This window comes from Trichomycterus rosablanca, chromosome 23, assembly GCF_030014385.1.
Source record: "Trichomycterus rosablanca isolate fTriRos1 chromosome 23, fTriRos1.hap1, whole genome shotgun sequence".
NCBI lineage: Eukaryota > Metazoa > Chordata > Actinopteri > Siluriformes > Trichomycteridae > Trichomycterus > Trichomycterus rosablanca.
Window position 1 is genome coordinate 12,084,617 of NC_086010.1, and position 101,319 is coordinate 12,185,935.

The following is a 101,319-nucleotide window of genomic DNA, read 5'->3' on the forward strand; positions in this document are numbered from 1 at the left end:
AAAAAAATAGAAAATAAAGCAAATTTAACAACTGTATGCAATAACAGGACTGAATTCATTTTTTATTTAAAAGTATTATTAGTTTTTACAACACAATACTTTGGTAGAATAAATGTTATTTGTATAGTTGTCATTTGTCATAAAAATACACTATATTGCCAAAAGTATTCAGACACCCATCCAAATAATTGGATTCAGGTGTTCCAATCACTCCATGGCCACAGGTGTAAAAAACCAAGCACCTCATCGTGCAGACTGCTTCTACAAACATTTGTGAAAGAATGGGTTGCTCTCAGGAGCTGAGTCAATTCCAGCGTGGTACCGTGATAGGATGCCACCTGTGCAACAAGTCCAGTCATGAAATTTTCTTGCTACTAAATATTCCACTGTCAACTGTCAGTGGTATTATAACAAAGTGGAAGCGATTGGGAATGACAGCAACTCAGCCACGAAGTGGTAGCCACGTAAAATGACAGATGTCAGCATGTCATCATCAGCATAGTGTGCAGAGGTCGCCAACTTTCTGCAGAGTCAATCGCTACAGACCTCCAAACTTCATGTGGCCTTCAGATTAGCTCAAGAACAGAGTGTAGAGCTTCATGGAATGGGTTTCCTTGGCCGAGCAGCTGCATTCAAGCCTTACATCACTAAGCACAATGCAAAGCGTCGGCTGCAGTGGTGTAAAGCACACCGCCACTGGACTCTAAAGCAGTGGAGATGTGTTCTCTGGAGTGACGAATCACGCTTCTCCATCTGGTAATCCGATGGATGAATCTGGGTTTGGCGGTTGCCAGGAGAACGGTACTTGTCTGACTGCATTGTGCCGAGTGTAAAGTTTGGTGGAGGGGGGATTATGGTGTGGGGCTGTTTTTCAGGAGTTGGGCTCGGCCCCTTAGTTCCAGTAAAAGGAACTCTTAATGCTTCAGCATACCAAGAGATTTTGGACAATTTCATGCTCTCAACTTTGTGGGAACAGTTTGGGGATGGCCCCTTCCTGTTCCAACATGACTACGCACCAGTGCACAAAGCAAGGTCCATAAAGACATGGATGAGCGAGTTTGGTGTGGAAGAACTTAACTGGCCTGCACAGAGTCCTGACCTCAACCTGATAAAACATCTTTGGGATGAATTAGAGTGGAGACTACGAGCCAGGCCTTCTCGTCCAACATCATTGTCTGACCTCACAAGTGCACTTCTGGAAGAATGGTCAAAAATTCCCATAAACACACTCCTAAACATTGTGAAAAGCCTTCCCAGAAGAGTTGAAGCTGTTATAGCTGCAAAGGGTGGGCCGACATCATATTAAACCCTATGGATTAAGAATGGAATGTCAATCAAGTTTATATGCGTGTGAAGGCAGACGAGCGAATACTTTTGGCAATATTGTGTAAGTTGTTCTTTCAAACAGTAAACCACATTGAATATACACTGATCAGCCATAACATTAAAACCACCTCCTTGTTTCTACACTCACTGTACATTTCATCAGCTCCACTTACCATATAGAAGCACTTTGTAGTTCTACAATTACTGACTTTAGTCCATCAGTTTCTCTTCAATGGTCAGTACTCTCCCAGGACCACTACAGAGCAGGTATTATTTAGGTGGTGGATCATTCTCAGCACTGCAGTGACACTGACATGGTGGTGGTGTGTTAGTGTGTGTTGTGCTGGTATGAGTGGATAAGACACAGCAGCGCTGATGGACACCTCACTGTCACTGCTGGACTGAGAATAGTCCACCAACCAAAAATATCCAGCCAACAGCGCCCCGTGGGCAGTGTCCTGTGACCACTGATGAAGGTCTAGAAGATGACCAACTCAAACAGCAGCAATAGATGAGCGATCGTCTCTGACTTTACATCTACAAGGTGGAACAACTAGGTAGGAGTGTCTAATAGAGTGGACAGTGAGTGGACACAGTATTTAAAAACTCCAGCAGCGCTGCTGTGTCTGATCCACTCATACCAGCACAACACACACTAACACACCACCACCATGCCAGTGTCACTGCAGTGCTGAGAATGATCCACCACCTAAATAATATCTGCTCTGTAGTGGCCCTTTGGGGGTCCTGACCATTGAAGAACAGCATGAAAGGGGGCTAACAAAGCATGCAGAGAAACAGATGGACTACAGTCAGTAATTGTAGAACTACAAAGTGCTTCTATATGGTAAGTGGAGCTGATAAAATGGACAGTGTGTGTAGAAACAAGGAGGTGTTATGGCTGATCGGTGTAGAAAAATGCATTCTAAATGTGTCATTAAGTAATACTTTTACAATAATACACTTATTTAATCTACAGTGGATATAAAAAGTATACTCACCTCTGTTACACTAACAGATTTTGTGATGTAAATCATTTCTTCCACTTTTCCACCTTTAATGTGACCTATAATATGTACAATTTGAGTAAAAAAGTAAACTGAAATCCTTTAAAGGGAAAAAATGGACAAATTACAATAATGTGGTTGCATAAATATGGACACCCTGGAACAAATACCTTCTTGAGCACCTCTTCCCTGGTTCCACAACTTATCACCTTCTGGTGAAGCCATTTTTTGATAGTGGGGGTATGCTTTAGGTCATCGTCCTGCTAAAAAGTTGAATTCCTCTTTCAGTTTTTTAGCAGAGGCCTGACTGATATGTGGAACTGTTCACAGACCCCTTTCACTTTGACAAATGCCCAGATTCCAGCTTAAGAGAAAAAAGCCCCAACTCTAGCCTAAAGACTCGTGACTTGACTCAGACTTGTATTTTGTGACTTTTGAACATATCTGGTTTGTATAAACTTTGGAACCACTCTGGTTCTGAGAAATAAATTAAGAAAAACATATTGAGAAGAACTACTCTCAGGTTTTTGATTAATTAATCTAATTACAACTTTATTCTGGTCAAAGATGCAGGTTGCAGTGGGTCTGAAATCACAGAAACAACAAGCACAAAACAGTCAGTGATACACACTGGACAAGATAACAGTCCATTGTAGTAACAATTACAAATATTCACACTGATTTAGAATTTAGGATTAGAGCAGCCAATTCACATAATGCCAAAAAAATCCAAGCTAAAACTCTGGAGTAACAGGAGATGAATTGAGTCCCTGTATAATTGGGTCCCTGGATAAAACTGAGAACCGAGAGGAAACTAACACTCACGAAGAGTATTTGAAGGCAAGGATTTAAGCTAGGTCCCTGGGGCCAAAATAACATCACACCACCATACCACTATTATAGGAAGACGATTTTGCTTTAAATTAATTACATCTAGGGTTAGATCTTAAGTAATCAGTTCACTATTAGAAATTTAAATACTAATAAAAACTGCAAAAAAGACAAGGTAGTGTTGGTGCCAAACAGCACCAGAGCCCTGACTACCTGGGTTCAAACCTCACCCCTAATCCCTGTTGAGTTTGACATTTCTTTTATGTGTGTTAGTTTTCTCAGGCTTTACATTTCCCTTTACCCTTCCCAGAACGAGCAAAAATTGAATTAGATTCTTCCAACCTCAAAGCCGACAGCATTGTGATGCAGTGGGTAGCACTGTCTCCTCACAGCAAGAGGGTCCTGGGTTCAATTTTCCGACTGCGTGACCGGGTCTTTTCCATGTGGAGTAGCACGTTCTCCCTGTGTGTGTTTCCCCTGGGTGCTCCAGTTTCCTCCAACATGCAGTCAGGCTAATTGCAGCTACTAAAACTGCCCTGTAAGTGTGTGTGTGTGTGAGAGAGAGTGAATGAGTGATGGACCTTTTGCCAAATTAATGGATCAGACACAGCAGCGCTGCTGGAGTTTTTAAATACTGTGTCCACTCACTGTCCACTGTATTAGACACTCCTACCTAGCTGGTTCACCTTGTAGATGTAAAGTCAGAGCCGATCGCTCATCTATTGCTGCTGTTTGAGTTGGTCATCTTCATCAGTGGTCACAGGATGTTGCCAACAGGGCTGTTTTTGGTTGGTGGACTATTTTCAGTCCAGCAGTGACAGTGAGGTGTTTAAAAACTCCATCGGCATTGTTGTGTCTGATCCACTCATACCAGCACAACACACACTAACACACCACCACCATGTCAGTGTCACTGCAGTGCTGAGAATGATCCACCACCCAAATAATACCTACTCTGTAGTGGTCCTTGGAGGGTCCTGACCATTGAATAGCAGCATGAAAGGGGGCTAACAAAGCATACAGAGAACTACAGATGGACTACAGTCAGTAATTGTAGAACTACAAAGTGCTCCTATATGGTAAGTGGAGCTGATAAAATGGACAGTGAGTGTAGGAACAAGGAGGTGGTTTTAATGTTATGGCTGATCAGTGTATATGCTTATATATTTTACATTCAAAACACAACCTAAAAAGTTGACAGTAGAGCTTTAGACTATCATTAAAAAGTTGTGGATTTGAATACCGGCACTGCCATGCACCTACTGTTGAACCCTTGAACAATGGCTGACACTGTACTTTGACACCAGATTCCAAACAAGCTGATATACGTGGAAAAATACTTACATTGTCTTGGACACATTCACAAATAATGACATGAGGGTCCTTCAAAAAGTCTCTGCACTTTCTAAATTCTATTTATTAAGAATTTCTACATAGTCACTTTCAGATGCATTTTTCCATTGTCGTACCAACTTTTAAATGCCATCAGCAAAAAATGTTTTGATGCATCACTGCTTTCACATGATTATGACATGAAAATCTTCTTCCCTTTAAAGCTTCTTTGAGCATTCAAAAAGGTGCAAATCAGATGGCGCTACATCCGGACTATAAGCTCTCTCTCAGACACGACCAATTACTACTCCTAAGCAAAATATAAAAGTGCTGAAACTTTTTGAAGATCGCTCATTTATTCTATGAAACCTGGATGAAAAGTCTTATCACAAAAAGACATGTTTATTTGGTAATTTTTATATTTATTACATCGCAAAATACTGTGATTATAAATGTATTTACTGTATACTGTAGGTGCAAAGGTTTTTCACAAAATTAGAAAACTTGCATGGCTATGAAAGGTTGCTTTTTACACAGTTTGTCCTGTATTCATGTACAGTGCACTATTATTTTACATTTAACACAAACATAAGTCCATAAATTCTCTCTCGAATTTAAATTTGGATGGCAAGAAATCAGCATGAAGACTAAATCCGTTTTAAAAAGCATATAATGCACTATGCAATTACTTAAAAAAACTAATAAACACTGATTTAAGTAACACAACAATTATTTACGACCCCAAATCAGAAAAAGTTGGGACAGCATGGAAAATGCTAATAATAAAAAACAGAGTTTCTTACTTTTTTTTTTTGACTTTTATTTGATTGCAGACAGGATTAACCTGAGATATTTCATGTTTTATCTGCTCAACTTCATTTTATTTATTAATAAACATCCATTCCTGCATTTCAGGCTTGCAACACATTCCAAAAAAAGTTGGGACAGTAAAGCATTTGCCACGTTGTAATGTTGCCATTCCTTTTCACCACATTTAAAAGAAGTTTTGGCACTGAGAAGACCAAGTGATTTAGTGTTTCAGCTTTTATTTGTCTCATTCTTCCTCCAAACACGTCGTAAGATGTGCAACAGTACGGGGTCGCCGTTGTGGCATTTTTCATTTCAAAATTCTCCACAAATTCTCTATTGAGCACAGGTCAGGACTGCAGGCAGGCCAGTCCAGTACCCGTACCCTCTTCTTCCGCAGCCATGCCTTTGTAATGTGTGCAGCATGTGGTTTTACACTGTCTTGTTGAAAAATACATGAACGTCCCTGGAAAAGATGACGTCCTGAAGGCAGCACATGTTGCTCTAAGATCTCAATGTACTTTTCTGTATTAATGCTGCATCACAGAAGTGTTAATGACCTTTGCCAAGGGCACTGACACAGCCCCATACCATGACAGACCCTGGCTTTTGGACTTGTTGCTGATAACAGTCTGGATGGTCCTTTTTGTCTTTGGTCCAGAGCACACGGCATCCATTTTTTCCAAAAAAGACCTGGAATGCTGATTCATCTGACCACAATACACGTTTCCACTGTGTGATGGTCCATCCTAGATGCCTCCCAGCCCAGAGAAGTCTGCGCCACTTCTGGACATGGTTAACAAAGGCTTCTTTTTGGCACAGTAAAGTTTTAAGTAGCATTTGTGCCTGTAACTCTGTATTGTAGTGCTTGACATAGGTTTGCCAAAGTAATCCCTCACCCATGTGGTTATATCAGCTATTGTTGAGTGGTGGTTCTTGATGCAGTGCCGTCTAAGGGGTCAAAGATCACGTGTGTTCAGCTTAAAGCTTGCGCTCTTGGCCTTTAGGCACTGAAATTCCTCTGATTCCTTGAATCTTTTAATGATATTATGCACTGTAGAGGGAGAAAGATGCAAATCCCTTCCAATCTTTGTTTGAGGTTCATTGTTTTTAAACATTTCAATCATTTTCTCACACATTTGTTGACAAATTGGATCCTCTGATCATCTTTGCTCATCAAAGACTCAGCCTTTCCTGGATTACAATAACCTGTTTGGAATCACATAATCATTTAGTTTTTTCACCTCATTACTAGCCCTAAATTGCCCCCACCCCAACTTTTTTGGAATGTGTTGCAGGCCTGAAATGCAGGAATAGATGTTTATTAATAAATGAAATGAAGTTGAGCAGATAAAACATGAAATATCTCAGGTTCATCCTGTCAGCAATCAAATAAAAGTCAAAGTAAATGTAAGGAACACTGCATTTTTATTTTATTTACGTTTTCCATACTGTCCCAACTTTTTCTGATTTGGGGTTGTACATTCTTTGTGATTATTTTATACTTAACATGTGGACTGAAATGTAACAATAATCAGCTTTACAATTAACAGCTTTACAAAAGCTCCACTGCATATGTGAGTCCAAACACAATTACACATCATTTTACAAAAATAGTTCATTGTGTTAAATAAGGAAAAGTGTTTTTATGTACATGATCAACATGAGAATTGTCTCAGAGTTCTGTCATTAATAACGCCCGCAGCAGTTTTTTTCTATCCAGTCTTACATCATTACTAAACAAAGACAGAAGAGAGAAATAAAACAGATGGAGAACCAGCCAATATCTTACAGACAACAAAATACAGTTAAATTGAGACAATGTTTAAGTAGATCAATCCACAAGATACAATCTAGAAAAAAGTATCAATAAAATCCTTCACATTACTTGTAGTGTAATTAATTACTGATAAATATGACCTGATCTTTATTGAAGTCATAAGAACAGACAAACACATTCTGCTTAATTAATCTACTGGTGCATCATGTAGAAGTAAAACCCTTATAAAACTACACCTGAAATTCTAAGTGTGATCTTCTCAATAAAGATCAGTTTACCTTGTTCAAAACACATTTTAGACGATCTTAGTATCATTGCAGAGATGCAAGAATCTGTAAAAGGGTTACAAAATCATATTAAAAGAAAGACTAAAAATTAGTACTGTGCTACTATCCTTAATAGTGCCGGTCCTACAATGAATAAAGAGCACAACCTGCTATGCTAAATAAATAAAACTTAAAAAAATAATAATAAAAATAATGACAAATGAAATCACAGACAGGTTTTGACTAAATAAAATTTTTTGGTGCTGCAGGTTTGCAAAGTTGACCACCTTGTGTTTAACTTAGGCAGAAATATTTAATATACACACTCAAAAAGTGAGTGTACTGCAACACAAAAAATAGTATCATAAATGTAAAGCATGGTGGAGGAAGCATAATGGTTTAAAGCTAAGAAATTATCAGAATATCAAGCTTCACTTCATTACCTAAAGCTTGATACAAGTTAGACATGTTAACAAGACACTGAATGTGAAAAATTTAATTGTAAGCTACATTTATACAATTGTTTAAATGCTATTGGTTTGGCTGAATGTGTTTGTTTAAGCCATAACCAAAACCATCTCCTTGTTTCTACACTCACTGTCCATTTTATCAGCTCCACTTACCATATAAAAGCACTTTGTAGTTGTACTATTACTTCCATCCATGTGGTTCTCTACATACTTTTTTACCCTGCTTTCACCCTGTTCTTCAATGGTCAGGACCCCCACAGGACCACTACAGAGCAGGTAGTATTTAGGTAGTGGATAATTCTCAGCACTGCAGTGACATGGTACTAGTGTGTTAGTGTGTGTTGTGCTGGTATGAGTGGATCAGACACAGCAGGACAACAGTCAGTACTTGTAGAACAACAATGTGCTCCTATATGGTAGGTGGAGCTGATAAAATGTACAGTGAGTGTAGAAACAAGGGGGTGGTTTTAATGTTATGGCTAATCAGTGTGTGTGTGTGTGTGTGTGTGTGTGTGTGTGTATATATATATATATATACACCTGACCATTAACTTCAAACTAACTAAGCACTTCAAAAACAAATGGTATGAAAATGACCTGTATGTGATATTTTATCTTTTCAGCTATAACAACAGCCACTCTTCTTACAAGACGTTAAAGTATGTCTCTGAGTATCTGTGCCCATTCAGTCAAAAAAAACATTTTTATAACTGGGCACTGATGTTGGTAAGGAAAGCTTCAACTGATGTTTCACTTCATTTCAAAGCAGAGGTCAGGACTCTGTGCAGGCCAATGGAATTTTTTTACATCAAGATTTTCTTCATATCTATATAGAACTTGCTTTGTGCACAGGTAAACATGCTGGAACAGGAAAGGACCTTTCCTAAACTGTTGTTGCTAGGTTGGGTTGCAACTTCTTTTATATAACTGATTTTGCAATTGTTGTAAAAAAAATTAGAAGGGGTGTCCCAATACTTTTGTCCATACTGTGTGCCTGTATGTACACATATAGAGCTAGCTCTGTAAAAAATTAAGGGACCACGCCACTCCAATACACACGTACAACATTTAGAAGATTTAGAAGATCAAAGTGACTTGGAATTGTGACTAAACACATCTCAGTCAGTTGAGGGTTACACCCACGGTAAAAATTAATTTACGCTTGGGTGGTACATTACGCTAGCCCACCAGTGCTGAGATCTCAAGCTCAGTTGACCGGGGTCTTACACAGACACACAATTGGCTGTGTGCCTGTAAGGGGCGGGACAATGGTTAAACAGGGTTTTCTCATAACTGCTGCAATTACAGCCTCTGCTGGCTGATCGATGGTGCCTGCACAATGAAACAGGGGATAATAGAGATTAGTGCGTGACTCTATGTCTGTGAACCCGCCTTTTGCAGGTGAAGAGATGCGGTACTGCTCACGTGTCGGAAGGGGCTTTGTGATGGTTGCAACCCTCCTTGGACAGGAGTAAGGTCTGCAGAAGTAGAAGTAATTGGATACAACTAGATTGGTAGAAAAATTGGGGGAAGATGCATAAACAGGAACAGAAAATCCAAAATAAAAACTGGCGCAGTATTGGTGATCTGGGGGTGCTTCAGATGGCTAGAATCAATTGGATTTGTCTCTTTAAAGGATTCATGAATCAAGCCACATACAAGGTTAACCTGGAAGAGAACTTGCAACCCTTTGCTTTAAAAATGTTCCTCTGGCAGCTACAAAGATTGTTTTTTTACAGGACAATTCTCCATGCCTCACAGCCTGATCAATCTAGCTGTTGATGGTGCACCACAAGATCAAGACCCTATCATGAGCAGCCCAATCTCCAGACCTGAATTCTATTAAAAACTTCTGAAATGTAATCAAGAAGAAGGTGGATGGTCACAAGCAATCAAACAAAGCCACGCTGTTTGATTTTCTGTGGGGTGGCAGGGGTGGCATAAAGTCACACAACAGCAGTGTGAAAGACTAGTGGAGAGTGGGCCAAGATGCAGGAAGGCTGGGACTGAGTTATTTCACCAAATATTGATTCCTGAACTCTTCTTAAGTTAAAACATTAATACTGTTTTTATGTTTATTTTTTTTAAACGTTTATTTTAATCAAACTCATAGTTATAAATCATTAAACCAGAGAAACTGATAACATAGTGAAAACTGATAAAATTTTGTCCATATATATATATATATATACAGACACACATACACAGTATGTACACTGATCAGCCATAACATTAAAACCACCTCCTTGTTTCTACACTCACTGTCCATTTAATCAGCTCCACTTACCATATAGAAGCACTTTATAGTTCTACAATTACTGACTGTAGTCCATCTGTTTCTCTACATGCTTTTTAGCCTGCTTTCACCATGTTCTTCAATGGTCAGGACCCCCACAGGACCACCACAGAGCAGATATTATTTAGGTGGTGGATGACTCTCAGCACTGCAGTGACACTGACATTGTGGTGGTGTGTTAGTGTGTGTTGTGCTGGTATGAGTGGATCAGAACACAGCAGCGCTGCTGGAATTTTTAAATACCGTGTCCACTCACTGTCCACTCTATTAGACACTCCTACCAAGTTGGTCCACCTTGTAGATGTAAAGTCAGAGACAATCGCTCATCTATTGCTGCTGTTTGAGTTGGTCATCTTCTAGACCTTCATCAGTGGTCACAGGACGATGCCTATGGGGCGCTGTTGGCTGGATGCTTTTGTTTGGTGGACTATTCTCAGTCCAGCAGGGACAGTGAGGTATTTAAAAACTCCATCAGCACTGCTGTGTCTGATCCACTCATACCAGCACAACACACACTAACACACCACCACCATGTCAGTGCCACTGCAGTGCTGAGAATGATCCACCACCTAAATCCACACCGCTCTGTGGTGGTCCTGTGAAAGCAGGCAGTAATTGTAGAACTACATTAAGTGCTTCTATATGGTAAGTGGATAAAATGGACAGTGAGTGTAGAAACAAGGAGGTGGTTTTAATGTTATGACTGATCTGTGTATAGTACATAAATATGTTTAAAACATTACAAAAAGCTAGGACAATGAGGTGGGGCAAATTCTTCTAAAAGCACTACATGTATGTATGTATATACACCCTTCTAATTTCCTCAGGATGTTTTGTATATTTGTCACACTAAATGGTTTTAAATCATCATAGAAAAGGCAAACAAGACAAGAAGAATAAGGTTATGAGGGACCTATATGCTATATGACCAAATTAAGTAAACACTCCTTGTAATTAGGTTGAAGTGTTTCAGCTACTGGATGTATGAAATCAATATTAAACACTGAGGTGAGTGGCCGGCTTGCTGCCATAGAAAGCAGACGGCCATCTTGGGTTCCCCTGGGCCGTCGTATGTGTTTATTTTTACATGTTTGATATGTGGGAGAGATCTGCTGTATATTAGAGCTGCCCCCGTTTCCATGCCATTGTTATTCACACAAGACCGACTAGCAGAAGACCAACTTTTTTACATTTCTGTAAAGATTCTATCTAAGTGGTGTCTAAACACAATAAGGGCGGCATGGTGGCTCGGTGGGTAGCACTCACAACAAGAAGGTCCTGGGTTCAATCTCCAGGTGGGGTGGTCCGGGTCCTTTCCGAGTGGAGTTTGCATGTTCTCCCTGTGTCTGAGTGGGTTTTCACCGGGTGCCCCGGTTTCCTCCCACTGAATTGGAGATACAAAATTGTCCATGACTGTGTTCGATATAACCTTGTGAACTAATTAATTTTGTGTAATGTAACCAAGTGTGTAAAACATGATGTTAAAAGCCTAATAAAACAAACAAACATACTAATTACAATAGGCCAGGCAGTAATCACGCCTGGTTGTGTCTAATCTAATTGATTTCATTTCAGTTGTCAGTAAAATGTGGTTAATTGGTTGTTAAGTAACTAAGGCCACACTTATTCACTTCCACAGGGCCAATGTGCTATTTAAAAATGAAAACATTTAGCCGAGGTGGCGCAGCCGGATATTCCGCTAGCACACCAGCACCGAGTTTCTGTACTCCTCGGTTCGAAACACGGCATTAACACCGGTCGGCTGGGTGCCATCTGGTAGGCATAATTGGCAGTGCACATACTAATTGGCCACCGTATCTACAGGGTAGGGGCCGGACTATGTGTGGTGGGTGGGTTTTCATACGCTGTGTAAGGACCCTGATTGGCAGAAGAGACGCCTGTGCAGAATGCAGGGGCGAGAAGAAGAGGGCTGTGCACATGTTGGAAGAGGTATGTACAGCAGAGATGGGGACGTGCGTCCGAGTCGCAGGTAAGTCGCACACACAGCGACTTCAGACTCGACTCGTGACTCGCAAAAAATGACTTGTGGACAACAAAAGTCAGCAACATTAGTTACGTGTGACAATTATATATACAGTATATATATACTGTACATATATATGATCCGACATCATTCTGATCATGTCATTTTCTGCTCTCTAATAACGCTCCGGCCGTCTTAACCCGCAACGCACGCAATGGGTAAATGTTCCAGCCAGCTTCCGGCGTAGTAATGAAGCGTCGCTCCCTACTTAAAATGGTGGGATACCCTACATAGTGCACTTCACAGTAACAGATAATGTGAATGGAACACTCCTACAGAATGGGTCCTAATGATTGTTTGAACCGCTTTCTGAACCAGTCAGACCTTCTGATTGTAATTTTTAGTAAGAAATGCTGTTATTTGTATTTATTTAGTTTGCAGCGTCACACAGATGATTGTCAATGAAACGCTTGATTGACTTTCTAACGAGTTCGTGTTTTACTTCACAACCGGGAAAAGTTTGGAGGTTTTTAATTATAAGCACATTTACAAACTAACAGATTATATTCCTAATTCCTAACACACGGTTATAAATTTAATAGCATCTGGAACAACATAAGCTCTCTCGCTCTCGTGGAAGACGGACGCACTTTTCCCTCCTCCTCCCTTATCTTCCCTGCTTGGCTTCTCCTGTATCGTATTGTCTCGTCTACTCTACTCTACAGAGATTTTCTTAGCACAGCTCCTCAAAGAACAAATTATGGAATTGGTTAAATGGTCTCTGAATGCTATTGACACCATCTTCTCATCGAGAAGTTCGGGTTCGGGGGAACCCACATGCCCCGACGGAATGCAGATGGCAGGATACGCGATGGACTCGTGGGAGAAGTGGAGGGTCGTGTGCCTGGCACCTCTTTTGTTGGAGAACGTAGAGGATGTTTATCTATTCGGAACTTTGATTGTGGGGTTTTTGCTGATTGGATTAGGCTTTGCCCTGCTGTATCGGGAAATTAAAAGAGTTGGGTCAGTTGTCAAAGGTCCCCAGAAACTGCCCAATTTGATTTGATTGATATGGTGGGCAGAGCCGTTGGAACTCAGACTGTGAATATATATTGAAATATGGATTCCATTTTGGAGAAACTAACGGCTTTGCGAAATGAGATGAACCAGAGACGCATTCATTCATTCTAAGAGTTAAATTTTTAGTGCTCAGACAAAACAACAAGTAATTTCTGCTCTTGGCTCCCCTGTTATCAGCAACGGCCTCGCTGATAAGTAAATTCCTCCAGAGAATCTGCTGCGACGTACCTACACCCCCTTCACTGACTGTTTTTTTTTCATTCTGGGCAGTAAGAGCTGTAAACAGCCATGTTATCGCGAACTTTGTACAGACTTTTTCTTGCTGCAGGAATCTTTCCCAATCCCAACCAACGTCTCCACTCTTAGCTTAATCCCACCAATACGGCAGGACGAGCGGCAGCGCGCGCCGACATATGGCTGCGAATCGCTGGTTGGCTGCTTGTCGTAGTTGGTTACTTTTTCCTATCCCCACATCCCTAACCCGTGGCTCGTTGTGTGACTATGTTATGTTCTTATGTTTACATGTGCTTGTGTGCTGTTAGGGGCTTTTTTTCGTCTTACCATATTGTGCTCCTCAGGGAGCACAATCTGGTTGCTGGTTTTTTTATCTCCTACTCTCTCCCAATGTGTTATCATTTCTTGTCTAACTATGTAAATTTCCCCATTGTGGGACTAATAAAGGATTATCTTATCTTATCTTATCTTAAGGTAAGCAGTACTATGGATTTTTTGCTGTGTTTGGGATTTTGGCCGCTGTGCCGTAATTTGCAGTAAAAAACAAAACGTTGCTAATCTGTTGTTGTTTTTACCTGAACTTACATATTTGTTTATTTCTATGCTACATTTCCAATATATTTTTGTGTATAGTTTGTGTATATTATATTGACTCGTGACTTGACTCGGACTCTAGCCTAAAGACTCGTGACTTGACTCGGACTCTATTTTAAATAATCAAATTATTTTCAGGAAAAAAGCAAGTAATAAATCAAATGTAATTAATAATTTGCTACAGCAGGGTCTGGGCAACTTGCCATATTTGATGGAACCATAAATTCAGCTTTATACCAGACAATTCTAAAAAAAAAAACATGATCATTAATCATCAGTCTGTGATCTGAAGCTCAAGGTCAATTGGTTTATTCAACCTGACATAAATCTGAAGCACAAAGAAAATTCACACACTAAAGTCCTGACCTGAAGTCCTTTGAAATGCTGTGGTAAAACTTTAAACTTCCAGTGTATCTGAACAGACTGGTGGAATTTCTTCCACAGAGATGTGAAAGATTGCTCTTCATTTACTAGTTGCAGTTGTTGGTGACACAACCAGTCAATCCAAAACTTAAAGGGAAATCATTTTTTATTTAAAGGCCTTTTAATTAAGGAAATAATCATTTAAAACGTCCTGATTTTACCATGTTACTTCTTGTTTTAGCAGTTTGTATGAGGATCTAAAGCCGTTTAGTGTGACAAATATGCAAAAATTAGGAAGGTAGCAAATACTTTTCACTGCACTGTGAAATAAAGTGTATATACACCGATCAGCCATGACAATAAACCACCCCCTTGTTTCTACACTCACTGTTCATTTTATCAACTCCACTTACCATATAGAAGCACTTTGTAGTTCTACAATTACTGACTGTAGTCCATCTGTTTCTCTGCATGTTTTGTTAGTTCCCTTTCATGCTTCTTCAATGGTCAGGACTACAGAGCAGGTATTATTTAGGTGGTGAATCATTCTTAGCACTGCAGTGACACTGACATGGTGGTGGTGTGTTAGTGTGTGTTGTGCTGGTATGAGTGGATAAGACACAGTAGCGCTGATGGAGTTTTAAAACACATCACTGTCACTGCTGGACTGAGAATAGTCCACCAACCAAATATATCCAGCCAAAAGCGCCACGTGAGCAGCATCCTTTGATCACTGATAGAAAAAGATGACCAACTCAAACAGCAGCAATAGATGAGCGATCGTCTCTGACTTTACATCTACAAGGTGGACCAACTAGGTAGGAGTGTCTAATAGTGTGGACAGTGAGTGGACACAGTATTTAAAAACTCCAGCAGCATTGCTGTGTCTGATCCACTCATACCAGCACAACACACACTAACACACCACCACCATGGCAGTGTCACTGCAGTGCTGAGAATGATCCACCACCTAAATAATACCTCAAGTTAAGTCAAATTTATTTATATAGCACTTTTTACAATGGACATTGTCTCAAAGCAACTCCTGCTCTGTAGTGGTCCTGTGGGGTCCTGACCATTGAAGAACAGGGTAAAAGCAGGCTAAAAAGGTATGTAGTGAAACATGTGTGCTTCTATATGGTAAGTGGAGCTGATAAAATGGACAGTGAGTGTAGAAATAAGGAGGTGGTTTTAATGTTATGGTTGATCGGTGTATATACAAGGGTTCTTCAAAAAGTTTCCGCACTTTTTTAAAACTGTATTTATTAAGAATTTTAAAAAGAAATGAAATCACTTTTCTAATGCATTTTTCCAGCGTTGTATAAATTTTTTTTTTGCTATTTTTCCCCAATTTTCCTCCCAATCTAGTCGTATCCAATTACCCAATTGCATTATGCTTTCTCTCTACTGATGCTGATCTCCATTTCTGATTGAGAATGAGACTGACACACGCCCCCTCCGACACTTGTGCAGTAGCCGACTGCATCTTTCACCTGCATTAGGCGAGTTCATATGCGGATCAGCTTTGTGTAAGTAGAGCCAAACCCTGATCAGCATTATTCCTTGATACTGTGCAGGCACCATCAATCAGCCAGCAGGGGTCATAATTGCATCAGTTATGAGGTCCCTATCCAGCTCCTCACCCTGTGTAAACAACAGCCAATCGTTGTTCATGAGCTTCGAACCGACAAACTCAAAATGTCAGCTCTGGTGTGCTAGAGTGCTTTACTGCAGCGCCACCTGAGCAGCTGTACCAACCTTTTTTGCATTTCTCCCCATTTTCCTCCCGATTTAGCACACTCAATTTGTCTTCCGCTGCTGAGGGATACCTGATTGCATCCGAGATGAGCACATCGTTGTAAACGCCTCTTCCGACATGTGTACAGCCCTCCTCTTCTCGCCCCTGCATTCTGCACAGGTGTCTCTTCCGCCAATCAGGGTCCTTACACAGCATATGAAGATCCCACCCACAAATAGTCCGGTCGTCCCGCCCTAGCAGATAAGGTGGCCAATTAGTATCTGCTGCAGGCACTGCCAATTATGCCTGCCAGATGGTGCCCAGCCGACAGGTGGCAACGCTGAGTTTCAAACAGAGGAGTTCAGAATCTCAGCGTCACTTGGGCGCTGTACCAACTTTTTAATGCCATCAGCAAAAAATGTTTTTGGTTGAGTGTGTAGCCACTGATGCACCCCTGCTGTCACATCATCATCACATGAAAATCTTCTACCCCTTAAAGCTTTTTTGAGTCAAAAAAGCTTTAAGGGTCCAAAAAGGTGGAAAACAGATTGCGGTAAATCTGAACTATAAGCTCGCTCAGACATGACCTCACCTCACCGTTTCCATTGTAAATATAAAAGTGCAGAAACTTTTTGAAGATAACTTGAATATATATACTGAGGTTTGAGTTACCTGTCAGAATTGCAAGGGAGCAGGTGAGGGACAGAGCTTGGGTATAACCGAGATTTGTCACAAAGCTCTGATGGCGAAACACTCTTCTGCTGTTGAATAGAAAAACACAACGTATTTATTTTTACTGAATGTCATTTAATGTCTTAACACAGTAACAGTAGAACAGCAGTGGTGTTACAGAAGAGTAAAACAATTTAGCAAACAGCACAGCACAAACAGCTCTGTAACAGCAGAGAAACAGCAGTAAAACAACAGAGTAAGAGCAAGGTAACTTTACCGGTGGGTAGATTGGAGGCTGGACCTGTTTGTCCAGTGAGCTGCTAGATGTTGATTTTCGCATGTTGCTCTGAGAGGTTATAGCTGCAAGTGCCTCCGGTAGATCATCTTCATCACTGTGGTTACTGCAGGACAAAACTGCTGCTTTACTATCATATACACCATATTTATTATATTATACACTGATAAGGCATAATATTATGACCACCTTCCTAATATTGTGTTGGTCCCCCTTTTGCTGCCAAAACAGCCCTGACCTGTCAAGTCATGGACTCCACTAGACTCCTCAAGGTGTCCTGTGGTATCTGGCACCAAGATGTTAGCAGCAGATCCTCTAACTCCTGTAAGTTTATGGCCTCCATGGATCGGACTTTTTTGTCCAGCACATCCCACAGATGCTCAATTGGATTGAGATCTGGGGAATTTGGAGGCCAAGTCAACACCTCAAACTCGTTGTTGTCATCAGGGAATATCGTTTCCATGAAAGGGTGAATGTGGTACATGGTTGTGGAGAAGCTCTGACCCAGTCGTCTAGCCATCACAATTTGGTCAAACCCGCTCAAATCCTTACGCTTGTCCATTTTTCCTGCTTCTAACACATCAACTCTGAGGATAAAATGTTCACTTGCTGCCTAATATATCCCACCCACTAACAGGTGCCATGATGAAGAGATGAACAGTGTTATTCACTTCACCTGTCAGTGATCATAATGTTATGCCTGGTTGGTGTGTATAACATTACAGATCATAGAATCTTGAATCTCGCACCCATAGTGAATAACACTGGTTTCTATTATGCATAAGATGAACATCTGGTTAACCAGTTTGCTTTTAACGTTGTGTAAACAATATAATAAAGGCTTTTTCATTCCATAATGCCAATGCTACTATACATAAAGCTAGGTCCATAAAAACTGTTTGGTGAATTTTTTGTGAAAGAAAATATATTGGCCTAAACAGAGCTTTTACCACAACCCTATTCAACACTGTTATCATCAGACATCAGTGCCCAACCAGTGCTAATCTCTTGGTCAAAAAAACATATTCCAAAATCTAATGCAAAGCCTTCTTAAACTAATGGAGGAAAAGGCAGAAACTAACCCATAGCTTTAGATTTCTACATAGTTTTGAATGCAAAGAGTCACAATGTTGTACAACCCCAAATCAGAAAAAGGTGGGACATCATGGAAAATGCAAATAATAAAAAAAAAGTTTATTTCTTACATTTACTTTGACTTTTATTTGATTGCAGACAAGATGAACCTGAGATAGTTCATGTTTTATCTGCTCAACTTCATTTCATTTATTAATAAATAGAATAGAATAGAATGCCTTTATTTTCATTGCACAGTGCACAACGAAATTTTTTGAGCATCTCCTTCACGGTACATGTATGTACACACAGACATATACTGTATATACACATGTATTTACAAAATAAACATATACACATCTAGATACAAAAATAAACGTGTGGTTTTAAGAAAAAAAGAAGAAGAAGGTTATTGCACAGTCCCTATAAATTGCACATTATTTCTTAGGATGTAAAGTTTGATAGTTTAGTGTTTTTATAGCGGAGGGGTAAAAGCTTTTCAGGAGTCTGGAAGTATGGGCCTTGATACTCCTATAGCGCCTACCAGAGGGCAACAAGGAGAACAGGTTGCAACAAGGGTGAAATGAGTCCTTAATGATGTTTGTGGCCCGACGCAGGCATCGGGTTCTGTAAATGTTCTCTAGTGAAGGCAGCTCAGTGTTGATGGTTCTCTGAGCTGATTTGATGACCCACTGAAGAGCCTTCTTGTCAGCCTCAGAGCAGCTGGCATACCACACCAGAATGCCATGGGTGAGTATGCTTTCCACAGTGCTGCGATAGAAGGACACCAATAGCTGCTTGGACAGGTTGGCTTTTCTTAGTGTCCTTAAAAAGTAGAGTCGCTTCTGTGCTTTTTTTTCACTAGAGAGGTGGTGTTGGTGGTCCATGTGAGGTCCTGGGAGATGTGTGTGCCTAGGAATTTGAAGTTAGACACTCTCTCTACTGTGTTTCCTCCGATGTATAAGGGAGTAGGTTCCTCTCTCTGTCTCCTGAAGCAGATGACCATCTCTTTTGTTTTAGAGGTGTTGAGTGCCAGGTTGTTAATGGAGCACCATTCAGACAGTTTGAGGACTTCTTCCCTGTAGGCAGACTCATCTCCATTCTGTATTAGTCCAATTACAGTGGTGTCATCTGCAAACTTGACGATTGAATTTGTGCTGTGGGTTGGTGTACAGTCGTGGGTGTAGAGGGAGTAAAGAAGAGGGCTCAGCACACAGCCCTGTGGAACTCCAGTACTCAGTGTCAGAACAGGGGAGAGATGGACCCCCATCCTAACAGACTGTGGGCGGTTTGTTAAAAAGTCCTTAATCCACCTACATGTGTGCTGACTGACACCCAGGTTTAGCAGCTTGGATACCAGTCTGCTGGGAATAACTGTATTAAACGCCGAGCTGAAATCCACGAACAGCATCCTCACATATGTTCCCTGATGTTCCAGGTGAGTCAGTGCCACATGGAGAGCAGTGTTGATGGCGTCTTCTGTTGAAAACATCCATTCCTGCATTTCAGGCCTGCAACACATTCCAAAAACAGTTGGGACAGTAAAGCATTTACCACTTTGTAATGTTGCTATTCCTTTTCACCACACTTAAAAGACGTTTTGGCACTGAGGAGACCAAGTGATTCAGTGTTTCAGGTTTTATTTTGCCCCATTGTTCCTGCAAACATGTCGTAAGATGTGCAGTCTGGGAACGTTGTCACATTTTTCGTTTCAAAATTCTCCACACATTCTCTATTGGGGACAGGTCAGTACTGCAGGCAGGCTGGTCCAGTACCCGTACCCTCTTTTTCCGCAGCCATGCCTTTGTAATGTGTGCAGCATGTGGTTTTGCATTGTTTTGTTGAAAAATGCATGGACATCCCTGGAAAAGATGACATCTTGAAGGCAGCACATGTTGCTCTAAGATCTCAATGTACTTTTCTGCATTAATGCTGCATCACAGAAGTGTAAATGACCTTTGCCAAGGGCACTGACACAGCCCCATACCATGACAGAACCTGGCTTTAGGACTTGATGCTGATAACAGTCTGGATCCTTTTCGTCTTTAGTTTTCCACCTCATTACTAGCCCTAAATTGACCTTGTTCCAACTTTTTTTGGAATGTGTTGCAGGCCTAAAATGCAGGAATGGAGGTATATTAATAAATGAAATGAAGTTGAGCAGATAAAACATGAAATATCTCAGGTTGATCCTGTCTGCAATCAAATAAAAGTTAAAGTAAATGTAAGGAACACTGTATTTTTATTTTATTAGCATTTTCCACACTGTCCCAACTTTTTCTGATATGGGGTTGTATAACGCATTAATTTTATTTCAACTGTGTATCAATTACAGAATATGTAAGCATACCCAACAAGCTATGTTGAACTGAATTAAGTGAGACAGACTCACAAGCTGAATTGCCTGACTAGGCGTTTTCGACGCTCCACCCTTGGCCTCTCCATAGTAGTGCTGCTGGATGCTGAATCCTGAGAGGAGCTGAGAATTCTGAAAAAAATAGTGCAGATTATGCCAAAAAAAGTAATAACCATTGTTTCTGCTTAACCATTTGGTAGCACACATGTACAGTTAGAATGTCCTGCTGAAAACTGATCAAGTTATCCAAACCACTCGGTTAATTTATATTATAAACAAAAAATCAGTAAGTGACTGTGGTTTAAGAAACATGGATGTGTTTTTTAAGAAGGATAAACACTAAAAGCTGCAGTGTTGATAATCTCTAGGTAGGGCCCTACGTAATTCACAAGAAAATGTGCTTAATTTTACAGATTTTTAAAGAAAAGTCCCACATTTTATGGCAGTCGTTAAATAACATTCATAAATTGAATAATCTAATAAATGGAAGCTACAATACACAGCAAAGCCTACCTTAACAGATACATAAATACTTGTCTGTGTTTTGACACCGCCCCTCCCTGTGTCCACAGAATTGGTTGGTTGATTGGGAGTTTTCCAAACTCAGTTACCCGAGTCGTGTTTCTAGCTGCTTTAGACTTCAACAACTTGGACATTTTGTCTAACCGGTTGCTAGTGTAACAGAACGTCTTAAGAGACTGCTTAGTTTACAATAAAAGTGTAAAATAAACTGTATATAGACATTTTTTTGGGGAGCATAATACTTTACTGGCTTGTTCTTTTGAGGCGCAGCACAGAGATGATCACATATGTAGTGGAGCACACTTTTCCTTCAACTATGTAATCCCCAAAGGAACAAAATGCACTCAATACATAAACACAGACATCAAACATTGTCAGCACACTACACCACAGAAAAGTCTGTTACACTAACTTATTTGCCATATGATTGCTAGGACTGCCTCATATTGCATATTGTGCTTCATAGTTCATACACTACGTGAATAAAAAATGAAAATAAAGACTAACCTTAAATTTGAATATCACAGCAAATTGCATATTTCACGTGAAACAGCTCATTTTACAGTCTGTGATGCAATTTTTACGACCGTGAATTAGGTAGGGCCTTTGGGACACACCTATATAGGACACACCTGCTGTTTTGATCTCCACTGGAACAATTCCCCGAAGACTTTCCTCTCTCACAGCGCATTGCATGCTATGGAAAGAGAAACAAATGCAGATTTAATGATACCTGGCACACATATACAATACAGACATCAACTATTTTACAGAGTATTTAAATCTACAGTACTTTTTATAATTAGTATTTTACAATTATTTAAATGTACTGTACTTTTGCTTGTTGCTGGGATGCCACCTTTATTGTGTTTGTATCTGTACATTGGAGTGCACAAGTTGTAAACCTTAAACTCATTTACAGTGCTGTAAAAAAAGTTTTTGCAAATTATAGTACAGTATTGGTTTTAAATATATATATATATATATATATATATATATATATACAGTGTATCACAAAAGTGAGTACACCCCTCACATTTTTGCAAATATTTGATTATATCTTTTCATGGGACAACACTATAGACATGAAACTTGGATATAACTTAGAGTAGTCAGTGTACAGCTTGTATAGCAGTGTAGATTTACTGCCTTCTGAAAATAACTCAACACACAGCCATTAATGTCTAAATAGCTGGCAACATAAGTGAGTACACCCCACAGTGAACATGTCCAAATTGTGCCCAAATGTGTCGTTGTCCCTCCCTGGTGTCATGTGTCAAGGTCCCAGGTGTAAATGGGGAGCAGGGCTGTTAAATTTGGTGTTTTGGGTACAATTCTCTCATACTGGCCACTGGATATTCAACATGGCACCTCATGGCAAAGAACTCTCTGAGGATGTGAGAAATAGAATTGTTGCTCTCCACAAAGATGGCCTGGGCTATAAGAAGATTGCTAACACCCTGAAACTGAGCTACAGCATGGTGGCCAAGGTCATACAGCGGTTTTCCAGGACAGGTTCCACTCGGAACAGGCTTCGCCAGGGTCGACCAAAGAAGTTGAGTCCACGTGTTCGGCGTCATATCCAGAGGTTGGCTTTAAAAAATAGACACATGAGTGCGGCCAGCATTGCTGCAGAGGTTGAAGACGTGGGAGGTCAGCCTGTCAGTGCTCAGACCATACGCCGCACACTGCATCAACTCGGTCTGCATGGTCGTCACCCCAGAAGGAAGCTGACGCACAAGAAAGCCAGCAAACAGTTTGCTGAAGACAAGCAGTCCAAGAACATGGATTACTGGAATGCCCTGTGGTCTGACGAAACCAAGATAAACTTGTTTGGCTCAGATGGTGTCCAGCATGTGTGGCGGCGCCCTGGTGAGAAGTACCAAGACAACTGTATCTTGCCTACAGTCAAGCATGGTGGTGGTAGCATCATGGTCTTGGGCTGCATGAGTGTTGCTGGCACTGGGGAGCTGCAGTTCATTGAGGGAAACATGAATTCCAACATGTACTGTGACATTCTGAAACAGAGCATGATCCCCTACCTTCGAAAACTGGGCCTCATGGCAGTTTTCCAACAGGATAACGACCCCAAACACAACCTCCAAGATGACAACTGCCTTGCTGAGGAAGCTGAAGGTAAAGGTGATGGACTAAACCCAATTGAGCACCTGTGGCGCATCCTCAAGTGGAAGGTGGAGGAGTTCAAGGTGTCTAACATCCACCAGCTCCGTGATGTCATCATGGAGGAGTGGAAGAGGATTCCAGTAGCAACCTGTGCAGCTCTAGTGAATTCCATGCCCAGGAGGGTTAAGGCAGTGCTGGATAATAATGGTGGTCACACAAAATATTGACACTTTGGGCACAATTTGGACATGTTCACTGTGGGGTGTACTCACTTATGTTGCCAGCCATTTAGACATTAATGGCTGTGTGTTGAGTTATTTTCAGAAGACAGTAAATCTACACTGCTATACAAGTTGTACACTGACTACTCTAAGTTATATCCAAGTTTCATGTCTATAGTGTTGTCCCATGAAAAGATATAATGAAATATTTGCAGAAATGTGAGGGGTGTACTCACTTTTGTGATACACTGTATATATATATATACTGTATATATATATATATATATATATATATATATATATATATATATACGGTATATACTGTATATATATAGTGGTATATACTGTATGTATATACAGTGGGGTCAAAAAGTATTTAGTCAGCCACTGATTGTGCAAGTTCTCCTACTTGGAAAGATGAGAGAGGTCTGTAATTTTCATCATAGGTACACTTCAACTATGAGAGACAAAATGTGAAAAAAAATCCAGGAAATCACATTGTAGGATTTTTTAAAAATTTATTTGTAAATTATGGTGAAAAATAAGTATTTGGTCAATAACAAAAGTTCAACTCAATACTTTGTAACATAACCTTTGTTGGCAATGACAGAGGTCAAATGTTTCCTGTAAGTCTTCACCAGGTTTGCACACACTGTAGCTGGTATTTTGGCCCATTCCTCCATGCAGATCTCCTCTAGAGCAGTGATGTTTTGGGGCTGTCGCTGGGCAACACGGACTCCCCAAATTTTCTATGGGGTTGAGGTCTGGAGACTGGCTAGGCCACTCCAGGACCTTGAAATGCTTTTTACGGAGCCACTCCTTCGTTGCCCGAGCGGTGTGTTTGGGATCATTGTCATGCTGGAAGACCCAGCCACGTTCCATCTTCAATGCTCTCACTGATGGAAGGAGGTTTTGGCTTAAAATCTCACGATACATGGCCCCATTCATTCTTTCCTTAACACGGATCAGTCGTCCTGTCCCCTTTGCAGAAAAACAGCCCCAAAGCATGATGTTTCCACCCCCATGCTTCACAGTAGGTATGGTGTTCTTGGGTTCTTCTTCTTCCTCCAAACACGATGAGTTGAGTTTTTACCAAAAAGTTCCATTTTGGTTTCATCTGACCACATGATATTCTCCCAATCCTCTTCTGGATCATCCATAAGCTCTCTGGCAAACTTCAGATGGGCCTGAACATGTACTGGCTTAAGCAGGGGGCACGCCTGGCACTGCAGGATTTGAGTCCCTCTCGGCGTAGTGTGTTACTGATGGTAGCCTTTGTTACTTTGGTCCCAGCTCTCTGCAGGTCATTCATCAGGTCCCTCTGTGTAGTTCTGGGATTTTTGCTCAACGTTCTCATGATCATTTTGACCCCACGGGATGAGATCTTGACCCCAAGGAAGATTATCAATGGTCTTGTATGTCTTCCATTTTCTTACAATTGCTCCCACAGTTGATTTATTCACACCAACCTGCTTGCCTATTGTAGATTCACTCTTCCCAGCCTGGTGCAGGTCTACAATTTTGTTCCTGGTGTCCTTCGACAGCTCTTTGGTCTTGGCCATGGTTGACTGTTTGAGGCTGTGGACAGGTGTCTTTTATACAGCTAACGAGGTCAAACAGGTGCCATTAATACAGGTAACGAGTGGAGGACAGAAGAGCTTCTTAAAGAAGAAGTTACAGGTCTGTGAGAGCCAGAAATCTTGCTTGTTTGTTTTTGACCAAATACTTATTTTCCACCACAATTTACAAATAAATTCTTTAAAAATCCTACAATGTGATTTCCTGGATTTTTTTTTCTCATTTTGTCTCTCATAGTTGAAGTTTACCTATGATGAAAATTACAGACCTCTCTCATCTTTCTAAGTAGGAGAACTTGCACAATCAGTGGCTGACTAAATACTTTTTGGCCCCACTGTATATATACAGGGGTTGGACAAAATAACTGAAACACCTGGTTTTAGACCACAATAATTTATTAGTATAGTGTAGGGCCTCCTTTTGCGGCCAATACAGCGTCAATTCGTCTTGGAAATGACATATACAAGTCCTGCACAGTGGTCAGAGGGATTTTAAGCCATTCTTCTTGCAGGATAGTGGCCAGGTCACTACGTGATGCTGGTGGAGGAAAACGTTTCCTGACTCGCTTCTCCAAAACAACCCAACGTGGCTCAATAATATTTAGATCTGGTGACTGTGCAGGCCATGGGAGATGTTCAACTTCACTTTCATGTTCATCAAACCAATCTTTCACCAGTCTTGCTGTGTGTATTGGTGCATTGTCATCCTGATACACGGCACCGCCATTGGATGCACATGGTCCTCCAGAATGGTTCGGTAGTCCTTGGCAGTGACGCGCCCATCTAGCACAAGTATTGGGCCAAGGGAATGCCATGATATGGCAGCCCAAACCATCACTGATCCACCCCCATGCTTCACTCTGGGCATGCAACAGTCTGGGTGGTACGCTTCTTTGGGGCTTCTCCACACCGTAACTCTCCCGGATGTGGGGAAAACAGTAAAGGTGGACTCATCAGAGAACAATACATGTTTCACATTGTCCACAGCCCAAGATTTGCGCTCCTTGCACCATTGAAACCGACGTTTGGCATTGGCACGAGTGACCAAAGGTTTGGCTATAGCAGCCCGGCCGTGTATATTGACCCTGTGGAGCTCCCGACGGACAGTTCTGGTGGAAACAGGAGAGTTGAGGTGCACATTTAATTCTGCCGTGATTTGGGCAGCCGTGGTTTTATGTTTTTTGGATACAATCCGGGTTAGCACCCGAACATCCCTTTCAGACAGCTTCCTCTTGCGTCCACAGTTAATCCTGTTGGATGTGGTTTGTCCTTCTTGGTGGTATGCTGACATTACCCTGGATACCGTGGCTCTTGATACATCACAAAGACTTGCTGTCTTGGTCACAGATGCGCCAGCAAGACGTGCACCAACAATTTGTCCTCTTTTGAACTCTGGTATGTCACCCATAATGTTGTGTGCATTGCAATATTTTGAGCAAAACTGTGCTCTTACCCTGCTAATTGAACCTTCACACTCTGCTCTTACTGGTGCAATGTGCAATTAATGAAGATTGGCCACCAGACTGGTCCAATTTAGCCATGAAACCTCCTACACTAAAATGACAGGTGTTTCAGTTATTTTGTCCAACCCCTGTATATATATATATATATATACAGTACAGGCCAAAAGTTTGGACACACCAGCCAATAGTTTGGACACACCTTCTCTTCAATGTTTTTTCTTGATAATTTTTATTTTCTACATTGTAGATTAATACTGAAGACATCCAAACTATGAAGAATTATGTAGTGAACCAAAAAGTGTTAAACAAACCAGAATATGTTTTATATTTTACCAACTCTACCTCTGCACAACCCAACTGATGGTCTCAAACACATTAAAAAAGCAACAAATTCCAAAAATTCACTCTAGACAAGGCACAAACATTCATTGAAAACCATTCCAGGTGGAAACCTAATAAAGCTGGTTGAGAAAATTTCAAAGAGTGTGCAAATCTGTCATTAAAGCAAAAGATGGCTACTTTGAAGAATCTAAAATATAAAACATATTCTGGTTTGTTTAACACTTTTTTGTTTACTACATAATTCCATATGTGTTCCTTCATAGTTTGGATGTCTTTAGTATTAATCTACAATGTAGAAAATTTAAAAAAAATTAAGAAAAAGCACAGGAATGAGAAGGTGTGTCCAAACTTTTGGCCTGTACTGTATATATATATATACTGTATATATATATACTGTGTATATATATACAGTGGTGTTCAAAAAAATAGCAGTGATTTTAAAAAAAGTGAATAAAGCACAAAATCATTATAATAACTTTTATTTCCATAAATGCAAATGCACTGAAAATACTACACTTTCAATTCTAAATCAAAACATTAACCAAATTTAGCCAGTTTGTGTTAATCCTTTACAAAAAGTTAAGAAAAATTAATATTAGGCTGTTCAAAAAAATAGCAGTGCCAGCATTTTTCTTTAAAAACTCAAAAAATGTATCTATAAACTGAAATTTTTTTTTAAGGTTTCACTTTACTTTAAATTACTGAACTAATATTTAGTGGCATAACAATTGTTTCTGAGATCTGTGTTGCATAGAGTCGACCAATTTCTGGCACCTCTGAACAGGTATTTCAGTCCAGGATGATTACACTACATTCCACAGTTCTTCTGCAATTTTGGGTTTTGCCTCAAAAAAACGTGTTTCAGACGTCAGCCCACAAGTTCTCTCTGGGATTGAAGTCAGGGGATTGTGCTGGCCACTCTATTACCTCAATCTTGTTTGTCTGTAACCAAGATGGTTTGGGTCATTGTCATGTTGAAACACCCATTTTAAGGACATTTCTTCTTCGACATAGGGCAACATGATCTTCTCAAGTATTTTTATATATTCAAACTGATCCATGATCCCTCGTATGCGATAAATAGGCATAACACCATGGTATGAAAAACATCCCCATATTATCATTTTGTACCACCGTGCTTTACTACCTTCACAGTGCACTGTGGCTTGAATTCAGTGATCGGGGGTCGTCTGACATACTGTCTACGGCCACTAGACCCAAAAAGAACAATTTTGCTTTTACCAGTCCACAAAATGTTGAGCCATTTCTCTTTGGACCAGTCAATGTGTTCCTTGGCAGATTTGAACCCATTCAGGAAACATATTTTTCTTAACAACGGGACTTTGCAGGAGTTCTTGCTGGTAAATTGGCTTCACTTAATCATCTTCTGTACTCACTGGTAACTTCAGATGTTCCTTGATCTTTCTGGAGGTGATCATTGGCTGAGTATTTGCCATTTTGGCTATTCTTCAATCCTTTTAAACAACATGCTTCCTTCTGCGTCTTTCAGGTTTTGGTTGTCACTTCAAGGCATTTGAGATCATTTTAGCTGAGCAGCCTAGAATTTGCTGCACTTCTCTGTATGTTTTTCCCTCTACAATCAACTTTTTAATCAAAGTACGCTGTTCATCAGAACAATGTCTGGAACGACCCATTTAACCCAGTATTTCAAAAGGAAATGCACTTTGACCAACATGTGCAACATTTGCCACCCTCCTACCTTAAATAAGGGCAAATATTGACACCCGTTCTTCTGCAGAATGAACGACTTCACCAATTGAACTCCTCACTGCTATTATTTTGAACAACCCGCTTTCAATCAATGCTTTGATTACTCAGAATGAGCAGCATGCATGTCCTAATTGTTGGGTTTGTTTTGTTTTCATTACTCTACCACACTTTCAAGTCACACTTTCAACACCCTCAATTGCCCCCTTGAACATGCAACCTTTAGTTACAGCTGTAACTAAATGCTTCCAGGAACACACTGATCTGGAGACTCTTTTCCTGGCAGTACTGCTTTAATTCAGCCACATTCAAAATATTTCAAACATAAACTGTGTAGGGTCAGAACTTTACTTAGGCACTTCCAAAACCTTAATTTAGTTGCTTTAGACTGCTGTCTTGTGGCATAAGTGAAATGTTATTAAGCCTCAAAATGTTCTGCTCGACATCAAAATCTATTGTTTCAGCAATTATGCTTAGTCACCTAAAAACTCTAAAGCAGGACAACATTCCAATATCTCACTCTCACCATAGCATTTGACTGTTTATATGATGTTGGAATGCCGTGTTAATAAAAGAAGAATATTCTAAAATGCCTTGGAGTCAACAAGATGTTTTTGATAAATGTATGGTTAGCATTTGCTTTGTACTTCTCAAACTCTTTTGCAAGTACTGATGGTACAATCATAAGCCAATAAAAAAATAGATAGATAGATAGATAGATAGATAGATAGATAGATAGATAGATAGATAGATAGATAGATAGATAGATAGATACAGACATTTCTGAAAGCATATACTACAGTACTACAGATGCAGTAGATTAAAAAAAAAATTAAAATCCTGAAATATTCCTTCAAACTCCATATTATATTTGGCCTATGAGTCACTACAATGCCTGTCCATAAACTATAACTATAATAAAACATTAGTGCTTTTGTGCACTTTGTGATATTTTACCTGTTTTCCATTTTTACTTGTCTAGTGCCTGGTATTATATTGTATGCAGTTGCATATTATTTGGATTTATTGTAATATGCTGATTTAATAGATATTAAATAAAAAAAAACCTTAACACAAGCAAAAAAGTGGCAAGAACAAAAAACTAAACTTTTTTAAATGGCATGTAGCTTCATTATATATTCATTGTATTTTTTTTTTCACTAAAAGTAAACCAACATTTAGAAATTAGGTGGGAGGAATAAGTACACTCTTTTTACTACCGCCTTCATAAAAAGTAATTAGCAGACAGGTGTTACTAAACAAATACACAAAATAAGTAGATCAAGAAGTGTAACTACCTCTATAAAAGTATAAATCTTGGCAGTTTGCTGTGTTGGAGCACCTACTATTCAGTAAATCATCAGCCATGATCTTAATACAGCAAATTCAGTCCACACTCAAAACCATTTTATCCTTAAAGATATAAAGAACAACCCAAGTGCTACAACACATGACCTACAGCCCCCTGTAAGCGCATTAATGTTAATAATGGCAAAGTTAGAAAAAAGTGGTAATAACTGTGGGAGATATTTATTATATCTATTTAATATCTGATATCTATTTAAAAAGATACCAGGCTTGGCATTACAATAAAAAGAAGCTTTGAAGTGTCCAATTTTACTTGCTTTAAAACTTAAAATAAAATAATAATTATTAAAATATAAATATAATAGAATTCCGGTGTATTCTAAAATTTTAAAATATTATCTTATTACCGTTTAAAAACTTAAATATGTTTATATTAGTTTACTATGGAAAGGTACATGAAACATTTACTTTTGTTTTAAAAATAGGTCCTGCCATTTCCACATATCTTAGCATCAGTCCCGCTGTCCTCATACATATCTTGCACAACCCTCACATAGCTCTCCGCCACTCCCAGTATTGATACAATACCACAGCTCCTCTCTCAACACCATATCATAAGCTTTCTCTAAATCTTCTTTGGCCTTTAATATACTTTCCATCAACACTTCCAAAGCAAACATCAGAGCTATGGTGCACTTTGCTGGCAAGAAATTGTAATGCTACCCATAAATCCTCACCTCTTTTCTCAGCCTAGCTTCCACTACTCTTTCCCACTCTGTATGCCTCTGCAGTTACCTCAGCTCTGCACATCACCCTTATTACTAAAAATCAGAACCAGTCCACTTCTTCTACACTCCTCAGTCATTCTTTTATATTTCAAGATTTTGGTAAACAATCTAGTTTAAAACTCCACTGCAATCTCTCTTAAACATTTCCACTGGCATGCTATCAGGGCCAACTGCCTTTCCACTCTTTATTCCCTTTATGGCAGCCCTCACTTCCTCCTAGCTAATCCCTTCCTTTACAAGCTATAGAGACCACGTTCAAAGTTCCAACTTGTACCTCCACCTTCTTACCCTCTCTACCCTTTGACCTCTCTCTCTGCTATAGAACGTTCTTTTCCCCTCTCCTTCCACCCAACAGCAGCATAGTTTCCACTAGTAACCTAGTGGCAGTTGTTGTTAACTAGGGCATTGGTCCCCAACCTCCGGGCAGAGGACTGGAACATTTATTACCAAACAGAAAGAATAAATAATTAGAGATCACTACAAGAGCAGTTAAATTTCCAATACTCTTTGGGTGTTATTGTCCCCAATCACCACTAGGTGGGAGCAGAGTCTCGTTGCAGCAAAAGAAAAAGCTCAGGATTCACACGGATTTTCCATTCTATAGCTGTTCTATTTTAAATTCCCCCGCCGGGCCAGGAAATTATATCTTCTATGAAACAGGACCGTGGTGCAAAAAAGGTTGGGGACCGCTGAACTAGGGCCTTGACTGATCTGGTGTGTATTAAATAAAATTTTTGATGCTTATATTTCATACACCAAATGTCCCTCCTGATGCAACCCTCCTTTTTACCCAGGCTTGGGACAGGCACTAAGAGTGCCCGGATACATGCACTTCTATAGCACGTGAACTGATGTACCTTATACTAGTACCTTTCAGCATATGGACAGATTTTAATAAGATACAGCTACATTTTAGCATAAATAACATTATATGTAACACTCTTTTCTATAAAACTTGAAGATCATATGTAAAACACGTTGGAATCGTCCAATCAAAATCCAAATTTGAAAACTGATCAAACCAAAACCAATCATCACAAGGTTATATCCTGTTCTAAGTCAAAAAGGGATTGTTTGTTAAGATCTTGTTGACTGGCTTTTGACATTGTGAGCAATTCCAAGACCTCATTACTGGCATTCCAATTTCTTTCCTAAATGCTGAATCAACTCCCCATTGCTGTGTACAAAAGGCTGTGTAACATTACCCAAAACTGAAGAATCAGGACAATGCTTTTGCTGTTTAGGGTTTAAGTAGGGGTTCTTGTTTCTGTAAAGGACTGAAACAACTGTGCAGAAATGGCCTTTAGATAGTATGGACTATTATAGTATGGATATCATTATTATATCCTATCAATATATATTTATGAAAGATTTATCTGCCACTTACCCTAACAATATTGCTTTTGAGTTGATCTTGAAAACCACTGGGCGAGGAGGGTAGACTTTTCTCTGATAAAGGCTTTTTCTCTGCCTGCATGCAGCAAAACAGAAAGACAGGCTATACTTTATTTTCTATATTTATTACCGTATTAAAGTAGATGGCATGTTTTTTTTATAGAATTAATACCTACTGTGTCACAAAACTGTATACGCAGTTTTAGATTGCACATTTCAGATACTACAGCAAGTCTACACGGCTCAAAAAATTAAGGGAACACTTAATCATCACAGTATAACACAAAGTCAGTTAAACTTCAGGGATTTCAATCTTCCCAGTTAGGAAGCATAAGCGATTGTGAATCAAGTTCACCTGCTTTGGTGCAAAGGAAAGTGACAACAGGTGCACCGGAGAGGCAACAGCAAGACAACCCCCAAAAGGGAATGGTTTTACAGGTGGTGGCCACAGACAGTTACTGTCTCCTTATCCTTCCTGACTGATTCTCCTCTAGTTTTGCATTTTTGCTAGTGTCCTTGTCACTACTGGTAGCATGAGGCGGTACCTGCAGCCCTTTCAGGTTGCACAGGTAGTCCAGCTCCTCCACATATAGAGCACATTCATACATACTGTCGCAAGAAGGTTTGCTTTGTCTCCCAGCACAGTCTCAGGAGCATGAAGGAGATACCAGGACACAGGCTGTTACACAAGGAGAGCACGTAGAAGGGCATCAACCCAGCAGCAGGACCTGTATCTGCTCCTTTGTGAGTGGAGGAACAGGAGGAGCCCTGCCAGAGCCCTACAAAGTGACCTGCAGCGGGCTACTGGTGTGCATGTTTCTAAACAAACTGTCAGAAACAGACTTCATGAGTGTGGCATGAGAGCCCGTTGTCCTCTAGTGGGACCTGTACTCACAGCCCAGCACCGTGCAGCTCGATTGGCATTTGCCAGAGAACACCAGAATTAGAAGGTCCACCACTGGCACCCCGTTCTCTTCACAGATTAATGTGACAGACGTGAAAGAGTCTGGAGACACTGTGGTGAATGTTATGCTGCCTGCAACATCATCCAGCATGACCGGTCGGTAATGGAGGGTCGCACAAACCTCCACGTGATAGCCAATGATACCCCGAATGCTGTTAGGTACCGAGATGAAATCCTCAGAGCTGTTGTCAGACCTTAGGCTGGTGCAGTGGGCCCTGGGTTCCTCCTGGTGCAGGACAATTCCCAGCCTCATGTGGCCAGAGTTTGTAGACAATGAAGGCATTGATGCCTCTGGCTGGCCCCAGACCTGAATCCAATTGAGAACCTCTGGGACTTTATGTATCAGTGCATCCAATGCCACCAAGTCGCGCCACAGACTGTCTAGGAGCTCAGTGATGCCCTGATCCAGGTCTGGGAGGACATCCCCCATGACATCACCCGCTGTCTCATCAGGAGCACGTCCAGACGTTGCTGGGAGTGCATACAGGCACGTGGGGGGCATACACACTACTGAGTAACATTAATTTGATTAATTTATTAATTTGAGTCCAGCCCTCCATGGGTTGATGTTTATTGTTTCCATTGACTCCATGTGTCATTTTGTTCTTAACTAATTACACAATTTATATAAGTAAAGATTTCCAACTTGAATCTTTCGTTCATCGAGATCCAATGTGTGATTTAAGTGTGTCCCTAATTTTTTGAGCAGTGTACATTATGTAATTATTTTTCTAGTTTGGCATTTTTTCCCCCTCACAATCTAGTTGTATCCCCAGTTGTAACTTCTTTGACCACTGCAGAAAAACATACATATTTTAGATCTACATATAATGCTTTCTAGATCATGTATTCTTAGGGATTTTTAGTTCAGACCTGTCTCCTATAAAGAACATATGTACAGTAGACCCTTGACTTACAAATTTAATTGGTTCCGAAGGGCTGTTCTGAAGTCAAAATGTTCGTTAGTTAAACCTATTTTTCCCATAAGAAATAATGTAAATAAAATTAATCCGTGCCAGACCTCCTAAACCACCCCCTTACCTAACCTTTCTAATGTCTTAAATGCTCTTTTTTGTTATAAATACAAGTATATTATAGAATAGATAATACTGTAATAAACAATAATAAAAAAAAACATAAAAAACACATCACATTTCAGTACAGTACGTGTGCTGTACCATACACCTTAATAAATGTCCTTCTTTGTTTTATAAAATGTATTTACCAGAAACTCTCATATTTCTCTATTATCTCCTTCTTTGTTTCAGTATAGTGTTGTATTTTGTGGGTGTAGGTGCGATTTCCTTTACGTCATTCTATGCGCGCTCCCGAGAAGGAGGCTGTTCGAAATCCTAGATGCCTTAATATCCTCACTACTGAGGCATCTTAATATTTCAACGTTATTTTGACTCAAGAACGAGTGAGCATCCGACGCGTCCTTAGTGATCAAGGCAATCCCAGAATTCATTGCGGGTCAGGTGCTCTTCTCTCACAGAAAAATAAACATGGCTGACGGTGCGGACAAACGAGTGGAGTTATTTTCAAACGTAAATAAAATATTACTGATTTTTAACTTGCATAAACTTGTACCGAGTGTTTTTATTTGCAAGTTCGGGCTTGTCAGGAAATGTAACCGTTATCGGTACACGAAGGAGATGCTATATTGACATGTTAGCGTGCTGTGCTACCTCAATCCATTGGTTTTAATGGCAAGATGCTAAATGCTAAACCCGATGGAATCGCTGTCTAAGTAGCGTGTTCTAATAATCTGCCTTATAAGTCACTGACTTATTAGAATCCTCTCTACTGAGGCAGCTGCCTATGTAGACAGTAAGACAGCAAGGCAGCTCCCTAGGATTTCGAACACACCCAGTGACAGCTACTGGCAGGAGTAATTATACAACAACAAATAGTAATAGATTTGTTCATTTTCTCAGCACTACGCTTTGTCTGCACCTTCTTTGGGGCCATTTTAATATAGAATTTTACAAAATATAAAGAAAACACCGAAAACACTGTCTGCCGTCCAAACGTTCGCTCACTGTACATATATATAGAGAGAGACGGTCGAAGTCAACTTGTTTGTGACGTCACGTGTTTCGAGAATTTCAGTTCATAATCCGAAATTTGTTCGAACGTTAAGTTGAAAAAGATCGCTCGTGACTCAAAATGTTCGTATGGTAAACGGTTCGTAACTCAAGGGTCCACTGTATAAGATATAATACTGTTTAATAACAAGTTTATTATGGCCTGTTTATTCAACATAGTGACAGCAATAACAAAAGCTGACTCAAGCAAGTGCTTATGCAAAGGGGGTACAATAATTATAAATGGTTAAACTTTTAGTTTTTGGATTTAGTACCACTTTAGTTTTCCTCCATTATAGATTTACAAATTCTGGTCAAACTAATACAAATCTCAGATTGTGAAAACTATCCCTGAGTGATCTATACCTTTATGAAGACACCTGGATGTGTTTGGATTGTTTCTGTTTCTCTTTAAAATCAAAGCAAAACTAACTGTGTCAATATTGATGTGAAACGTCGGCCAGGGTGTAGGATCCGTGTTCAAATGATTTGGGCTCCGCAGAACTTGGTTCAGATCTTCTCCTTTAGGAACAGCCAGTTGCTCTGGAGAAACAAACCCCACACATAACATACAAACCTGTAAATAACACAAAGATCTGTGCACAATCATAATGTGTTTAGATTACCAAATGCTTTACTTACTGGACTTATTGGAACTTACTTACTGGATTTGGGTAATGTAAGGCATGGCACATCCTGTTTCTCGTATCCATGCCATCGATAGCAGTGATAGTGCTTTGCAGAAAACACTGTCTCATTTTCTTCCACGCTGAACCTTTGGATATCTGGACTTCTTAGTGGAAAACTAGGAAATGATCACAGTGTGTTACAGAAATACACAAAACATACACTAATCAGCCATAACATTAAAACCACCTCCTTGTTTCTACACTCACTGTCCATTTTATCAGCACTTTGTAGTTCTACAATTACTGACTGTGTCCATCTGTTTCTCTGTATGCTTTTTTTTTTGGCCTGCTTTCACCCTGTTCTTCAATGGTCAGGACCCTCCCAGGACCACCACAGAGCAGATATTATTTAGGTGGTGGATCATTATCAGCACTGCAGTGACACTGACATGGTGGTGGTGTGTTAGTGTGTGTCGTGCTGGTATGAGTGGATCAGACACAGCAGTGCTGCTGGAGTTTTTGAATACTGTGTCCACTCACTGTCCACTCTATTAGACACTCCTACCTAGTTGGTCCACCTTGTAGATGTAAAGTCAGAGACGATCTCTATTGCTGCTGTTTGAGTTGGTCATCTTTGAGACCTTCATCAGTGGTCACAGGACGCTGCCCATGGGGCGCTGTTGGCTGGATATATTTTGGTTGGTGGACTATTGTCAGTCCAGCAGAGACAGTGAGGTGTTTAAAAACTCCTGCAGCGCTGCTGTCTGATCCACTCATACCAGCACAACACACACTAACACACCACCACCATGTCAGTGTCACTGCAGTGCTGAGAATGATCCGCCACCCAAATAATACCTGCTCTGTAGTGGTTCTGTGGGGGTCCTGACCATTGAAGAACATCATGAAAGAGAAAGCATGCAGAGAGCTGATAAAACGGACAGTGAGTGTAGAAACAAGGAGGTGGTTTTAATGTTATGGCTGATTGGTGTATATGGTAAATGGCCAGTGGTATGTAAAACAATTTAAGTAGTGGGTTTAGCTATAGCAGCATAAAATCATGCAATCTTTTAAGACAAATATTTGCAGTAGAGTTATTTATACTGAAGTGTTCAATGACTGTGTGGCACCGTAATAGAATGACAATGTCGGAGCTGTCTTAGTCAGGTGTAAATATTTAGAAAGAACAATGGCTTAGCTTCAGGAGGTCCCAAGATTAAAATCTCTGAAAACAAGGTGAGTACACAAGTAATCATCTAAAGTCTATTAAATTAGATACAATGCATAGTGAAAAGAATGGATGATGGTTTGGGGTTGTTTATTTGTGCTGGAGGCCTCAGTTTCATTGAAGGGGAAACTGAATGATACAACATATAATGATTTTGTTTTTTTTTAAGGTTTGCATCTTATAAGGCACAGCCTAATAGCCCACAAGTTGTAAAGAAATGAACATAAATGCCACATGACAAAAAATGCAGTTATGTTATCTAAACATTCAATTTAGTCAATGTATAATACAACCCCAAATCAGAAAAAGTTGGGACAGCATGGAAAATGCGAATAATAAATAAAAACACAGCGTTTCTTAAATTTACTTTGACTTTTATTTGATTGCAGACAGGATGAGCCTGAGATATTTCGTGTTTTATCTGCTTAACTTCATTTCATTTATGAATAAACATCCATTCCTGCATTTCAGGCCTGCAACACATTCCAAAAAAGTTGAGACAGTAAAGCATTTACCACTTTGTAATGTTGCCATTCTTTTTTTACCACATTAAATAGACGTTTTGGCACCGAGGAGACCAAGTGATTTAGTGTTTCAGCTTTTATTTTGTCTCATTCTTCCTGCAAACACGTCTTAAGATGTGCAACAGTACGGGGTCGTCGTTGTCGCATTTTTCGTTTCAAAATTCACCACACATTCTCTACTGCAGGCAGGCCAGTCCAGTACCCGTACCCTCTTCTTCTGCAGCCATGCCTTTGTAATGTGTGCAGCATGTGGTTTTGCATCGTCTTGTTGACAAATGCTGGACGTCCCTGGAAAATGACGTCTTGAAGGCAGCACATGTTGCTCTAAGATCTCAATGTACTTTTCTGCATTAATGCTGCATCACAGAGGTGTAAATGACCTCTGCCAAGGGCACTGACACAGCCCCATACCATGACAGACCCTGGAGCACACGGCATCCATGTTTTCCAAGAAAAGACCTGAAATGCTGATTCATCTGCCCACAATACACGTTTCCACTGTGTGATGGTCCATCCTAGATGCCTCCGAGCTCAGAGAAGTTGGCACCGCTTCTGGACATGGTTAACATAAGGCTTCTTTTTTGCACAGTAAAGTTTTAAGTGACATTTGTGCATGTAACTCTGTATTGTAGTGCTTGATAAAGGTTTACCAAAGTAATCCCTCACCCATGTGGTTATATCAGCTATTGTTGAGTGGCGGTTCTTGATGCAGTGCTTTCTGAGGGATGGAAGATTAAGAAGGTTAAGCTTGCACCCTTGGCCTTTACGCACTAAAATTCCTCCCGATTCCTTGAATCGTTTAATAATATTATGCACTGTAGAGGGAGAAATATGCAAATTCCTTCCAATCTTTCTTTGAGGTTCATTGTTTTTAAACATTTCAGTCATTTTCTCACACATTTGTTGACAAACTGGAGATCCTCTAATCATTTTTGCTTATCAAAGACTCAGCCTTTCCTGGATGCTGCTTTTGTACCAAACCATGATTACATTCACCTGTTGACATTACTTGTTTGGAATCACATCATTATTTAGTTTTTTCACCTCATTACTAGCGCTAAATTGCCCATGTCCTAACCTTTTTGGAATGTGTTGCAGGCCTGAAATGCAGGAATGGAGGTATAATAACAAATGAAATGAAGTTGAGCAGATAAAACATGAAATATATCAGGTTCAAACTGTCTGCAATCAAATAAAAGTCAAAGTAAATGTAAGGAACACTGCATTTTTATTTTATTTCCCAACTTTTTCTGATTTGGGGTTGTACATTTTAGAGAAATAATATTTCGGAATACCAAAAACAATTCTAGCATGCCAAGATTTGTAAACTGTGCATTTATTTATGAAAGCAGCACGTACTGCAACAATTCCTTATCGCTGGCAGCTATAAGCATCTTACATTTTACAATCTTTATCAGCTGCGTACAACAGATGTCAAAAAAAGTGTTAACTGCAGCATACATGCATTAGTTACTGCTTAGTTTACAGTAATAACTCAGCCTATATTTCAAATGTATAAACGCGGGTCACACTTCCATGTTGTATGGGTCACAGATTGAAAACACCACTTTCTCACAAGAAGTCTGCAGCAGCAAAACGTTACTATTGCAACTGCTTGTTATGTTGCAACTACCAAGGCTACATTGATGTACAGAACTTATAATGTACCTGCTTTTGCATGATGAGCATGAGACATGTAAATTAAGAGAACTATAATTGCCTTGGCCTATATAATCATAAAAAAGTGTAAACAACAGTGTGCCTCTCCTACATGTCAGAATTATGTTACTGGAGAGTAAACTTTAGTCTACACATTGTTCATAGACTTCGAATAACTCCCTAAGCTTCCCAACCATACAGCACAAATGCAACAGAAAAATTAAAACTAGCCGTGCCGTGTACAGATCCCCTGAAGCGACCGGTGTACACTGCATGTTCTGCTCTGAATGATTACTGAAAAGTAACAATAGTATCATTTAAGTCCAACACAAGTGTGGCTACCAGGTCTATAACTAAATCCATGCTGTCCAATAAGAGCACAAATATATGGGGCTAAATCCAGTCTCATGGTGAATGATGGATGGATAGATGAAGACACACGGTGTGATCTGTTGGAATCCAGTGCATTAACTGTGATAGTGTGAACAGATGGAGATGTTTTAACAGCAATGAACGCATGAATAGTGGATCTCATGGGCTGTTCAGGTCCGTCCTCTATTACGTCCTCTGTTACACTCAGAGTGCAGTCATAACTTTGTCCATGTATTTGACAGACACGTTCCTGTCCATGTGGTCATGCAAATGTCCGGCATCCAGCACTACATCGCTGAAATCCCCTCTGTCTGCGTGGGGTGGTCTAGACCAGACATACATGCAAGACACATAAATGAAGAGCACAAATGTGTGTAAATGGCACAGATGATGACATACAAACAGAAAATATACAAACAATGATGCATGCACTCACACGCCTATGCTAAGCTTTAACTGAACACTACTGTTTTCTTAACTATTCACTTTTGCATATGTGTAAATGTATTAAAATTCTGATATGCTGGTTATGACTTAATTTATTTCTTAAACAAACATATTTGGAAATAATAACTTTTAATTAAACTAGGTGTTCTGTGTTTGGTGCGTATCCATAAAGCTGTCCTGGTAACTGCAATCATGAGACATTAATCAGACATTAATCAGAATATTTTCATACACTATATGGACAAATTTATTGGGACACCTTTCAATTTCTGAGTCCATGTGTTTCAGCCACAGCAATTACTAACAGGTCTAATGAATTAATTAAATAAGGGACAATTATAGGATTTCAACTTTGAGGCAACAATTTAGGGAAGGTCCTTTCCTGTTCCAGCATGACTTTGCCCCCTTGAGCACAAAGCAAGCTCTATAAACTTGGTTTAAACAAACTCAGCTCACTGAACAGCTTTGGAATGAACTGAAACACCTTTTTTAAATGTGTTTTCTCCCCATTTTCCTCCCGATTTAGTGCACTCAATTTTGTCTTCCACTGCTGAGAGATACCAGAGTGCATCCAAGGAGAGCACGTCGCTGTACACGCCTCTTTCAACAAGTGCACAGGTGTCTCTTCCACCAATCAGGGTCCTTACACAGCGTATGAAGACCCACCCACCCACCCACCCACCCATAGTCCGGCCCCCACCCTGCAGATACGGTGGCCAATTAGTATCTGCTGCAGGCACTGCCAATTATGCCCGCCAGATGGTGCACAGCCGACCGGTGTCAACACCGAGTTTCGAACCAAGGAGTTCAGAAACTCGGTGCTGGTGTGCTAGCGGAATATCCCGCTGCGCCACCTGGGTGCCCCTTGAACTGGAACATCAATTAAAACGTTCCTGACCAACATCAGTGCCCAGCCATATAAATGCTCTTTGGACCGAATGGGCAGAAATTCCCACAGACATGCTACAAAGTCTTGTGAGAAGCCTTCTTAGAAAAGTAGCTGTTGTTATAGCTGAAGAGATCACAGAGGTCAATATTTTTTAATACCATTTGTCCAACAACTCATGGTCAGGTGTCCCAATACTTTTGGACTTATAGTATATCTGTCTATGTCTCAGAGAGTTTGTTTGTTTATTAGGATTTTAACGTCATGTTTTACACCTTTGGTTACATTAATGACAGGAACGGTAGCCACTCATTACACAAGGTTCATCACTTCTCAAGCTTATATCAAACACAGTCATGGACAATTTAGTGTCTCCAAATCACCTCACTTGCATGTCTTTGGACTGTGGGAGGAAACCGGAGCACCCGGAAGAAACCCACTCAGACACGGAGAGAACATGCAAACTTCACACAGAAAGGACCTGGACCGCCCCACCTGGTGATCAAACCCAGGACCTTCTTGCTGTGAGGCGACAGTGCTACCCACTTAGCCACCGTGCAGCCCCTTGTTTTAGAGAGCATATAAAAAAACACATTGCTTTGTTCATAATTAATCTATGATAAACCACAGTGAAAGTTCGTTCGTTTAATTTTTAACGCCATGTCAGCTGCTATGGCTATTATCATGGCTAGATAATAGATTGTCCTTAAACGTCAAAGTGGTGGGTCGATTTGCTTTCTTTACTTGTGCTTAAAGTGGTTAGAGTGTTTGTGTAACTATGAGGGTGTAGAGTTTTAATTGTTTTTTAATAACTTATATAATGTTTTTAAGTGCAAGTGCTGCTGGCTCTCTTGGATGTGGTCTAAGGCTAGTTGTATGGCTCGAGCCTCCACAGTGAAAGTGAAACTGATGCATGGACTGATTAACAAAACAGGAATATGAATAACCAATAGAAAACGATTTGTCAACATGGATTTAAGACTTAATGAAAGAGAAAATGAGAATGAGAATGTAAACAATGGAGCAGTAATGTTAAATGGCTACATGGACACCATGGTCAGGGCTGTTATGTCATTCAAAATGCATTTTTAAACCAAAAGAAAAATATATTATATTCAGCTATTTGACAGTAACAGATATTATATGACATAAATGATCAACATTATTATATGTGAAAAGCAAAAACATGACATATTTATGACATTTGTTGAGGGGGCCGAAAATGTATCATCTACAAGTCCAAATTCCTGGCTCTGGTATTTTCAATGCACAGTTTTAGTTACTTTAATATTTTACTTATAATATTGTAATATAACAATAATGACCTGGCGAGTGCAGCCAATGGGGGAGGCAGTGCAGTGGGGGGTGGAGTTCATGTCGTGAGTTCATGCCCCCCAGTAGTTACGCCCCTGACTACCAAATAAAATACACAAATATTTGATAAAGTACACAGATGAGCATTTGACACTGTTTACCTGTTCGGTGGTGGTGGCAGGGGTGGCATGTGTCTCAGTTCAGGCAGACATGGTGTAAAACTGGGTGGGTGCGTTCTGGAACAAGGTTCCTGAGCAATTGGAATGTTGTGCTGATACTAAAAATATAAATACGTCAAAAATAAGTCAAAATTTACAACAACCAGCTTCTCCATCCAACTATACATCATAATTTCTGTCATGCATTTACTATAACCAATAACATGCACAACAATGAAGTTTATGGTTTTTAAATGGAAGTGTACCGGTTGGAGACTGGGATCAGGACTAGTCTGGGTACTGAAATAGAGAGAAAAAAGAAAAAATGAGGAAAAGAGAGGACAACATAGCTATAATAAAAGTTATATTTGGGAATTATTTGTAAGCAAGTTTTATACACAAACCTTGGGTGTTGGTGTTTTGCTGGAGTAATGGCTGTAAGAAATAAAAACACATTAAGTTATAAACTAAATTAAATGACGTCCAATGTTTTGGAACGTGTTTGTATGAATTGTGCAAATTCAGTCAAAAGAGCATTTTTATTGTCAGTTACTACATCTCCATGGTGAACATGTTAAACCATGTCTACATGCACTGAAAATGTCCAGAACTCACTACTGACTGAAGTAAATAATAAAGAATTTCAATTGCTTGTCGATTCTTTTCGCTAGTTTTAACTCACTCACTTTCTTAACCGCTTATCCAATTAGGTGTGTGTGTGCTGCTGGAGCCAGCTTTTCAATACGCACAAGGCACACAGTAACACCCTGGTCGGGGCGCCAGTCCATCGCAGGGCAGACACACACACACACACACACACACATATAGGGCAATTCAGTGTCTCCAATTAACCTGACTGCATGTTTTTGGACTGTGGGAGGAAACTGGAGCTCCCGGAGGAAACCCACAAAGACGCTGGGAAAACATGCAAACTCCGCACAGAATGGACCCGGACCACCCCGCCTGGGGATCAAACCCAGGACCTTCTTGCTGTGAGGCGACAGTGCTACCCACCGAGCCGCCCGCTAGTTATAACTTTTAGTTTTAATGAATTGTGTGTATGTTTGGTTTGTGTAAATCCGACTCATTCAAATTATTCTCCATGCCACCCAAGGAGGATGAATCCTTGCTGAGTCTGGTTCCTCTCAAGGTTTCTTCCTGTAATTATAACAGAGTTTGTCCTTGTCACTGTTACCCTTGACTTGCTCTACAGGGTCTACTCTTTTTTGGTCTGTTGGTCCTGGATTCTGTGAAGTTTCTTTAAGAAAATGTCTATTATAAAAGACACTACACAAATAAATTTGACTTGACTTGTCTACATGAGCCTTTTTTGAGTAGGGAACAGATGTTTTATATTACTGTATTTAAAAATAATCAAATAAATCAACAAACAATTAACTAAACAATTACTTTGATTATGCTTCGATGAGCAACATATGCTTTACTTGACTATGAGTGTGCAGTTCTATTACAATAAAAGATTTGGATTGGGTTACTAATTATTTTAATTATTTTCTTCTACAATAGTTGATTGGGAAGTAGATTTCAATTTCATTGTACTTGAACAATACAAAAGGCTTTTCTATTGTATCTTATAAAGAACAGTCTTGACTTCTTTAATGTTTTGATTTTGACAAAAAAAAAAACTGTGATAACAGCAGTGGTTCCATGGTACTTGCCCCTGTTCCTAAAGGTTCCATGAGGCTTGCAGCCCAACAGATGTGGGTCTATGACGGCGATGCACTGAATGCTCAAGGACAATAGAGTGAGTTTAGTGATTTAAATACTGAAATAATGAGACTTTTTTAATGCATTTTCTTCCCATTTTCCTTCTGATTTAGAGCACTCAATTTTGTCTTCTGCTGCTGAGAGATACCTGATTGCATCCAAGTAGAGCACGTCGCTGTACATGCCTAGTTCCGACACGTGTACAGCCCTCCTCTTCTCACCAGTGCTTTCTGCACAGGCGTCTCTTCAGCCAATCAGGGTCCTTACACAGCGTATGAAGACCCACCCACCCACACATAGTCCGGCCCCCACCCTGCAGATACGGTGGCCAATTAGTATCTGCTGCAGGCACTGCCAATTATGCCCGCCAGATGGCGCCCAGCCGACCGGTGGCAACACCGAGTTTTGAACCAAATAGTTCAGAATCTCGGGGCTAGTGTGCTAGCGGAAAATCCCGCTGCGCCACCTGGCCGCTATTGGTTAACTTTTAACAGTTGAATAATAACAGGTCAGAGATACATTTTTATGTCTTAAAGTCATATATCAGTGTTTATTTACCTATAACAATCACAAGGCATCAACTTTATTGAAGAACATTTGAAAAGTGTATTTAAAAATAATTGACTAAAGCAGAAGAAGATGGGAGTTGTTATAAAAGAACCAATGAGTGTCGGGTGTCCTTGATCTAGACACACACGCACATACACATGCACGCAGACGTGCACACACACACTCCACTGTACACAATGCTCATATCTAAGCTGAAATAAGGGAATGTGTACAAAAAATGTGAACAAAGAATTACATGTGGAATGATGAAATAGACCAACCATATAGCTGAAAACAACACTCCAGACTAAAGAATGCAATATGGCTGTTATGCTATTTATTCTAAAATATACTGGTCAGGTTTTTCAGCCATATTTGTTCTTATAGCTGTATACATTTGAATAGATGAAAGAACAAACATGGAAATATGCTTTTGACTTTGGGGAAAGCTCTTTTTCTGTTCCAGCATGGGTAGGGCCTTGTGCTTGTCCAGCCTTAGTGGCTGACCTCCCAAATGCTGTTTTTATACTAAATGGGCACAAATTTCCACAGGCATTTCAACTCATTTTGTGGAAAGCCTTTCTAGAAAAGTAGGGCTGTTGTAGTTGCAAAATAATGCTATTGGCGTCTTTGTATTCTACTTTTTCTAAATTGGCCTGTACTATACTGAATAGCATGGGTCAGCTAGGTTCATCAGATCCCTGGTGCGCTGGTAACCCTCAGGGGAGAGCCTACTCTTTTTTCTCACAGATACATCATTCATTCTCAAGAATTGACTTTTTTCTAATATAACAGACTTATCCAACAGGTAGGATCCTTGCAATATCATACTATTGTTGTCTCAGACCATGCCCCCACCTCAGTAGACGTTAATATTACCCCCAGTAACCCACCCTATAGATCTTGAAGATTAAACCCTCAATTTTTTTTTTCTGATAGGCTAAAGATTTCCTTAGAACACAAATTAGTTTATCCTTTGACCTTATTGATAATTTGGAAGTAGTAAGCGATACCTTGTGGGAAGCATTCAAAGTTTTTAGTCAAGGACAGATTATATCTTACACATCACACGTTAAAAAAAGCAAATGAATGTCTAGTTAATGCCTGGTTATATCCAGGTGTCACATACTTTTGACAATGTAGTGTATTTCATTGGCTTCTCCACTAGTTTTCAAGAGAAAATGGCATGCTATGAGTTACATAAGTCTGATAAAAAGCAGCCCAATAGAGAAGCAATGTTATAACCACATAATTTCTCTAAATAGTTCTCAAAGTGTCTCATGTCATTACTTTACATTACCACCCTCGTTATTTGCCTTGGTACATTAAACACAATTGTAGTGCTTCTTTAGTGCTTTACCAGCCTGATTCCTGTTGATATGTGAGCTGTGAATGTGAAACCCTTACGTTATCAAGCAATTACAATATTGATAAGGTAATGATCTATACATATAAACCCCATTTTCGGAGAGGTTGGGGCATCCTATCCAATCCAGATCACTGGTGTAATATGTAAGGCTGACTCACCTTTGCCTAGTGAATGGGTTCTGGATGGATATCTTCTGCTCGGCCGCCTCTCGAATGTGCTCGCTCTCCTGAGTCTGCCTGAGTGAGTCGCCTGGTACTCAGTTTTTCCACTAAAAATACACAAAATCAATCAAGTTCTGACAAAGAAAAGGAAGCACATTTCACCAATCCTGACGTCTCTTCATTGGCTCCCAGTAAAATACCGTGTAGAATTTAAGGTTTTTTATTTGTATTTAAGGCTCTCCACGGTGAAGCTCCATCTTATATATCTAATCTTATCTGCCCCCATTCTACCTCTCTTCTGACCAGTTGCTTTTAACTGTCCTGCGCTCTAGGACGAGGTCCAAAAGGTGACCGGGCTTTTTCTGTGGCTGCCCCGAAGCAATGGAACAGCTTTGCCAACCTAAAACCCTAACACTAACACCATTGCTAAAAAGTATATGAAATCAATAAACACCGATCAGGCATAACATTATGACCACCGTCCTAATATTGTGTTGGTCCCCCTTTTGCTGCCAAAACAGCCCTGACCCATGAACTCCACTAGACCCCTGAAGGTGTGCTGTGGTATCTGGCACCAAGATGTTAGCAGCAGATCCTTTAACTCCTGTAAGTTGCGAGGTAGGGCCTCCATGGATCGGACTTGTTTGTCCAGCACATGACTCGATTGGATTGAGATCTGGGGAATATGGAGGCCAAGTCAACACCTCAAACTCGCTGTTGTGATCCTCAAACCATTCCTGAACCCTTTTTGCTCTGTGGCAGGGTGCATTATCCTGCTGAAAGAGACCACATTCATGAGGGAATACCGTTTCCATAAAAGGGTGTACATGGTCTGCAACAATGCTTAGGTAGGTCGTATGTGTCAATGTAACATCCACATGGATGGCAGGACCCAAGATTTCCCAGCAGAACATTGCCCAAAGCATCACACTGCCTCAGTCGGCTTGCCTTCTTCCCATAGTGCATCCTGGTGCCATGTGTTCCCCAGGTAAGCGACACACACTCGGCCATCCACCTTCTTCCACTGCTCCATGGTCCAGTTCCGATGCTCATGTGCCCATTGTTGGTGCTTTCGGCAGTGGACAGGGGTCAGCATGGGCACCCTGACTGGTCTGCGGATGGTCTGACATCTTTTTATCAGAACCAGCATTAACTTCTTCAGCAATTTGAGCTACAATAGCTCGTCTGTTGGATCGGACCAAATGGCCCAGCCTTCGCTCCCCACGTGCATCAATGAGCCTTGGCCATCGATGACCCTGTTGCCAGTTTACCACTGTTCCTTCCTTGGACCGGTTTTGATAGATACTGACCACTGCAGACCGGGAACACCCCACAAGAGCTGCAGTTTTGGAGATGCTTAGACCCAGTCATCTAGCCATCACAGTTTGGCCCCTGGTCAAACTCGCTCAAATCCTTATTCTTGCCCATTTTTTCTGCTTCTAACACATCAACTTTGAGGATAAAATGTTCACTTGCTGCCTAATATATCCCACCCACTAATAGGTGCCGTGATTATTAGATAATCAGTATTATTCACTTCACCTGTCAGTGGTCATAATGTTATCCCTACATTATACTGTATAAACTTTGTGGCAACAGTTTTGAGGATGTACTTTTAAATTACAGCTTGACTGAGCCCCTGTGCTCAAAGCAAGCTTGAGCAAAGTCTTGGCTGAATGAGTTTGGTGTAGAGGAATTCTAATGGTCCTGACCTCAACTCCAATAAAGACCTTTGGGATAAATCCTGCCCTTAAAGACGGGTTTTGTTCCACAGCTTTGATTCTGAATTACTAATAAATTTCATGTGTCCAAATACAAGACAATGAATGCACCTGAAGCGGAAGCGTGAGCCGAGGCGGGTGAAGTCGCTGCGACTGGCTTTACTTTGGGCCGGCTGTCGAAGGCGAAAGAAAGCATGGCTCTCTACAGCACACTTCCACAGCTGCTTACAAACCTGGGAATTAGAGAGCTGAAACACAAACGTGTGTTCCTGCTCGCGGCCCTGCAATCACATGCACAGACGCGTTCAGCTCCTTATAACAATGTTTATATGACAAATTCCTTCTGTGTGAGTATTTAGGTGTGAATGCAGGATTTACCTGATCATCATCTTCCACCACTGCCAGTGTCAGCCTGTTCTTTTTGAAGTCAAGTCGTGTAATTTTGGGCCTTAATAAAACAATTACTCAAATTACCTTATTATGGACAACTTTCTCATAGAGGAGGCAATATGTTTACAACCTAATTAGTACAAGAGTGTGTCTTACCAAAAGAAGAGGCCAATTTTGCTTGTTCTTTCAAAAACTAAAATTCCAGTTGGGGTCAGACCAAGAGCATAGTCTCCACCATCCCGACCCTGAAAACACATACAGTATCTTCATAAATGACTGATATTTTAAAAATGCAAATCTTTATGAGCTTATATCAATGGGAATGGATTAAATATGGAATACATTTGTTTATATGCACAATGAACTCTGCAATCTGATAAAAGAACCAGTTGTACCACATTTGGTGCCCAGGGCAAAATCAAACTGATCACTTTTAGAATCAACTTCCAGCCTATTTCACAGACTATTTTAAGTTAGATTAGATTTCTAAAGCTATACCAAACAGGGGACATATTAATTAGGATATTAATCATTTCTCCAGCTGTTAGTTTTCTGTCACCAAATGACCATATTATTTTGCTAATTTATTGTGTGTGTGTTTTCTATTTTATTTATGCATTTTCTCCCATTTTCTCCCAATTTAGTGTAGTCAATTTGTCTTCCGCTGCTGGGGGATCCCTGATTGCAGTCAAGGTGGGTAAATTGCTGCTCACGCCTCCTCCAACCCGTGCGGAATCCTTTTTCACCTATGCACTCTGCACAGGCGCCTCTCTATCTGCTAATCAGGGTCCTTTTACAGCGTTTGAAGACCCCACCCACATAGTCCGGTCATCCCGCCCTAGCAGAACCGTGTCTGCTGAAGGCACTGCCAATTATGCCCGCTAGATGGTGCCCAGCAGACCGAGTTTCGAATGAGGAGTTCAGAATCTCAGCGCTGAAGTGAAAGCGGTTAAGTTAATAAAAACATGAAATAACAGTAAGAGGTGTATAGAATATTGAATTTACACTGTGTTGAACCATTCCACAATAAGCAGGCGAATTAGTAACAGGTGAAGTTCTCATGAGTGTGTATAAAAGGCTCCACCAAAAATTCTTTGCAAGCAAAGATGGTTCAGTTAAAAAAGAACAATGCATAGAACAATTAATTTAAGTCATTCACCATCTACCAATCATAATTTTATAAACTGATTCAAGAAATCTCAGATTTCAAGCCCTTGGATGGCATGGCATGAGAAACAGTCTACTGTAATAAACTGATTATATATGAACTCAGGAGTACTTAGGAAAACTGTTGTCGACACTACATTAGGAAATGCAACCTAAAACTCTATTATGCAAAGAGAAATCCATACATTAATTCTACACAGGAAACATCACAGTTCTCTGGGCTCAAGCTCATCTTAGATGGACCAAAAGATAGTGGAATTTTGTGCTACATTCAGAGTTCACAATTCAGCATTTCCTACTCCAAAGACAACAAGGCCCACCAAGACTGCTATTAACAAGATGTGCAAAAGCCAACATCTGTCATGGTATGGGGGTGAATCAGTGCCATTGACAAGGCTTGCCTGTGTGAAGGTATTTCAGATAGACAGATGCTGTCATCCAGGCAGTCTTTTCCCAGAAAGTACATGGTTATTTTGAAAGAAAAAATAATGCAACCAAGTAATAATAATGCCCATAATCAAACTTTTTTGCACCATGGACCGGTTTCATATAAGATATAGTTTCACAGACTGGCGGGGAATGGAGAATTTAATAATATTGCTCACAAACGATGTAAAATGAGCTGTTTTCGCTGCAACGAGACGCTGCTCCCACCTAGGGGTGACAATAACACCCGAAATAGAAGCAGTGAAAACTGCTTTTTTAGCAATCTCTAATTGTTCATTCTTCCTGATATAACTGACCCATGTACCAATGTACATCAATGTACAGCTTCTGATAAGTAATTACAAAATAATCTGGTTAGAAATAAAGAAAAAAAAAAAACAAATAGACAGAATAAAGTTAATGCTTTATGCTGCTAATAAGCAATGTTGTGCTCTTACCTTCACATAGTGCATGTCCACTCCATACATCTCCAGCCATTTACACTTGTTTAGAAAGTTCATTTCAGCCTGTGATGGACTAATTCCCCTAAAAAACACGAGCACAAATACACACAAATACATAAAATACACAAATATGCATACTGGGCAAATATACATACATCTAATACATACTAATTTATTCCCAGAAATACACAATCAACCTGTTACAACTACAATTGACTAGGGACAGTGGTAGTCTAGTGGGTAGAGCTTTGGACTATCAATTAAAAGGTTTAGAGTTCAAATCCCAGCTCTGCCGTGCTGCCACTGTTGGCCCTTGAGCAAGGCCCTTAAACCTCTCTGCTCCAGGGGCACATTACAATGGCTGACCCTGATCCCAACTTCCAAACAAGCTGGGATATGTGAAGAAAGAATTTTGTTGTACTGTACACCTGTGTATGTACATATAACAAATAAAACATTCCATTCTGCTGTTCAGGTGGTTCAGCGGTAAAACACACGCTGTTCACCAGCGCTGAGATCTCGAATACATCGTATACTGAGGCCGAGTGGCTACATGAACAACGATTGGCCAGTTGTTCAGATAAGGGGTGGGACTAAAGCCGGATGGGGACTCTCTCTCAGACTAGTGCGATTACGACCTTTGCTGGCTGGTTGGTGGCGCCTGCACGGAGCTGGGGAAGGAGTGCGGTAGGGGGTGTGGCCCTCCGTGCACATTGCTGAATTATAAATGTAGAGGCTGTAGCTCTGCTCTCCATTAAAGTGAAGCATCAGCTGATGGAAATAAATTTAAAAGACAGAGCGCTGATTTGAAACACTCCCTGTCGCAGAGTGTGCACGTGCCTTGAGTAAGTATGGCGTCTGACTGCATGTTGAACTCTGAACAAGCAGGTCAGTGTGGAAACAAAATTAATGTAAATATTTTGTATAATCTTTTATTAAGAAGGTAAAAGCCTACACATTAGCTCAAGGATCTTTGTCCCCCACCCCTTTCCCTGCACTTGAATCTACATTTCATACTACATAAGTATATATATAGTGTCCTCTTATAAAGTTGTAACGGTCATACTGCTGTATAATAGTAATTGCATTACAGAGTCAATATTGTTATAAGTTTTTAAATTTTATTTTAATTTTATTGGACTTTTTGTCTTTAGAAACTGCTTTGTCCATATCAGAGTTGTAGTGGGTAGAACATTACCAGGCAAATGCAGAAAGCAAGGCAGGAACACCCTGGATGATGCATCAAAATAATCAAGTCAAGTTAATTTTTTCTGTATAGCCCTTTTTACAATAGACATTGTCTCAAAGCAACTTCCATCCGGGACCAACGGACCAAAAAAACCCTGTTGAGCAAGCCAAGGGTGACAGTGGCAAGAAAAAAAACTCCCTTAAAATTACAGGAAGAAATCTTGAATTGAATCAGACTCAGCAAGGACCCATCATCCTTGGGTGACCAAGGATTTTTTGAATTTTGAATGAACTGGATTTAAACAAACCATAAATACACCAAAATAATTGTTAAATGAACATAGTAGTTGTCCCCCACCCTTTTCCCTGCACTTGAATCTACATTTCATACTACATAAGTATATATAGTGTCCTCTTATATAGTTGTAACTGTCATACTGCTGTATAATAGTAATTGCATTACAGAGTAAATATTTTTATTAGTCTAACTTTTTTAATTTTATTTTAATTTTATTCTACTCTATTTTATTTACTCTATTTACTGTATTTACTGTTCTTACACTGTACTGGAGCTGTTGTAACAACCGAATTTCCCTCATGGGGATCAATAAAGGAATCTTAACTCATAAAAAACTGTGTATTATGATAAAATAACTACACTAATGCTGTCAGGAAAAATGAAAAGATAAGAAAAGAAAAGCTTATCAAGCTTGCCCACCACCGCTGAGATTTAAATTCAGATCTCAGCAGTGGTGGAATAGCATACTATGCTGCTGCGGCAATGTTAGCCAGCTGGGCGTCTACACAGACATGATTGGCCATGTCTGAGGGGGTGTGATGGATTGATGCCCTGTCCAGGGTATCCCTGACTTCTGCCCAGTGTTTTCAGAGGAACTGGACCTGCTACATAAAGCAGTTATTTATTTATTTATTTGATTTTTACACCACTTTATACACTTGATTGTATTATTTATGGCATGATCAGTGTTACTACATAAAGCAGTTAATAAATTGAAAATCATAAAAATAATAAAAAAATAAATGATCTGAATATATTTATCCTGGAATTGTGTTTATTGAAAGTGCCTAACACATGCACGCACACACACACACACACACACACACAAACAGACTTTTTTCAAAATGTAGTAAATGTATTCTGACTTTAAAATCCATTACTTAGATTATAAGAGCTGTGAGCCATTATAGTGCACCGATATATTCTATTTTTATTTTAAGCTCCACATTCTCTGGCAAACTAAGTACAACCCTCATTTTCTCTAATGGCCTCTCTAATAAAGCAATCACCGAGTCTTTAGTGATGCTTTAAAGCTCAGTGTTTTGTGTGGTTGTGTTCTTGATTGAAATATATACTGCATGTCTTATTTATTTTTTATATTTATGTTTAACATGCCACATTAGATGCTTTTTCAAATTGTCATTAAGATTCTGCTTAATGGTAATAACCCCACACCGTTATAGTCTTTTTAACATCTGTACATGCTGGAGTATTCTGTGGTTTTGTTTTAAATTATGACTATATAATTACACTGATCAGCCATAACATTAAAACCACTTCCTTGTTTCTACACACACTGTCCATTTTATCAGCTCCACTTACCATATAGAAGCACTTTGCAGTTCATATGTTTCTCTACATAATGTTTTAGTCTGCTTTCACCCTGTTCTTCAAGGGTCAGGACCACCACAGAGCAGGCATTATTTAGGTGGTGGATCATTCTCAGCACTGAAGTGACAATGGTGAACATGGTGGTGGTGTGTTAGGTTTGTTGTGCTGCTGGAGTTTTTAAAAACTGTGTCCACTCACTGTCCACTCTTTAAGACACTCTTACCTAGTTGGTTCACCTTGTAGATGTACAGAGCAGTCAGAGACGATCACTCATCTTTGAGTTGGTCATCATCTAGACCTTCATCAGTGGTCACAGGACGCTGCCCACCGGGCACTGTTGGCTGGATATATTATTGGTTGGTGGACTATTCTCATTCCAGCAGTGACAGTGATGTGTTTAAAAACTTTATCAGCATTGCTGTGTCTTATCCACTCATACCAGCACAACACACACTAACACACCACCACCATGTCAGTGTCACTGCAGTGCTGAGAATGACCCACCACCCAAATAATACCTGCTCTGTGGTGGTCCTGTGGGGGTCCTGACCATTAAAGAACAGGGTGAAAGCAGGCTAAAAAAGTATGCAGAGAAACAGATGGACTACAGTAAGTAATTGTATAACTACAAAGTGCTTCTATATGGTAAGTGGAGCTGATAAAATGGAGAGTGAGTGTAGAAACAAGGAGGTGGTTTTAATGTTATGGCTGATCAGTGTATATTGTCCAATATATATGTGTGTGTGTGTGTATGTATATATTTGTTGACCAATATATTGCTACATGCATCTATACGTACACACTTATAAATACAATTTTTAATGGACCTTCTGTTTTTGCCTTAACATGATTAGATTTTAGCAAAAATGTGTGTGCTGGTGAATGATTAAGATATTTACTCAATAACTATTACAAAACATGATCCTCACAAACACTCATGCTTATATTGTACACACAATCCCCATTCCACTTAGCTTAGCTTGTTGCAGATGGCAGATCTAAATTACACATGTAATTAATTCACCAGTATGAACCAAATCTGGACAAGAAAATCATTTAGTTCGCCTGTGGGTGTCAGTAAGATTATCATGGGTCAATCAGGAAGTTCTAATCCGAAAGCTCTAATCTGAGCCAGAAATGCCTCTGAACACATCCAGCTACAGACAAACGAGATGTCCTGACAATTCGTTCTTCAGTTCTAATTATTATCTAATAATGATAATCTAGGGCAAATTGGAGGGCTTTATCATATACACATACTGTATACACAGGTACAGGGCAATACATCTTTGGAAGCTGAGGTTTTGAAGCTGTTGGGCCTTGCACAAGGCTATACCAATCTTCAATTTGGTAACCCACAGCACTACCCAGTAGGCTACCACTGTCCCTTTTTTGTAATGACTGGCAGACTGTTCTGAAATGTAATAAATGTAGCTTACCTGCACTCTACCCACTTGCGGAAAATATCTGCCTCCATGATCTCTGTCTGTTTGGGTGAAAAACGAAACTCTGATACCAACAATGGAGTGTGTTCAAGTGGGTCGCAGTCTCCCATCTCACCTAATAATGCACACACACAGATTGCAAAGATTGTTACAAATAATGTAAGTCATGTGCTCATACAAAATGCTAAGAGAAAAAGTAGTAACAAAATATGAACAATAGTATGTGGACACACTGTCTATTTGCTTGCAGTTGTATACTGGGTAGTACAGAAGAGTTTACTGATTTTTATCAAAGCACTGTAATTTGATTCAGTTAGAATGTGTCCGAGTTAGACAGCCAAATTTCTGTTCTGCTGCCCTTTAGTAAGAATTGTTGCAGAAACATCAAAAAGCAACAAAGCAATAGGTCATACAGTTTAAAGAACTGTACCAATGAGTGCAAATAGCAGATAAAAAGTCTGACCTTGCCTGCCACTCTGCTTTTAGAGTTTTTACTGCCCTGACAGCAATGTCAGCAGAATGCCAGTCTCAGGAATGCGCTCGGAAGCAGAACTCCAGCAGTTTCGAAATCTAATGGAAAGCCTTGTACTTAAGTACAAGGTTTAGTGCGTCCCACATGATGCACCCATGTATGTGAACACAATGACTCAGATCCATGTGGTTCCAAAATCTGCTGGAAATCCTTACCGGAACAGCTGAGCTTGTTACAATAGAAAAAGGTCAGAGAGGGGCTGACCCATATTTAAAACCAAAGGCGAGTTTGTGTGTTTCATTCTTAGCGTCATGTCAGCTGCTATGGCTATTATCATGGCTCAATAATTGGTTTCATATTTAAAAAGTCAAAGTGGGTTGATTTGTTTAATAATAGGAATTTATTAGAAGACTTTATATGGGTTGGGATGTTGTTTGCAAGGCTATGAGGGTGTAGGGTTTAACTGATTTTTTAAAAGTTAGAGGGCATAAGTACTACTGCTTCTAGGAATTTAAGCAGTTTTTTTGGAGGGGGGCTGAGGTGAGGATTTCCTTGAAGTTGTTTGTATTGTGGAATTTTGTTCTGGTAGTGTCACGCATAGAGGATGTGTTTAAGGTTTTTAATCCACAATGGTGGCAAATAGATGCCTGGTCTTCATTTAGCAGGTAGGTATGAGTAAGTTTGTGGTGTCCAAAGGCAAAATGGATTACATTCATTTTTCCCTCAAAATTCTACACACAATACCCCATGATGTCAAAGTGAAAAAAGTAAAAAATATAACATGTACATAAGTATTCACAGCCTTTGTCATGACACTCAAAATTGAGCTCAGGTGCATCCTGTTTCCACTGATCATCCTTCAGATGTTTCTACAGCTTGATTGGAGTTCACCTGTGGTAATTTCAGTTGATTGGACATGATTTGGAAAGGCACACACCTGTTAATATAAGGTCCCATAGTAGACAGTGCATGTCAGAGCACAAACCAAGCCATGAAGTCCAAGGAATTGCCTGTAGACCTCCGAGACAGGATTGTATCGAGGCACAGATCTGGATTAGGGTACAGAAAAATTTCTGCAGCATTGAAGGTCCCAATGAGCACAGTGCCCTCCATCATCCATAAATGGAAGAAGTTAGGAACCACCAGGACTCTTCCTTGACCTGGCCGCCCGGCCAATCTGAGGTAGAAGGGCCTTAGTCAGGGAGGTGACCAAGAACCCGATGGTCACTCTGACAGAGCTCCAGCATTGCTTTGTGAAGAGAGGAGAACCTTCCAGAAGGACAACCATTTCTGCAACACTGCACCAATCAGGCTTGTATGGTAAGAGTGGCCAGACGCAAGCCACTCCTCAGTAAAAGGCACATGGCAGCCCGTCTGAAGTTTGCCAAAAGGCACCTGAAGGCCTCTCAGACCATGAGAAACAAGATTCACTGGTCTGATGAAACAAAGATTGAACTCTTTGGCCTGAATGCCAAGCGTCATGTCTGAAGGAAACCAGGCACCGCTCATCACCTAGCCAATACCATTCCTACAGTGAAACATGGTGGTGGCAGCATCATGCTGTGGTGATGTTTTTGGCAGCAGGAACTGGGAGACTATTCAGGGTTGAGGGAAAGATGACTGCTGCAATGTACAGAGACATACTTGATAATAACCTGCTCTAGAGCACTCTGAATCTCAGACTGGGGCGAAGGTTCATCTTCCAACAGGACAACGACTCTAAGAACTATGCAAAATAACAAAACTCTGTGAATGTCCTTGAGTGGCCCAGCCAGAGCCCAGACTTGAACCTGATTGAACATCTCTGGAGAGATCTAAAGATTGACGCTCCCCATCCAACCTGATGGAGCTTAAGAGGTTCTGCAAAGAAGAATGGGAGAAACTGCCCAAAAATAGGTGTGCCAAGCTTGTAGCATCACAGTAGCTTCAAAGACTTGAGGCTGTAATTGCTGCCAAATGTGCTTTAACAAAGTATTGAGCAAGGGCTGTGAGTACTTATGTACATTTTATATTTTTGTGTTTTGTTTTTAATAAATTTTGCAGAAATGTCAAACAAACTTTTCTTGTCATAATGGGGTATTGCGTGTGTAGAATTTTGAGGGAAAAATGAATTTAATCCATTCCCTGGAATAAGGAAAAAAGTGAAGCGCTGTGAATACTTTCCGGATGCACTGTATTTTGAAGAGGAATGTTTTGCCCTCTGTGGTGGAACTAAGCATTGGTGATAACTGGACTTTCCAGCAATGGGACTTTTCTAGATCCAAAGGCGATATCAATGTCAATCAAAGCTTGGTTAAGAAATTAGTCAGGGAATTTCCTGCAGTGGCCTCCTTAAATCTCCAGATTTAAATCACATGGTGGGATTTAAAGAAATCAGCAGCAGCACAAAAGCAATCAAACCTTGATGAGCTGGAAGCTTTGCACAATAAGAATGGGCAAAGATTCCACAAGAGAGGCATCAAACGCTTATTAGCACTTACTGAAAGTACCTATTAGGGGTTATAAAAGGTAAAAGAATGTTCCACCAAAGTACTGAAGCTCAGGGTTGAATTATAGTTTCCAAAGACATTTGTCAAGAAAACTCGTTGGTTTTCATTTAAACTCAAAATGATGTTAATCTATGTAATCAAAAAAGCATTTATATATCAATAAATATTTATTCTCTGTTCCTGTTAAATTTTTACTGAATAGTATACACATCAGTAGAAATGCTAAACATGGTGCTTTACTGTGAATATGTGGCGAAGCCAATAATTATTTAAACTTAAATGTGTCCATAGTTTTAAATGTGATATACACATATCATCCATAACATTAAAACCACCACCTTGTTTCTACACTCATTGTCCATTTTATCGGCTTTACTTACTATATAGAAGCACTTTGTAGTTCTACAATTACTGACTGTAGTCCATCTGTTTCTCTGCATGCTTTGTTAGCCCCCTTTCATGCTGTTCTTCAATGGTCAGGACCCCCACAGGACCACTACAGAGTAGGTATTATTTGGGTGGTGGATCATTCTCAGCACTGCAGTGACAATGACATGGTGGTGGTGTGTTAGTGTGTGTTGTGCTGGTATGAGTGGATCAGACACAGCAATGCTGATGGAGTTTTTAAACACCTCACTGTCACTGCTGGAATGAGAATAGTCCACCAAACAAAAATATATCCAGCCAACAGCGCCCCATGGGCAGTGTCCTGTGACCACTGATGAAGATCTAGAAGATGACCAACTCAAACAGCAGCAGTAGATAAGTGATCGTCTCTGATCTTATATCTACAAATTGGACCAACTAGGTAGGAGTGTCTAATAGAGTGGACACGGTATTTAAAAACTCCAGCAGCACTGCTGTGTCTGATCCACTCATACCAGCACAACACACACTAACACACCACCATCATGTCAGTGTCACTGCAGTGCTGAGAATGATCCACCACCTAAATAACACCTGCTCTGTGGTGGTCCTGACCATTGAAGAACAGGGTGAAAGCAGGCTAAAAAAGTATGTAGAGAAACAGATGGACTACAGTCAGTAATTGTAGAACTACAAAGTGCTTCTATATGGTAAGTGGAGCTGATAAAATGGACAGTGAGTGTAGAAACAAGGAGGTGGTTTTAATGTTATGGCTGATCAGTGTATAAGCACACATGGTTATGACAGTCGGGTGTCCACTTACTTTTGTACATGCAGTATAAAACCCAAGACTACACCCAAAAACAAGAACTTACTCTGTAAGCAATAAGCTCCAAGATCCACAGCCATATCATATGGACACTTTAACCTGATCAGGGAAAAGAGAAGGTTTACTGATGCATTAAAAGAGGTAATAAACGTTTCCAGCCAAGAAATACACAATGATACAACATTATTACAGTAGACAATACACAACATTGGACAACACAAACCTCCCCCACAACACAGTTCATATAAACAATAACAGAAATGTTTGTTCAGCGCTCGGCTTGAGTGGTGCGGTAAAATGTCATCAAATGACTATGACACGAATCTGCATTTGTGTGGAATAACTGTCAAATTCACTCTGAAAGCTCCACATGTATCTGTTTTCAGCTGGATTTTCCTTACTGTTCACTTTTAAACTTGTTATAGCTTGAGGTTCTGAAAAATTGAGAGAATCAGCTTTTCCAAGAGAGTCTAAAATGCTTATTGTTAAAAAAAAAGCTTAACGTGACTTAATGTATAAAAAAAAAAACATAGAAACACTAAACCTCTCTTAATTATAACTGCTTATAAGTTCTCTCCACTAATTAAGAAGCATAAGGAAACAATAAAGAAGTAAAGGTAAGAGCAGGTTTTATTGTATTTTTAATTATATTTCAGTGTTTTTTATATTATATTTGTGTTCAGTGTGTAAGTGTCAAAGCAACCTCATTATTTTACATTAGCTTAAAATATATGCAGTTCCACGAGACCATGGAACACATAATGCTGACCACTTCTATTCCATTACTGCCCAACCATGAAAGTAACATATTACGTAATTACCTAATTTACCAAAGAGTTGGACAATTTGGTAAAATATAATAAAAACAGGGCACTCTCGTGGTCTATTACAGTGATCCCCAACCACCGGGGGTCCGTGGGTCATTTATTACCAGGCGACGCAGAATAAATATTTAGAGATCACTACAAGAGCAATTACATTTTCAATACTCTTCAGGTGTTATTGTCTCCAATCAATCACTGATTTTCCATTCTATAGTTATTCTATTTTAAATCCTCTGGCCTCAGCTGGTCCGTGAAATTATATCTTATATGAAACCCGTCCATGCTGCAAAAAAGGTTGGGGACCGCTGGTCTATTACACAAACCAACCACTGCAAAGGCTATATTTGAAGGGATTATGGCTGCAGTCCTGCGATGGATTGGCACCCTGTCCAGTGTACTTCTGCCTTGCGCTCAGTATTTCCTGTTAGAACAGGAACTGCCATGACCCTGACCAGGATAAAGCGGTTAATAAAAATGAAATTAAAAACAATAAAACAAGAATGTGATTTGTTAATTCTCCTGAACTTTTTTTTTACTGAGAAAAGTACACAAAAAAATGCAGTTTATTACCAATGGTGGATAACAATGATTGTATTTTGTAAATATAATTTCTGAGACTGCCAAATTCTCTGGGCACAAGCTTATCTCAGCTGGACAGAAAGAAAATGAAAATGCATACTGTGCTGAGATGAGTTTGCTGCAAAAGAGACATCGAGTTCTTCAGGCCAAAAATGAAAACAAAAAAAGAGCCATCCAGACTGTTATCAGCGAAAATTGCAATAGCAAACAACTGTCATTGTATGGGGTTGCATCAGGTCCTACAGCATGGCTGACTTGCACATGTGTACCATTGACACAGAAGGGTATACTGGGATTATAGACAAGACACGCTGCCTTTGTGGTGTGGCCTTTTCTTGACCGTACATGGTTATCTCAGCAAGACAGTGCCAGGCCTTATTCTACACGAGCTACATTTGTGTGCCTTAGTTGGCATAGAGTGCCTGTGCCTGACTTGTCTACTTGCAGTCCAGATCAAACAAAAATGGCCAAAATGTAAAAAAAAAAACTGCAACTATTCGTTTCCTCAGTTCCGAAATCATAAAAAAGTGTAATTAATAGAAAAGGTGAAGTAACACAGTGGTAAACATGCCTATGTCCCAACTTTTTTGGCTATTTTATTTATGCATTTTCTCCCGCCAATTTGTCTTCCGCTGCTGGAGACCCCGATCACGTCCCAGGAGGGTATATTTGTGTGACACACGCTCCCTCTGACGTCACGCGCTGATCTTCGCATTACTCCACTTCTGTTCAGGCGCCTCAGACAAGGGTCCTTACATATTGTCGAAGACCCTGCCCCCTTTCCCATCCAGTCTTTTCCCATACAGCAGACTATAGTGGCCAATTTTGTCTGCTGCAGGCACTGCCAACTGTGCCTGCTAGGGGCGCCGGGCTGACCGGTAGTAAAGCTGAGATTCAAACTCAAGGAGATCAAAGTCCCAGCGCTGATGTGCTAGCGAAATATCACACTGTGCCACCAGAGCGCCCTGTCTCAATCTTTTTAAAATGTGTTATAGGCATCAAATCCCTCTTCTTTGTTTATATTCATAACATACAACAAGGTCAAATTAAGTTGATTGGTGAAAACATTTAAAATCTGTTTTTTGTACTTTCGTCAATTAAGTCTGTATTAACTTTTCCAAAAACTTTTATAGTTTTTTAGCTTTGTTGTCTGGTGTCCAGTTGGTATTGTTGATAAATTACAAAAAATAAATTAATTCATTTATTCATTGTCTGTTGTACCACTGCTTTTTCTGACTCAGGGTCACGTGGGTAAAATTTACTGGGGAAATTTAGGAACCACCCTGGACAGGTCACCAGTCCATTACAAGGCAAAGACACACACGAACAGCTCCATCTGGGAATCGAACCCAGTGGTGCTACCCACAGAGCCACTGTACCGTCCTTTCAAATAAATTAAATAAATCAAATATGCTACACTGCCAACTGGATCATTTGAGCATTAGTTTGTTTAATTAGTAAAACATTTTTTTATTCAACATTCATACATTTAAAATTAGTTAAACATACAAATTGGGGGCCAGCGGTAAAACGCACTAGCACTCCAGAGCTAAAAATTTTTGATTTTAAAAACTTAGCTCTGCTACTGGCAGGCCGGGCGCCTAACAAACAATGACTGGCTCAGGGGGGATTCCTCATAACTGCTGTTATTACACCTCTGCTGGCTGATCGATGGCACCTGCACACAGACGCGGGATAATGGAGATGAGTATGTGACTCTCCGTGCGAGATACGGCTCTCCATATGAACCCGCCTTGTGCAGGTGATAAGAAGCGGTTAGCTACTGCACACGTGTTGGGGGGCGTGTATAAGTCATGGCTCTCCTCGGTCAATAATAGAAGTCAGCAACAGTAGAGGAAGCAAAATGAGATCAGGTAATTGGATACGACTAGACTGGGAAGAAAATATTTTATGTGTTGCAATAATTTGGTAACATGAGTCTCGGCCACCAAAATATTGTTACAATTTACTTTTTGATTTTCAAATTAATATTAAAAGCTACTCTTGAATCCAGTCTATGTTTCTGTGTGTATATGAGAAAAAGACTGAAGCAGAAAGCAAAGAAAAGTGCACCTCCTGTGTGGAAGTGTGTCAGAGGTCTTAAATTAGAAGCCAGTGCTGGTTCTCATCAGTTTCTTTTATTATAAGAGCGGAGCAGCTCCCCGGTGAGCAGACCCACATTAGACACTAAAACTGAGAAACCACTGGACTCAAGCTTGACCTTGAGCGCATGTTTGTGTGTCACATATAAATAGTTGGTTTTATTGAGGGTTGTGTAAAAGGAGGAGAGGGGGTGGAAAACAAGATTCTGCTCCACCACAAAACACTCCAACAATAAATAAAAAAAAATGAACTAAAATATGTCCCAAAGTCCTATAATATGTATTTATGAAGAATAATTTACGCTTTGTCCAAACATTACCTACATAAAATTACACCTATTATCAGAGCTGTCAGTTCCTATTGTTTGTGATCAGAGTAATGGTATTAATTAAATCCCTAAGAAAGTATTTCATGGGCGCCCAGGTAGCACAGCGGGATATTTCGCTAGCGCACCAGCACAGAGATTCGGAACTTCCCGAGTTTGGCAGTGCCTGCAGCGGACAAAATTGGCCCATAGTTTACTGGGTGGGGAAAAAAACAGACTTAAAAGAGGGATGGGGTCGTCAACGCTGTGTAAGGACCCTGGTTAGTAGCCCGAAGCGCCTATATACAAGTGGAGGAACGGTGGAAGAACGACTTTCCATGTGCAAGACTGGCCTCACATGTAAATTCACCAAAGTTTGAGTGAATAAGAAGGGGTCGGTGGGCTGTTTGTTTGTTTGTTTATTGAGATTTTAACGTCATGTTTTTACACACTTTGGTTACATTCATGACAGGAACGGTAGTTACTCATTACACAAGATTCATCAGTTCACAAGCTACATCAAACACAGTCATGGACAATTCACCTCACTTGCATGTATTTGGACTGTGGGAGGAAACCGGAGCACCCGGAGGAGACCCACACGAACCGTGGAGAACATACAAACTCCACACAGAAAGGACCCGGACCGCCCCACCTGGGGATCGAACCCAGGACCTTCTTGCTGTGAGGCGACAGTGCTACCCACTTAGCCACCGTGGGTCGGTGGATTGCGAATGCTTCAAAGGGAGCATGTGTCAGGTGAGCAGATCCTCCTCGGACGTGATCGGGGTCTATGCTAAATTGGGAGAAAAAGAGAGAAACTGTGCCAACCCTGTGCATTTGTTTTAATTGTTTTCCAATAAATTCCTGTATGTATTCACAAGCTTATTAAGCATATTATTGCTAACTTAGCAAACTTAACCGTATGGTTAGATCAACAGCGTTTTATTGCCTTGTTGGCCAAACTGCTAATTGCTCATCGCCCTGTGTTTGCGCCGGCAGCATCATTATCCCCTGTGGGCATTTGGTTGCCATGGTTTAACTGATGCCAAGCCAAAAAAAAAGCAAATGCCTTGGCAGTACAGCGTTTGTTTGTTTGTTTGAGTTTAACGCCATATCAGTACATTGAGGCTATTTATACAGCGGTACATAGATTGTATCCTAAGTCGATGTCATTTTAAAACCAATTATAACAGATGTTTTAGATTTAAATGTGTCAAAGAGTTTTTCATTTTCCCTGGTGATGTAGTCTTAAGCAGGTTTTGTATATTGTTTTCGGTAAAGAATTTCAGTCTTTCTGTGTTTAGTGCTGGGCATTAATATGTGTTTGACTGTTAGTGTAGCTTTGCATAGATGGCAAGTTGGTACATAACTTATAGAGAAAAACTATTTGACCAAACATTTTTTCCCACCAAGTATTCCATCCTGAATGGAAATCGGTCATCTATCATTTTCAGGAAACAAGAAAAAAAACTGTGTATGTTCTCTGAGATTGCTGCCATGTATTTGCAAAAGTTTCTCTTCCATCTTTAGTATAAACTATTATCTAGAAACCAAAAGCAGTGTGCACCGTTTCATGTGGCAGAAATAAAGCGGCTCAATGTTTAATTTGTATGAAGTTTAACTTCAGTCAACTTTGTGTTGCTGACGCCGCCTAGTCCGCGTTGCTTATGTTAGCTCTGCCTACTGTCACCGAAAATTGCCAGCTCTAATCGAAAATTAAAGACAGCTGAGAGATTTGAGAGATTAAAAAAGCTGACTGTATTTTATTAGGTTTGTTGTTGTTGTAATTGTTAATAGCCGTGTGGTATTTTTGACACTGACCTGTGAGCAGTTTAATCTAGTTAACAGGAAGTTAGTTAGTTAGTTAGTTAGTTCTAATGTGGCTGCGTGCCAAACTGCCTATGTATCACACATAATGTTGTAATAGTAAAGCTCATAGTACTGAGTCCTTGACGCTCGCTCTGGCTGCACGCTTTCTGTCTGCTCTCCGCTTGCTTTTAGTTTGTAGTTATTTTAGTTATTTTTGTATCTTTTATTTCTAAAATATAGAGCACAATCAGCAAACACTGACAACAGATCGGCTGGAAAGGCACAGAATTACAGAACTACATTAAATTAGACACTTAGTTAACGGAGTTTTCCACTAGCCGTCAGACTGAACTCGGGCACAGTTATCAGGACTACCATGGCTCCTATCACTACAGCGGGTTCTTCGTGCTGCTCCAACTGCTACAGACTCCTACGGAAAATCGCTGTGCTGGAGACAAAAATGCTCACAATCCTACCTGGAACGGACAGGAGAAATGGTTCCAGATCACTCGAGGGTGAGTCAAAATCTAACACAGAACAACCAGCTAAGTTAAGGCTAGAGAGCTTAACAGACTTCCCGAAGCTTGACAGAATTCAATCAAAACAGGGGAACAGAAACGAACCATGTGAGAGAATAAGTCGGTGGCACAAACTTGGAGCAAAACCAAAAGCACAAAAGCAGCAGGTGGCTGTCTTAATGTCTTCCACGCCAGACTGTTCATCATGGGCTCGGAAAGCTAAAACTATTCCAAAAGCTAGCACAATTGCACCCCGTGGGAAAATAGCAGGGTCGCAACAAAAACCGACCCCTTTGCTGAATCGTTTTGAACCGCTCAGAAATCTGATCGAGGTTATCCCCAGTGGTAATGGTAACGAAACAAAACCAGCGAAGCTGACTATAAAAGGGGACTCAAAGCGGGCTAGCAAAAACACGAGGCTGTTTAAGCAGAGGCCCTCGCCTGACGCAGAGAACGCTCCGAAAACTCTGATCGTCGGTGACTCTGCCATCAAGAATATAGGCAGCAGATCAATACTAACATGCTGTCTCCCGAATGTGACTGTCTCGGAATTAAATGAGGAACTTCCCAACATCCTCACCCAGCATGGAGTGATCAACCAAATTATTCTGCACGTGGGCAGAAATGACATTCGCAGAGAGGAGTCAGAAATCTTAAAGAACAACTTCACTGAACTGTTTAATACACTTGAGAAGCTGACTGCTCAGAAGTTCATCAGTGGGCCTCTCCCAGCCCGAGGATCTAATATGTTTTCACGGCTACTCAACCTCAACACGTTGACAATTTTAATTTATTCTGGGGGCACAGAGAATTTTTTTACCCAGATGGCACCCACCTAAGCAAGACTGGAGTGAAGGAACTAAAGGACAACCTCCATTTTGCTCTTCGCCACCCATCTGCTTCTTGGACTGACTCGACACAATATGTGCATCCTCAACCTCCCTCACCTGCCTTCAACCATGAAGGACCATCAAACATACAATCCCCATCACTGGAGAACACAGCTCAGGCTGAGTTTCTGACTCTTGACAAAAGCTATTACGACCTTCATCATCAGGCAGTGACACAGCAGTCAGCAGCAGAGACATCACAGTCATCCTCCAACTTCTCTCTCTCTCACCTCCACATATGGATTTCACAGAGAAAATGGAGAAACTGGTGTGTGTTGGGACTAAATTCTCACACTCCATCTCAGCCAGTCCACAGGTTTCACCCAAAAAGCCCAGGGCACCCCTTCCCCCCCGTGCTCTGAGGCCACTTCAGCACCGTCAGCAGCAGCCTTGTACTTCATCTACTCTGGCTGTGAAGAGTTCAGAATGTTCAGTGAGTGCTACTGATAGCGGCTTCAGAATACAAAATAATGATAACACTTTGTGATGTGTTCAGGGTCCTTGCTATAGCAGATATTATACTGACAACAGTTTGGAGAGTAAGCTTGGACCCAGTATGTCTGAAATGTTTTCTATTCCTGTGTTGATTAGAAATAGAAAGAATAGAACGCATTCAGCATACCAAGTCAACCAGTCTAACCTCTTACCTGTACCACGACAACCTCGGGCTGCCCCAGGGGCTCCTGTGGTTCCTTTAAAGCTATCTCTGCTTAATGTTAGATCTCTAGCCAACAAATCATTTTTAGTGAATGACATAATTCTATCCTACAGTTTAGATTTTCTGTTTCTAACTGAAACATGGTTAGCAGAAGGCAGCAGTGCCACTGTTCTTAACGAAACAGCACCAGCAAACTTCAGTTTTATGAATGTGTGTCGAAGTGGTAGGAAAGGTGGAGGAGTAGCTGCCTTATTTAAAGATGTATTCCAGTGCAAAGAGACTGTACTTGGCAATTTTATGTCTTTTGAATACCTCTGTTTTATTTTGCAGGGTACTCCCAAAATTTTATTTTTATCCATTTATAAACCTCCAAGATACTCTGCACATTTTATAGATGAATTTGCTGAACTACTGTCAGTTATCTCCACTGAGTACAGCTTTTTCATCATAACTGGGGATTTTAACAAGAACTTTTTGGACTTTTTGACACGTTTGGTCTATTGCAACATGTGAAAGGGCCTACACATACTCGAGGGCACACTCTGGATCTAGTTATTACTAAAGGTCTTAACATTTCTTCTGTTATGGTCAAGGACTTGGCCCTCTCTGATCATGTTTGTGTCTTCTTTGAAATACTGATCACTTCAGATGCTCAAACTAGCTCTGTTTCTGTTAAGAAAAGTTACATAAATGAAAGCACTAGTTCTCAGTTTATGGAGGCCATAGCTATATCACCAACTTTAATTGCAGAGTCAGTTGATGAACTTCTGGATAACTTTAATGTGAAAATATTGACTGTCATGGATGTGGTTGCCCCGCTAAAAGTCTTGAAAACGTTGAGCAAACAGAAAGCACCATGGCGTAACACAATGATGGTAATAGCTCTGCAGGAGAGCTGAACGTAAGTGGAGGAAAACTAAACTTCAAATCCACTATGATCTCTATAAGCAAAGCCTTTGTAGTTTTAACTCGGAGTTATGCAGGACTAGACAGCTGCACTTCTCTAAGATCATTAACAGGAACATCAACAACACCCGCACTCTATTCAAAGTGGTCGACAAGCTTACAAATCCTCCAAAACAGATCACCCCAGAACTTCTGTCCATAGAGAAATGTCATGAATTTGCTCATTTCTTCTGTGAAAAAATCAAAACTATTAGACTGACCATCAACGCCACTCAGTCAAACGATGAAACCATGCTGCCCCTACAGACACCTAGAAATAACATGACTATTATGTCACAATTTAATACAATAGACCAAAGCACTCTGGAGAAAACAGTTCAGCATCTTAAATCATCAACATGTTGTCTCGACATGCTGCCATCTGAATTTTTTAAAACTATTTTTAACTCTGTAAAAACTGATTTGCAACAAATAGTTAATGGCTCACTAGCATCAGGCGTTTTCCCAAAGTCACTGAAAACAGCTGCCATTAAGCCACTCCTAAAAAAGAGAACTCTGGATGCGTCTGTGTTAAACAACTACAGGCCGGCCTCAAATCTTCCTTTCATAGCTAAGATCATTGAGAAAGTTGTTTACAATCAAATCAACAGTTTTTTGAATTCCAGTGGTTATTTTGACAAATTTCAGTCAGGCTTTCGAGCTCACCACAGCACTGAAACGGCTCTCATAAAAGTGTTAAATGATCTACGGCTGAATACTGACTCGGGTAAAATATCAGTTCTGGTTTTACTGGATCTTAGTGCAGCCTTTGACACTGTAGATCATAGAATACTGCTGGATAGGTTGGAAAACTGGGTTGGACTTTCCGGAACAGTCCTTAATTGGTTCAAGTCCTATTTAGAAGACCGGAGTTACTTCGTCACTATTGGCAGCTATGAATCTGACAGGGTGGCTATGACATGTGGAATCCCACAGGGATCAGTTCTCTGACCTCTTCTGTTCAATCTTTATATGCTGCCATTAGGCCAAATGCTACAGGCTAACAACATTGATTACCATAGTTATGCCAGATGACACACAGATATATCTGGCTCTCTCACCAGATGATTACAGCCCAATAGATTCACTGTGTCAGTGTCTGGAGGACATCAATAACTGGATGAGCCAGAATTTTCTACAGTTAAATAAGGACAAAACAGAGATTGTTGTGTTTGGCAGCAAAGAGAAGAGGATTAGTGTCAGTGAACACCTCAGTTCCCGGGCTCTAAAAACCAAAGACCAAGTCCGAAATCTTGGCGTTCTAATAGACTCAGATCTTACATTCACCAGCCATATTAAAACCATCACCAAAACAGCCTTCTACCATCTTAGAAATATAGCCAAAATCAAGGGTCTAATGTGCCAACAAGACCTAGAGAAGCTCATCCATGCTTTTATCTCCAGTAGGGTGGACTATTGTAATGGTCTCTTAACTGGACTCTTAAGACGGAGAGAACTGAGCACATCACTCCAGTTCTAAAATCTCTACACTGGCTTCCGATTAGTTACAGAATAGAATTTAAAGTGCTGCTACTGGTCTATAAATCAATGAATGGGTTCGGCCCAGAATACATCTCAGAAATGTTTAGAGAATATAAACCTAGTAGATCTCTTAGATCCATGGACTCAGGTCAGCTAGTTGAGCCCAGAGTCCAAACTAAACATGGTGAAGCAGCATTTAGCTGTTGGGCTGCATATACAGTGTATCACAAAAGTGAGTACACCCCTCACATTTCTGCAGATATTTAAGTATATCTTTTCATGGGACAACACTGACAAAATGACACTTTAACACAATGAAAAGTAGTCTGTGTGCAGCTTATATAACAGTGTAAATTTATTCTTCCCTCAAAATAACTCAATATACAGCCATTAATGTCTAAACCACCGGCAACAAAAGTGAGTACACCCCTTAGTGAAAGTTCCTGAAGTGTCCATATTTTGTGTGGCCACCATTATTTCCCAAAACTGCCTTAACTGTCCTGGGCATGGAGTTTACCAGAGCTTCACAGGTTGCCACTGGAATGCTTTTCCACTCCTCCATGACGACATCACGGAGCTGGCGGATATTCGAGACTTTGCGCTCCTCCACCTTCCGCTTGAGGATGCCCCAAAGATGTTCTATTGGGTTTAGGTCTGGAGACATGCTTGGCCAGTCAATCACCTTTACCCTCAGCCACTTCAATAAAGCAGTGGTCGTCTTAGAGGTGTGTTTGGGGTCATTATCATGCTGGAACACTGCCCTGCGACCCAGTTTCCGGAGGGAGGGGATCATGCTCTGCTTCAGTATTTCACAGTACATATTGGAGTTCATGTGTCCCTCAATGAAATGTAACTCCCCAACACCTGCTGCACTCATGCAGCCCCAGACCATGGCATTCCCACCACCATGCTTGACTGTAGGCATGACACACTTATCTTTGTACTCCTCACCTGATTGCCGCCACACATGCTTGAGACCATCTGAACCAAACAAATTAATCTTGGTCTCATCAGACCATAGGACATGGTTCCAGTAATCCATGTCCTTTGTTGACATGTCTTCAGCAAACTGTTTGTGGGCTTTCTTGTGTAGAGACTTCAGAAAAGGCTTCCTTCTGGGGTGACAGCCATGCAGACCAATTTGATGTAGTGTGCGGCGTATGGTCCGAGCACTGACAGGCTGACCCCCCACCTTTTCAATCTCTGCAGCAATGCTGACAGCACTCCTGCGCCTATCTTTCAAAGACAGCAGTTGGATGTGACGCTGAGCACGTGCACTCAGCTTCTTTGGACGACCAACGCGAGGTCTGTTCTGAGTGGACCCTGCTCTTTTAAAACGCTGGATGATCTTGGCCACTGTGCTGCAGCTCAGTTTCAGGGTGTTGGCAATCTTCTTGTAGCCTTGGCCATCTTCATGTAGCGCAACAATTCGTCTTTTAAGATCTTCAGAGAGTTCTTTGCCATGAGGTGCCATGTTGGAACTTTCAGTGACCAGTATGAGAGAGTGTGAGAGCTGTACTACTAAATTGAACACACCTGCTCCCTATGCACACCTGAGACCTAGTAACACTAACGAGTCACATGACATTTTGGAGGGAAAATGACAAGCAGTGCTCAATTTGGACATTTAGGGGTGTAGTCTCTTAGGGGTGTACTCACTTTTGTTGCCGGTGGTTTAGACATTAATGGCTGTATATTGAGTTATTTTGAGGGAAGAATAAATTTACACTGTTATATAAGCTGCACACAGACTACTTTTCATTGTGTCAAAGTGTCATTTTGTCAGTGTTGTCCCATGAAAAGATATACTTAAATATCTGCAGAAATGTGAGGGGTGTACTCACTTTTGTGATACACTGTAACTGGAACAGACTGCCAGGAGATATTAGATGTTCCTTAAATGTAGAAATGTTTAAATCCAGGTTAAAAACTTTTCTTTTTTCTTGTGCCTATGATTGAGTTCAAAATGTTTTGCTATTACCCTCATTTTACCATATTTCTTTTAGTTTTTCATGCTCTTAATAATTATTTTTATAGAGTAGTGTACATTCTAAATTGTAGGGTATATTTTACTATATTTTCTTTAAGTTTTCATGTTTTAATTTTTTATCTCTCTTGTTTTAATTTCGTATTTCCCAAATTGTAGGGTATATTTTACAATATTTTCTTTTAATTTGTCATGTTCTTAATTTTTTATCTCTCTTGTTTGAATTTCATGTTGTCTTAATTGTAACTAAATGTTTGCAAGAAGTCTTTCTGAGGTTCTAGATCTCAGGAATGTTTTAATGCTTTTAATTAATTTTTTTCTTTATGTAAAGCACTTTGAATTGCCACTGTGTATGAAAGGTGCTATACAAATAAACTTGCCTTGCCTTACTGATTTGACTTATTTGGGTCACAGCTACAATTACAGTTTGTGTTTAATGTTTTAATTTGCTTTAAATAAACCCAATTTCTTTTTCTTTCTTTTTTATGAATGTTCTCCCCAATTTCCTCCCGATTTAGAGCACTCAATTTTGTCTTCTGCTGCTGAGAGATACCAGATTGCATCCAAGGAGAGCACGTCGCTGTACACGCCTCTTCCCACACGTGCACAGCCCTCCTCTTCTCGCCCCTGCATTCTGCACAGGCGTCTCTTCCACCAATAAGGGTCCTTACACAGCGTATGAAGACCCACCCACCCACCCACACATAATCCGGCCCCCACCCTGCAGATACGGTGGCCAATTAGTATCTGCTTCAGGCACTGCCAATCATGCCCGCTAGATGGCGCCCAGCCGACCAGACGCAACACAGAGTTTCGAACTGAGGAGTTCAGAAACTCGGTGCTGGTGTGCAAGCGGAATATCCCGCTGCGCCACCTGGGCACCTATAAACCCAATTTCTACTCAAATAGATTTATTAATTTTCACATGAACTGTGGATGATGAACATATCGTCTAAAATGTTGTCTGAATCTAACACCAATTGTATTAACACATTATAAGCATAAAAATGAGATAGGTCGGAAAAGGAAGAAAAGAAGGTACCAAAACAGTTTAGTAACGTCTAGTTTGTCTACATGTGTATAAAAGTAATTTCTTACTTGCCAGACAGAACATCTTGTCTGAGCTGCAACACAAAGAGGTACCTAAGAAGAATATAAATGATTAAATGAATAAATGAAAATTTAAAATAATAATAATGATATAAGGCAGATGAAAAGCCTCTATTTATTATATATATACATATACACATGTACAGTACTATGAAATGGTTTTTTGTGTGTCAGAGCACAAGGTCAGCCATTGCTCAGTCACTGTTGGAAAAGGCTTGCTCAAGGGTCCAACAGTGGCTGCATGGCAGAACCAGAATTAGAACCCACAACTGTCCGTTCGATAACAATGCTCTATCTACTAGGCTACCACTGTCTCTTATATGCAGGTGTATTGAATTAGTTATACATTAATGTGGCCATTTTTGAATTACTTTACGATAAGTAACAGTCCTACTCTTATGAAAAAACTATTATGAACTAAATGTTTAAATTAGTTTTAGATCATCTTTTATGGCATGTTTAACTGTAAAACATTAAAGGTAGATTCAAGAAAGACATCATGACAGAAAAAATCCGGTCTGTTGTATAATACAGGTATTTGTACCCTAGCTACAAGAGCAGTTGCCACTGTTAACCCTTATAAACCTGTCTGCCAAATGCCAAAAATGTAAATGTAATGTAGATACTGTGTAGCTGTGTAACTATAGACATGATGCTTAAGTCTTTGGCAATCTGTCCTTCTCTAGGCTGGCTCCCAGACTTTAGAACTCTCTTCCCCTACATGTCCAACAGACTTAATCTATCTCCACATTAAAATCTAAGTCTTAAAACCTCATAAAATCACTTCTTTCTCACTTAAAACTGTCCTTAACCTTGAATCATAAACTTCACTAAAAAGTCTGGCTATGTTTCATGTTTCTCGCCTGCAGGTCTGTGTCATTTGTAAGTGTCTTTCAGTTTTTGAAAAGTGCTATATAAGTATTATTATTACATTATAAATGATAGTCTGAGCTCTCATTACTGGTAAAAACAATTTCTGAATCACCTCTGGACAACAGCAAACAATTAACATTTATAATAACCCCAACATATTCGTGATATACACCAATCAGCCATAACATTAAAACCACCTCATTGTTTCTACACTTACTGTCCATTTTATCAGCTCCACTTACCATATAGAAGCACTTTGTAGTTCTACAATTACTGACTGTAGTCCATCTGTTTCTCTACATGCTTTTTTAGCCTGCTTTCACACTGTTCTTTAATGGTCAGGACCCCCACAGGACCACCACAGAGCAGATATTATTTGGGTGGTGGATCATTCTCAGCACTGCAGTGACACTGACATGGTGGTGGTGTGTTAGTGTGCGTTGTGCTAGTATGAGTGGAGCAGATACAGCAGCGTTGCTGGAGTTTTTAAATACTGTGTCCACTCACTGTCCACTCTATTAGACTCTCCTACCTAGTTGGTCCACCTTGTAGATGTAGCGTCAGAGACGATCGCTCATCTATTGCTGCTGTTTGAGTTGGTCATCTTCTAGACCTTCATCAATGGTCACAGGACGCTGCCCACAAGGCGCTGTTGGCTGGATATTTTTCTGGTTGGTGGACTATTCTCAGTCCAGCAGTGACAGTGAGGTGTTTAAAAACTCCAGCAGCGCTGCTGTGTCTGATCCACTCATACCAGCACAACACACACAAACACACCACCATCATGTCAGTGTCACTGCAGTGCTGAGAATGATCCGCCACCCAAATAATACCTACTCTGTAGTGGTCCCAGGAGAGTCCTGACCATTAAAGAACAGCATGAAAGGGGGCTAACAAAGCATGCAGAGAAACAGATAGACTACAGTCAGTTATTGTAGAACTACAAAGTGCTTCCATATGGTAAGTGGAGCTGATAAAATGGACAGTGAGTGTAGAAACAAGGAGGTGGTTTTAATGTTACGGCTGATCAGTGTACTTGCTAGAACAACTGCACCATAAAATATAATATTCAGTCCTGCTCCGTTCTTTACCTGGTGAACTCTTCATGGAGATTGTTGGGTTCTGATGAGTAAAACTTCACCCTGAAAAATAATCTGTATGGAGGCCCATCTAAACAATAGGAGAAAAAACAGAAACGATGAGTCTAAACAGAACAGGGGTTAATAAAAGCATGCACAGTATGTCAAGTATACAAAACATAAGCGATGTGAGATTTTTATTCAATAAACCTCCACTTCTCCACAGAGAAACTTATTGAAAGCAAAGAAAGAAACAAAAAAACTAAAGAAAAAGGCAGAAAATCCAAGGCCGTACTAAGTTGTCATAGTGACACATCAGTTCAGTGCTGTCTGAGAAGCAAATAGATTTAAATTGAGTTACACAAATTAATTACTTGCACAAGTGGACCTTGGCTGGGACTGTATTTCAGTTATCAGAATGAATGTAATTCGAGATATTATAATACACTTTATTACAATCATTGAAATGATGAGACTAAATACAATGATTAAGGCCCTACCTAATTCACAGGAGTGAACATTGTGTCACGGACAATTACATAAGCCTTTTAATGTGTAATATGCAATTTGCTGTAAAAATTCAAAATGTAAAGTTTGTGTTAAGCGTTTTTCATTCGCGCAGCGTTCAAACGCCTCACGTTTACTGGTTAATCTGCACTATGAGGCGGTCCTAGCAATCCTACGCCAATTCAGTTAGCAATCGCAAACGTCCAAGATGTTGACGTGTAAAGCAGCTAAAAACACGACTCAGGTAAATGAGTTTGAAAAACTCCCAACCAAATCTGTGGACGCAGAGGGGGGCGTGTCAAAACACAGACGATAATTTGCTAAGATGAAGCCTCGCACCGTCGCTGGATGTTCTAGGTTTACATTCAACCGTTAAGGTAGGCTGTGCTGTGTACTGTATCTTCCATTTATTTTATCATTTGATTTACACTGATCAGCCATAACATTAAAACCACCTCCTTGTTTCTACACTCACTGTCCGTTTTATCAGCTCCACTTACCATATAGAAGCACTGACCGTAGTCCATCTGTTTCACTACATACTTTTTTAACCTCCTTTTACTCTGTTCTTCAATGGTCAGGACCCCCACAGGATCAGACACAGCAGCGCTGCTGGAGTTTGTAAATACTGTGTCCACACACTGTCTACTCTATTAGACTCTCCTACCTAGTTGGTCCACCTTGTAGATGTAAAGTCAGAGACGATCGCTCATCTATTGCTGCTGTTTGAGTTGGTCATCTTCTAGACCTTCATTGGTGGTCACAGGACGTTGCCCACCGGGCACTGTTGGCTGGATATTTTTGGTTGGTGGACTATTCTCAGTCCAGCAGTGACAGTGAGGTGTTTAAAAACTTCATCAGCGCTGCTGTCTGATCCACTCATACCAGCACAACACACACTAAAACACCACCACCATGTCAGTGTCACTGCAGTGCTGAGAATGATCCACCACCCAAATAATACCTACTCTAATAGTGGTCCTGTGGGGGTCCTGACCATTAAAGAACAGCATGAAATGGGGCTAACAAAGCATGCAGAGAAACAGATGGACTACAGTCAGTAATTGTAGAACTATAAAGTGCTTCTATATGGTAAGTAGAGCTGATAAAATGGACAGTGAGTGTAGAAACAAGGAGGTGGTCGGTGTATGAGTGTTATTTAATGAAATGTCATGAAATGTGGCACTTTTCTTTAAAAATCTGTGAAATCAGTGATTTTTCTGTGAAATTAAGCAAATTTTCAGGGCCCTATTAATGATCGTTTAAATCTAAGCGCACTATCACGCGTTCATAAACAGCCTGTTAAAAGTTAACAATTACGTCACCATCAGAGCCTAAAGAGCTAGAACAGGCAACTTAACATTTAGAGTCCGTATTCGGCACAACCTTAGATAGTGTAGCACAAGTTTAACCCAAAAGTTTACATACACCAAGGCTAAAGACTTTCAAAATCATTGTTTCACAACTCCACACGTCATCACACGTTTCTTGTTTTAGGTCAAGGGTTCTTAACCAGGGGACCTCAGTAAGTCTAGAGGGGGATCCCATTGGATTTAATTGAGTAAAAACAATAAAAATTTAAGGCTATTGGCATTTGGGAGATCTTGTAATGTCATACAGATCTAGTTTAAACTGCGTAAAGCTCACTACTGGGTCTTTAAGAAAGGACATTGAAATTGGAGAAAGGATACTGAAATTTTTGTTCATGACTCCTGACAGAACTGGTGTAATTCAGTCAAGTTTGTCAGCTTCCCCGCTCAAAGATGGTGGGGGATCTGTGATGATCTGGGGGTGCGTCAGCAATGCAGATTTGTGAAAGACAAATGAATCAAGGATAACTTGGGATAGCCTGGGAGAAAACTTGATTGGTATTTCCAGTAGGACAATGGTTCATGCTACACAGCCAGGTCAAACAAGATGTTGATAGTGGATCACCAGAGACTATAGTGTCTGGTACAGACCAACATATTTTAATATATAGTCTTAAATTAACATTCAGAAATCAGGTATAAAAAAAGAGTACACCAGTGGTTCTTAGCCTTGTTTCTCTAAGACCCCTCTGTGTTAAAAAACAAAAAAAATTCAAGGACCCCCTTGACACAGGTTGTGATATTATGCTTAAGCTTTCAGCAAGGATGATAAATAAAAGTTTATTGGCCCCTCTTGTTCATGGAAAAATCAATAAATTCATAATAAAAAAATTATATAGCTTGATATTTTTTGGTGAATATTTTGGTTGATGTAGTGAGTTTACTACTAGTTTAATACTCAACATTAGTGGGATCTGCATCAACAACTAAATCTGAATCATTTGCAGTGAGTCCTGGTTGAGAACCACTGGAGTACACCCAATAATTCACCAACATGTAGAACCACCTTTAGAAACAATATTGCTTCAGTTCATTGATATTTAAGGACATTCATTTGTACATAAGATCCTACCACAGCATTCTATTTGGGTTAAGGTCTAGACTTTGATCTGGCCATTCAAACACCTTTGTATTTTTGTTTTTACCCATTAGATGTCAATTTGTTATTGTGCTTGGGATCAGGGTCATGTTGTATGACCCAATTTTGGCCCAACATTTGTATCTACAATATTTTAGAATGAGATTTTTTTAGTTCTCAATGACAAAGTTTCCCAGGTCCAGATGCTGCAAGACAATCCCTTTAACAGCATGCTTCATGGATTATATTAGGTGTGAGTGGTCATCTGCTGTTTGGTGTTCGCCAAATATGGCACAGTGAATGATGACCAAACACCTCCACGTTGGCCTCTTCAGTTAAAAGAATATTGTTAGAGAATTTTGTGATTTGTTTAGATGCAAGGTTGCAAACCTAAGACATGCCGTACAATTGTTGGAGAAAAGAGGTTTCCTCACCACTCTTCTATGAAAGCCCTACTTTTCTTCTTTTAATTGTGCCATCATGAAAATTTAATGTGCTTACAGAGGTGTGTGGGTCACATTGGGTTTTTTAATATATCCGAGCAATAAATTGTATTACTTTAGGCTATATTTGCTTGGATTTTTACACTTGGGAAGATCATTTACAAATAAGAACCTTTAGGACAGTTTCCAATTCTTTCAAATTATTTGGAGATGGCAGAAAGACCCTTCCCAGATTGATGAGCAGCAACAGTTGCTTCTCTGAGCTCAGAGCTGATGTAATTTCTATTGAAATCTGTTGTGTTTATTGTCATTCGTTTTTTAGTTGTTTTTTTAGCCTTTAAGTTGGTGAGGACTACATCATTATTATTTTAAATTATTAGAATTTACGTTATGAACTAAATACATTTTTACAAAAAACAGTATTATTTACAGGCTAAATAGGAAATACAAGTGAACATTTTTTCTAATTTTATACATTTTGCATGTACATACTAATGTCATGATGCAGCAGCTAAATCTCAAAGCTGTGTGGGGTCTAACCTGTATTTTAAGACCTGATTTAATTATCATTTTGTAAGTCAGTTTAATTATAAAGACACAATATTAACAGGCAGTCTCACTGACAAACCCTGGCAGGGATCCATATCAAGCTATTTAGTCATTCAAATTTTGTAATCATGTTTAAAAATGATTTAATGTGCAGCGTATTAGTGTGATACAGACAGGCTTTGTAATCTAGGGTCTACACAAACTACTCTGTTCCAACATGGTTTACGTATAGGGATGCTGTAGCCTTGTGGTTAAGGTACTGGACTAAGTCGTTGGTTTAAACCCCACCACTGCCAGGTTGCCACTGTTGGGCCCTTGAGCAAGGCCCTTAACCCTTAATTGCTTAGCCAATATACTGTCACAGTTCTGTAAATCGCTTTGGATAAAAGCGTCTGCTAAATGCCAAAATGTAAATATTCAGATGAATAAACAAAAGGAAAACCAAACAAAACATGTTCAAGGAAACTAATGGGCCACCACAGGGGGCAGTGATAGCCTAGTGGGTAGAGCTTTGGGCTATCAACTGAAAGGTTGAGAGTTTGAATCCCAGGTCTGCTATGCAGCCACTGTTGGGCCCTTGAGCTAGGCCCTTAACCCTCTCTGCTCCAAGGGCGCCATACGATGGCTGACCCTGCACTCTGACCCACAGCTTCAAAACAAGCTGGGATACGCGATGAAAGAATTTTGTTGAACTGTACACCTGTATATGTATATATGACAAATAAAGGCATTCTGTTCTATTCTAACTAAGGATGCAACGATACACTCTACCCACGATGCAATGCAATTCATGATACTGGGTTCACGATGCGATTTATTCCGGATTTTTTAAACAAAATTTAATTGAAAACAAATTATGACAAAGTTTCCTTTTATTTATTTATTTTAATTTTTATTAATACTGTATTTGTGCTTATCTTTTATTTATCTAAATAATGAATGCCCTTTTATTTTTGAGGTAGGTGCACAAAAGAGTGCTGTGCACACTCTTTTTTGTGTAAAAAAAAATGAAATGAAACAAATCCCACATTAAATAAATAAATGAATAATACAAATAATAAAAGTATCCTCACATAAATAAATTTGGCTGGGAAATTCCAAACCTGGCAACCCTGTAGTGACGTCAACCAGGTGAGGTAAATAGTGCCAGTGCCCTCTGCTGTTTAAAGTGAATATTAATTCATTATACATGTAAACCGATTTGGATCGTTACACATCGTGAATCGATTTTTAACTGTCTTGTGGTGCATCGTTACATCCCTAATTCTAACTGTAGCTGCTCCTTTGTGTCTTGGCCTAGATTATACAGTACATGTCTGTAGAACTGTATTTAAGAGATGAAACCCCACTCTTCCAAAACATATTCCCTACTGTATTTTTTGTGATTGGGTATTTAGTTGAGTTAAGATCTGGTAACTGAGAAGGCAGTGTGATTTTTGTACCAATCCAAATTTTAAGTGCTGTCATTTTTAAAGTGACCACTCATATAACAATAGAAATATTTCTTTAAGTCGCTGAAGTGGGCAGTGGTAAAAAACACACCAGCACACCAGAGCTGACATTTCGTCAGTTTGAAATTCAGCTCTGCCAACCAGCAGGCTGGGTGCCTACACAAACAACGATTGGCTGTGTTCTGTGGGTGCTGGACAGGACCTCATAACTGACGCAATTACGACCTCTGCTGGCTGATGGATGCCGCCTGCACAGAGTCGGGGAATAATGCGTCGATCAGGGTGTGGCTCTCCGTACACAAAGCTGATTCACATATGAACTTGCATGGTGCAGATGAAAAGATGCAGTCGGCTATTGCACGTGTCGGAGGGGGCGTGTGTCAGTCTCGATTCTCCTCAACCAGGGTGGAGATCAACATCAGTAGAGAGGAAGCATTATGCAATCGAGTAATTGGATACGACTAGATTGGGAGGAAAATTTTGAAAAATGCAGTGATTCAAACTATGTAATTAAAATGTACGTGCAGTCTTTGCACTTAATAATATTTTTCCACTGACTGATTACTGTATATCATTTAATAAGTCTCCTGTCTCCATAAAATGCACCAATAATTCAGGTCAAAACAGCAACTCAGCAATGATAGCAATGGTAGCAATGATATATGTATATATGTATTATAATACCTAATTAAACCTAGATAAAGTGGTAAGCAATATTTACCAATTATATTATCTTGTTTTACAGACACATATTCTTGGCTCAAATAAATTAAATCCAATGTCCCATGTGGCAAACATCATGTGACTCAACTCAACACAAATGCTTAATTGCTGAAGACACCATTTGGCTAAGAAAATATAATGAATGTATTTATCTTCAATAACTGCTCAACAGGGTCCACCTCTCTAAAACACTGGACAAAAGGCAGAAGAACATCCTGGGCATCTCTTTGCATATGATCAAAAGCATGTAGATACCTAACCAAGAGGTTAGGACATTCTATTCCAAAAACTTGGGCATTAATATGAAGTCGACGCCGTTGTAGACATAACGGCCTCTATTCTTCTGTAAAGGATTTCACAAGATTTTGAAATCTGTCTGCGGGAGTGTGTGCCAATTCAGTCAAAAGAGCATTTGTAAAGCAAGACTGATGTTGAACGAAAGGGCCTGACTCATAAGCTACATTTCAAGTTCAGTGTTACGTTTCGACTTCAGTGCTCTGTGCAGACCCTAGAGTTCCTCCACATCAAACTCATCAAACCATGTCTTTATGAAACATGCTTTGTGCACGGGGCCACAGTCAAGCTGGAAAAAGAGAGGCCCTTCGCCAATAATTTTGAATTTGGATTAAAATTAAAAGCATATCATTTATTTTATGTGATTTGTTACACCTGTTAGCTAGGCGTGTGGCTAAAACACCTGCTCCTAATAATTAGAAGGTGTGCCCACATACTTTTAGATTAGACATTGTACCTCCTGCATAATTTTAGAAAGTGGGAGGATACCAGAGTTCCTGAAAAAAAGCCATAATCCTTACAGGCGGCGACCAGAGTAGGGCTGCTGCGATTGGTTGACCTAGTCGTTGTTAACATTTTAAGTCGATGTATCGTTTTTAAAACTATGTTAATAAATTATCCTTTTTAATTTCTACAATGTTTCCGTTCATATGATTTCCCTCAACACTACTTGTTGAGTGCATGACCCAAGTTGTATTTGGTCATCTCTGGTCGGCGGCATTAAGCACAGTCTTAGAAAATGCCGTTTGCAGCAGTCTGAGGCCGATTGTAGAGCTTTCAAAGAAAAGCTAAAAGTTTTCCAAGACCCAAATCATGAAAAGTTTGGAAATACTTAAAACTGGCACAAAATTAAAAGGTGGTTTGTTCACTGTGCAAAGCTTTAATGGTACCACAGCAGCACTAGTGCGATGTTGCATGTCTATATTGTTTCACGCTTCCTAGTCGCAGAGATCTTTGAATACCGTAATCCTTAGCGCGTTCAGTTAGGGCGCATGAGACGCGGAAAAACTTTTACTTCTATATTGTTTCATTAAGCTTCTTAAATCGCAGAGATCTTGGAATACCGTATTTCTTAGCAAGTTCAGTTATGCCAAGTTCACACTACATGACTTTTCAAGTCGTCAGGTCGCTGTACAGTTCACACTACACGACTGGTTCTCTTGTAATCGGGAGTCTTTTAAGTCGGTGTGGCTTTCACACTACACGATCTATCACCAACTGGAATCGCAGGCGAGCTTCTCTGGTCTCACAAACTACGTTTTGTCACAAAAACAAACGCAAGAAGTGAAGAGGAGTGTAATGATACCATGTCTAAAAATGCACGTCAACAAGTAGCACGCTATCAAAGTTTGTGAGCTGATGTGCAGCGTAAAATCAAGGAGTAAAAAAAAATTAATCTAAGTGGGTTTGGCTACGCGAACAGCAGGGATCATTTGTTCTATAGTGAGTTGGAGGCTAATAAATATTTTTGCAATGCAACGTTGATGTTATGTTTTGTAGAGAACGATCAGGTCAGAAATACCGTAAAACGTGTGTGTGCCGATGTATTCTGATATAAACTTTATTATACCCCTGTCCCACCTTTTTACACTCCTACCCCATGTTTCCTCTCACCCCGTATCTTGCGTTCTCACTGGCTGTTCGACACCGTACTCACTGCCAGTCAGCTGACTCATATCCAGATATTTGACATGCTAGATATACAACTTCAGTCGCCGAGCCTCTCGGATCGAGTTGTTAAACAGTTCACACTTAGCAATTGATAGACAAGTTTCGTAATCTAGCGCCGACCAGTCAGCGAGTAGTGTGAACTAGGCATTACACTGTCGCGCACTTTGCTGCATTGGGCTCGCAATTTTTGATGTTGCTGCGGCGCTCTAAGCAAAAAAGCTTCTCATGTAAAACACTTACCACTTTGTTTACATCGCTTAGAATGTAAAGTAATTTTTGAGTGAATGTGTAGGTTACAATCTGAGCTCATTCTGTCGTTACTGTACTTTGGACTTAATGAGACGTGCCCACCTCTAACTATTTTATTTCTGCTCCTATAAGTTTAAGCAATTTGCTTTGTGTATGGAATGCCATAAAAACATGCAGCACTTTGTTTAATATGGAGCACTTGAGAATTTAATAATATGGACATAAACGCTGTTTATATTTAGTTTTGTACCATATTATTATGCCATACAGTTTGTTGTTAAAATAAAAGAAGCTTAAATGAGATTCTGAATTAACTGTTTAGAGGAAAATTAATCGTTTAGATTAATCGACTAATCGATAAAATAGTCTATAGATTAATCCTAGAAAAATAGTCGTTAGTGGCAGCCCTAGACCTGGTGCTGTGCAACATCTATACAACCTGCAGTAGCAACATGCCCTGGAAAAATGCCCTCCCAAACAATCAATAAATAGGAAGTACTGTAATAAACTAAACACAGTAAAAATGCTGCTGTTTATGACAAAAAAATCTATTCTGATTATATGTGATTATTTAAGAAAAAACTAATCGGCCAATAATGATACTGTACTGGTTTACTGGCACAACGTTACTAGTATGTAAAGGCATCGGTGTTTTACATGTCGGGGGTTATTTTACGTAGGCTACCTGGAGAAGGTGTGTCTTTGCAAAGGCTGCTGGGATTGCTCCTGCCTCACCCACTGAGTAAACACTCTCACACACACTCACGACACAGATCGCCACTGTGCTCAGAGACACCTGAAACCCAACCCCTCTACAACCCAACCCAACCCAACTCCAGAATACCTGTTTAGTGTGGGTATATGTTCTACTTACAGCTAATCTGCTTCTTTATGGGTTTTACTGCATCCAGCCAATGCTAAAGAAGAAAAAAGAGAGGGAGGAGAAAAAGATTACTTAGTACACTTCCTGTTGTTTTGATTGATGTAAAGTGACTTTTAAACTGACATTTTTCAAGTCATGTTGGTAACCTTTTTGCCTTTCTCTCTCTCTTTCTCTCTCTCTCTCACAGTCTATTTAAAGACCAGCACTCACCATGACCTGGTCTAGGTCCATGAACTGCAGTCCAAAATAATCAGCTTCCACCAGGTCCAAATGATACATGATTTGATCAAACAGGTCCTGTCCCTTTGCATTTTTCTGCAACACACAAACAAGAACACAGAAAGCTAAGCATGTCTGGTAACGTAGCATACACCAGCTTTAGCAGGCACCTAGCATTAGCAAATGACTATATGATGTCAGTTTTCTGGCTTAATATTAAAAAACTACCAAATGAAGTAATGCTTATTCCAAGTTTTATTGTTAAGGATAACAAATTTAAATGCCAAATTTAGCATGATAGTGGCACTCTGATGAGTCTTAACCACATTTACAACAGTAAAACATCTGCTTTTAAAGCTCAAATAGACTTGTGTCAAATGTTTATATAATTTAACACATTTTGTTATTATGTTTGGTATAAGGTATATCAGGAGCTATTTTACATTATATACTTAATATCCCAGGTTAAAGTCACTTAATCTTTGTATCTGTACGTTAAAAATAGCAAATAACTGTCAGAGGATGTGAGAATCTAAATCCTGCAATCATGTAATTAAGAACTTTTCAGCCCATGGCATTAAAGGTGACCTCCATACATTTTGTTATGTCTGGTTCAAGCTGTCCTCACTAGGGATGTAACGATACACTCAATTTTTTCACGATTTTTTAAACAAGATGTAATTGAAGACAAATTATGACAAAGTTTCCTTTTATTATTTCTCTTTAAAAAAAAAAAAAAATAAAATACTGTATTTGTGCTTATCTTTTATTTATCTAAATAATGAATGCCCTTTTATTTCTGAGGTAGGTACAAACTATGCCAAATAATGCCTATTGTGTAAAAAAAAAAACTGAAATGAAATTTTCAGAAAACAAATCCAACATTATGTAAATAAATGAATAATACAAATAAAGAAAGTATCCTCACATAAATAAATTTGGCTGGAAAATTCCGAACCTGGCAACCCTGTAGTGACGTCAACCAGGCGAGGTGAACAGCACCAGTGCCCTCTGCTGTTTAAGGTGAATATCGATTTATCTTAAATGAATAACCGATTGGAATCGTGGCACATGTGCAACGATTTTTAACTGTCTTGTGGTGCATTGTTACATCCCTAATCTGTACATCTTATCATTAAGAATTTTTCAGCCCATGGCATTAAAGTGACCTTCATACATTTTGTTATGTCTGGTTTAAGCTGTCCTCACATTAAATATACACAGAAACATTCCTTAATACACTGAAATCACACCAACAGCACAGATATGACCACATAATGTCACATGATTTCTAACCAAAGACCTAAATAATAATCATGATAAAAATAATTGACACACCATCAAAGTTGTCAGGAATACTTGGATTTTGGATCATGTGATGCTCCTTTAATTTGTACTTAAATCACCTGTGGCAGGTAACAAGTGCTGGCAATATAGAAAATCACACCTACATTTGTGGTCACCATGATTGGCACCCTTGATTGTATTTAAAAAGTGGATATGTAGCAACTTCGTATAAATAGTATGTCCAAATACATTTAACAAATAGCTGACCTGTCAACATACATGCAGTCATTTTAAACAGAAATAAAAAAGACACATTATATTGACAGAATTAATGGCACCCTTCCCTACTACATGGTTGCAGAACATTTGGCAATAATGACAGCCTCCAAACGTTTTTGTAGCTATCTGTGAGCTTAATGCACCTGTCTAAACATAACACTGAGATGTATTGCAAAAGAGCTGCAGTTTGGTTTCATAGGTCCATAAAACATTTTGTCAGAAAATTTTCTTGTCTGTGTACGTTTTGTCTGTGTACCAGTCGTAACTCAGCCTGAAATTCTTTGGATCTTGTACATGGTTTCTTTGCAACACTTTGAACCACATTTTGTAGGGTTCTCTCACCAGTTGTCCATTTTCCACCATCCCCTGGAAAGTTCTTAACTATTCCATGAGTAGCAAACTTCTTGATAACTTAAAACTACTGACCTGGGATGCCAAGGTCTTTGGAGACAATTCTGTTTTTCTGGGTGTAAGTCCTGTGGACAAACTAGACCCAAAAGAGCTTTTTGGTAAAGCACTTTATTGCACCATTTACAGAGAGCAAAATTAGACCTTCCAAGAACAGAACACTGACCCTGTGGTAAAACATGGTGGAAGTTCACAGATGTTTTGGGGTTGCTTTGCTTCTTCTGGCACTGGATGCCTTGATTATGTGCATGACATCATGATAGCCAAAGACTACCACATTTTGAAATACAATATAACACCCAGTGTCAGAAGACCAGCTGGGTCTCTGTCAGAGATCATGGGTCTTCCAGCAGGACAATGATCCAAAGCATCCTTCAAAAAGCACCCAGATTGAGACCGGAGAGTTATGAAGTGACCAGCAATGAGTCCAGATCTAAATCCCATCAAACACCTTTGGAGATATTTTAAAACAGCAGGCACCCTTCGAATCTAAGAGATCTGGTGAAGTTGGAAATGACAGCTGAGGTTGAGGCCACTACATCACTTCATTTTATGCAAAAAGACACAGTTATGCTGGAAAAAGAAAAGAAGCTTTCCACAAAAGGGTTGTCACATAGTTGAATGTGGACAAATAATAAAAAAACAATAATATAATTTATTTATAATTTATTTAGTTTAAAGGACCCGGACCGCCCCACCTGGGGATCAAACCCAGGACCTTCTTGCTGTGAGACGACAGTGTTACCCACTGAGCCACCATGCAGCCCCTATAATATAACTGATTTTAAAACAGCTGAACTCAATTAGGTCGGGTGTCCGAATACTTTTGGCCGTTTCATGGGATAGCAGACAGGATATTAGTCACACAAAAAACTATTTTACAATGCAGTTATAGTAGCACCACATCATAAAAACTCAGACTGCTGTTTAAACAATAAGTTAGTGATACATTTATTGCAATTCAATGCCAGACATCAAGTAACAAAACCCTGCCATTACACACCCCGCCCATTTCCATTTTCTTATGTAAGCATTATAAATGCATATACTGTAGATGTTGATTATAAAGTGAAAATGACACAGTAGCCCAGTGTGGCCATGTGCCACATGTGGCTACATAATTTAAAATTAGGATGGTCCAGTTGCCTTCAAAACAGCAACCTCCTGATTTCTTCCTGGTTTAAGAAACTTACAGACCAAATGATGTACTGAAAAGTTTGTCAATCCTTTAAGATCAAGCACCACCCAGATCAAACCAAAACCTCCAAGTGAGTAACACCAATTACTGGCTGTTACTTTGTCTTCTTGCTGGTGTTACTTTTATATTTTGCTATTAATTAAGTATAGTATTTGAAAATATAAATGGCATTCATCATCTATGATTAAAACACAGCACACATGATCATGGCTAATCACTATTTATGTTTAACTTACACTTGCAATCAGAAAGATTCACCCAACCACAGAAAATAAGGATTTATGAGGGTTCTTCAAAAAGTTTCCACACTTTTTTAAACTCTATTTAATACACATTTTAAAAGCTAACAAATGACATCACTTTTCTACACAGTCACCTTCCGATGCATTTTTCCCAGCGCCGTACCAACTTTTAAATGCCATCAGCAAAAAATTGTTTTGGTTGTGCGTGTAGCCACTCATGCGCCACTGCTTTTACATCATAATCACATGAAAATCTTCTTCCCCTTAAAGCTTCTTTGAGCGTCCAAAAAGGTGGAAATCAGATGGCGCTAAATACGAACTATAAGCTCTCTCTGACACGACCAATTACTGCTCCTCCCACCCTCACCACTTCCAACCAAAATATAAAAGTGCTGAAACGTTTTGAATATATCTTGTATAACTGTAAACCTTTCAACAGCAAACGAACAAAGAAAGTGAATAATAGTATTTTAGAGAGGAATATTTTGTGAAAAACCTTTCAATGTTACCTAAATTGCTTATTTGTTTCAGTAAATATTCTTTCCCTGTTTACTGAGAGTTCTTGTTGTATATATTTATTCAACTGAATATGCGTCACCATCATTCACTGGCAGAAAAAAGCATATTTGAAGCAAGCAAACACTTGCATGAAACAGTTTGTATACCTTTCTGAATAACTCAGATTTCTACATTAATTAAAAAGGTGATCTGATCATTACCTAAAAAATGACAGCAGATAAACACATTTTGCCTTACTTTAATGTCACATCTGGGCATTGTACAGCCCGTGGGCCGCATCCAGCCCATTGGGTGTCTCTGACCGGCCTGCATGAGGTCAGATGTAGCTGCTGAGCTTATACAACAGTTAAGAAGTATTTTGAACTATTCTAGGATTTCTTGCGAAATCAACAATTTTTAGGTCAGGTCATACCATCTTAGATGGGTTGAGGTTTGGACTCTTTTTTTGTGGTGCAAAAAATGTTGGGGACCGCTGCCTTAAACAATTACTGGCAGTAACATGGGCATGCTGAAGAACTCAATGATTTTCAGTGTGATGCTGCCATGGGCCACTTACTTTTTAACAAGTCAGTATATCAACTGATCTGAACATTTTCACATTAAATTGGAACGGTGACTGCAAATCAGCACTTATGGCCTAGCACCAGTCATGCAATCTTTCTAATGCAGCTGTGGCTAAGAGGAAGCAAATCCCAGCAGTCAAGTTTTACAATAATAGAAAGTCTTAACAGACACGCAGGGACTGTAAAAAGCTGTACTCATTCATACATCAAGTGATTTAAAATAGTCACATTTAAGATAAGATATATGTAATGTAATAATTCACAAGATATATGTAATGTACAGTAAACAAACAGCTCAAGTGACAGTGTAGTTGGGTTGGATTGGGGATAAGGCCTATGGGAGTGGCTATAATGCTCTGCGTTGGGCCCATGTGCTGCCTTATTCGACCTTCAACCCCTGATAGCATATTCACACACACACACACACACACACACACACACACACACACACACACACACACGCACACACACGCACACACACGCACACATACACACACATACACACTTAAAAACAAAACCATCTGTACACTGGACCAAAATCACTGGGGAATTTTCCTGTTAATAAAAAGTCCTTTTCTTCAGGGAAAATCCTTTACTTTACACAACAATAACACAGTGATAAAGGTTACTTCCTCAACAAACCCTGAGCATCCACAAGACAAGCAACATGTCTACAATATCAAACTTACGTTAATACATTTTTTGAAACCTGTGTTGATTAAAGCAGTTAATTAGATTATACAGATGCCTGTTTGACTATAAATGAACATACATTTAAATTAACTGTAAATATTAGAGCTGGGCGGTATGACAGTACATTCGGTGACTAACTTTGATTCCTCCTACAGTATGGATTTTTCCATACCGTAGCACAGTTAATACAACAGCTGTAAGCTTCAATAGGCAGCAAATCATATAATATTGTTCGCCGCTAACAGCACTATGGAGCGCGGTGCAGTTTAGATACAGCTCACTTCTTAACCAGGTAGCGTTAGCATAACAGTGTTAACAGATGAGAATGGTTTTCTTGATATGGTGGAAACAAAATTTTAAAAAGCAAAGAAATGAGCCGTGTCAGCAGTTTAAAACAGATTAAAACACTATATGTATGGTTTCTCAGAGCACAGTTGTTGCAAAAAAGCGGTTAAGCGGCATTACTACCGAGGCAAAAATACTTTATTTAATTTTAGACTAAAATCTTAACTTCAATTAATACCATTTCCACTAATATACTCATGCAATTGAAACAGACATAAAAAGGTCCCAGAAACTCCTGTGTTTGCCAGTTAACAGCCTGTCAGCTGTGTGCTTGTTAATTACATAAAATCACCAAATGGGCACATTTTTTTTTACATTTTGCTACTAAATAAATAACTGAATAAATGAAAAACATGAACCTATGAATATAAACCCATAATACTAAAGGATTCTACTTGTTGCTAGTAACACATGCTAGGCTAATAGTATCTGCTAGCTTGTGTGTTAGCAATAGACTTTATTTATTATTGTATGTTTAACAAATGTTTTTATTATTATATAAATAATGTAATATAATATTAAATATTATATTAATATTATTAAGAAAATCAAAGCGAGTGACCTTTACCAAGCTGAAATGTTAAATACATTCAAATCATATAATGTACTGTATAATAATTAAGGTCAGAGTACTATTGACTCTATGGGTTTGCAATCATAGATATAATCACCAAATGAACAATATATTATTTACATCTTTGCTACTAAACAAATAATTTACATTGAAAACAAAATCATTTGAAAACATAAACCTGTTTACATAAACCCATGACATTAAAAGATTCTACTTGTTGCTAGTAACACATGCTAGGCTAATAAGCTTTAGCATGCTCAAATGTTAAATAGATTCAAATAATATGATGTATGCTACAGTATGCTATGGTCAGAGTGCTATTGACTCCACGGGATTGCAATAATCTTACATACTATTTAAAATATTAGTGTATGGTTTAGGACACAACCCAAAAATAATAAATGTAAGGACATTTATCATTTTGATACCTGATAAAAATTCCTCATTAATAAATATTTTAGGTACTATTGTTTTAATAAGCATAAAGATATATTAGCTATTAAAACTATAAGTTGATTGAATTATTTTATAGAGATTATTTTATATTTTGTAAAATTAAATATTAAAATGGCCTCAAAGAAGGTGCAGAGGAAGCGTAGTGCTGAGAAAATGAACAAATCTATTACTGTTCGTTGTTGTATAATTACTCCTGCCAGTAGCTGTCACTGTGTATCAGACAGAGGGGACAGTTAGTGAGAGAGAAGAAGGAAGTCGCTGAGTAAAGTAGTCTTTCCTTCGTGCAATTACTTACAAAATACAACACTATTAAAATAAAGAAGGAAATAATAGAGAAATATGAGAGTTATTGTTGTTTCTGGTAGATACATTTTATTAAAAAAAAAGAAGGAAATTTATTATGGTGTATAGTACAGCACACGTACTGTACTGAAATGTGATGTGTTTATGTACAGTACTACTGTGTATTGTTGTTTATTATTATTTTTTTACAGGCATATCTATTCTATAATTTAAGATTAAGGGAAATATACTTGTATTTATAACAAAAAAGACCATTTAAGACAGTAGAAAGGTTAGGTAAGGGGGTGGTTTGGGTCTGGCACAGATTAATTCTGTTTACATTATTTCTTATGGGAAAAATAGGTTTAACTAACGAACATTTTGACTTGAATTAAATTCATAAGTCAAGGGTCTACTGTATTTAAAAATTAAAAAAAAAACTTATGACTAAATACAGAGGAAAAATAACTGCAATAAAATTATATTCCAGATTTGAATGTCTTTACTGTGGCTTTCTAATATCAGTGATTATGGGATTTAAGAGCAATTTTTATCACACACACACACACACACATTAAAAAGTCTGTCCAAGTTTGTTCAGCAATTTCATTAATCCTCTCTAGCAGCAATGCACGTCTCCCCAGAGTACAGCATCCTAATAATCAAATTACAGTAGCTCGACTACGCAGAGAGAAAGCTGATTTCAACAACCTCAGTCTAATGAAGACAATGACAGATGTGACAGTTCACATATCGTCTTTATCTATAAATCTTCCACTTAGCTGAGTGACCAATCATGTTGAATAGGTCATTACAAACAATGAATCTGACTCTACAAACACTTTTTAAATAAAAAGGAACTGCTAATGCCATTTCAAATAAAGGAACTCATGCTAATGAGGTTTTACCAGTCTGTTATAGAATAACACAAGTACACTGCAAATACAGAGATGAAAAGATAAAGAAAACAACATTACTCATATGGACAGAAGTATGCGAGACATAACAAAAAGCTTGTCATTTATCATATTTCAGATGTCTTCAATCTTCTGGAAAGGCCTTTCTTAATATTGTACAGTACGTCTATGAGAGTTTGTGATTCTTTAATTCAGGGATGTCCAAACTTTTCTTGTTGGGGGCCAAATAGAGTAATAAATATGTAAAAATGGGCCACAGACTTATTTGTAATATAACAAATAAAATATAACCTACCTAATTACTAACAATTACACTTTCTTTTAATTTGAATGACTATCTTTCTTTGACGTTGTGTAAACTGAGATTTTGCCAATTTCACTCACCAGTTTATAATCCTAATGGGAAGATTATTAAACTTCCCTCTGAACTATTCATTTTCCCAGCGCACCTGAAATCTTCTGCATGTCTAGTTTTTGCTTCTTTGGAGCCACCATGTTTATCCAAAAACTCAGGAACATTAATGTAGGTGTAACGTTAATGTTTTGAGTTGGGGGAAAAAAGATAAGTTTTAGATTTGTTTTATGTGATAGCGATACCCAGAGTTCAAGTTTTTTCGAAAAAAAATGCTTAACAGTTAGCCAACTTTAATTTTATTTCTAAAATACCTTGTGAGACGTTTCAAAAATGGTAACAGGAGCCACAGCGGTAAAATACGCTAGCACACCAGAGCTGGGATTTCTAATACATCGTATCTCAGCTCTGACATCCGGCTGGGCTTGGCGGCTACATGAACAATGATTGGCTGTTGTTCACAGGGTGGGATAGGCCGGACCAGGGTTCCTCATAAGTGGTGCAATTACGACCTCTGCTGGCTGATCGATGGAGCCTGCGCAGGGTTGAGGAATAATGCGTTGATCAGGGTTTGGCTCTCCGTGCACAAAGCTGATCCGCATATGAACTCGTCTCGTGCAGGTGAAAAGAGGCAGTCGGTACTGTGCACGTGTCGGAGGTTGTGTGTATCAGTTGCGAAGCTCCTTAGCAGTGGAGGGTTGTATCGGTAGAGGTGAGGCGTAATGCAATCAGGTTAATAGAATACGGCTAGATTAGGGGAGAAAATTGGAGAAAAAGAAAGGAAAAAAATGGTAACAGGCCGCAAATGGCCCGCAGGCCATAGTTTGGACTCCCCTGCTTTAATTTAATTGAACTCTATATTAATAGAGATGGTTTGGAAATGGGTTGGCACATAAATAAGTTTAATACCTAAAGCTTGTGGTATGTTGAACTTTGGACTGTTCAGCAAACAGGATCTGTAGCTCATCTTTAAAGCTGTTACTTTGCAGCAGCATTTAATATTGATATAAAATCATCATCAAAATCATTATACCTGTCTGAATTCACTAAAATATTTTTCATATATTAACATTATACTGCATGCTAGATTTTCATTGTGTGGTCATGGTGTGGCTAGTAACCACCTGCTTCAACTAGGCTGCATTCCAACAATTTCTTTGTTAAGATGAGGGCTCAATAGTATAAAGTCCAAGAACAGACAGTTCAGAAAAGATTATGCACCATTTCCATAATTAAAAACTAAAATTTTATCATAAAAGTAACTTTTGGTTGGTCATTAAAACAACTATAAGTCCATTCATTTACTGGTGATAGAACCATTATTATATGAAAAATATAATTAAAAAAAGAGCTTTATTACATTTTGTAGACACTATTGAAAGATGTTGACATGAATTACACAGACCTGATTTTATAGAGGTTAAGAGTATGAAAATAATCAAATATAACAGGAACAGTATACATAAAACATAACTTAGGTAGCTAGTAACAAATACAGTGATTAATTAAATATAGAATTAAAATATTTTAATTATACAAATCCAGTTTTAAAAAGTAATAAAAATAACCAGTAATGATTGCAAATTCTTTTATCCACTATTTTATTTAAGACAGTAAGCAATTTGATTTTTTAAATAATTAATTTCATAGATTTTTATTGTGAATTAAATGTCTGCAACAACACACTTCAACAAATTTAGGACAGCGGCATGTTTACCACAGTGTAATGTCTCTTTTCCAATAAAAACATTCTATAATTGTTTAGGAAATTAAGGACACCAATTGTTTTATTTGCGAGGGTGGATTACTTTTCCCATTCTTGCTTGATTTTACATTTCAGCTGCTCAACAGTCCAGGGTCTGTTGTAGGTTAAGCTCCCTAATGCACTTTTACAACAGGAGACAGATCTGGACCACTGGAACAGGTACTCTTTTCCCCACAAAGCTACACTTTTGTAACTTGCTCTTGCTCTTGTATAGAATATGGCTTGGCATTTTCTTGCTGAAACAAGCAGGGACATCCTTCAATTTAGATACAGCAATGCTGATGGAGTTTTCAAACACCTCACTGTCTTTGCTGGACTGAAAATAGGCCACCAACCAAAATATATGCAGCCAACAGCGCCTCGATGGCAGCGTCCTGTGACCACTGACGAAGGTCTAAATGATGACCAACTCAAACAGCAGCAATAGATGAGCGATCGTCTCTGACTTGACATCTACAAGGTGGACCAACTAGGTAGGAGTGTCTAATAGAGTGGACAGTGAGTGGACATGGTATTTAAAAACTCCAGCAGCACTGCTGTGTCTGATCCACTCATACCAGCACAACACAAACTAACACACCATCACCATGTCAGTGTCACTGCAGTGCTGAGAATGATCCACCACCTAAATAAGACCCGCTCTGTGGTGGTCCTGTGAGGATCCTGACCAGTGGCGGAGCCAGACAATTTTCATAGGGGTGGCCAGACTGAGACCATTGCTCACACAGGGGTGGCACAGAAACTGATACCTTTTTTTATGTGGTCACTCACTCATTTACCTATACAGGCAGTAAGTGCCATGTAGAATTACATCACAAAGAATAATAAGCTTTTTTTCCTCTCTTCATTTTCTCTGACAAGTGAAAAACCAAAATATAGCCTATAACCTTAACGTTATGAGGAAGAATTTCAAAGATATTCCTTTGCAATACATTATCATTTGGCTGCCAACTTGTGTGTAATGATGAGACTCATTTGAACACCAGAACATGCTAGTGTGAATGCATGGAAAACAAATTTTAATTTTCTTTCAAGAATATGATACAGACTGACCAACACTATTAAGCCAAATCAGCATTAAAAATAGACTTTACTTTTAATAGCCTTCTACAATGCTGGAGCTTCTTAAAACGGAATATATTCTTTTAAATAGAAGTGTTATTTAACTGCTATTAAATTGTTTTCCAACAAAATCCGCCCAATTAGGATGATAACCGCCCAATCTGGCAACACTGGAACGCGCAGAGCCAGCTGGCGCCTTTACTCGTAGCTCGCCACAAATACTACTAAATAGTAATAGTAGTACTAGTAGCACTAAGTAGTACTTCTTCTGTAATTGTGTTGGTGGTTGACATTTATGTCGAGTGTATTACTGCACTGTTTTGGTGGAGAACTACTTCTTTGAGGTGCGCTGTTGAATTGCATCCCTGTGAGAACACCTGCGTGCAGAAATGCTTCCGCAAAAAAAGTTGCCGGTGATGGGGGGGCCGGAGGGGTGGCCGAAGATTCATTTATGGTGGCCATGGCCACCACTGGCCACCCCCTGGCTCCGCCCCTGATCCTGACCATTGAAGAACAGGGTGAAAGCAGGTTAAAAAAGTCTGTAGAGAAACAGATGGACTCACAGTCAGTAATTGTACAACTACAAAGTGCTTCTATATGGTAAGTGCAGCTGATTAAATGGACAGTGAGTGTAGAAACAAGGAGGTGGTCATAAAGTTATGCCTGGTCGGTGTATGTTGCTCCAAAATGCATATAAACTCCCTCACACGCAATGCTTTCGCATATGTGCATGTTACCCAATACACTGCCAATAACACAGTCCCATACAATGACAGTTGCAATTTTACAAAAAAAAAGTTACAATTAATAATACAAAGTAATACATGTTTTTGTGCCATTGTTAATGTGTTCACAAATCACTGTTTTTACTTTCATTTTGCCTACTGTCTAAACTTTTTTTAGAAATTTGGGTTGTAATCTACTTTATTTAACAGGTAGTGATGCTACCCTCTCTCAATCAAGTTTTACCATATCTTGTTACTACATTATCTTGGATTCAGCTGACCTTCCTCCAATTTCCATTTCTATAATGTCCAGTTTCAATCCCTGCTTGCCTAGTGCACGTCTTTCAACGGTGGACATGAGTTAGCATTCGGACTTTGACTGGCCTGTGACGGCTCCATGTATAGAAAGGTTCAATGCACTCTGTGTTGTAACACCATCACCTCATCACCAGTATTAAAATTGTGTGTATATATATATATATATATATATATTTATATATATATATTTATATATATATCCTTGTTTCTACACTCACTTGTTTCTACACTCACTGTCCATTTAATCAGCTCCACTTACCATATAGGAGCACTTTGTAGTTCTACAATTACTGACTGTAGTCCATCTGTTTCTCTACATGCTTTGTTAGCCCCCTTTCATGCTGTTCTTCAATGGTCAGGACTCTCCCAAGACCACCACAGAGTAGGTATTACTTGGGTGGTGGGTCATTCTCAGCACTGCAGTGACAATGACATGGTGGTGGTGTGTTAGTGTGTGTTGTGCTGGTATGAGTGGATAAGAATAGTCCACCAACCAAAAATATCCAGCCAAGAGTGCACCATGGGCAGCTTTCTATGACCACTAATGAAGGTCTAGAAGATACCCAACTCAAACATCAGCAATAGATGAGCAATCGTCTCTGACTTTACATCTAGGTAGGAGTGTCTAATAGAGTGGACAGTGAGTGGACACGGTATTTAAAAACTCCAGCAGCGCTGCTGTGTCTAAACCACTCATACCAGCACACACACTAACACACCACCACAATGTCATTGTCACTGCAGTGCTGAGAATGATCCACCACCTAAATAATACCTGCTCTTTGGTCAGGTCCTGTGAGGATCCTGACCATTGAAGAACAGGGTGAAAGCAGGTTAAAAAAGTATGTAGAGAAACAGATGGACTACAGTCAGTAATTGTAGAACTACAAAGTGCTTCTCTATGGTAAGTGGAGCTGATAATATGGACAGTGAGTGTAGAAACAAGGAGGTGGTTTTAATGTTATGGCTGATCAGTGTATATGGGATATAGGCATACAGTAAAAGTGAGCTTTTCTTTAACCTTTCAGCAATATGACATCCTATATAAGGCACAAGCTGGTGACATGATTTTTGTTGGTATCAAATGTGTCATGCCACAAAACACAACCTGGTTTGCTGTAACATGAGACAAGACACATGATCCTTGCATTTAAACCAGCACCTACCAGTGTAGCCACCAACAAAAACAGCTTTGTTATGAGAGAAGATTTGTAAACTATAAGCGCTTAAAAATCCAGTTAGTCAGGACACGCTAACAAAACTATTACAGCTGAATTCAAATTGTTTTTTTGTGTATATCAGAAAAGGAGATTAAATAGACAAACATATCCAAAGCTCATATGATCCTTGAAAACCTGCGATTACAATGGCCTTATTCAGTACGAGAGGTAAAAAGTCACAGATACAGAGTGGCTAACCACAAGTACTCACAGTTTACAGGATACAGAAAGCTGGGCCACTGATTTCACTGACCTCTTAAAGAGTAGCTCTGAAGTAGCCAGACCAAAGTTTAAGACTAAAGCCAAATAAGTGCATTAATGTTCAACTTGCCTTAAAAGAATCTGGAAAAAACTGTTTAGTATTTTGCAGTATGTTAGAAGTCTAAAGGTTGGAGTGTGACAGGACACGTTTTGATAGGAGGAAACCCATAGAGAAACACAGTGCACAAGGGGTTGGCCAAAGTTTTGGAAAAAAGGTAAACAAAAACAACCACCTGTTATTTACTATCACAAACATTATCTACACCACAGTAATGCTTGACAGGAAACATTTATTAGCGATTATAGCTCATGTTGAACTGCTGCTCACTGGATGTTTTGTTTCCTTAAATTCCAGGTTAACAGAAAGCTGGGCCACTGATTTCACTGACCGTTTGAAGAGTAGCTCTGAAGTAGCCAGACCAAAGCTTAAGACTTAAGCCAAACGTATTTCATCAATGTTCAACTTGCCTTAAAATAATCTGGAAAAAATTGTGTAGGATTTGCAGTATGTTAAGAGTTTAAAGGGTGGAGTGTGACAGGAGGGCAAATTAAGGCACCATCTGTCAGCAGAAGGGAAACCCATAGAGAAGCACAGTGCCACGCAAGGGGTTGGCCAAAGTTTTGGAAAAAAGGTAAACAAAAACAACCACCTGTTATTTACTATCACACACATTATCTACACCACAGTAATGCTTGACAGGAAACATTTATTACGGATTATAGACCATGAACTGAACTGCTGCTCATTGGATGTTTTGTTTCCTCAAATTCCAGATCAACAGAAAGTCGAGCCACTGATTTCACTGACCACTTAAAGAGTAGCTCTGAAGTAGCCAGACCAAAGTTCAAGACTAACGGTTGACAGAAACATTTATTACGGATTATAGACCATGAACTGAACTGCTGCTCACTGGATGTTTTATTTCCTTAAATCCCAGATCAACAGTTTCTGACATTCTCAAAACAGCCCTTCTGGAAGTAAAGTGTCATGGTCAAAGTTTCTCAGATTACACTTTCCCATGATTTAATGTTTAATGTAAACTCTAAATTAAGATTGTCCCCCTGTGCTGAAATTCATGTGCCCATCATGACCTCAATACAAATATTGGTTCGACAGATTTCAGTTTGTGTCACTCACTTAATTCCTAATTTTAGGACTCTTGTTGACTCTCATTAAGGTGTTTCAGTATAATTTTACGACTACTGCTGCTTCTAATATACAAACATATGTTATACACTCACCGGTAACTCCACGTTAACATCCGATCCGTCCAGCAGCAGGACTCTGCAGGTGATGGCTGATTTGCTGTTGCCGGCAGCGGGGATATGAACCACGGTGCCCCCGGTCACCACAGCGGGCGCGGGCATCACCTGCTGCTGCTGCTGTTGCGCGTAAAGTGCCGCGGTTCCGCTTCGGCCGCCTCCGTCGATCTCATCGGAAGGTCGAAAGCGTCTCCGAGACCGGAGGCTAAACGTCCTGCGCAGGAAGCCCATCATCTTCAAGGTGAAACAGAAAGAAAAAGCGACGCTTCGGTTGGAACGAGCCGCCAAAAGTGACGCGCTCTAAACAAACCCGCGGTCCGGCGGTGTGTCGGTTCTATCCAGAGCCAAATGACTCAACGATCATTGATCGGCTGAAGCGCGAACATGTAGCGAGAGGACTCGTCACGCAAAACGGTCAGTCAAGAAAACACACACACACGCTCTTCCTTCATACGTTCCCAGCGTCTCCCAACTGCAGCGTGATATTAATTACAGTTATAAAAGACTACAGTCCAAGAAACACTTCGGTTCTGTTAATACAGCTCCAGATTCTCTCCCGCTGAGTCGGTTGTTCAGACCCTCTTGTTGCCTGCTTTATTTTTCCGCTTTCACTGCTGACCGAAACTGATGCACCTTCCAGGTAAGTAATCCTGAGAAACTGGCCAGGCAGCTTCTAGTGCGCATGCGCAAATCACACACACTCAAACTTTTTTACCCTGTGAACGTGCAAAGCAGCGCCACCTGCTGGTTATCCCATATTCAGCCCCACAGTCTTAACGCAACTGGTACAGACTGCAAAATGCGTTAATTTTAACCTTCAGCGCTCCGTCAAGGACGATTACAAAATCAAGACTATTAAACATTTTGCAACCAGCCTTTCTTTCCACACTACAACAGGCAAGATAAGATAAAAGGCTTGGTTAGCACAGTTTTCACCCTCACACAGCCTACATGTCAAACACTGGGCATCAAATTAAATAATTTATTCACTCATTCATTCATTGTTCGATTTGCTTTATCTGATTCAGGGTCGCGGTGGGTCCAGTCACTGGGCGAGAGGTAGGAAACACCCTGGACAGGACGTCAGTCCATCACAGGGCAAACACACATACACACATTCACACACACTCATATCTAAGGGGACTTTAGTATCTCTAATTAACCTGACTGCATGTCTTTGGACTTTGGGAGGAAACCGAAGCACCCGGTGTCCACACGGACACGGGGAGAACATGCAAACTCCAAAGGACCCGGGCCGCTTCATCTGGGAATTAAACCTATAGGGCCTTCTTGCTGTGAGGCGACAGTGCTTGCTGTGACCCACCGATCCACTGTGTTTTTCAAAATAAAATAAAATGACCATATATTATCTTTAATGTTAGAATATATTTATCCAACTATCCAAATTATGACTGAAGTCTACCCAAAAAGACTGAATGCTGTCATGAAATCAAAAGAGGCTTCAACAAAGTATTAGTTTAATGGTGTGCATATTTGTGCATTTGTGCAATCAGTTTTTATTGAATTGTATAGAATATAGGTACATATTGGTCTTGTTTTGTCATCACAAAAACCCGTTATTGTAACAGGTGTGTAGACTTTTTATATCTACTGTACAGTGTATCACAAAAGTGAGTACACCCCTCACATTTCTGCAAATATTTCATTATATCTTTTCATGGGACAACACTATAGACATGAAACTTGGATATAACTTAGAGTAGTCAGTGTACAGCTTGTATAGCAGTGTAGATTTACTGTCTTCTGAAAATAACTCAACACACAGCCATTAATGTCTAAATAGCTGGTAACATAAGTGAGTACACCCCACAGTGAACATGTCCAAATTGTGCCCAAATGTGTCGTTGTCCCTCCCTGGTGTCATGTGTCAAGGTCCCAGGTGTAAATGGGGAGCAGGGCTGTTAAATTTGGTGTTTTGGGTAAAATTCTCTCATACTGGCCACTGGATATTCAACATGGCACCTCATGGCAAAGAACTCTCTGAGGATGTGAGAAATAGAATTGTTGCTCTCCACAAAGATGGCCTGGGCTATAAGAAGATTGCTAACACCCTGAAATTGAGCTACAGCATGGTGGCCAAGGTCATACAGCGGTTTTCCAGGACAGGTTCCACTCGGAACAGGCTTCGCCAGGGTCGACCAAAGAAGTTGAGTCCACGTGTTTGGCGTCATATCCAGAGGTTGGCTTTAAAAAATAGACACGAGTGCTGCCAGCATTGCTGCAGAGGTTGAAGACGTGGGAGGTCAGCCTGTCAGTGCTCAGACCATACGCCGCACACTGCATCAACTCGGTCTGCATGGTCGTCATCCCAGAAGGAAGCTGACGCACAAGAAAGCCCGCAAACAGTTTGCTGAAGACAAGCAGTCCAAGAACATGGATTACTGGAATGCCCTGTGGTCTGACGAGACCAAGATAAACTCGTTTGGCTCAGATGGTGTCCAGCATGTGTGGCGGCGCCCTGGTGAGAAGTACCAAGACAACTGTATCTTGCCTACAGTCAAGCATGGTGGTGGTAGCATCATGGTCTTGGGCTGCATGAGTGTTGCTGGCACTGGGGAGCTGCAGTTCATTGAGGGAAACATGAATTCCAACATGTGACATTCTAAAACAGAGCATGATCCCCTCCCTTCGAAAACTGGGCCTCATGGCAGTTTTCCAACAGGATAACGACCCCAAACACAACCTCCAAGATGACAACTGCCTTGCTGAGGAAGCTGAAGGTAAAGGTGATGGACTAAACCCAATTGAGCACCTGTGGCGCATCCTCAAGTGGAAGGTGGAGGAGTTCAAGGTGTCTAACATCCACCAGCTCCGTGATGTCATCATGGAGGAGTGGAAGAGGATTCCAGTAGCAACCTGTGCAGCTCTGGTGAATTCCATGCCCAGGAGGGTTAAGGCAGTGCTGGATAATAATGGTGGTCACACAAAATATTGACACTTTGGGCACAATTTGGACATGTTCACTGTGGGGTGTACTCACTTATGTTGCCAGCCATTTAGACATTAATGGCTGTGTGTTGAGTTATTTTCAGAAGACAGTAAATCTTCACTGCTATACAAGTTGTACACTGACTACTCTAACTTATATCCAAGTTTTATTTCTATAGTGTTGTCCCATGAAAAGATATAATAAAATATTTGCAGAAATGTGAGGGGTGTACTCACTTTTGTGATACACTGTATGTCCCTGTTTACCTGTGGAAAGATCCAAAACAGGTGTTTTTTACATTGTCCTATACCATGTCCAAGGCATGAATACACCCTGGACAGGGCACTAGTTTCTTACCAAGCACATACACATGTATAATTTCTAGGCCCCACTCCTTAGACACT

General features: G+C 39.8%; 1 protein-coding gene across 1 annotated transcript; it reads right to left on the reverse strand.

The window, feature by feature from the left end:
- Positions 1-7,372: 7,372 nt before the first annotated feature.
- Positions 7,373-98,475, reverse strand: epb41l4b (erythrocyte membrane protein band 4.1 like 4B). The gene is made up of 24 exons (XM_062985943.1): positions 97,945-98,475; positions 83,228-83,332; positions 83,009-83,051; positions 73,812-73,890; positions 71,836-71,880; positions 58,682-58,734; positions 54,474-54,594; positions 50,211-50,298; positions 48,316-48,404; positions 48,148-48,217; positions 47,881-48,050; positions 46,046-46,155; positions 42,646-42,676; positions 42,508-42,541; positions 42,245-42,360; positions 39,715-39,761; positions 35,690-35,833; positions 35,458-35,567; positions 31,966-32,049; positions 21,660-21,724; positions 20,542-20,637; positions 17,058-17,181; positions 16,781-16,869; positions 7,373-7,415 (listed from the first exon to the last, which is right to left on the reverse strand). The coding sequence occupies exons 1-24, from the start codon at positions 98,197-98,199 to the stop codon at positions 7,379-7,381; spliced, it is 2,205 nt and encodes a 734-aa protein (XP_062842013.1). The 5' UTR covers positions 98,200-98,475; the 3' UTR covers positions 7,373-7,378.
- Positions 98,476-101,319: the final 2,844 nt, after the last annotated feature.

Bases quoted from the DNA above. Each gene is read 5' to 3' on its own strand.
- epb41l4b (XM_062985943.1), bottom strand. From the start codon at position 98,199: ATGATGGGCTTCCTGCGCAGGACGTTTAGCCTCCGGTCTCGGAGACGC. The intron at 83,333-97,944 runs GTGAGTGTATAA...TGTGTGTTGCAG, and splicing joins ATGTTAACGTGGAGTTACCG to AAAAATGCAAAGGGACAGGA. The intron at 7,416-16,780 runs GTAACTCAAACC...ACCCTTTTACAG, and splicing joins CTCCCTTGCAATTCTGACAG to ATTCTTGCATCTCTGCAATG.